The sequence below is a fragment of the Anomaloglossus baeobatrachus genome, chromosome 2, assembly GCF_048569485.1.
Source record: "Anomaloglossus baeobatrachus isolate aAnoBae1 chromosome 2, aAnoBae1.hap1, whole genome shotgun sequence".
NCBI classification, from domain to species: domain Eukaryota; kingdom Metazoa; phylum Chordata; class Amphibia; order Anura; family Aromobatidae; genus Anomaloglossus; species Anomaloglossus baeobatrachus.
In genome coordinates this window covers 440,279,620-440,401,515 of record NC_134354.1, presented here as the reverse complement: position 1 = coordinate 440,401,515, position 121,896 = coordinate 440,279,620, and the positions used below count along the sequence as shown (strand labels likewise).

The 121,896-nt window shown below is 49.2% G+C and overlaps 1 protein-coding gene across 1 annotated transcript; it reads right to left on the bottom strand.

Moving 5' to 3' along the window:
• Window positions 1-603: 603 nt before the first annotated feature.
• Window positions 604-94,905, bottom strand: RBBP7 (RB binding protein 7, chromatin remodeling factor). The gene is made up of 12 exons (XM_075334190.1): window positions 94,705-94,905; window positions 87,107-87,251; window positions 60,610-60,752; window positions 41,593-41,766; window positions 27,073-27,188; window positions 26,816-26,976; window positions 13,566-13,692; window positions 10,015-10,092; window positions 9,362-9,438; window positions 8,966-9,023; window positions 1,011-1,121; window positions 604-888 (listed from the first exon to the last, which is right to left on the bottom strand). The coding sequence occupies exons 1-12, from the start codon at window positions 94,718-94,720 to the stop codon at window positions 820-822; spliced, it is 1,275 nt and encodes a 424-aa protein (XP_075190305.1). The 5' UTR covers window positions 94,721-94,905; the 3' UTR covers window positions 604-819.
• Window positions 94,906-121,896: the final 26,991 nt, after the last annotated feature.

Below are 121,896 nucleotides of genomic sequence, written 5' to 3'. Positions count from 1 at the left end.
ATCACGCCTGGGGCATTTCCCAATGTCCTGCTCCCATAAAAAGGGTGTGCCGGCATCGTCCGCATGCGGAGACACCATTTTTATGGTTGCCATATTTATCGGAAATATGGCTTGCGAGATATGAACCATTTTTTACTGGAGTCGTTCTGTCTGGCTATTTCCATAGCCTTGCTAACTAGCTAGCAGCCCCCACTACAGGGTCACGGCAGGGAGTCATCCTGTGTCCATTGTCCCCAAGCCACCTAATTTCCATATCACAGGACATGGCCATGGAGGTGTAAGTGGAACACTGAGAACAAGAAGGGAGGGGGCACTGCCAGGGAGTGATGAGGGATTATGACTGGAGTCATAATTCATCTTCATATCCCGGGATTTGCCTCACAACAACGATGGAACATATCAATTCTTTCCACGCTTTTGAGCCCTTCCAGTCAACATATTTGACCTAAAAAAACACTGGGCAAAAATGCGGTAAAAAAACATAACAGTAAGATGTGGAGACGCAGCGTGTGCACATAGCCTTACTCTGAAATGTGTGAGTGCCGGATTTCTTCACTGTGGTCAATTTTTGTGAAGTGGAAGAAACTGCAAAACACCAGAGACTACAGGAAGAACATTTTTTTTTATTCCACCAACCATTTCACAAGCCTTGTTTCAAATACAAACATGTTCAGTACAATACAATATATATGGAAAATGTCAAAGTGTGCTGTATTCATCAATTAAAACGATAACTTAAATGAATATCAACCACTTCACACTGTGTGGAAGTCTGCATTAAGGGAGAAAAAAAAAAAAAAGTGGGGAAAAAAGGCCACATTAAGATCCTTGTGCTTCCAATTCAGAAGGTTGTATGTCCGGCTCTTCATCATTATAAATATTCTCAGCCTAGAAAATAAGCCAAAAATCACACATTGACCACAAGACAGAAACACTCCATATTATGTACTGGATCTTTGAATATTTAATCATATTATAACCTTTATGTGCACCAATCCAAATTAACTTACCATCTGCCAAATCTGCATAATATTGTCTTCAGAAACTGAACAGATAACCCAGGGCTCATTCGGATTCCAGCTGAAATCTGATATCTTTGCAGTGTGTCCTCCATGGATAAACTGTTGACAAGGAAATCATTTTATGGTACAAAAGGCAAAGAAGGGAATTTTGTTACTTACCGTAAATTCCTTTTCTTCTAGCTCCTATTGGGAGACCCAGACGATTGGGTGTATAGCTACTGCCTCCGGAGGCCACACAAAGCATTACACTAAAAAGTGTAAGGCCCCTCCCCTTCTGGCTATACACCCCCAGTGGGATCACTGGCTCACCAGTTTTAGTGCAAAAGCAAGAAGGAGGAAAGCCAATAACTGGTTTAAACAAATTCACTCCGAAATAACATCGGAGAACTGAAAACCATTCAACATGAACAACATGTGTACCCGAAAACAACCAAAAATCCCGAAGGACAACAGGGCGGGTGCTGGGTCTCCCAATAGGAGCTAGAAGAAAAGGAATTTACAGTAAGTAACAAAATTCCCTTCTTCTTCGGCGCTCCATTGGGAGACCCAGACGATTGGGACGTCCAAAAGCTGTCCCTGGGTGGGTAAAGAATACCTCATATTAGAGCTGCGAAGACAGCCCTCCCCTACGGGGAGGCAACTGCCGCCTGCAGGACTCTTCTACCTAGGCTGGCGTCCGCCGAAGCATAGGTATGCACCTGATAATGTTTGGTGAAAGTGTGCAGACTCGACCAGGTAGCTGCCTGGCACACCTGTTGAGCCGTAGCCTGGTGACGCAATGCCCAGGACGCACCCACGGCTCTGGTAGAATGGGCCTTCAGCCCTGATGGAACCGGAAGCCCAGCAGAACGGTAGGCCTCAAGAATTGGTTCTTTGATCCATCGAGCCAGGGTGGCCTTAGAAGCCTGCGACCCCTTGCGCTTACCAGCGACAAGGACAAAGAGTGCCTCCGAACGGCGCAGGGGCGCCGTGCGGGAAATGTAGATTCTGAGTGCTCGCACCAGATCTAACAAATGTAAATCCTTCTCATACCGATGAACTGCATGAGGACAAAAAGAAGGCAAAGAGATATCCTGATTAAGATGAAAAGAGGATACCACCTTCGGGAGAAACTCCTGAATGGGGCGCAGCACTACCTTGTCCTGGTGGAAGACCAGGAAGGGAGCCTTGGATGACAGCGCTGCTAGCTCAGACACTCTCCGAAGAGATGTGATCGCTACCAGAAAAGCCACTTTCTGTGATAGTCTAGAAAGTGAGACCTCCCTCAGAGGCTCGAAGGGCGGCTTCTGGAGGGCAACTAGCACCCTGTTCAGATCCCATGGATCCAACGGTCGCTTGTACGGGGGTACGATATGACAAACCCCCTGCAGGAACGTGCGCACCTTAGAGAGTCGTGCCAGACGCCTCTGAAAAAAGACGGATAGCGCCGAGACTTGCCCTTTAAGGGAGCCGAGCGACAAACCTTTTTCTAACCCAGATTGCAGGAAAGAAAGAAAGGTAGGCAAAGCAAATGGCCAGGGAGACACTCCCTGAGCAGAGCACCAGGATAAGAATATCCTCCACGTTCTGTGGTAGATCTTAGCGGACGTGGGCTTCCTAGCCTGTCTCATGGTGGCAACGACCCCTTGGGATAATCCTGAAGACGCTAGGATCCAGGACTCAATGGCCACACAGTCAGGTTCAGGGCCGCAGAATTCCGATGGAAAAACGGCCCTTGGGACAGTAAGTCTGGTCGGTCTGGTAATGCCCACGGTTGGCCCACCGTGAGATGCCACAGATCCGGGTACCACGCCCTCCTTGGCCAGTCTGGGGCGACGAGTATGACGCGGCTGCAGTCGGATCTGATCTTGCGTAGCACTCTGGGCAAGAGTGCCAGAGGTGGAAACACATAAGGGAGCCGGAACTGCGACCAATCTTGCACTAAGGCGTCTGCCGCCAGAGCTCTGTGATCGCGAGACCGTGCCATGAAGGTTGGGACCTTGTTGTTGTGCCGGGACGCCATTAGGTCGACGTCCGGCCTTCCCCAGCGGCGACAGATTTCCTGAAACACGTCCGGGTGAAGGGACCATTCCCCTGCGTCCATGCCCTGGCGACTGAGGAAGTCTGCTTCCCAGTTTTCTACGCCGGGGATGTGAACTGCGGATATGGTGGAGGCCGTGGCTTCCACCCACATCAGAATCCGCCGGACTTCCTGGAAGGCTTGCCGACTGCGTGTCCCCCCTTGGTGGTTGATGTATGCCACCGCTGTGGAGTTGTCCGACTGAATTCGGATCTGCCTTCCTTCCAGCCACTGCTGGAAGGCTAGTAGGGCAAGATACACTGCTCTGATCTCCAGAACATTGATCTGAAGGGTGGACTCCTGCTGAGTCCACGTACCCTGAGCCCTGTGGTGGAGAAAAACTGCTCCCCACCCTGACAGACTCGCGTCTGTCGTGACCACCGCCCAGGACGGTGGAAGGAAGGATCTTCCCTGTGATAATGAGGTGGGAAGAAGCCACCACTGCAGAGAGTCTTTGGCCGTCTGGGAAAGGGAGACTTTCCTGTCCAGGGAAGTTGACTTCCCGTCCCATTGGCGGAGAATGTCCCATTGAAGTGGGCGCAGATGAAACTGCGCAAACGGAACCGCCTCCATTGCCGCCACCATCTTCCCGAGGAAGTGCATGAGGCGTCTTAAGGAGTGCGACTGACTTTGAAGGAGAGCCTGCACCCCAGTCTGTAGTGACCTCTGCTTGTCCAGCGGAAGCTTCACTATCGCTGAGAGAGTATGAAACTCCATGCCAAGATACGTTAGTGATTGGGTCGGTGACAGATTTGACTTTGAGAAGTTGATGATCCACCCGAACGTCTGGAGAGTCTCCAGTGCAACATTCAGGCTGAGTTGGCATGCCTCCTGAGAGGGTGCCTTGACAAGTAGATCGTCCAAGTAAGGGATCACAGAGTGTCCCTGAGAGTGCAAGACTGCTACCACTGCCGCCATGACCTTGGTGAACACCCGTGGGGCTGTCGCCAGACCAAATGGCAGAGCTACGAACTGAAGATGGTCGTCTCCTATCACGAAGCGTAGAAAGCGTTGGTGCTCTGTAGCAATCGGCACGTGGAGATAAGCATCTTTGATGTCTATTGATGCTAGGAAATCTCCTTGAGACATTGAGGCAATGACTGAGCGGAGGGATTCCATCCGGAACCGCCTGGCGATCACATGCTTGTTGAGCAGTTTTAGGTCCAGAACAGGACGGAATGAGCCGTCCTTTTTTGGCACCACAAAGAGATTGGAGTAAAAACCTTGTCCTTGTTCCTGAAGAGGAACAGGGACCACCACTCCTTCTGCTCTTAGAGAATTCACCGCCTGCATAAGGGCATCTGCTCGGTCGGGATGTGGGGAAGTTCTGAAGAACCGAGGCGGAGGACGAGAACTGAACTCTATCCTGTACCCGTGAGACAAAATGTCTGTTACCCACCGGTCTTTGACCTGTGGCAGCCAAATGTCGCAAAAGCGGGAGAGCCTGCCACCGACCGAGGATGCGGAGGGAGGCGGCCGAAAGTCATGAGGCAGCCGCCTTGGAAGCGGTACCTCCGGTTGCTTTCTTGGGGCGTGAGTGAGTCCGCCAGGAATCTGAGCTCCTTTGCTCTTTCTGAGTCCCTTTGGACGAGGAGAATTGGGGCTTGCCCGAGCCTCGAAAGGACCGAAACTTTGACTGCCACTTCCTCTGTGGAGGTTTGCTTGATCTGGGCTGGGGTAAGGAAGAGTCCTTACCTTTGGACTGTTTAATGATTTCCGCCAATTGCTCACCAAACAGTCTGTCTCCAGATAATGGCAAGCTGGTTAAACATTTTTTAGAAGCAGAATCTGCTTTCCATTCTTTCAACCACAAGGCTCTGCGCAAAACTACAGAGTTGGCGGATGCCATTGCGGTACGGCTCGTAGATTCCAGTACCGCATTAATAGCGTAGGTCGCAAACGCAGTCATTTGCGTAGTTAAGGACGCCACTTGTGGCACTGCTGGACGTATGAAAGAGTCCACCTGTGCCAAACCAGCTGAAATAGCTTGGAGCGCCCACACGGCCGCGAATGCTGGAGCAAACGACGCGCCAATAGCTTCATAGACAGATTTCAACCAAAGGTCCATCTGTCTGTCATTGGCATCTTTAAGTGAAGCCCCATCCTCCACTGCAACTATGGATCTAGCTGCAAGCCTGGATATTGGAGGGTCCACTTTTGGACACTGGGTCCAGCGTTTGACCACGTCAGGGGGAAAGGGATAACGTGTATCCTTAAGGCGTTTGGAAAAACGCTTGTCCGGATAAGTATTGTGTTTCTGGATTGATGCTCTGAAGTCAGAGTGGTCCAGAAAAGTGCTCAATTTACGCTTGGGATACAGGAAATGGAATTTCTCCTGCTGGGCAGCTGCCTCCTCTGCTGAAGGGGCTGGGGGAGAAATATCCAACAGCCTATTGATGGCCGCTATAAGGTCATTTACCATGGCGTCACCATCTGGCGTATCCAAATTGAGTGCGGTGTCAGGACTAGACTCCTGATCACCCACCTCTGTCTCATCATATAGAGACCCTTCTCGCTGAGACCCTGACCCGCGTGATGACGTGGAGGGCCTCTCCCAGCGAGCTCGCTTAGGCGGCCTGGGACTGTCATCGGAGTCAGAGCTCTCCGCCTGTGATGCCTGGGACCCCCTTGAAGTACGGATTAGGTCCAACTGAGGGGGACCGGGGAACATAGGCACAGCAGTGTCCATGGTCTGAGCAACTGGCCTGGACTGCAAGGTCTCCAGGATTTTTGTCATAGTCACAGACATTTTATCAGCAAAGACTGCAAATTCTGTCCCAGTCACCGGGGCAGGGTTCACCGGCGTCTCTGCCTGGGCTACCACCACCATAGGCTCTGGCTGACGAAGTGCCACTGGGACTGAACATTGCACACAATGAGAGTCGTTGGAGCCTGCTGGTAGATTAGCCCCACATGCTGTACAAGCAGTGTATACAGCCCGTGCCTTGGCACCCTTGCGTTTTGTGGATGACATGTTGTTGTCTTCCCAGAGCAATATAGGGTATACAGCCAAGAAGCGACCTTACAGTGCTATATATATATATATATATATATATATATATATATATATATATATATATATATATATATATATATATATATATATATATATATATATATATATATATATATATATATATATATATATATATATATATATATATATATATATATATATATATATATATATATATATATCTGGTACAGGAAAAGTACACCAATACACACTGTGGCACTAGTGGGGCCAGCACTAATGTGCTGCTTACCGCCCGCGAAACGCGGGTGTGTGGTCGCCAGAAATCCCTAGTCTGGGTCTCCCAGAGCCTGTGTCCGTCCTCCAGCCAGACTGCATGCAGGAATGGCTGCCGGCGTCTCTGTGGAGGGGGGGGCGGGCCCTGGGCGTGCTCAGACTAAAAGCGGGAAACCTGCGTCCCACTGTGCCTAGTGAGAGGGCTGGAGCATGTAAATAAGGCTCCAGCCCTCGGCGCTGAGTAATCGTACAGCGTCTCTCCCCTTCCCTGACTGACAGGGAGGGGGCGGGAACGAAGCGGAGCTAGGCCGCAAAAGCCGGGGACTAAATTTATAAGCGCCGCCGCCGTAAAAGCGCGGTCGGCGCTAAGTCCCCGGCGCACTCCAAGTCCCAGCCGCGCCGCCGCTCCGAGAGTGGCCGGCGCGGTAGTTCCCAGAACATGAAGTCACACAGCTAAGCTGCTGTGACTCAAACCCCAGCGTACAGCGCTACTGTCCCCGGCGCACTAACACACCCAGCAAGTCTGGTGTGTGCGTGCCCGCCTGTACGGGGACACAGAGTACCTGAAAGTTGCAGGGCCTTGTCCCTGAACGGTACCCCGCTCCGTATCCATCAGGTTCACTGGGTCTGTGGATGGAGCCCGGCCTCAGGGCTTGGGGGCCGGTAAGATCCCACTTCCACAGAGCCCCTCAGGGGGATGGGGAAGGAAAGCAGCATGTGGGCTCCAGCCTCCGTACCCGCAATGGGTACCTCAACCTTACAGACCACAAGTGGGGTAAGAAGGGAGCATGCTGGGGGCCCTATATGTGCCCTCTTTTCTTCCATCCGACATAGTCAGCAGCTACTGCTGACTAAACAGTGGAGCTATGCGTGGATGTCTGACCTCCTTCGCACAAAGCAGAAAACTGGTGAGCCAGTGATCCCACTGGGGGTGTATAGCCAGAAGGGGAGGGGCCTTACACTTTTTAGTGTAATGCTTTGTGTGGCCTCCGGAGGCAGTAGCTATACACCCAATCGTCTGGGTCTCCCAATGGAGCGCCGAAGAAATTGTGTTTTACTAACAAGTCAAAAATAAACCCCTTAATGACCACGGGCAGTATTATTACGTCCTAGCGGTCATACATTATATACACGTTACTGTCCGCGGACTGCCGGCGGCAGCATGCCGAGATCGGCACACATCTCAGCTGATTTTCACAGCTGAGATGTGTGCCTGCTAGGCACGAGCAGAATCGTTATCTGCTCGTGCCGTTTAACCCCTGTAATGGCGCTGTTAGTTTACCGCAATTGAGATTTATAATGGCGGTCACATATTATCTTACCGCCCGATACCGGCAGTCACGTGACGTGATCATGTGACTTCCGGTGGTTGTCATGGTAGCACAGGGTCATGTGATGACTCCTGTACTAGGCATGAACTATTTTCAGTTTCACTTGGCCCGGAGCCCAGTGAAGCAGAAAGTGACCGTATCTGCTGTTCAAGACTAGTAAAATGAAAAAAAAAAAAAAAAAGTTATCACTTTTTTTGCAATTTTTCTGCATTTGGAATTTTGTTGCCGTTTTCCAGTACACTATATGGTAAAACTTATGATTTCATTTAAAAGTACAGCTTGATCCGAAAAAAAAAAAAAAAAAAAAAAAAAAAAAAAATCGGCCGGTCATGAAGGGGTTAAAGGGAACTTGTTCGGTAATTTATGTGTTCTAATCTAGTAGTAGGGTGACGTGTGTGCTAGTAACCCCTTCCTACTCATCCCTGTGTTGTAATGTGTTTTATTACTTATGTGTTCTGTATGTAAATGCGCAGGGGCTCTAGCCCATTGGGCATCGTATCGCCCTGTGGGCGGTCGGCATGGTTTCCATGGTATCACGCCCCTGTCGGCGTGATACTATGGATTTACATCAGCGACGTGACCGTCGCTACTTCAGATCCTGCGCATGCACACTTACCATTCCCGCAGCCTTGCTTGCTTCCCGTCTTCAGATGCGCTCTGCGCATGCTCCGAAGACTCCTGCGGTTCGGTCATATGCATAAAGTGTCTGAAAACGACAAGCCAGCACCCGGATAACAAGGAATGGTAAGTGCGCATGCGCGGGATCTGAAGTAGCGACAGTCACGTCGCTGATTTAAATCCATGGTATAATACCATGGAAAACATGTGAACGCCCAGAGGGCAATGTGACGCCCATGGGGCTAGAGCCCCTGCACATTTACATACAGAACACATAAGTAATAAAACCTTTTTATACATTCACATTACACGTTATTACAAACACAGGGATGGGTAGGAAGGGGTTACTAGCACACACATCACACTGCTACTAGGTTAGAACACAAATTACCTGACAGGTTCCCTTTAACAATCAATGACAAATTTAACAGCCTGTAGGTAGCATAGATTGTATGTAATGCAGTTAGAGCTCCTGTATTTTAGCAGGAGCAGATCAGCAGCTCTGACGTCATCCAAGAACCCTGACGAGAAAAGAACACTACACAAGTTGGAAAACTGCACAAGGTAGTGAACAGAACTGATCATCACATTCACCAGATGCCCACTACTATGCGTGGGGATTATTCACATAGACAAACACTTCTTCTACGGAACTATACATTCTGCTAAGAAAACTAAAGCCTACCAATAGTTCAGGAGGTCCATCCTCAGCATCTTCTGCCGATTGTTCCTCACCGATTTTACTAGATGAATTAAAAACAAAGCCAATTACATTCACAACTGAGATAGGTTTTATAATAAGAAACCTTGAATAAAAACATTGTAATTAGGGGGTGGGGTGGGGGGTGAGGGAAAGACCGACTCAGTCACTTGCAGTGGAGTCAATGACATACCGTTTTTTTTTAATTTTTGAAAGCCAATTTAAAAGGCCTGCACATGCAGCATTCCTGACCAGACATTCTGGCAGAGTAAATTTGCTATGTGGCAGCTGAAATGATTGAGAAGGTCGACAAAAGTGTCTTAATATTACAAACTTCAGGTAGGTGAGAGTATATATCGCCCCCCTTATAGCTATACATACCTCAAATCCCAGACATTAAGTCTGCGATCAGTACCACTTGAAGCTAGGATAGTTTCATTATGTGGTGACCAGTGAACCTAGTAAAGAAACCATAAATTAGAGCCAAAACACAAAGTCAGGCAGCAAATGACAAAGTTTATAGAGAAACTAGCTGTAGTACCCAGCGTTGCCCGGGATAGTAACAGTCTCTCTCCCCGCCGCCCGGTCCGTCTCTTTCTAGGTCTGTCTTTGGCAGTCTCTCTTTTCCCGTCTGTCTGTCTGTTTCTTTATCCGTCTCCCCACCAACATCTTATTACCTCACACATAAGCTTCTTATACTAACAGTTTATTTTGTTCCTATAGCAACCACTGACAGTTGCTATTTATAGCCTGTAGCTCCCACCTCCATTCGGTTTAATAGAGGCAGGCTTTTTGGAGTGTAAGTGTAAAGCACGGGGTTAAATTTTCCCACCCAGTCTATGACGTTCCCTGAGTCACATGGGGTGTCCGTGAAAAATTTCGCGATTGTAAATGCGACGGTGCGGATTCCTTTAGCTAGCTAGCGGACGGGGACGGACACACACACACACACACACACACACACACACACACACACACCTTTATATATTAGATATACCTATTCTGACAGTACAGGATATTTTCAGCGCACTCACCTGAAATATCTCATCTTTATGGGATTCAAATGAATGAAGTTTAAGCTTTAGGTTCCGGAGATCCCACAGTGCCACGGTCTAGAAGAAAAAAAGCCAAAAAACAATGAGCACAACATAAGCCTGATCTGCAGATCCAATTGCATATGGACAACTAAAGCCCGCTTTACACGCTTCAATATATCTCACAATCCGTCGTTGGGGTCAAGTTGTAAGTGACGCACATCCGGCATCGTTTGTGAGGTATCTGCGTGTGACAGCTACGTGCGATCAGGATTGAACGCAAAACCGTTGATCGCAAACACATCGTATCTTTCTCTAGAATTGAGCGTTTTGTTGCACGAACCTAGTCAATTGTAACGTGTGACATCCCTCATACGATTTTGGTGTCTGATGCTATGTGCGCAGGTGTGCGCTCTGCACCGCAGCTTAAAAAAGGTCCGCTTCAGAGCGCAGCTGAAAAGCTGCGTTCTGAAGCGCCTCACAATGTCTGTCATTCACTAATCTCTGTCAGTCGGTCACTATCTCTGTCCCTCACTCTCTGTCCATGTCAGTCTATCCCCCTCTCTCATATACTCACCGATCCCCGATGCTGCACGGCATTCACACTGCTCCGGCGGCTTTTACTGTTTTGAAAAAGCCGGCCGCCCATTAAACAATCTCGTATTCCCTGCTTTCCCCGCCCACCGGCGCCTATGATTGGTTACAGTGAGACACGCCCCCATGCTGAGTGACAGGTGTCACACTGCACCCAATCACAGCAGCCGGTGGGCGTGTCTATACTGTGTAGTGAAATAAATAATTAAATAATTAAAAAAAACTGCGTGCGGTCCCCCCCAATTTTAAAACCAGCCAGATAAAGCCATACGGCTGAAGGCTGGTATTCTCAGGATGGGGAGCTCCACGTTATGGGGAGCCCCTCCAGCCTAACAATATCAGCCAACAGCCGCCCAGAATTGCCGCATACATTATATGCAACAGTTCTGGGACTGTACCCGGCTCTTCCCGATTTGCCCTGGTGCATTGGCAAATCGGGGTAATAAGGAGTTATTGGCAGCCCATAGCTGCCAATAAGTCCTAAATTAATCATGTCAGGCGTCTATGAGACACCTTCCATGATTAATCTGTAAATTACAGTAAATAAACACACACACCCGAAAAAATCCTTTATTAGAAATAAAAAAAACACAAACATATACCCTGGTTAACCACTTTAATCAGCCCCAAAAAGCCCTCCATGTCCGGCGTAATCCAGGATGCTCCAGCGTCGCTTCCAGCGCTGCTGCATGGAGGTGACCGGAGCTGCAGAAGACACAGCCGCTCCCGTCACCTCCACACAGCTAATGAAGACAGCCGCGCGATCAGCTGAGCTGTCACTGAGGTTACCCGCTGTCACTGGATCCAGCGGTGGCCGCGGGTAACCTCAGCGACAGCTCAGCTGATCGCACTACTCACCTCAGTTGCTGCGTGGAGGTGATAGGAGCGGCGGTGAGTAGCGCGATCAGCTGAGCTGTCACTGAGGTTACCCACGCCCACCGCTGGATACAGTGACAGCGGGTAACCTCACTGACAGCTCAGCTGATCGCACGGCTGTCTTCATTAGCTGCGTGGAGGTGACCGGAGCGGCTGTGTCTGCTGCAGCTCCGGTCACCTCCATGCAGCAGCGCTGGAAGCGACGCTGGAGCATCCTGGATTACGCCGGACATGGAGGGCTTTTTGGGGCTGATTAAAGTGGTGAACCAGGGTATATGTTTGTGTTTTTTATTTCTAATAAAGGATTTTTTTCGGGTGTGTGTTTATTTACTGTAATTTACAGATTAATCATGGAAGGTGTCTCATAGACGCCTGACATGATTAATCTAGGACTTATTGGCAGCTATGGGCTGCCAATAACTCCTTATTACCCCGATTTGCCAACGCACCAGGGCAAATCGGGAAGAGCCGGGTACAGTCCCAGAACTGTCGCATCTAATGTATGCGGCAATTCTGGGCGGCTGTTGGCTGATATTGTTAGGCTGGGGGGCTCCCCATAACGTGGAGCTCCCCATCCTGAGAATACCAGCCTTCAGCCGTATGGCTTTATCTGGCTGGTTTTAAAATTGGGGGGGACCGCACGCCGTTTTTTTTAATTATTTAATTATTTATTTCACTACACAGTATAGACCCGCCCACCGGCTGCTGTGATTGGGTGCAGTGTGACACCTGTCACTCAGCGTGGGGGCGTGTCTCACTGTAACCAATCATAGGCGCCGGTGGGCGGGGAAAGCAGGGAATAGGAGATTGTTTAATGGGCGGCCGGCTTTTTCAAAACAGTAAAAGCCGCCGGAGCAGTGTGAATGCCGTGCAGCGCCGGGGATCGGTGAGTATATGAGAGAGGGCTGCTAACTTCAGTCACTTAGGAGATTAGCGGTCACCGGTGAGTCCTTCACTGGTGACCGCTAATCAGGGCGCGACACAGAGAGCCGCAGCATGACCGTGAAGTCGGATGAAGTTCACCCGAGTTCATGCTGACAGTGCGGCTCTGTCTGTGTCTGCTGTCATCTGCCATTCAGCTCTGCTACATGGCTGTCTGTGTCTGCTGTTAGCGGCCATGTAGCAGAGCTGAATGGCAGATGACATAGTAAAAACGCATCCCTACACATTACACACGCTTGGCAAGTCAATAAATAAAAAAAAAAAAAAAAAAAAAAAAAAAGGTGCCCAATGCATACGTCACAGAACACATGATCTAAAGGATCACACACAAAATTGATCAATTTAACATAGACTACTAACGCTCGTGTGACAACAAATGAACGACCTATGTGCAATCTCATAAGATCCCGTATGCAACCTGGGCGTGTCACATCGCAAATGCGATTGTACAACTAATTGCAACGTGTAAAGTGGGCTTAACACCTATCATTTCAAGCAATCCAATATTGCACAACTTTCTTCACAGGACTCAATCTAATGATCAGGTAGCCAAATTTAGTCATATCCAAGCTAAATTTAGTTATGTTAGCAATCCCATGGCTGTTTAATTTCTAGGAGTCAGATAATAGGGTGAGGAAGAAACAGCAAATTTATAAAGGGAATCTGTCACAAACTGTTTGTGTCAACACAGACCCAAATTCGAGAGGTGTGACACTTATTGGGCTGCTTAGAGTACGTTTGATAAAAATTCTTTTTCAGCAGATCATTGGAAAACTAGTAAAGCTGCTGCCATTCAGTCCTGCATATTCATGAACTATGTATAACTTTGACCCCACCACTGATTGGGCAGCTTTCTGTGTACACTATAACTGAAAACCCAAGGCTGCCGGGAGGAATAAAGCTCATTTCCTCCCAGTAGCTGAGCTTTCAGTGTGGCAGCTGGTCAGCTTTACAATGCTATTAACCTGAATATTATTAATTTGGACAGAGTTAAAAATATTTTTGTACATGACACTTTCCCTTTATTCCATGGAAAGTACAGTACATGAACAGTCATGACCAGGTCTCCTGAAGATAAGCAGGAGGAGGCATCTTGTACACAACTTTTATTACTTATTGCGAACAAGGACCATACAAACCTTATCGGCAGATCCAGTAGCCAGGATAAATTCGCTGTATGGATTGAAAGACAAGCAGTTGACTTCAGCGGTGTGTGCATCAACAGAATGACTTGGTTTAGAAGTTGTATTTGACCGTGTGTCCCATCTGCCAGATAAAATACAGTACAGTAACATTGATAAGTATTCTGATGATTAAGAAAATCTAAAGCGACAGCTGGAGTGAAAGGTCAGACACTTTCAGTATAATACACTACATAATCTACAGATTAGGGGGAAGAAGAAAAAAAAAACAAAAAAAACAAACCAAAGGCCTCAAAATCACAACCTCAAAAGGATTCCCCCGAGTTGCATCACAAGCTTAGTATTAGGACATGAATTACCTATACCCCTGCTGAAGTCCTAATGAATAAAGCTGAAGGTGTTGTGGGGCTAGAATTGGGCCATTTTGGGAAAAAAAAAGGAAAAAAAAAAAAAAAACAATCACAAAACTGTCCTTAAAAAGGTTGTAACCATAGATAACCAAGGTCCTGCAATGCTCTGCGCATGAGGCAAGTGACAATGAATCAGAAGAACTATACTACATTTCTAATTGGAGGTATTTGCTATTACACCTACTACATATTTGGACAGGGTCTTTAAAATGGTACCCCCATCTCAAAGTTAATATTTTGGTGAGGCTTAGGATAGCATCGCCATTATCAGTCCATCAAATTTACTATAATCATACCAGAAAATGGTGTATAACAAAAATCTACTCCTGCTTATAGGGATCACCTCCTCAGCAAATCTGCTATTAATCTGACCCATGCTCTTTTAAGGGAATCTGTCAGCAGGTTATTGCTATGTAACATGAAGACAGCATAATGTAGTTGTTAAGAGATTGTGCCATTTACTTGTAATGTTTGTTTTAGCTTCGGAGATAATCATTGTAGGACTAGGTCAGCTAGTCAGGCACGCCCCCAGCTGTGATTAGCATCTCACTGTCTATAGACATTGCATAGAGAGCCAGTAGTGGCCAGGGACAACTTTCTGAGCTCTGCTACATAATTAATCTAAAACACTAACTGATACATCCCTTAAATTAACTGATATTTGTAGCCAAGCTGCAAGATTTGTCACTTTGCTTCTCTGTGAAACAGCTACCCCAAATCATAAGGTCAGTACAGAATCCTTGCCAAGTCCTTGAAAACACGTTCAAGGACTTGACTGATTGCTCCCAGTTCTAGTGAGGTCAGAGAAGGCATAACCTCTCCAGAAAATCAGAACACTGCTCCCTAAGGTTAAAGCTGCTCTGGCCAATCATGGAGCTCAGTAGCTCAGCTCTCCCACCTACACTGTCCACTACACCAATGACCGGGAGGGAGGTGGGGGCAGAGCCTAAAATAATCCTTTAAATTTTTTTTTTTTAACCTTTTTATTAGATTTTAATAACAAAGAAGGAATTTTGTTTACTTACCGTAAATTCCTTTTCTTCTAGCTCCTATTGGGAGACCCAGACAATTGGGTGTATAGCTTCTGCCTCCGGAGGCCACACAAAGTATTACACTTTAAAAAGTGTAACCCCTCCCCTCTGCTATACACCCTCCCGTGCATCACGGGCCCATCAGTTTTGGTGCAAAAGCAGGAAGGAGGAAACTTATAAATTGGCCTAAGGTAAATTCAATCCGAAGGATGTTCGGAGAACTGAAACCATGGACCAAAAGAACAATTCAACATGAACAACATGTGTACACAAAAGAACAACAGCCCGAAGGGAACAGGGGCGGGTGCTGGGTCTCCCAATAGGAGCTAGAAGAAAAGGAATTTACGGTAAGTAAACAAAATTCCCTTATTCTTCGTCGCTCCATTGGGAGACCCAGACAATTGGGATGTCCAAAAGCAATCCCTGGGTGGGTAAAAGAATACCTCGATAAAAAGAGCCGAAAAACGGCCCCCTCTTACAGGTGGGCAACTGCCGCCTGAAGGACTCGCCTACCTAGGCTGGCATCTGCCGAATCAACGGCCTGCACCTGATAGTGTTTCGTGAAAGTGTGCAGACTCGACCAGGTAGCCGCCTGACACACCTGCCGAGCCGTAGTCTGGTGTCGCAATGCTCAGGACACCGACGGCTCTGGTAGAATGGGCCTTCAGCCCTGCAGGAATCGGAAGCCCAAAAGAACGGTATGCTTCAAGAATTGGTTCCTTGATTCACCGAGCCAAGGTTGACTTGAAAACCTGAAATCCCTTACTCTGGTCCGCGATAAGGACAAGAGCGCATCAGACCGGCGCAGGGGCGCCGTGTGAGAAATGTAGAGCCGGAGTGCTCTCACCAGATCTAATAAATGCAAATCCTTTTCACATTGGTGAACTGGATGCGGACCCAAAGAGGGTAAGACGAAACGGGGATACCTTAGGGAGAAAGGCCGGGACCGGACGTAGAACCACCCTATCCTGGTGAAACACCAGGAAGGTGGCTTTGCATGACAGCTCTGCCAGCTGAGATACTCTTCTGAGTGATGTGACTGCCACTAGGAAGGCCACCCTTTGCGAAAGAAAGTGGGCAAGGCAAACGGCCAGGGAGTAAAACCCTGATCAGAGCGCCAGGATAAGAAGATCCTCCAAGTCCTGTGAGAGATCTTGGCGGACGTTGGTTTCCTGGCCTGTCTCATGGTGGCAATGACATCTGGAGATATCCCTGATGACGCTAGGAGCCACCACACAGTGAGGATTAGAGCCGTAGAATTCCGAAGGAAATATGGCCCTTGAGGCAGCAAGTCAGGTCGGTCAGGGAGTGCCCACGGTTGACCCACCGTGAGGTGCCACAGATCCGGGTACCACGATCACCTCGGCCAGTCTGGAGCAACGAGGATGGCGCGGCGACAGTCTGACCTGATCTTGCGTAACACTCTGGGCAGTAGTGCCAGAGGAGGAAATACATAAGGCAGTCGAAACTGCAACCAGTCGTGAACTAGCGCGTCTGCCGCCAGAGCTCTGTGATCCTTGGACCGAGCCATGAATTCCGGGACTTTGTTGTAGTGCTGAGACGCCATTAGATCGACGTCTGGCGTTCCCCAACGGCAACAGATCTCTAGAAACACGTGCGGGTGAAGACCATTCCCCTGTGTCCATGCCCTGGCGACTGAGAAAAATCTGCTTCCCAGTTTTCTACGCCCGGGATGTGAACTGCGGAGAAGTTGGAGGCTGTGGCTTCCGCCCACAGCCGCATCTGCCGAACTGCTCGGAAGGCTTGACGACTGCGCGTGCCGCCCTGGTGGTTGATGTACGCAACTGCCTTGGCGTTGTCCGACTGAATTCGGATCTGCCTGCCGTCCAGCTACCGCTGGAACACCTTTAGGGCTAAATCCACTGCCCTTATCCCCAGAACATTTAACCGAGGGGAGGACTCTGTCGGAGTCCAGGTTCCCTGAGCCGAGTGGTGGAGGAAGACCGCTCCCCACCCTGACAGACTCGCGTCCGTCGTGACCCCAGCCCCGGCTGGGGGCCGGAAGGATTTTTCCTTCGCCCAGGAAGTGGAAAGAAGACACCACTGAAGAGAGGTTTTGCTGCAAGGGAAAGAGAGACGTTCTTGTCTAGGGACGTCGACCTCCTGTCCCATTTGCGGTGTCCGAAAGAATCGGACGCAGACGAAACTGCGCAAGGGACCTGCCTCCCTTGCTGTCACCATCTTCCTGGGACAGTGCATGAGGCGCCTCAAGGGGTGACTGGGCCCGAAGGAGAGATTGCACCCCTGTCTGTAGTGAACGCTGACTATGCAGCGGAAGCTTCACTATCGCTGAGAGTATAAAACTCCATCCCGAGATAAGTCAGTGATTGGGTCGGTGTCAGTTTTGACCCTGGAATTTTGATGATCTACCCGAACCCCTGGAGAGTCTCCAGAGCAATGGTCAGGTTGTGTTGACATGCCACCCAGGAGGGTGTCTTGACTAGAGGATCGTGTAGGTAAGTGATCACCGAGTGGCCCTGTAGGACCGCCACCACTGCTGCCATGACCTTGGTGAAGACCCGTGGGGCTGTCGCCAGGCCGAATGGCAGTGCCACGAACTGAAGGTGTTCATCCCTGATGGCGAAACGCAGAAAGCGTTGAAGCTCGGGTGCGATCGGCACATGGAGATAAGCATCCTTGATGTCAATTGATGGTAGGAAGTCTCCTTGTGACATCGAGGCTTCAGAGTGTTCACTGCCTGAAAAAGTGCATCGGCTCACTCGGGGGGTGGAGATGTTCTGAAGAAACGAGTCGGAGGACGAGAGCCGAGCTGTATCCTGTAACCGAGAGACAGAATGTCTCTCACCCATCGGTCTTGGACTGCGGCAAGGACGAGACTGTCTAGTAACTTCATCCAATTGCTCGCCAAACAAACGGTCGCCATAAAATGGCAAACCGGTTAAGAACTTCTTGGAAGCAGAGCCTGCCTTCCATTCACGTAGCCACATGGCCCTGCAGACTGCCACTGAATTGGTGGATGCTACCGCTGTACGGCTCGCAGAGTCCAGGAACGGCGTTCATGGCGTAGAACGAAAAAACCTACGCCTGAGAAGTGAAGGACACAACCTGCGTGGCAGAGTTATGTGCAACCGCAATAATCTCAGCCGGGGAAGCTGAGATAGCTTGGAGTGCCCTCACGGCTGCGAAGGCTGGAGCAAAAGATGCGACTATGGCTTCATAGATGGATTTCATCATAAGCGTTATTTGCCTGTCAGTGGCATTCGTGAGAGATGGACATCTGCCCCTAATACTACGGATCTAGCCGCCAGCCTAGAGACTGGAGCATCCACCCTGTGACACTGAGCCCAACCGTTAAGCACGTCAGGGGGGAAAAGGGTAACGCGTGTCAATAAGGCGCTTAGTAAGCGCTTGTCCGTCAAGTTCTGTGCTACTGGACGGCCCATCTGGAGTTAGAGTGATCAAAACACGCACTCCTGATGAAGTCGGGGAAGGTTCCCAGCGGGCCCGCTTAGCCTATCATAGGCCGCGGTCCGTGACGGAGTTCTCACCGTGGGATCTGGGTGTTACCCCAGGATGTTGTACCGACTCAGAGGGACCCGGGAGCGATGAACTCACAGCTCCCTGGCCCTGTGGTATCGGTCTGGACTGCAAGGCTTCCAGTATCTTAGCAGACCCCCTGTCCATAGACAGAGTCCTGTGATGTGAAAGCTATTCAGAGATTTGCTGATTTCATCATGCAAACTCTGTCGCTGTCATCTGTGCAGTGCCCGTAATATAGCCGCACAAGAGGTACCAGTTGTAAAATAAGCCAGTGCCTTGGCACCCTTACTCTTTAAGAGCAGACAACAGCATGTCGTCCGCAGGGTAATCAGTGAGGGTATACAGCCAAAAACAAATAATGCTGCCGAACAGTGAGATCATATACCATATAAATAAACATATATATATATATATATATATATATATATATATATATATATATATATATATATATATATATATATATATATATATATATATATATATATATATATATATATATATATATATATATATATATATATATACATACATACATACATACATACACACTGCGGCACCAAGGGGGGGACAGCACCTGAAAAACTGGTGCCCCCCAGTGCTCAGTGAGGGGGAAGGAGGATACCAACGTATGCTCCAGCCCTCCCTGCCGACGTCCAGTCGGCCGTCCCGTCGTTACCCCTGACTGGCAGGCCCGAGAACGGGAGTATATGGCACTAGGCCGTAAGAGCCAGGGACTAAATTTAAAAACGCGACCGGCAGACATGGCGCAGTCGGCGCGGTAGTCCCAGTCTCACAAACCAGTCAGCAACCGCTGCGGCGTTTGTAACACAGATGCTGCATGCAGTCCCTCAGGGGACACAGAGTACGTTATGATGCAGGGCTCTGTCCCTGTAGTCACAAAAGTGCGGGAATCTGGTGGCCTATAGTGATCAGTGAGGGGGGGCGGAGGACAGCGAGGTGTGCTCCAGCCCTCACTGTCGGCAACATACCGACCATCCCGCCCTTCTCCCTGACTGGCAGGCTCAGGGGCGGGAGTTTAACACACTAGGCCGCAAAAGCCGGGAACTAAAGTAAAAACCGCGGCCGGCAAACAGGCACGGTCGGCGCGGTAGTCCCGGACAAAAAATCCACACCGCAGTCGCAGCTGCGTCTGAGGCCAAGGTGCTTCATGCACCGTCCCAACGGGGACACAGAGTACCTGTAGATGCAGGGCCATGTCCCTGACGATACTCCGTCTCCTGTCCGGCAGATTCCCCCAGGGGCTGCGGATGTGGCTTGTGGCCACCAGATTCTCTGCCCCGGGTCTCCCTCAGCTGCAGCCAGAAGTTGCTGAAAACATGGCTGACGGCGTTCTCTGAGGAGGAGGGAGGCGTGGGCGTAGTCACAAAAAGTGCGGTAATCTGGTGCCCCAGCGTGGGTAGTGAGGGGGGCGGAGGACAGCTCAGTGTACTCCAGCCCTCACTGTCGGCGTCATACCGACCGTCCCGCCCTTTTCCCTGACTGGCAGGCCTGGGGGCGGGAGAATCCCATACTAGGCCGCAAAAGCCGGGGACTAAAGTTAAAATCGCGGCCGGCCGGCAGTGCACGGTCGGCGCGGTAGTCCCAGACCCATACGCACGCCGCAGTCGCTGCAGCGTCTGGGCCCAAGGTGCTTTATGCGCCGTCCCAACGGGGACACAGAGCACCTTGCCCTAGAAAGTGCGGGAATCTTCCAGTGCAGCGTCCCTCCCTTCCCCTGACTGGCAGGCCCGGGGGTGGGAATATGCGGTACTAGGCCGCAGAAGCCGGGGACTAGAGTTATAAGCGCGGCCGGCAAACAAGCGCGGTCAGCGCGGTAGTCCCGGCGCAGTAACACGCCCAGCAGTGCTGCAGCGTGTATGACACAAGCGCTCCATGCGCCGTCCCCAAGGGGACACAGAGTACCTCACAGTAGCAGGGCCATGTCCCTGACGATACCCAGCTCCTGTCCAGCAGATTCCCCAGGGGCTGCGGAGGGAGCACGGTCCCAGTGTCTGGAGACCGATTATGGATCCCACTTCACCCAGAGCCCTGCAGGGATGGGGAAGGAAAACAGCATGTTGGCTCCTGCCTATGTACCCGCAATGGGTACCTCAACCTTAACAGCACCGCCGACCAGAGTGGGGTGAGAAGGGAGCATGCCGGGGGCCCTATATGGGCCCACTTTTCTTCCATCCGATATAGTCAGCAGCTGCTGCTGACTAAATTGTGGAGCTATGCGTGCATGTGTGCCTCCTTCGCACAAAGCATAAAAACTGAGGAGCCCGTGATGCACGGGAGGGTGTATAGGCAGAGGGGAGGGGTTACACTTTTTAAAGTGTAATACTTTGTGTGGCCTCCGGAGGCAGAAGCTATACACCCAATTGTCTGGGTCTCCCAATGGAGCGACAAAGAAAACATAATCAATAATCATAATACAATACATTACGATTATGTTAAACTACAAAATTGCAGATAATGTATCTCCTCGAATACCAATCCCCCCTCCCGACCTCCCGCCACCCCACCTCTGCGTGTCCTTAATCCTTTAATTTTGTAACAAATACAAATCATGCCAATTTCTAATGGCAAATTTACATTAATTTATTGCTCAGCCCTACGTGGAACTATACATAAACACTGTTTGCCTATAAATCATAGTGCATTTGTTGGGCCTATTAGAGTGTTTATAACAGAGTGTTCATTTTAATGAAATTACCGTATTTTTCGATTGTAAGACGCACTTTTCCTCCCAAAACTTTGGGAGGAAAGTGAGGAGTGCGTCTTATAATCTGAATGTAGCTTACTGGGGAGGTGGTAGAGAGGGGTCGCAGAGGCCGGGGAAATGCTGCAGCGGCTATGCAGGGGCTGCGGTGGCTGGTGCTGGGACAGCTGTGCGGTATCAGCAATATTGCGCGTTGTCTCCGGTGGCTGGGTCTCCGACAACTTTACTGGCGCTGCGGGTCGAGTGGCGAAGACTTCAAATAATGCTGCCCGGAGCCGGCGTGTGCGCAGATGGAGCTCTCAGCTCAAGCTCTCATCTGCGCAGGCGCCGCCTCTGGCCCATTGATCTCCCTCCAGCAGACTTCAGGAAAATGGCGGCTGGATGTGGCGCTTGTGAAGATGAGATCTCGGCTTGCCATTGAGTCTAGAATTCAATCTGCGCTGACTCCGGGCGCCATTTCTTTGAAGCTCTCACCATCCGCAGCTGCCATCACCCGTGCCCAAGCATAGCTGCCTCAGCATGGCAGAACCAGCCTCCGCCCGAGCCCCAGCTGCCTCCACCACCGCTACTGCCCCCTCCGGTAAGACACTACCGGATTACAAGACGGACCCAATTTGTTTTTTCAACCTTTTCTTGCTCTGAATTTGGGGTGCATCTTATAATTCGGTGCGTCTTATAAAACTGAAAGAAGGGAATTTTGTTACTTACCGTAAATTCCTTTTCTTCTAGCTCTTATTGGGAGACCCAGACGATTGGGGTATAGCTACTGCCCTCTGGAGGCCACACAAAGCACTACATTAAAAGTGCAAGGCCCCTCCCCCTCTGGCTATACCCCCCCGTGGTATCACGGGTTCTCCAGTTTTAGTGCCAAAGCAAGAAGGAGGAAGCCAATAACTGGTTTAAACAAATTAACTCCGAATAACATCGGAGAACTGAAAAACCGTTCAACATGAACAACATGTGTACCCGCAAACAACAAAAAAACATCCCGAAGGACAACAGGGCGGGTGCTGGGTCTCCCAATAAGAGCTAGAAGAAAAGGAATTTACGGTAAGTAACAAAATTCCCTTCTTCAGCGCTCTATTGGGAGACCCAGACGATTGGGACGTCCAAAAGCTGTCCCTGGGTGGGTAAAGAAATACCTCATGTTAGAGCTGCAAAACAGCCCTCCCCTACGGGGGTGTCACTGCCGCCTGCAGGACTCTTCTACCTAAGCTGGCATCCGCCGAAGCATAGGTATGCACCTGATAATGCTTGGTGAAAGTGTGCAGACTGGACCAGGTAGCTGCCTGGCACACCTGTTGAGCCGAAGCCTGGTGACGTAATGCCCAGGACGCACCCACGGCTCTGGTGGAGTGGGCTTTTAGCCCTGAAGGAACCGGAAGCCCCGCAGAACGGTAGGCCTCTAGAATTGGTTCTTTGATCCATCGAGCCAGGGTGGCTTTAGAAGCCTGCAACCCCTTGCGCGGACCAGCGACAAGGACGAAAAGTGCATCGGCACGGCGTATGGGCGCCGTGCGGGAAATGTAGATTCTGAGTGCTCTCACCAGATCTAGCAAACGTAAGGCCTTTTCATACCGGTGAACCGGATGAGGGCAAAAAGAAGGCAAGGAAATATCCTGATTAAGATGAAAAGAGGATACGACCTTAGGGAGAAACTCCGGAATGGGGCGCAGCACAACCTTGTCCTGGTGGAACACCAGGAAGGGAGCCTTAGATGACAGAGCTGCCAGCTCAGACACTCGCCGAAGCGATGTGATTGCAACAAGAAACGCCACTTTCTGCGACAGCCGAGAAAAGGAAACTTCCTTCAGAGGCTCGAAGGGCGGCTTCTGGAGAGCAACTAGTACCCTGTTCAGATCCCATGGATCTAACGGTCGCTTGTACGGGGGCACAATATGACAGACCCCCTGCAGGAACGTGCGCACCTTAGGAAGACGTGCTAGACGCTTCTGAAAAAACACGGATAGTGCCGAAACTTGCCCTTTAAGGGAGCTGAGCGACAAGCCCTTTTCTAACCCCGATTGCAGGAAGGAAAGAAACTTGGGCAATGCAAATGGCCAGGGAGACACTCCCTGAGCAGAGCACCAGGACAAGAAAATCTTCCACGTTCTGTGGTAGATCTTAGCCGAATTCGACTTTCTAGCTTGTCTCATTGTGGCAATGACTCCCTGAGATAATCCAGCAGATGCTAGGATCCAGGACTCAATGGCCACACAGTCAGGTTCAGGGCCGCAGAATTCTGATGGAAAAACGGCCCTTGGGACAGTAAGTCTGGTCGGTCTGGCAGTGACCACGGTCGACCGATCGTGAGATGCCACAGATCCGGATACCACGACCTCCTCGGCCAGTCTGGAGCGACGAGTATGACGCGGCTGCACTCGGATCTGATCTTGCGTAGCACTCTGGGCAAGAGCGCCAGAGGCGGAAACACGTATGGGAGCTGAAACTGCGACCAATCTTGAACCAAGGCGTCTGCCGCCAGAGCTCTTTGATCGCGCGACCTCGCCATGAATGCCGGGACCTTGTTGTTGTGCCGGGATGCCATTAGGTCGACGTCCGGCACTCCCCAGCGGCGACAGATTTCCTGAAACACGTCCGGGTGAAGGGACCATTCCCCTGCGTCCATGCCCTGGCGACTGAGGAAGTCTGCTTCCCAGTTTTCTACGCCTGGGATGTGAACCGCGGATATGGTGGATGCTCTGTCCTCCACCCACATTAGAATGCGCCGGACTTCTTGGAAGGCTTGCCGACTGCGCGTCCCTCCTTGGTGGTTGATGTATGCCACCGCTGTGGAGTTGTCCGATTGGATTCGGATCTGCTTTCCTTCCAGCCACTGTTGGAAGGCCAGTAGAGCAAGATACACTGCTCTGATCTCCAGAACATTGATCTGAAGGGTGGACTCCTGCGGAGTCCACGTCCCCTGAGCCCTGTGGTGGAGAAATACTGCTCCCCACCCTGACAGACTCGCATCTGTCGTGACTACTGCCCAGGATGGGGGCAGGAAGGATCTTCCCTGAGACAATGATGTGGGAAGGAGCCACCATTGTAGAGAGTCTTTGGCCGTCTGGGAAAGCGAGACTTTCCTGTCCAGGGACGTTGACTTCCCGTCCCATTGGCGGAGAATGTCCCATTGAAGTGGGCGCAGATGAAACTGCGCAAAGGGAACTGCTTCCATGGCTGCCACCATCTTCCCTAGGAAATGCATGAGGCGCCGCAAGGGATGCAACTGGCCCTGCAGGAGAGATTGCACCCCTGTCTGTAGTGACCGCTGCTTGTCCAGCGGAAGCTTCACTATCGCTGCTAGAGTATGAAACTCCATGCCAAGATACGTTAGTGACTGAGTCGGTGATAGGATCGACTTTGGAAAGTTGATGATCCATCCGAAAGACTGTAGAGTCTCCAGCGTAGCATTCAGGCTGAGTTGGCATGCCTCCTGAGAGGGAGCTTTGACCAATAAGTCGTCTAGGTAAGGAATCACCGAGTGTCCCTGAGAGTGCAAGACTGCTACCACCGCCGCCATGACCTTGGTGAAGACCCGTGGGGCTGTCGCCAGACCAAATGGAAGAGCTACGAACTGAAAATGGTCGTCTCCTATCACAAAACGTAGAAAACGTTGATGTTCTGTAGCAATTGGCACGTGGAGATAAGCATCTTTGATGTCTATTGAGGCAAGGAAGTCTCCTCTGGACATTGAGGCAATGACAGAGCGGAGGGTTTCCATCCGGAACCTCCTGGCGTGCACATGTTTGTTGAGCCGTTTTAGGTCCAGAACAGGACGGAACGAGCCGTCCTTTTTTGGAACCACAAAGAGATTGGAGTAAAACCCTTGCCCTTGTTCCTGAGGAGGGACTGGGATAACCACTCCTTCCGCTTTTAGGGAATCCACCGCCTGCAGCAGAGCATCTGCTCGGTCTGGACGTGGGGAGGTTCTGAAGAACCGAGCTGGAGGACGAGAATTGAACTCGATTCTGTACCCGCGAGACAAAATGTCCGTCACCCACCGGTCTTTGACCTGTGACATCCAAATGCCGGAAAAGCGGGAGAGCCTGCCCCCGACCGGCGATGCGGAGGGGGGGGGCTGGAAGTCATGAGGTAGCCGCTTTGGAAGCGGTACCTCCATTTGCTTTCTTGGGGCGTGTGTGAGTCCGCCACGAATCTGAGTTTCTTTGCGTCCTCTGAGTCCCTTTGGACGAGGTAAATGGTGTCTTGCCCGAACCTCGAAAGGACTGAAACCTCTGCTGCCACTTTTTCTGCTGAGGTTTGGTTGTTCTGGGTTGTGGTAAAGAGGAGTCTTTACCCTTGGACTGCTTAATGATGTCAGCCAATGGCTCGCCAAACAGTCTCTCTCTAGACAAAGGCAAACTGGTTAAACATTTTTTGGAACCAGCATCTGCTTTCCAGTCCTTTAACCACAAGGCTCTGCGCAAAACTACCGAATTGGCGGACGCCATTGAGGTGCGACTGGTAGATTCTAGGACCGCATTGATAGCGTAAGACGCAAACGCCGACATCTGCGTGGTAAGGTGCGCCACTTGCGGCACTGCTGGATGCATGATAGCATCCACTTTTGCTAAGCCAGCTGAAATAGCCTGGAGTGCCCATACGGCTGCGAATGCCGGAGCAAACGACGCGCCTATAGCTTCATAGACAGATTTTAACCAAAGGTCCATCTGTCTGTCATTGGCATCTTTAAGTGAAGCGCCATCCTCCACTGCAACTATGGATCTAGCTGCAAGTTTGGAAATCGGTGGGTCCTGACCTCCTTCGCACACAAAGCTAAAACTGGAGAACCCGTGATACCACGGGGGGGTATAGCCAGAGGGGGAGGGGCCTTGCACTTTTAATGTAGTGCTTTGTGTGGCCTCCAGAGGGCAGTAGCTATACCCCAATCGTCTGGGTCTCCCAATAGAGCGCTGAAGAAATATAGTATATAATAATCCTTACATGCAACATACATGTCACCCAATAACCATTGGAAAAAAAAGTTTATTTTTTAAACTCTTCACAGCAACTGACATGTTTACATTGCGGATTAATACAACAAAGATACCAAGTTTATATAGTGATCGCACTGCGTGGGTGCGATGGGCAGACTGTGCTTTCCCTTCAGTAGCGACCAATGCATTGGAGATAAACAGCTGGTATCACACATTGGTGCAATCCAGGCTGCTGAAGTGGGATCCCAACTATATGCTACAGTCAGCACCCACGGAGGATGGTACAGATGTAGCTCCTGTGCCCACGCTATCCTTTTGCTTTAGATAATGAAGTTTTACTGGTATTTACACAATACACAAATCTGAAATAGAATTGTAAAAATGGAAACATTCCTAGCACTTCTTGTAACAGATTCTTTACTCAAGTGCAAACTTCATGCACACTTTGTCCGTGCTGGGAAACAACATCTGTCCCGCATTACTACTTTACTTTCTCTCTCTCTCCCCCCCCCCACCACACACACACACACTTTCTTTCAGCTGTATTCAGGTTTCCAATATGCAATTATTGACTGAATGATTTTTTTTTAAAACAAGGCAATAGCAATCCAGCACTTACATCATAAGTTTCTGATCGTCAGCAACGGAGCCAAACAAAGACTCGTGCAATAGATGCCAGGCTACATCCTCCACCACTGCTGAATGACCAGTGAAGATGGCTTTAGCGTCAATTATTTTTCCTTCTTTGGGTCCAGCACTTATGTCCCATAAGCAAACAGTCTGCAAACAAAAGGATTGTTATTCCATTATATTTCATAGCAATATTTGGAAATCTCTATCCACCCTCTGATATTGATAGAAGTTTGGCTTACTCACATGATCATCAGATGCACTTAAGAGGTGTCCACTCAAGTTAGAATTCCATGACAGGCCATAGCCCTCTTTCTGATGACCCCTTAACCTCAGATCAGGGTTACACTCGCCACTGGGATCTAACAAATATGACAATAATTAGGCAATGTAGTTTGTACAAAGTAATTATGTCAAAGCTTCAGGCAGACTTCACAGGTCATGACCACACCTTTCCAAAAATGTGTCAGGCTGACTTTCAGCCATTAACCAGCAAACTGCTTTCAGCTTAAACTTGTACGCATCCGTTTTGTGGATTTGCCACAACCTATAAAGAGTCAAAGCTACTTTGCTAAGGAATCAAATATTTCAATTAATTTCCCAATATAAAAGTATTTTTCCACGTAAGGGGTTATCCAGCCTTGGGGTATAAGTCAGTCATTATGTGACTGCAGACATGTGAATCCTAACAGCGCGCACAATCAGGATTCTCCAGTGCATATAATTTGCATTCATACGGTCACGTGCCAATTAGACGTGCGCAGCCTGACTCAATGCAAGTGTATTGAGCAAGGCCGGATGCAGCTAGTCAGAATGTGGGCAGAAGTATGGAAATGTCATGGTTAGCACTGCAGCCTTGCAGCGCTGGGGTCCTGGGTTCAAATCCCACTTAGGACAATATCTGCAAGAAGTTTGTATGTTCTCCCAGTGTTTGCGTGGGTTTCCTCTGGTTTCCTTCCACACGCCAAAGACCTACTGATAGGAACCCTTAGATTGTGAGCCCCAATGGGGACAGTGTTGCCAATGTATGTAAAGCGCTGTGGAATAGCGCTATATAAGTGAATAAATATATTATACTTTGTCACATGACTACCCACTCCCTGCACCAGAGAGCTCACGTGAAGCGCGTGTACTGAGAATTCACAAACCTGCAGTCAAGGATTGACTGAAGACTTGTACCCCAAAGATGGAGCACCCCTTTAAATACCAGAGTAATACAGACAGTTTCATAAATGTTATTCAAAGTGAATGCCACCAGATTTTACATAACAAACAGTATGCATTATTAGATCTGGTGAGGCCTGTGTACTTACTGTGAATTTCCATGTCGGAATGACTGCCTGATACAATTTTAAAGATTTTCTGCCCAATAGGAACATGAGCATTTCTTTCACAAGTCCAGCTTTTGCTACTCAATATGCTCATATTATTACCTAAATTATACAGCCATTCTGGATTTGAAAGTAAGTAGACAAGCCTCATCAGGTATCAGATCCATTTGCTCATGTATGAAGTTTAAATTGGATAAATGTGCTGACAGACTTCTACAGTGGAACCTTTGTTAACGAGAACAATCCGATCTGGGAGTGCGCTTGTTAACCAAGTTACTCGTTCAGCAGAGCAAGATTTCCCATAGGAAATCATTGCAATGCAGAGAATTCATTCCACAACTTGTTAAATGTCCCATCTGGTCCCCTATTGTGTCATTCCACACATGCACAAAACACAAACAAACACACAAGCACGCACATATGTTCACTTTACCTTCCGTTCCATCGCCGGTCTCCTGGGACTTGCTGTTTGCTAGTACGGGCTGTGTATCGGGTTATCATCACGACGAGGGAGGAACTTCCGCACCCAGAGTGCTGACGTCAAAGGCAGGAGCCGCTTGCCTCTGATTGGTCAGCGCGCTGCTTTTGAGTAGCGGTGACAGAGGAAGTTCCTGCTTCATCGCTATGGTTGCCGATGCACAGCCTATACCGGCAAACTACAGGACCCAGGAGGCCGGCGATGGAACGGAAGGTACACATTATGCTCACCTTCCCTTCCATCGCCGGCCTCCTGGATCTTGTAGTTCGTCGCGAGGATTCCTCCCTCGTCGCGATGTACTGGGGAATTACAAGAACCATGAGACCGGCGATGGAACGGAAGGTAAGGTGAGCATAATACTGTATGTGTGTGTGTGTGTGTATGTGTTTGTGCGGACTGCAAGAGCGGGTTAGAGTGCAGTAGATGTACGGAACCGGAAGTGTGTGCGGTGAGTATTTTGCTCGTACAGCAAAGCTTTCTCGTAAACAGAGTTAAAATTTACAGAAAGCCTTGCTTGTTAAGCGAAATTCTCGTTAACTGGGTTACTCGTTAAGCGAGGTTCCACTGTATGTATAATATCCCAGTAATAGAAGAAATCCATGATAACTGGGGTATACTTCAAAGTGACAAATCTCCGGCATGCTCACACTAGAAACGGGTGAATTTAATCGAGTGGAAATTAATTCTATTTGAATCTTACAAAAATCTGTATTCTCCACAATACAAAAATTATATTTCATTCACTGGCTGTCATTTTGCTGAACCGTAAAAAGGTGGCTAAAAAGTTGTAAAAAAAAAAAAAAAAAAAATAAATAAATAAATAAAAAACACCCCTTTCCCACACAATACTCACCCCTCACCTGCCTGGCTACACATGCTGCCCATTGTCCGGTCTTATGCTATGTGCGCACTGGGAAATGGAATTTTCTTGAGAAAATTCCGTATGCTCTCAAAGATTACCGCACCCGCGGTAAAAAACCGCGGGAAACCGCACCTGAAAACCGCATGCGGTTTGCCACGGTTTTACCGCGGTATTGCCGCGTGCGGGTTGGGATGTGCTTTATTGCATTCAATGCAATAAAGCACATTAAAAAAAAAAAAAAAAAAAAAAAAAGTCATTTAATTCTGAGATAGTAGATAGACAGAAGAATAGATAGAGGGATAGATAGACAGACAGGGATAGATAGATAGATTTCCCACGGTCGGCAGTGAGTTCACATTACCGGCCGTGGGAAATGACCGGTAATTACCTCTGCTGTCTGCTGCTTTCATTCAGCGCTGTGTCTGTGACAGTCGCGGCTGGATGTAAGCAGCGCAGGAGCGGTGGATTACGCCGGAGCTTTGGTGCGGGAGGGGTTAATAAAATGGTGAACGAGGCTTGTTTGTTTTATTTAAAATAAAGGATTTTTCGGTGTCTGTGATTTTTTCACTTTACTTACGGGTTGATCATGTCAACTGTCACATAGACGCTGCCATGATCAAGCCTGGAGTTAATGGCGGTGGTCCCCCACCATCATTAACCCCTTGTATTACCTTGCTGCCACTGCAACACGGCGGCAAGAAGAGCCGGGGACACGCCGGTATTGCCGCATAATGCATGCGACAGTCCCGGGGCAGCTGCGGCTGATATTCTCGGCTGCCGGAGGGGGAGTGAGGTAGGGGACATTAACCTTGCCCCTCTCACTCCCCAGCCTGAGAATACCGGGCCGCCGCTGTGTGCTTACCTCGGCTGGAAGGTAAATATGCAGCGGAGCCCACGTTCTTTGTTTTCTATATTTCCGTTTTCTTTCTATGGATGTCCATCTGTGTCTGTGATGTCCATCTGTGTCTGTGATGTCCATCTGTGTCTGTGATGTCCATCTGTGTCTGTGATGTCCATCTGTGTCTGTGATGTCCATCTGTGTCTGTGATGTCCATCTGTGTCTGTGATGTCCATCTGTGTCTGTGATGTCCATCTGTGTCTGTGATGTCCATCTGTGTCTGTGATGTCCATCTGTGTCTGTGATGTCCATCTGTGTCTGTGATGTCCATCTGTGTCTGTGATGTCCATCTGTGTCTGTGATGTCCATCTGTGTCTGTGATGTCCATCTGTGTCTGTGATGTCCATCTGTGTCTGTGATGTCCATCTGTGTCTGTGATGTCCATCTGTGTCTGTGATGTCCATCTGTGTCTGTGATGTCCATCTGTGTCTGTGATGTCCATCTGTGTCTGTGATGTCCATCTGTGTCTGTGATGTCCATCTGTGTCTGTGATGTCCATCTGTGTCTGTGATGTCCATCTGTGTCTGTGATGTCCATCTGTGTCTGTGATGTGTTTACTCTCTGCTTTGCTTCCTCTTCCTGTAATGACATCACTTCCCTGCAAAACCGCAGACAAGCGATGTACATTACCGGAGGTAAACCGCGAAATACCGCAGGGAATAACGCAGGAAAACGCAGTGAACCGCACAGAATTTGCTGCCTGCGTTATTCCCTGCGGGATTTCATGATTAACATTGGAGTCAATGGAGTGAAATCCCGCAGCGATGTGCGGAAAAGAAGTGACATGCACTTGTTTTTGCTGTGGGATTCCCGCAGCAAAACATGCAGCTGTCAAATTCCGCCCAGTGCGCACAGGATTTTTTTTCTCCATAGGATTTGCTGGTGATTCACTGCAGAGATGTTATGAACATTTTCTGCAGCGAAACATGCAGCAAATCCGCAGAAAAATCCGGTAAGTGCGCACATAGCCTTAAACTGTTTTTCCAGCCATCGCATCTGCAGTGTCTTCACTCTGGGCCGGCCGATCCGGCTGAGATGGCAGCCAGCCAGACAAATGAGCGGTGAGGTGAGCATCTGTTTGTTGTGCCCCCTCCCTTAACGTGTGCACATGGCCTAAGACAACGTTGCCGTGACTCTAATTTCCAGAAAAACCCACACAATTTAGCGCATTTGAATTGTCAATTTGCCCACATTTATCATTCACTGGCAGAACAAGCTACTATAAGTATGTATATTAACCCCTTTACCACCCAGCGCTTTCAAGTTTCTCTGCCATTCTTCCAAGAGCCATAACACTTTTTTTACTTTTCTCTCAATATAGCCATGAGGGCTTTTTTTTTTCCAAGACGCATGGTACTTTTGAATGAAACCATTCTGCCCCATCTTGTACTGGAAAACAAAAACAATTCAAAGTGCGGTGAAATTGCAAAAAAAGAAGGGAATTTTGTTACTTACCGTAAATTCCTTTTCTTCTAGCTCCAATTGGGAGACCCAGACAATTGGGTGTATAGCTACTGCCTCCGGAGGCCACACAAAGTATTACACTAAAAAGTGTAAGGCCCCTCCCCTTCTGGCTATACACCCCCCGTGGGATCACGGGCTGCTCAGTTTTAGTGCTAAAGCAAGAAGGAGGAAAGCCAATAACTGGTTTAAACAAATTCACTCCGAATAACATCGGAGAACTGAAAACCGTTCAACATGAACAACATGTATACCCGCAAAAAAACCAAAAATCCCGAAGGACAACAGGGCGGGTGCTGGGTCTCCCAATTGGAGCTAGAAGAAAAGGAATTTACGGTAAGTAACAAAATTCCCTTCTTTGTCGCTCCTAATTGGGAGACCCAGACAATTGGGACGTCCAAAAGCTGTCCCTGGGTGGGTAACTTAATACCTCATGTTAGAGCTGCAAAACAGCTCTCCCTTACGAGGAGGCAACTGCCGTCTGCAGGACTCCTCTACCTAGGCCGGCGTTCGCCGAAGCGTAGGCATGCACCTGATAATGTATGGTGAAAGTGTGCAGACTCTACCAGGTAGCTGCCTGGCACATCTGTTGAGCCGTAGCCTGGTGACGTAATGCCCAGGACGTACCCACGGCTCTGGTTGAATGGGCGTTCAGCCGTGATGGAACCGGAAGCCTAGCAGAACGGTAGGCTGCAAGAATTGGTTCTTTGATCTATCGAGCCAGGGTGGATTTGGAAGCCTGCGACCCTTTGCGCTTACCAGCGACAAGGACAAAGGGTGTATCCGAGCGGCGCAAAGGCGCCGTGCGGGAAATGTAGATTCTGAGTGGTCTCACTAGATCTAACAAATGTAAGTCCTTTTCATACCGATGAACCGGATGAGGACAAAAGGAAGGTAAGGAGATATCCTGATTAATATGAAACGAGGACACTACCTTAGGGAGAAACTCCTGAATGAGGCGCAACACTACCTTGTCCTGGTGGAACACCAGGAAGGGAGCCTTGGATGACAGTGCTGCTAGCTCAGACACTGTCCGAAGAGACGTGATCGCTACCAGAAAGGCCACTTTCTGAGATAGTCGAGAAGGTGAAACATTCGTCAGAGGCTCGAAAGGCGGCTTCTGGAGAGCAAGTAGTACCCTGTTCAGATCCCATGGATCTAACGGCCGCTTGTACGGGGGGACGATATGACAAACCCCCTGCAGGAACGTGCGTACCTGAGGAAGTCGTGCTAGACGCCTCTGAAAAAAACACCAATAGCGCCAAGCCTTGCCCTTTAAGGGAGCCGAGCGACAAGCCCTTTTCCAACCGAAATTGCAGGAAGGAAAGAAGAGTAGGCAATGCCAATGGCCCGGGGGACACTCCTTGTACAGAGCACCAGTATAAGAAAATCTTCCACGTCCGTGGTAGATCTTAGCAGACGTGGGCTTCCTAGCCTGACTCATAGTGGCAACGACCCCTTGGGATAATCCTGAGGACACTAGGATCCAGGACTCAATGGCCACACAGTAGGTTCAGGGCCGTAGAATTCAGATGGAAAAAAACGGCCCTTGGGACAGTAAGTCTGGCCGGTCTGGTAGTGCCCACGGTTGACCGACCGTGAGATGCCTGTCGCCAGAGCTCTTTGATCGCAATGAAAATCGGGACCTTGCTATTGTGCCGATTCTTGACACCCGTCCGGGTGCAGAGACCATTCTGCTGCGTCCACGCCCTGGTAACTGCGGATATGGTGTATGCTCTGTCTGCCACCCACAGCAGAATCCGGCGAACTTCCTGGAAGTCTCGCCGACTGCGTAGTCCGCCTTGGTGGTTGATGTATGCCACCGCTGTGGATTGTCCGACAGAATTCGGATCTGTTTGCTTTCCAGCCACTGCAGGAAGGCTTGTAGAGCAATATACACTGCCCAGAGCTCCAGACAATTGATCTGAAGAGTGGACTCCTCTGAAAAGAGTTCTTGATAGTCTGAGAAAGAGGGACGTTCCTGTGTAGGGACGTCGACTACTCCTCCCATTAGCGAAGAATGTTCCATTGAAGTGGACGCAGATGAAACTGCGTGAAAGGGACTGCCTCTGGATGAGGCGTCTCCTTGAAAGAGAGACTGCACCCCCGTCTGTAGTGAACGCTGTTTGTCCAGCGGACGCTTCACTATCGCTGAGAGAGTGTGAAAACTCCTTGCCAAGATATGCCAGCGATTGGGTTTAACTTTGAAAATTTGAAGACCCACCCGAAACCCTGGAAAGTCTCCAGCGCCATGTTCAGGCTGTGTTGGCATGCCTCTTAAGAGAGTGCCTTGACAAGTAGGTCGCCTAAATAAGGGATCACAGAGTGACCCTGAGAGTGCGGGACTGCTCACACTGCTGCCGTGAAGTCGGTGAAAACCCGTGGGGCTGTCGCCAGACCGAAGGGTAGGGCTACGAACTGAAGATGCTCGTCTTCAATAACGAATGGTAGCAAACGCCGGTGTCCTGGAGCAATCGGCACGTTGAGATAAGCATCCTGATGTCTATTGATGCTAGGAAATCTCTTTGAGACATTGAGGCAATGACGGAGCGGAGGGATTCCATCCGGAACCGCCTGGTTTTCACGTGCTAGGTGAGCCGTTTTATGTTGGCACTACGACCAGATCGGAGTAAAAAGCGTATCTTGTTCCTGAGGAGGAACAGGGATTACTACTCTTTCTGCCTTCAGAAGAGCCTCGGCTCGGCCGGTGAGGAAGTTTTGGGACAAACTGTCTCTCATCCACCGGCCTTTGACCTGTGGCAGGTAAGTGTCGCTAAAGCGGGGGAGTCTGCGACCGATCGGGGACGCGGAGTGAGAGGGCTGAAAGTCATGAGGAAAACGCCGTGGTAGCGGTTCCTCCTGCTGCTTTCCCCGGGCGTGATGGAGCCCGCCAGGAATCTGCGCCCCTCTGAGCCTTTTGCGTCCTTTTGGACGAGGACCACTGGGACCTGCCCGAGCCTGGGAAGGACCGAAACCTCGACTGTCCATTCTCCTGTTGGGTTTTGTTTGATGTGGGCCGGGGTAAGGAAGAATCCGTACCCTTGTACAGTTGAATGATTACATCCAACCACTCACTAAACAGTCTGTCACCAGATAACGGCAACCTGGTTAAGCACTTTTTTGGAAGCAGCATCTGCTCCAACCCCTTAACCACTAGGCTCTGCGTAAAAACACGGAGTTGGCGGACGCCACTGACGTACGGCTCTTAGCGTCCAGGACAGCATTAACAGCTTGAGTCGCAATGCCGACATTGCGAGGTTAAGGACGCTACTGCGGCCAAGATGTACATGTGACAGCGTCCCCCTGCGCAATACTAGCTGAAATAGCTTGGAGTGCCTCTACGGCTGCGAATGCCGGAGCAACCGATCCGCCGATAGCTTCATAGACAGATTGCAACGAGAGGTCTATCTGTCTGTCAATGGCATGTTTAAGTGAAGTCCCATCTTCCACTGCAACTATAGATCTAGCCGCAAGCCTGGAGATTGGGGGATCCACCTTTGGACACTGGGTCTAGCGCTTGACCACGTTAGGGGGGAAGAGACACCGCGTATCCTAAATACTGTTGGAGAAACTGTTATCGGGATAAGCGTGGAGATTCTGGACTGCTTCTCTGGAGTCAGAGTGACCAGAAAAATACTCAATATACACTTGAGATACTGAAAGAGGGATTTATCCTGCTGTGAAGCTGACTCCTCCACTGGAGGAGTTGAGAGGGAAATACCCAACTTTCCATTGATGGACGCTATAAGATTATTCACTATAGCGTCACCATCCGGTGCATCCGGATTGAGAGCGGTGTCAAGATCAGAGTCCTGAACAGCTACGTCTGTCCCCTGATACAGAGAGTACTCCTGTGGTGACCCTGACCAGTGATGAAGTCGAGGGCCGTTTCCATGGAGCTCGCTTAGGCCGTCTGGGACTGTCGTCCGTGTCAGAGCCTGCACCCTGGGATGTATGGGACCCCCCTGGAACCCTGATTTATTCCAAGTCAGGGTGACCAGGGGCATTGAATCAACCTTGGCCAAGGTCTATCTGGACTGCAAAGTCTGTAAGCTATTAGTCATAATCACAGACAATATAGCAGCGGAAACTGCAACTCCATCCCTGTCCATGGACAGGAATCACAGGTGGTCTTTCGGCTACCTGTAGCGGAGACCCCGGTTGAGCAATTGCACATACTGGGGGCCCTGGAACCGTATCACGTGCAGTACAAGCAGCATAGAAAGCCTGTGCCTTAGCACCCCTGCTTTTTTGCTGTTGTTGTCTAGCCATCTAGGAGCATTAGCCAAGAAAAGCGACATACAGTGAATGTATAGCATACAAACATGAAAATAAACACTGCAGCACATGCAATTCAAGCAGCATTGAAAGCTTGTGTCTTAGCACCCTTGCTGTTTGCTGCCGCTGGCTAGCCATCTAGGCGGGTAGACAGCCAAGAATAGCCATTACAGTGCCATGTATAGCATACAAGCCCAAAGGACACATGACACTTCAGCACATGCAAGACAAGCCGCATAGAAAGTCTGTGCTTTAGCACCGCTGCTTTTTAGCTGCTGTTTCTAGGCCTGCATCCTGAATAGCGACTTTACAGCAGGAGACTTCGGCATTAGTGGGTCAGCACTGCAGCTGCCGCTTACCGCCCGCACAAAAGCAGGTGTGTGGCGCCTCCTGTGACTGCTAGCTCAGCGCTTGTCTCCGTTTTCCCGCTCTGCGTGCCGGAATGGCTGCCGGCGTCCAGAGAAGAGGGGCGGGCCGAGGGCGTGCCCGAGACAAGAGCGGGAACCCGGCGTCCCACTGAGTCTAGTGAAGGGGGCTGGAGAATGCAAAGCAGACTCCAGCTCCCTGCGCTGACTTCCTGTACAGCGTCCCGCCCCTTCCCTGACTGGCAGGGCTGGGGGCGGGAACGAAAGGAAAACTAGGCCGCAAAGCCGGGGACTCGAGTAATAAGCGCGGCCGTCCTATGTGCACGGCCGGCGCGGAAGTCCCCGGCGCACCACAAGGCCCAGCCGCGCCACAGTGTAAAACACCCAGCAGCGGCCGGCGCGGCAGTTCCCAATACATAAATTCACTCAGCAAAGCTGCAGTGAATAATAGCACAAGCGCTCCGCGCTGTTGTCCCCGGCGCACTAACACTCCCAGCAATGCTGGTGCGTGTGTGCGCGATGTGTACGGGGACACAGAGTACCTTAATGTCGCAGGGCCCTGTCCCTGAGGATACCCAGCTCCAAATCCAGCAGGTTCTCTGGGTCTGTGGATGGAGCCCGGTCTCAGTGCCTGGAGACCGGTAAGATCCCACTTCACCCAGAGCCCTGAGGGGGGATGGGGAAGGAAAACAGCATGTGGGCTCCAGCCTCCGTACCAGCAATAGGTACCTCAACCTTACAAACCGCAAGTGGGGTGAGAAGGGAGCATGCTGGGGGCCCTATATGGGCCCACTTTTCTTCCATCCGACATAGTCAGCAGCTACTGCTGACTAAACAGTGGAGCTATTGCATGGATGTGTGCCTCCTTCGCACAAAGCTTGAAAACTGAGCAGCCCGTGATCCCACGGGGGGTGTATAGCCAGAAGGGGAGGGGCCTTACACTTTTTAGTGTAATGCTTTGTGTGGCCTCCGGAGGCAGTAGCTATACACCCAATTGTCTGGGTCTCCCAATTAGGAGCGACAAAGAAAAGTGCAATGGCACAATTTATTTTTTTTTATTTACTGTGTTTACTATATGGCAACACTGACCTGGTAGTATGATTACTCAGGTCAGAACAGGGTTCATGGATACCAAACATGTATAGTTTTACTTTTGGTGGTGAAAACATTTTTTACTCTTGATTTGATTAGTCCCCTTAGGGGACTTTATGCCTGTACTACCCGAAACGCTTCTACTGTTGAATGCGATGCTTCAGTAGAACTGCTGTTCTCCTGTGAATGACGGTGCTCTGTTCATGACAGAGACAGGGGTCATCTAACCCTAAACGGTCATGGTGACCCATGATTGTGTCACCAGAGGCCCCAGTGGTGGCGTAAAACTGCGCTATTCCTGCCAGAGCATGTTAGATTGCGCTGTCAAACTCTGACAGCGCAATCAAAGGGGTTAACAGGAGCGGATTGCTCAGAGATTCACCTGCGCCTGTTAGCTGCATGTGTGCTGATCAGATCATTAGGCGTGTGAGGAATAAATCTGGGCTTGCCGTGCGAGCCCAGATTAAAAGGAGTGAGGCGACTTAGGACGTATAGGTACGCCTTAGGTCGAAAAGCAGGTAAAGTACCACTCAAGCCATATTTTTTTTTCATCCCTCTATTAGGGATCATGTATGCAAGTGTAATGCATGTAGTCACACATTCAGTTATATTTGCCATCTTCACCCGTTTGCAGCCCTACCCTTGCACCATATGACTGCAGTTGTTTCCTGCAAAATCAGTGTTGCTGTGTGAAGCAGGTTACTTTAAAATCTTGTCAATGCAAGTCTATGGGAATTTAGTATGGGGCTCTGTAGCAGCGTGCTGAGTCCCACAGACTTCCAGAACATACAGGTTTAGAAAATGCTGGTTGCCTTCTTGAACAGAGATGGAAACACCGACTGGTGAGTATTTCACTACATTCAATACACGTGACCCCTAATCTGATCACCGCTCACATGCAGCGGTCAATCTCTAATCTACGGTCCCACCTATAAAAAAAAAAAAAAAAGCCAACACCACACATCATTGAGGCACAACGTCAGGGCACATACACACCTCCCGGTTTCACTGCTCCCTCAGGATGGGTAATTTCCGGTAATTTTAACTACCGTATTTTTCGTACCATAAGACGCACTTTTATCCTCCAAATTTGTGAGGAAAGTGTGGGGTGTGTCTTATGGTCTGAAGCTGCGGGGGGGGGGGGGGGAGCTGTGGGGAGTCAGCGCTATGCAGTGGGATCACAGGAGGCAGGGAGGGTCGCTGCTGCAGGAAGCCGGCGGCTGGAGAAACCACGTGTGCCCGCTGCTTAAAGTAAGTGAATATTCATTAGCTGCTCCCCGCCCACCTCTCTCTGCAGTCAGCGGGGGTGAGGAGCAGCAAATCAATAGTTTAATGTAAACAGCGGTCACACGTGGGTTCTCCAGCCGCCGGCTTCCTGCAGAGGCTGGGGAGACTCTGTCCGCTGTTTAGGAGGCAGGAGCAGGGTGCGGCTGCAGTCATGTCTCTTCCGGAGGAAGTGCAGATCACTGCAGTGTCCGGGCCAGAGCACGGCATACCTTCACAGCACAGCCGCAGTCTCTGTGCTGAGGGCTCAAATTACTTTCACTTTGCTCCTGCCTCTGCTCAGTCTCCCGTAGCTGACAAGGACCTACAGTGATGTAATGCAGAGGGGTGGGCCAGAACAGCACAGTGCCCCGCCCCTTCATTACATCACTGCAGGTCCTTGAGATATGGGAGACTTTGTAATGCCAGGGCCAAACTGAAGCATGGTGAGCAGCACATCAGTAAAAGGCAATAAATAATATAGTATATAAAGGCATTACTGTACACCAAGATGGGGTTGGATTATATATATATATATATATATATATATATATATATATATATATATATATATATATATATATATATATATATATATATATATATATATATATATATATATATATATATATATATATATATATATATATATTAATTATACATACACCTATACCAGATTGGAGGATCACACATGTAATGATGGGGAACATACATATTCCACGATGGGGGCCATATATACCTGGAAGGTACCCAGAATGGGGGATATGAGGACAGAATTTGGGGATATTATTACCTCAGTAACACTGTCAGCAGTAAAAATAACTGTCATGACCACATTCTTTTCTTTAATTTTAATTTAATTTTTTTTTCTATTTTTCCCTCCTCTAAAACAAGGGTGCGTCTTATAGTCCGATGCGTCTTATAGTCCGAAAAATACGGTACTGTCAGTGATTTCAGTTAGACATGTAATGAGTCACTCCATCTGTACACGGTGTATGGTTATGCATTGCTGCTCGCTATGGACATCTTTCAGTGTTTGATGCCATCTTGTGGTGATTGATGGTAGTGTATTAAGTTTTTCTGGACACCTTTTAATAGTTATTATGCAGCGCACTGATATATTCTGCATTGGTTCACTTGAACTAAGGCAGTATGGCTGGTTTCAGATCAGCGTTTTCCTGCCGCACTCCAAGATCTGGCATAAGGGCAGTACAGTACAATACAGTTCACAGACAGTGCGGCAAGCCCCGGTCACATGCTGTCACATGCTCTGGTCTCATAACCGCATGTGCCTGGAGCTTGCCAGTGAACTGTATTGTACTTGTGCCGGATCTTGGAGTGCGGCAGGAAAACGCTGATGTAAAACCAGCCTATCCTTTATATATTTTTGAGGATATCACAGAGATGCGTACTAGGCATTTTTAATCTGTTTTCACCCACCTGGATACATATATGTTTTTGGACCTCTCTGTACTTTGTAATAAACATTCCCTCTTAATGTACGCAATAAAGATTGTTGTACTTTTAACAGGGCTTAGAAGTATTACTTTTTTTTGGATTCTCATACACCTTATTTCTCTCTGGTTAAAATTCAATACTCACATAGGTACTCCCCAACAAAGCGATCTTTGGGTGGGGGAGAAATCAGGTGTTAAGGCTGGAGGTTGTTTTTTTTTTGTTTTTTTTTTTAAAGGGGATTTGTCAGCAAGATTTCACAACCAAAACTATATGTATATGCAAGTTTCAAAGACCACTCCAGCAACACCATTACAAGGCCAGGCACTCTGTTAAGCTATGCGCCCACGGGAGCTTGCAGGCTTCCCACAGCTGCTCCCCGGAATATGTAGCTATTTTTAGCTGCTAGATTACAGCTAAATAGCTGCGGTAAACCTGCGAACATTCATGTGGATTACCTGCGGAAGTCCTGGCCTCTATCTCCATAGTGGAGGACCGGGATTTCCGTAGGTAATTCTGTAGAAAGAATTGACATGCAATTAAGTGCGGCTGCAGGACATCCGCAGCATATTCCGCGGCCGCACGTATCCGCAGCATGGACACAGCACTCCCCATGTCCCATAGGATAACATGGGGAGTTTCTGTACATGCTGAAACCTGCGGATTTATCTGGAAAATCTGGATTTTCCGCAGATAAATCCGCAGATTTAATCTCCCGTGGGCACATAGCCTTACTGCAAAATCATGATTTGATATGCTAAAGAGGCTATTCTCAGGCCAACACCGCCTATTCCTCCTTGACTGACATCTCTTTTCCATGATATACACATACACAGCATAGAGGCTGTCAGGGAGGGGGAGGCGAGGAATAGAGTGGAGTAACAGAGGCTTCAGATCAACAAATAGCCTTCAGCTTTGTTTTCAAAAGTTGAGTGGCGAAGTAAAGGTATTGCTGGACTTGCCAGAAAGAGCTACATGTGCATATAAAATCACAAGTGTAGTTTCGCGAAATGTAAGGCCAGTACTCATAAAAAAGATCTTTTTTAATTACATGTCATCCCGAGTGGCAAACCGTTCTCTGCTACTATCCCACCCCAGCCTACAGTTGCATCTATGTCCGGTGTCAAGTCCTGTGAGATATAGGCACATGCAAATAATCATAAAATCAAATGGACTTTAATACACTACAATTAAGAAAAAAGATCTACCAGTAGTCACAACTGTTTTATCTTAATTGGCAAAGTGTGATGAGAATAGATAAGTCTGTCCAAGTAGTCACTTACCAGGTTTAGAAGGGTGCTTCGTATAATCAAATACCAGCACATCAGATGATGGCGTTTTGGTAGCAATAATACATGGATTCTGAGGCATATATCTGGCCCGATTCACTTCACCTTCATGGTTTATTTTAATTTCCGTTTCTATTTTGCCACTTACAGAACCAAATCCACCAAATTCTAAAAATGCAGGAAAAAAAAAAAAAAAAACAACAAAATTTGTTACTAGCAAAACTTAGATTTCTGACTAAGGTTGGAATATGGGGGAGACAATATTAAGGAAGTCAGATCATAGATTTCCATAGAAAGCAGTAAATGTGCCTTAGGGTTGTTTTCCACTTGTAATTTTCTTGTGCGAGTGCGATCTGATAAAACATCGGATTGCACCCGCACCAGTGTTAATCAATGAGGCAGTTCCCTCTTGCTTACTTTTCTTCGTCATGAATCGTGCTTTCGGTGCAATCATAGCATGCTGCGTTTGGCAGCGAGTCTCGGCTCATGCACCCCATAGAAGCCTATGGGAGCGTGTGAAACATTGCAGTGCACTCGTATGTTATGCGACTACAGTGCGATATATACGCAGAGAGACAGTGGAGGAGATGAGGAGAAAGTGCTCCTTCCATCTTCTCAGAGACTGATATAATCGCAAGATCGCATCACAGTCATATGACTCTTGGCTGAAGCACACAGCAAAGGGTCATTAGCATATCGCTTCCGATGCTCTCACAAGTGGAAAAGAATTCTTAAAGGGGTTGTGCCACAAAACACTTTGCTGTTAAAAGCTCCCATACAGGTAAAAATGTTCACAGATCATGTTTATAGGGAATCTGTCAGCAGGTTTTTGCTATGTAAGCTCAATGTAATTAACTTGACTTTCCTGGCCCTGGACTCAAAGGTCACTTTTAACCCCTTCACGACCGCGGGCCGTAAAATTACGTCCTATTTTAACGTGACTTAACGACCAGGGACGTAATTTTACGGCCTAAACTTCATTTGATTGCCGTGGCCATAGCAACGGCTTTCAAATGATGTCCCCTGCTGTTTCTTACAGCAGGGGACCTTTGCTTGACCCCAGGGGGGGTGGCATCGCCACCCCCTATCGACGATCGATGTGATTGGCTGTTCAAATCTGAACCGCCAACCACATCGATCGCACTAATTTCGGCAAAAATAATGCCCGAATTAGTGCGATCCTGTGAGATCCAGCTATGAGATGCCGCAGCTGCAGCAGCATATCATAGGTGGACCTCAAACATGCCGCCCCCAGCCCCTGCAGCACTGATTGGAGCGATCGTGCTATGACGCGCAATCGCTCCAATCAGTGTGCAGTGGGGCGGTCTGATCTGCCGGTGGCCGCCCTCCCCAGGCCTGTGCTGGCCTGCGAGCCCTCCCCTAACATGGCTGCAGCGTGGAGTGGCTGGTACTTTTGGTACCACGCCGCCTCTGATGTCTCCGCCGCTGCAGCTCTAATGGTAAGTATTCCGCTCCCTGCGCGCTCCCGTGAAGGCCCCTGCGCGCTCCCGTGAAGGCCCCTGCGCGCTCCCGTGAAGGCCCCTGCCCGTGCCCCCCCCCGATCTGCCCCCCTACGCCCCGATCTGCCCCCCTACGCCCCGATCTGCCCCCCCGGCATCCCGATCTGCTACCACCGCTGCTGCTGCAAAGTGAGTACTGTGCTCACTTTGCAGCCCGTGCGCGCTCCCGTGGTGCCCCTGCGCGCTGCCGTGATAGCCCCTGCCGTGCCCCCCCCCGCGATCTGCTCCCCCCAACCACCCCCCCCCCCCGACATCCCGATCCGCTCCCCCCGCGATCTGACTGCCTCCCCCATTATTTCTATTCTGCTTCTGCAGCTCCCTCTCCGGTCTCCCCCTCTGCTCTCCCCCCTCCCCCTCTGCTCTCCCCCCCCTCCCCCTCTGCTCTCCCCCCCTCCCCCTCTGCTCTCACCCCCCCCCTCTCCCCCTCTGCTCTCCCCCGACGTCCTCTTACCTGTCTTCACCGGCCTGATCACATCTGCGTCCATCGCTGGGTCCTTCCTGGGCATTCTGCTGATCTGCCTGCTGCTCCTGTAAAGCTGTCCATCTCTCTGCCATCTATTCCTCTGCAGCTCTTCTGGTCAGTGATCCTCCTGCTAGTCCTCTGGGTACTGTGAGTATAACTTTTTTTTTTTTTTTCCGTATCCCCTGTCCATTTTTACACCTCATCCGTCCGTGCGTCCCGCCAAGCGCTGATCAGGGATGCAGATAACGGATCGGCATCCATGGTCAATTTTTGGCGTGACTTTTTTTTCCGTATTCACGACGCTTTTTGTATCGCATCCGTCCGTGCGTCCCGCCAAGCGCTGATCAGGGATGCAGATAACGGATCGGCATCCCTGCTCAATTTTTGGCGTGACTTTTTTTTCCGTATCCCCGACGCTTTTTGTATCGCATCCGTCCGTGCGTCCCGCCAAGCGCTGATCAGGGATGCATATAACGGATCGGCATCCATGGTCAATTTTTGGCGTGACTTTTTTCCGTATTCACGACGCTTTTTGTATCGCATCCGTCCGTGCGTCCCACCGAGCGCTGATCAGGGATGCAGATAACGGATCGGCATCCCTGCTCAATTTTTGGCGTGACTTTTTTTTCCGTATCCCCGACGCTTTTTGTATCGCATCCGTCCGTGCGTCCCGCCGAGCGCTGATTAGGGATGCAGATAACGGATCGGCATCCCTGCTCAATTTTTGGCGTGACTTTTTTCCGTATTTGCGACGCTTTTTGTATCGCATCCGTCCGTGCGTCCCGCCAAGCGCTGATCAGGGATGCAGATAACGTATCTGCATCCATGGTCAATTTTTGGCGTGACTTTTTTTCCGTATCCCCGACGCTTTTTTTTATCGCATCCGACCATGCGTCCTGCAGCGGCCGATCAGTGCACTGCGTCTGTGCGTTTGAAAAGTCAAATGGCGCTCCTTCTCTTCTGAGCCCCGCCATGCGCTCAAACAATTACTTTCCACCACATATGAGGTATCTGCGTACTCAGGAGAAAATGCACAATACATTTTATGGTGCATTTTTTCCTGTTACCCTTGTGAAAAAAAAAAGCTACCTAGTTGAAGCAACCGTTTTGTGGTAAAAAAATTTTTTTTTCTTTTCACGGCTCAACGCTATAAACTTTTGTGAAGCCCCCAGGGGTTCAAAGTGCTCACCAAACATCTAGAAAAATTATTTGAGGCCTCTAATTTCCAAAATGGGGTCACTTATGGGGGAGCTCCATTGTTTAGGCACCTCAGGGGGTCTTCAAACCCGACATGGCGTCCGCTAATGAGTGCAGCTAATTTTGCGTTCAAAAATTCAAATGGCGCTCCTTCCCTTCCGAGCTCTGCCGTGCGCCCAAACAATTGATTTTTACCACATATGGGGTATCAGCGTACTCAGGAGAACATGCACAATAAATTGTATTGTGTACTTTCTCTTTTCTCCCTTGTAAAAATGAAAATTTTATGGCTAAAGTAACATTTTTGTGTTTAAAAAGTAAAATTTTCATTTTTTCCTTCCACATTGCTTTGGTTCCTGTGAAGCACCTAAAGGGTTAATAATCTTATTGGATGTGGTTTTGAGCAGTGTGAGGGGTGTAGTTTTTAGAATGGGGTCACTTTTGGGTATTTTCTGTCACCTCGGCCTCTCAAAGTCACTTCAAATGTGATGTGGTCCCTAAAAAAATTATTTTGTAAATTTTGTTGGAAAAATGAGAATTTGCTGATGACCTTTGACCCCTTCTAACTTCCTAACGGAAAAAAAATTTGTTTCGAAAATTGCGCTGATGTAAAGTAGACAAGTGGGAAATGTTATTTAGTAACTATTTTGTGTGACATATCTCTCAGATTTATGGGCATAAATTTTCAAAGTTTGAAATTTGCGAAATTTTCAAAATTTTCGCCAAATTTCCTAAATTTTCACAAATAAACGCAAAAAATATCGGCCTAAATTTACCACTGACATGAAGTACAATATGTCACGAAAAAACAATGTCAGAATCGCCAGGATCCGTTGAAGTGTTCCAGAGTTATAACCTGTCAAAGTGACACTGGTCAGAATTGCAAAAAATGGCCCGGTCATTAGGGTGTTTTAGTGGCCGGGGGTGAAGGGGTTAAACACCAAACAGAAACTGCTCCTGGATTGTTGAGAGTTGTTCTTGGAGAATATTTAAAATGCCATTCTTTGCTCGTGGCCGTGTTCTTAGGCAAAACTGAGTGAGCCCACTGCCTTGGATGAAAAGCAACCGTACACATGAATGGTCTCAGAATGCTTTACTGTTGGCATGACATGAGACTCATGGCGGCACTCACCTTTTCTTCTCTGGACAATCATTCATCCAGATGTAGCAAGGAGTCATAAGGGGCTCTCAAAGAAGGGAATTTTGTTACTTACCGTAAATTCCTTTTCTTCTAGCTCCTATTGGGAGACCCAGACGATTGGGTGTATAGCTACTGCCTCCGAAGGCCACACAAAGCATTACACTAGAAAGTGTAAGGCCCCTCCCCTTCTGGCTATACACCCCCAGTGGGATCACTGGCTCACTAGTTTTAGTGCAAAAGCAAGAAGGAGGAAAGCCAATAACTGGTTTAAACAAATTCACTCCGAAATAACATCGGAGAACTGAAAACCATTCAACATGAACAACATGTGTACCCGAAAAAACCCAAAAATCCCGAAGGACAACAGGGCGGGTGCTGGGTCTCCCAATAGGAGCTAGAAGAAAAGGAATTTACGGTAAGTAACAAAATTCCCTTCTTCTTCGGCGCTCCATTGGGAGACCCAGACGATTGGGACGTCCAAAAGCTGTCCCTGGGTGGGTAAAGAAATACCTTATGTTAGAGCTGCGAAGACAGCCCTCCCCTACGGGGAGGCAACTGCCGCCTGCAGGACTCCTCTACCTAGGCTGGCGTCCGCCGAAGCATAGGTATGCACCTGATAATGTTTGGTGAAAGTGTGCAGACTCGACCAGGTAGCTGCCTGGCACACCTGTTGAGCCGTAGCCTGGTGTCGTAATGCCCAGGACGCACCCACGGCTCTGGTTGAATGGGCCTTCAGCCCTGATGGAACCGGAAGCCCAGCAGAACGGTAGGCTTCAAGAATTGGTTCTTTGATCCATCGAGCCAGGGTGGCTTTGGAAGCCTGCGACCCTTTGCGCTTACCAGCGACAAGAACAAAGAGTGCATCGGAGCGGCGCAGGGGCGCCGTGCGGGAAATGTAGATTCTGAGTGCTCTCACCAGATCTAACAAATGTAAATCCTTCTCATACCGATAAACTGCATGAGGACAAAAAGAAGGCAAAGAGATATCCTGATTAAGATGAAAAGAGGATACCACCTTCGGGAGAAACTCCTGAATGGGGCGCAGCACTACCTTGTCCTGGTGGAAGACCAGGAAAGGAGCCTTGAATGACAGCGCTGCTAGCTCAGACACTCTCCGAAGAGATGTGATCGCTACCAGAAAAGCCACTTTCTGTGATAGTCTAGAAAGTGAAACCTCCCTCAGAGGCTCGAAGGGCGGCATCTGGAGGGCAACTCCCGAGGAAGTGCATGAGGCGTCTTAAGGAGTGCGACTGACCTTGAAGGAGAGTCTGCACCCCAGTTTGTAGTGACCGCTGCTTGTCCAGCGGAAGCTTCACTATCGCTGAGAGGGTATGAAAACTCCATGCCAAGATACGTTAGTGATTGGGTCGGTGACAGGTTTGACTTTGAGAAGTTGATGATCCACCCGAACGTCTGGAGAGTCTCCAGCGCAACATTCAGGCTGAATTGGCATGCCTCTGGAGAGGGTGCCTTGACAAGTAGATCGTCCAAGTAAGGGATCACAGAGTGTCCCTGTGAGTGCAAGACTGCTACCACTGCCGCCATGACCTTGGAGAACACCCGTGGGGCTGTCGCCAGACCGAATGGCAGAGCTACGAACTGAAGATGGTCGTCTCCCATCACGAAACGTAGAAAACATTGGTGCTCTGTAGCAATCGGCACGTGGAGATAAGCATCTGTGATGTCTATTGATGCTAGGAAATTTTCTTGGGACATTGAGGCAATGACGGAGCGGAGGGTTTCATCCGGAACCGCCTGGCCTCCACGTGCTTGTTGAGCAGTTTTAGGTCCAGAACGGAACGGAAAGAGCCATCCTTATTTGGCACCACAACCAGATTGGAGGAAAACCGTGTCTTGTTCCTGAAGAGGAACAGGGATTACCACTCCTTCTGCCTGCAGAAGAGCATCGACTCGGTGGGGAGGTGGGGACGTTCTGAAGAATCGAGTCGGAGGACAAGAACAGAACTCTGTCCTGTGCACGTGGGCACAATGTCCCTCACCCACCGGTCTGTGACCTGTGGCAGCTAAATGTCGCCAAAGGCGAGCGAGTCTGCCATCAACCGCGGATGCGGAGAGATGAGAGAGCTGAGAGTCATGAGGAGACCGCCTTAGTAGCGGTTCCTCCGGCTGCCTTCCTGGGGCGTGATTGAGCCTGGCCGGAAGCTGAGCCCCTCTGAGGATTTTCAGCCCTTTTGGACGAGGACAATTGTGACCTGCCCGAGCTTGGGAAGGACCTAAACCTCGACTGTCCTTCCAGGACAGCATTAATAGGGTAAGTCGCAATGCAGACATTGCGAGGTTACGGACGCCCCTGCGGCACGGATGTACATGTGCTCAAGACCAGCTGCGCAAGAACAGCTGAAAAGCTTAGGGTGCCCATACGGCTGTGAATGCCGGAGCAACCGACACGCCGATAGCCTCATAGACAGATTTCAACCAGAGTCCATCTGTCTGTCAATGGCATCTTTAAATGAAGTCCCATTTCCACTGCAACTATGGCTCTAGCCGCAAGCCTGGAGATTGGAGAATCCACCTTTGGACCCTGGGTCCAGCGCTTGACCACGTCAGAGGGAAAGGGATAACGTGTATCCTTAATACGTTTGGAGAAAACGCTTATCTGGTAAGCATGGTGTTCCTGGACTGCTTCTGTGAAGTCAGCGTGGCCAGAAAAATACTCAATATACGTTTGAGCTACTGAAATGGGACTTCTCCTGCTGTGAAGCTGCCTCCTCCGCTGGGGGAGCTGAGGGAGAAAGATCCAACATTCCATTGATGGACGCTATAGGATCATTCCTTATGGCGTCACCATCCGGTGTATCCGGATTGAGAGCGGTGTCAGGATCAAAGTCCTGATGAGCTACGTCTGCCTCATCATACAGAGAGTCTTCCTGGGACCCCCCCGGAGCGCCGATTTTATTCCAGATGAGGGTGGCCAGGGAGCAATGATCCAGATTGCCCATGGCCTGTCCGGACTGCAAGTCTCTATCCCATTGCAACTCCGTCCCTGTCCTTTGACAGGGTTGACAGGTGGTTCCTTTGGCCACGTCTAGTAGAGACCCCGGCTGACCAAGTGCTACAGGGGAGCATTGCACACAATGGGGTTCAGTGCCATGGAACAGTATCACATGCAGTAAAAACAGCATCGAAAGCCTGTGTTGCTTATATGCTGCTGCCGACTAGCCATCTAGGAGTATAGAGCCAAGAATGGCGACCGTACAGTGCAATGTATAGCATACAAGCATAAAGTACAAATGAACACTGCAGCACATGCAGTACAAGCAGCATAGAAAGCCTGTGCCTTGGCACCCCTGCTTTTCTGCTGCTGTAGACTAGCCATCTAGGGGAATATAGCCCAGAATAGCGACCATACAGTGCCATGTATAGCATACAAGCATAAGTACAAATGAACACTGCAACACCTGCAATACAAGCAGCATAGAAAAAACCTGTGCCTCAGCACCCTTGCTTTTCTGCTGCTGTAGTCTAGCCATTCTAGGCGAATATAGCCAAGACTAGCGACCGTACAGTGCAGTGTATAGCATACAAGCATAAATACACATGAACACCTCAGTACATGCAATACAAGCAGCATAGAAAGCCTGTGCTTTAGCACCCCTGCTTTCCTGCTGCTGATGTGTCGCCATCTAAGAGGGCATATAGCCAAAAATAGCGACCTATGCAGTGTAAGCATAAAATACAAATGGACAACTGCGGTATTTAGTGGGGTCAGCACTCCAGGTGCCGCTTACCGCCCGCCTATAAGCGGGTGTGTGGTCGCCCTAGTCCTGTGCCTGGTTGCCCAGAGTCCGTTCTCTCAGCTCGGACTGCAGTAATGGCTGCCGGTGTCCTTCTCCACCTCGTATGAGTAGGGGCGGGCCGTGGGCGTGCCCCAAGTCAGAGCGGGAAACCGGCGTCCCACAGTGTCCAGTGAGAGGGCTGGAGCATGTAAATAAGGCTCCAGCCCTCGGCGCTGCTGATTGTACAGCGTCTCTCCCCTACCCTGATTGACAGGGTGGGGGCGGGAACGAAGCGGCGCTAGGCCGCAGAAGCCGGGGAGTAAAGTTAGAAGCGCCGCCGCCGTAAAAGCGCGGTCGGCGCAAAGTCCCCGGCGCACCACAAGTCGCAGCTGCGCCGCCGCTCCAGGAGCGGTCGGCGCAATAGTTCCCAACATGTAACGTCACTCAGCAAAGCTGCAGTGACCTAACCCCAGCGCTACTGTCCCCGGCGCACTATAACGCTCAGCAAGCCTTGAGAGCGTCCGTGCCTGCCGGGGACACCGAGTACCTGAATGATGCAGGGCCTTGTCCCTGACTGTACTCATGCTCCGAATCCAGCAGGTTCTCTGGGTCTGTGGATGGAGCCAGGCCTCAGGGCTTGGGGGCCGGCAAGATCCCACTTCCACAGAGCCCTCCAGGGGATGTGGAAGGAAAACAGCATGTGGGCTCCAGCCTCTGTACCAGCAATAGGTACCTCAACCTTACAAGCACCACCGCGGGTGAGAAGGGAGCATGCTGGGGGCCCTATATGGGCCCTCTTTTCTTCCATCCGATATAGTCAGCAGCTACTGCTGACTAAACAGTGGAGCTATGCGTGGATGTCTGACCTCCTTCGCACAAAGCCGAAAACTGGTGAGCCAGTGATCCCACTGGGGGTGTATAGCCAGAAGGGGAGGGGCCTTACACTTTTTAGTGTAATGCTTTGTGTGGCCTCCGGAGGCAGTAGCTATACACCCAATCGTCTGGGTCTCCCAATGGAGCGCCGAAGAAAAGAACTTTGCAGTCCAATCCCTACATTTCCTGCAGAATACTGGAGTAGAGTCATTTTCTTTGACTAAGGCCATTTAATGCTCGTTTCCCACATAACTTTTATAAACAGGGTGGCAAGCACCCGAACAAGCAAAAAACAAAAAGAAGGGAATTTTGTTACTTACCGTAAATTCCTTTTCTTCTAGCTCTTATTGGGAGACCCAGACGATTGACGATTGGGTGTATAGCACTGCCTCCGGAGGCCACACAAAGCAATTACACTAAAAAGTGTAAGGCCCCTCCCCTTCTGGCTATACACCCCCAGTGGGATCACTGGCTCACCAGTTTTAGTGCAAAAGCAAGAAGGAGGAAAGCCAATAACTGGTTTAAACAAATTCTCTCCGAGTAACATCGGAGAACTGAAAACCGTTCAACATGAACAACATGTGTACCCGCAAACAAACCAAAAATCCCGAAGGACAACAGGGCGGGTGCTGGGTCTCCCAATAAGAGCTAGAAGAAAAGGAATTTACGGTAAGTAACAAAATTCCCTTCTTCGGCGCTCTATTGGGAGACCCAGACGATTGGGACGTCCAAAAGCTGTCCCTGGGTGGGTAAAGAAATACCTCATGTTAGAGCTGCGAAGACAGCCCTCCCCTACGGGGAGGCAACTGCCGCCTGCAGGACTCTTCTACCTAGGCTGGCGTCCGCCGAAGCATAGGTATGCACCTGATAATGTTTGGTGAAAGTGTGCAGACTCGACCAGGTAGCTGCCTGGCACACCTGTTGAGCCGTAGCCTGGTGTCGTAATGCCCAGGATGCACCCACGGCTCTGGTAGAATGGGCCTTCAGCCCTGATGGAACCGGAAGCCCAGCAGAACGGTAGGCTTCAAGAATTGGTTCTTTGATCCATCGAGCCAGGGTGGCCTTAGAAGCCTGCGACCCTTTGCGCTTACCAGCGACAAGGACAAAGAGTGCATCCGAACGGCGCAAGGGCGCCGTGCGGGAAATGTAGATTCTGAGTGCTCTCACCAGATCTAACAAATGTAAATCCTTCTCATACCGATGAACTGCATGAGGACAAAACGAAGGCAAAGAGATATCCTGATTAAGATGAAAAGAGGCTACCACCTTCGGGAGAAACTCCTGAATAGGGCGCAGCACAACCTTGTCCTGGTGGAAGACCAGGAAGGGAGCCTTGGATGATAGTGCTGCCAGCTCAGACACTCTCCGAAGAGATGTGATCGCTACCAGAAAAGCCACTTTCTGTGTCTAGAAAGTGAAACCTCCTTCAGAGGCTCGAAGGGCGGCTTCTGGAGGGCAACTAGTACCCTGTTCAGATCCCATGGATCTAACGGCCGCTTGTACGGGGGTACGATATGGCAAACCCCCTGTAGGAACGTGCGCACCTTAGGAAGGCGTGCCAAACGCCTCTGAAAAAAGACGGATAGCGCCGAGACCTGACCTTTAAGGGAGCCGAGCGACAAACCTTTTTCTAACCCAGATTGCAGGAAAGAAAGAAAGGTAGGCAATGCAAATGGCCAGGGAGACACTCCCTGAGCAGAGCACCAGGATAAAAATATCCTCCACGTTCTGTGGTAGATCTTAGCGGACGTGGGCTTCCTAGCCTGTCTCATGGTGGCAACGACCCCTTGGGACAATCCTGAAGACGTTAGGATCCAGGACTCAATGGCCACACAGTCAGGTTCAGGGCCGCAGAATTCCGATGGAAAAACGGCCCTTGGGACAGTAAGTCTGGTCGGTCTGGGAGTGCCCACGGTTGGCCGACCGTGAGCTGCCACAGATCCGGATACCACGCCCTCCTCGGCCAGTCTGGGGCGACAAGTATGACGCGGCTGCAATCGGATCTGATCTTGCGTAGCACTCTGGGCAAGAGTGCCAGAGGTGGAAACACATAAGGGAGCCGGAACCGCGACCAATCTTGCACTAGAGCGTCTGCCGCCAGCGCTCTTTGATCGCGAGACCGTGCCATGAAGGTTGGGACCTTGTTGTTGTGCCGTGACGCCATTAGGTCGACGTCCGGCACCCCCCAGCGGCGACAGATTTCCTGAAACACGTCTGGGTGAAGAGACCATTCCCCTGCGTCCATGCCCTGGCGACTGAGGAAGTCTGCTTCCCAGTTTTCTACGCCGGGGATGTGAACTGCGGATATGGTGGAGGCTGTGGCTTCCACCCACATCAGAATCCGCCGGACTTCCTGGAAGGCTTGCCGACTGCGTGTCCCCCCTTGGTGGTTGATGTATGCCACCGCTGTGGAGTTGTCCGACTGAATTCGGATCTGCCTTCCTTCCAGCCACTGCTGGAAGGCTAGTAGGGCAAGATACACTGCTCTGATTTCCAGAACATTGATCTGAAGGGTGGACTCCTGCTGAGACCACGTACCCTGAGCCCTGTGGTGGAGAAAGACTGCTCCCCACCCTGACAGACTCGCGTCTGTCGTGACCACCGCCCAAGACGGTGGTAGGAAGGATCTTCCCTGTGATAATGAGGTGGGAAGAAGCCACCACTGCAGAGAGTCTTTGGCCGTCTGGGAAAGGGAGACTTTCCTGTCCAGGGAAGTTGACTTCCCGTCCCATTGGCGGAGAATGTCCCATTGAAGTGGACGCAGATGAAACTGCGCAAACGGAACCGCCTCTATTGCCGCCACCATCTTCCCGAGGAAGTGCATGAGGCGTCTTAAGGAGTGCGACTGACTTTGAAGGAGAGCCTGCACCCCAGTCTGTAGAGACCGCTGCTTGTCCAGCGGAAGCTTCACTATCGCTGAGAGAGTATGAAACTCCATGCCAAGATACGTTAGTGATTGGGTCAGTGACAGATTTGACTTTGGGAAGTTGATGATCCACCCGAACGCCTGGAGAGTCTCCAGTGCAACATTCAGGCTGAGTTGGCATGCCTCTTGAGAGGGTGCCTTGACCAGTAGATCGTCCAAGTAAGGGATCACAGAGTGTCCGTGAGAGTGCAAGACTGCTACCACTGCCGCCATGATCTTGGTGAACACCCGAGGGGCTGTCGCCAGACCAAATGGCAGAGCTACGAACTGAAGATGGTCGTCTCCTATCACAAAGCGTAGAAAGCATTGGTGCTCTGTAGCAATCGGCACGTGGAGATAAGCATCTTTGATGTCTATTGATGCTAGGAAATCTCCTTGAGACATTGAGGCAATGACTGAGCGGAGGGATTCCATCCGGAACCGCCTGGCGTTCACATGCTTGTTGAGCAGTTTTAGGTCCAGAACAGGACGGAAGGAGCCGTCCTTTTTTGGAACCACAAAGAGATTGGAGTAAAATCCTCGCCCCCGTTCCTGAGGGGGGACAGGGATCACGACTCCTTCTGCTCTTAGAGAGTCCACCGCCTGCAGCAGGGCATCTGCTCGGTTGGGGTGTGGGGAGGTTCTGAAGAACCGAAGTGGAGGCCGAGAACTGAACTCGATTCTGTACCCGCGAGACAGAATGTCTGTTACCCACCGGTCTTTGACCTGTGCCAGCCAAATGTCGCAAAAGCGGGAGAGCCTGCCACCGACCGAGGATGCGGAGGGAGGAGGCCGAAAGTCATGAGGTAGCCGCTTTGGAAGCGGTTCCTCCATTTGCTTTCCTGGGGCGTGAGTGAGCCCGCCAGGAATCTGAGCTCCCTTGTTCTTTCTGAGTCCTTTTGGACGAGGAGAATTGGGCCTTGCCCGAGCCTCGAAAGGACCGAAACCTCGACTGCCACTTTTTCTGTTGAGGTTTACTTGCTCTGGGCTGTGGTAAGGAAGAGTCCTTACCCTTGGACTGTTTTATGATTTCAGCCAATGGCTCACCAAACAGTCTGTCTCTAGATAATGGCAAGCTGGTTAAGCATTTTTTGGAACCAGCATCTGCTTTCCAGTCCTTTAACCGCAAGGCTCTGCGCAAAACCACAGAATTGGCGGACGCCATAGCGGTACGGCTTGTAGATTCTAGGACAGCATTGATAGCATAGGTCGCAAACGCAGACATTTGCGAAGTTAGGGACGCCACTTGCGGCACTGCTGGATGTATGAAAGCATCCACCTGTGCTAAACCAGCTGAAATAGCTTGGAGTGCCCACACGGCCGCGAATGCTGGAGCAAACGACGCGCCGATAGCTTCATAGACAGATTTCAACCAAAGGTCCATCTGTCTGTCGTTGGCATCTTTAAGTGAAGCGCCATCCTCTACTGCGACTATGGACCTAGCCGCAAGCTTGGAAATTGGGGGATCCACCTTTGGACACTGGGTCCAGCGTTTGGCCACCTCAGAGGGAAAAGGATAACGGGTATCCTTAGAACGTTTAGAGAAACGCTTGTCTGGATGAGCGTCGTGTTTCTGGATCGATTCTCTGAAGTCAGAGTGGTCCAAAAAAGCACTTAATTTACGCTTGGGATATAGGAAATGGAACTTCTCCTGCTGTGCAGCTGCCTCCTCTGCAGAAGGGGCTGGGGGAGAAATATCCAACAGTCTATTAATTGCCGATATAAGGTCATTAACCATGGCGTCACCATCAGGAGCATCCAGATTGAGAGGGGCCTCAGGATTAGAATCCTGATCACCGTCCTCAGTCTCATCACAGAGAGACTCTTGTCGCTGAGACCCTGAGCAGTGTGATGACGTGGAGGGTCTTTCCCAGCGAGCTCGCTTAGGCTGCCTGGGACTGTCATCTGAGTCAGAGACTTCAGCCTGTGATGCTTGAGACCCCCCTGAAGTACGGATTAGTTCCAACTGAGGGGGACCGGAGAGCATAGACACAGCAGTGTCCATGGTCTGAGCAACTGGCCTGGACTGCAAGGTCTCCAGGATTTTTGTCATAGTCACAGACATTTTATCAGCAAAAACTGCAAAGTCTGTTCCCGTCACCGGGGCAGGGTTCACAGGCGTCTCTGCCTGGGCCACTACCACCATAGGCTCTGGCTGACGAAGTGCCACTGGGACTGAACATTGCACACAATGAGAGTCGTTGGAGCCTGCTGGTAGATTAGCCCCACATGCAGTACAAACAGTGTACACAGCCTGTGCCTTGGCACCCTTGCGTTTTGCGGATGACATGTTGCTGCCTCCTCAGAGCAGTACAGGGTGTCCAGCCAAGAAGCGACCTTACAGTGCAAATATATATATATATATGGTACCAAGAAAAAAGTACACTAATATAACACTGAGGCACTAGTGGGGCCAGCACTAAAGTGCAGCTTACCGCCCGCTTAGGAGCGGGTGTGTGGTCGCCGAAATCCCTTTAGTCTGGGTCTCCCAGAGCCTGCTGCCTTTCCCCAGCCAGACCGCATGTGTAATGGCTGCCGGCGTCCTTGTGGAGAGGGGGGGGCGGGCCCTGGGCGTATACAGACGAAGAGCGGGAAGCCTGCTTCCCACTGTGCCTAGTGAGAGGGCTGGAGCATGTAAATAAAGCTCCAGCCCTCGGCGCTGCCAATTGAGCAGCGTCTCTCCCCTACCCTGATTGACAGGGTGGGGGCGGGAACGAAGCGGCGCTAGGCCGCAGAAGCCGGGGGCTAAAGTTAGAAGCGCCGCCGCCGTAAAAGCGCGGTCGGCGCAAAGTCCCCGGCGCACCACAAGTCGCAGCTGCGCCGCCGCTCCAGTAGCGGTCGGCGCAGTAGTTCCCAACATGTAACGTCACTCAGCAAAGCTGCAGTGACCTAACCCCAGCGCACAGCGCTACTGTCCCCGGCGCACTATAACGCTCAGCAAGCCTTGAGAGTGTCCGTGCCTGCCGGGGACACAGAGTACCTGAAAGTTGCAGGGCCTTGTCCCTGAACGGCACTCCCGCTCCAAATCCAGCAGGTTCTCTGGGTCTGTGGATGGAGCCCGGCCCCAGGGCTTGGGGGCCGGCAGGATCCCACTTCCACAGAGCCCTCCAGGGGATGTGGAAGGAAAACAGCATGTGGGCTCCAGCCGCTGTACCAGCAATAGGTACCTCAACCTTACAAGCACCACCGCGGGTGAGAAGGGAGCATGCTGGGGGCCCCATATGGGCCCTCTTTTCTTCCATCCGATATAGCCAGCAGCTACTGCTGACTACAAACAGTGGAGCTATGCGTGGATGTCTGACCTCCTTCGCACAAAGCAGAAAACTGGTGAGCCAGTGATCCCACTGGGGGTGTATAGCCAGAAGGGGAGGGGCCTTACACTTTTTAGTGTAATTGCTTTGTGTGGCATCCGGAGGCAGTGCTATACACCCAATCGTCAATCGTCTGGGTCTCCCAATAGAGCGCCGAAGAAATTATAATTAAGACTACATTTTTTTTTCTTTACAAATCTTATAAAAAGGTGCAGTTAAACAAGAAACTTGGGAGAGACCTCAACAGGTCTCTGACTTGCCTCAATTGTGAGAAGCAGCAGCAGGGAGCTGGACAAGCAATCAAGAGCGGAGGTACAGAAACAAGGTGTCAAGCTCATGACAACTGCTGTGCTCTGCATTGGCAGCAGCATTTAAGGCTAGTTTCACACTCGCGTTGAACGGCATCCATTGCGTTGTGTGACGGATGCAACGGATGTGTTGCATATAGTGGCACAACGGATTGTACAAAACAACGTAATCTGCTTTTTTTTGTCTTTACAGTTTTACCAGCGGCAGACTATTGGGGGGGGGGGGAAAATCAGCTGATCGCTTTTACAGCAGCCGGGGGGAGGAGACGGCGGATTGCAACTGAAGGAAAAACAACGCCAGTGTGAAACTAGCCTAAAGGCCCCGTCACACTAAGCAACATCGCTAGCAACATCGCTGCTAACGAACAACTTTTGTGACGTTGCTAGCGATGTTGCTGTGTGTGACATACAGCAACAACCTGGCCCCTGCTGTGAGGTCGTTGGTTGTTGCTGAATGTCCTGGGCCATTTTTTAGTTGTTGCTGTCCCGCTGTGAAGCACAGATCGCTGTGTGTGACAGCGAGACAGCAACAACTAAATGTGCAGGCAGCAGGAGCCGGCTTCTGCGGAGGCTGGTAACCAATGTAAACATCGGGTAACCAAGAAGCCCTGTCCTTGGTTACCCGATATTTACCTTTGATACCAGCCTCCGCCGCTCTCACTGTCAGTGCCGGCTCCTGCTGTGTGCACATTTAGCTGCAGCACACATCGGGTTAATTAACCCCATGTGTGCTGTAACTAGGAGAGCAAGGAGCCAGCGCTAAGCATTGTGCGCTGCTCCCTGCTCTGTGCACATGTAGCTGCAGCACACATCGGGAAATTAACCCCATGTGTGCTGTAACTAGGAGAGCAGGGAGCCAGCGCTCAGTGTGCGCTGCTCCCTGCTCTCTGCACGTGTAGCTCCGTGCGGTGGTAACCAAGGTAAATATCGGGTTGGTTACCCGATATTTACCTTAGTTACGAAGCGCAGCATCTTCCACGCGGCGCTGGGGGCTTGTCACTGGTTGCTGGTGAGCTCACCAGCAACTCGTGTAGCCACGCTCCAGCGATCCCTGCCAGGTCAGGTTGCTGGTGGGATCGCTGGAGCGTCGCAGTGTGACATCTCACCAGCAACCTCCTAGCAACTTACCAGCGATCCCTATCGTTGTTGGGATCGCTGGTAAGTTGCTTAGTGTGACGGTACCTTAAGAGTAAAAGCACTGCTTTACAGATTTAGCACCCTTTATCAAGAAGAAAAGATTAGGAGACTGACTTCAGACGCTTTCCACGCCTAACTGCTTTCAGTCGGCTGAATGAGAGCTGGGAGGTTGAGGCAGCGGGATCCTCGTGTGGCTGAGGCAGCTCCATTTGCCACTAGACGAGAAGGTTAAATGGACAGACAGCAGCTAAAGTAACACTACGGTGCACCAGACTAAACAGAAAATACATTTTAATAGATGTACATTGCTGAAGTATTTCTTTACATGATGAATACTGCATTAATTACATGTTCTGTTGTGGCACAACCTTTTTAAAAAGGGACCGTCAGCACAAAATGACTTCAAACTAAGCGCAGCACTGTGTAGTCCTTTCAAACCTTTAGAGTTCAACTTAGTTGCTAAATTTGTCAGAAATCCTTCCTCATTCAAAAATGTTGATAAGGTCCTCGTACACACTTGGCTTAGTTAAAGGGAACCTGTCATCAGAAATTTTGCTTTAAAACCAAATGTTTCCCCCTCTGCAGCTCCTGGGCTGCATTCTAGCAAGGTTCCTGTTGGTTTTTTGCTCCCTTTTAGACCAAATATAATACTTTATAAAGGTGTACCTTTTGGGATGCTAATTTTCTAAATTGTCCATGGGGGCGGGCTCTCTGGTGTCCGTTATGTCCATCCTGCCGATTTACGCCGTCCCCCAACGCAGCATTTCATACTTCCAGGATGCCGCCCAGTGAGCCCGTGGTCCGGCGCATGCGCAGTGCCACTGTAGCGGGACTGTGCACTGAGTGCACAGTGTGACCGCTGGTGACGTTTGCGCAGGCACGAGAATGGGCGGCGCTGTGTTGTCGTCGCAAGTGCCCGCGCTTTCCTTTCTGTCTCCAGTGTTCTGCGCAAGCGCTGGCCAGATGACCGCACGTCCCCTCTTTCCCTGTAGCAGGAAATAGATGGGAGGATCGAAGCAGGACACCACCGGCTACGGCCAGCGCTTGCGCAGAACGCTGGAGGCAGAGAGGAAAGCGCGTGCACTAGATTATGGGTGGGCACCTGCAGTGATAATCACAGCGCCGCCCATAATCTCGTTGGGGGTCGTCGTAAATCGGCAGGATGGACATAAGGGACACCAGAGAGCCCGCCCCCATGGACGATTTAGAAAATTTGCATCCCAAAAGGTACACCCTTATAAACTATTATATTTGGTCTAAAAGGGAGCAAAAAACCAACAGGAACCTTGCTAAAATGCAGCCCAGGAGCTGCAGAGGGGGAAACATTTAGGTTTAAAGCAAAATTTCTGATGACAGGTTCCCTTTAATCTATTCAGTGCATCTTCCCACTTAATTTTTTTTAATCTCTGCCCCCTCTGCCTTAAATGTACAGCTCTACCTTTTCAAGAGTCAAAGAAGGGTGAAGATAAAAGCAACACAAGTAGGTGGGAAGGTGCACCGAACTACTTTGTCATGCCAGGAGTGCACCAAGCACCTGCTTATTATACACATTTATGGGTCATGTCCCTTACGAGGTGCTGAGCTTTGTTTCAACCATGGTTTTGTACTGACAGACTTCAGGAATTCAGCCTCATTAACCCCTTCCGACATCCGCCATAAATTTTAAGTTTGGGTTCAGGAGCAGAGACCACTCAACACATGGGGGTGCTGATATGGTTAAAAAAAAAAAGAAACAAAAAACAACCCTTAATTGGCATGGTCAATCACAGATAATGGCATTTAAGGGGCCCGTTGTCAACCCAACACTGCAATTGTGGTGTGTTGATCAATTGCTAGGACATACAAAAAGGCCCCTGCTGCTGCCAACACTTTCCATTTATGAAGCAGACCCTGTGGCTTCAAAACAAGATTGTTTTATCCATGTACTGCAGAATGCAGTACTTAGAAAGCAGCAATCAAAAGCAGGCTTAAGCCCCATAAAAACTTAAGGGAACAAAAAAGCAAAAAACCCTCCCTTAATTTAAAAATATAAAATTAAAAACAAGGGAATTTGGTGCAAAAAAAAAGTGTGATCAAAATTATATTTTGAGGGCTGCGATGGAGGAGGGACAAAAAAAAAATAAAAAAAAAAATAAAAATAAAAAAATTTGGGTTGCCGAATATATAAAATTGTGTATTGTATACATTACAACCACTATACTAAGATACACACAACACATAGCATGTACATTAATACTGTGTGTTTTGTTTGGGAAAAAGAAAACCCCCAAACAAGAACCATGCCTTCAATGGAAAAGCAAAGTTATGAATTTGAAGTAGGGGGGTGGAACAAATGTGCAAAAAAATAAAATTAGCCAAAAACAGGAAGGGGTTAATGCTTTTCCAATGCATGTCCCGAATAAAAATAAACTCTTCCCACCTTTCTCACTGTCATAATGGGAAGCATCAAACTGGGCATCGTCATTTGGAATCTGTACTCGAGCCACGACTAGGTGATTCTGCTCATCTGAGGTGTGGGTCCCAAGCACCAACCAATGCAAGGCATAGTCTTTACCTTCTGGTCTATAGAGAAGAAAAAAAAAAAACCAAACATAACAATATGCTTTTTTTTTTTTTAGAAGTGACAATTTACCTACAATTGGTATTTTCTCACATGCAGTAACAACCTCAAGAAGAGATGGTTTCACATTACAAAGAAGGGAATTTTGTTTACTTACCGTAAATTCCTTTTCTTCTAGCTCCAATTGGGAGACCCAGACAATTGGGTGTATAGCTACTGCCTCCGGAGGCCACACAAAGTACTACACTCAAAAGTGTAAGGCCCCTCCCCTTCTGGCTATACACCCCCCCGTGGGATCACGGGCTCCTCAGTTTTAGTGCAAAAGCAAGAAGGAGGAAAGCCAATAACTGTTTTAAATACAAATTCAACCCGAGAAACAACCTCGGAGAACTGAACTGTTCAACATGAACAACATGTCCACCCGAAAAAAACAAACTTCCTAAGAAAACAGGGCGGGTGTTGGGTCTCCCAATTGGAGCTAGAAGAAAAGGAATTTACGGTAAACAAAATTCCCTTCTTTGTCGCTCCTAATTGGGAGACCCAGACAATTGGGACGTCCAAAAGCAGTCCCTGGGTGGGTAAAAGAATACCTCGTGATAGGGCCGTCAAACAGCCCTTTCCTACAGGTGAGCCACCGCCGCCTGAAGGACTTGTCTACCTAGGCCGGCATCCGCCGAAGCGTAGGTATGCACCTGATAATGCTTGGTAAAAGTGTGCAGACTCGACCAGGTAGCCGCCTGGCACACCTGCTGAGCCGTAGCCTGGTGCCGTAGTGCCCAGGACGCACCCACGGCTCTGGTAGAATGGGCTTTCAGTCCTGATGGAATCGGAAGCCCAGCAGAACGGTAGGTGTGAAGAATTGGTTCCTTGATCCAACGCGCAAGGGTGGATTTGGAAGCTTGCGACCCTTTACGCTGACCAGCGACAAGGATAAAGCGTGCATCCGAGCAGCGCAGAGGCGCCGTGCGGGAAATGTAGATCCTGAGTGCTCTCACCAGATCCAATAAATGCAAACCTTTTTCAAATTGGTGAACTGGATGCGGACACAAGGACGGTAAAGTGATATCTTGATTGAGATGAAAGGAAGATACCACCTTGGGAAGAAATTCTGGAATTGGACGCAGAACTACCTTGTCCTGGTGAAACACCAGGAATGGAGATCTGCATGATAGCGCCGCCAGCTCGGACACTCTCCGAAGAGACGTGACCGCCACTAGAAAGGCCACTTTCTGTGAAAGACGAGAAAGGGAAACCTCCTTCATAGGCTCGAAAGGCGGCTTTTGGAGAGCAATTAGAACCTTGTTCAGGTCCCAGGGCTCCAATGGCCGCTTGTAAGGGGGGACGATATGACAAACCCCTTGCAGGAACGTGCGTACCTGAGGAAGTCGCGCCAGGCGTTTCTGAAAAAATACGGATAGCGCGGAGACTTGACCCTTGAGGGAGCCAAGCGACAAACCTTTTTCCAACCCAGACTGCAGGAAGGAAAGAAAAGTAGGCAATGCAAAAGGCCAGGGAGAAACTCCCTGAGCAGAGCACCAAGATAGGAATATCCTCCACGTCCTGTGGGAGATCTTGGCGGAGGATGGTTTCCTAGCCTGTCTCATGGTGGCAACCACTTCATGAGATAAACCTGAGGCCGCTAGGATCCAGGACTCAATGGCCACACAGTCAGGTTCAGGGCCGCAGAATTCAGATGGAAAAACGGCCCTTGAGACAGCAAGTCTGGACGGTCTGGTAGTGCCCACGGATGGCCTACCGTGAGGTGCCACAGATCCGGGTACCACGACCTCCTTGGCCAGTCTGGAGCGACGAGAATGGCGCGGCGGCAGTCGGACCTGATTTTTCGGAGCACTCTGGGCAACAATGCCAGAGGTGGGAACACATACGGTAGCCGGAAATGCGACCAATCTTGAACTAAGGCGTCTGCCGCCAGAGCTCTGTGATCGTGAGACCGTGCCATGAAAACCGGGACCTTGTTGTTGTGCCGTGACGCCATCAGGTCGACGTCCGGCATCCCCCAGCGGCGACAGATCTCCTGAAACACGTCCGGGTGAAGGGACCATTCCCCTGCGTCCATGCCCTGGCGACTGAGAAAGTCTGCTTCCCAGTTTTCTACGCCTGGGATGTGAACGGCGGATATGGTGGATGCCGTGTCTTCCACCCACGTCAGAATCCGCCGGACTTCCTGGAAGGCTTGCCGACTGCGTGTTCCCCCTTGGTGGTTGATATATGCCACCGCTGTGGAGTTGTCCGACTGAATTCGGATCTGCTTGCCTTCCAGCCACTGTTGGAAGGCTTGAAGTGCAAGGTAGACTGCTCTGATCTCCAGAACATTGATCTGAAGGGTGGACTCTTTCCGAGTCCACGTACCCTGAGCCATGTGGTGAAGAAACACTGCTCCCCACCCTGATAGACTCGCATCTGTCGTGACCACCGCCCAAGATGGGGGTAGGAACGACCTTCCTTTTGACAATGAGGTGGGAAGAAGCCACCACCGGAGAGATTCCTTGGCTGCCTGAGAGAGGGAGACCTCCCTGTCGAGGGACGTCGACTTCCCGTCCCATTGGCGGAGAATGTCCCATTGTAGTGGACGCAGATGAAACTGCGCAAAAGGAACTGCTTCCATTGCTGCTACCATCTTCCCTAGGAAGTGCATGAGGCGCCTCAAGGGGTGCGACTGGCCCTGAAGGAGAGATTGCACCCCTATCTGTAGCGAGCACTGTTTGTCCAGTGGAAGTTTCACTATCGCTGAGAGAGTATGAAACTCCATGCCAAGATATGTTAGTGATTGGGTCGGGGTTAGATTTGACTTTGAAAAGTTGATAATCCACCCGAAACTCTGGAGAGTCTTCAGTGCCACGTTCAGGCTGTGTTGGCATGCCTCTTGAGAGGGTGCCTTGATAAGTAGATCGTCCAAATACGGGATCACGGAGTGACCTTGCGAGTGCAGGACTGCTACTACTGCTGCCATGACCTTGGTGAAGACCCGAGGGGCTGTCGCCAGCCCGAAAGGTAGAGCTACGAACTGCAGGTGTTCGCTTCCTATAACGAAGCGTAGAAAACGCTGATGCTCTGGCGCAATTGGCACGTGGAGATAAGCATCCTTGATGTCTATTGATGCTAGGAAATCTCCTTGAAACATTGAGGCGATAACGGAGCGGAGAGATTCCATCCGGAACCTCCTGGTTTTTACGTGTTTGTTGAGCAGCTTTAGATCCAGGACGGGACGGAACGACCCGTCTTTCTTTGGCACCACAAACAAATTGGAGTAAAAACCGTGACCTTGTTCCTGAAGAGGAACAGAAGTCACCACTCCTTCCGCCTTTAGAGCGGACACCGCTTGCAGCAGAGCATCGGCTCGGTCGGTGGGGAAGTTCTGAAGAAGCGAGTTGGAGGACGAGAGCAGAACTCTATCCTGTACCCGTGAGACAGAATGTCTCTCACCCAACGGTCTTTGACCTGTGACAACCAAATGTCGCCAAAGCGGGAGAGCCTGCCACCGACCGAGGATGCGGAGAGAGGAGGCTGAGAGTCATGAGGAAGCCGTCTTGGTAACGGTTCTTCCGGCTGGCTTTTTTGGGCGTGATTGAGTCCGCCAAGAATCTGAGCCCCTCTGATCCTTTTGAGTCCTTTTGGACGAGTAGAATTGGGACCTGCCTGAGCCTCGAAAGGACCGAAAACCAGACTGTCCCCTCCTCTGTTGGGGTTTGTTTTGTCTGGGCTGAGGTAAGGATGAATCCTTACCCTTGGAGTGTTTAATGATTTCATCCAAACGCTCACCAAACAATCGGTCACGAGAAAAAGGCAAACTGGTTAAGCACTTCTTGGAAGAAGAATCTGCCTTCCATTCTCTCAACCACAGGGCTCTGCGTAAAACCACAGAGTTGGCTGACGCCACCGCCGTACGGCTCGTAGAGTCTAGGACAGCATTAATCGCGTAAGACGCGAATGCAGACATTTGAGAGGTCAAGGGTGCCACCTGCGGAGCAGATGTACGTGTGACCGTGTCGACCTGTGTAAGCCCAGCTGAAATAGCTTGGAGTGCCCATACGGCTGCGAATGCTGGCGCCAACGACGCTCCAATAGCTTCATAGATGGATTTTAACCAGAGCTCCATCTGTCTGTCAGTGGCATCTTTAAGTGCCGCCCCATCTTCCACTGCAACTAGAGATCTGGCTGCAAGCCTGGAGATTGGAGGGTCCACCATGGGACACTGTGTCCAGCCCTTGACCACGTCAGGGGGAAAAGGATAGCGTGTATCTTTAAGCCGTTTGGAAAAACGCTTATCTGGATAAGCGTGGTGTTTCTGGATTGCGTCTCTAAAGTCAGAGTGGTCCAGAAAAGTGCTTAATTTACGCTTGGGATACCTGAAATGGAATTTCTCCTGCTGTGAAGCTGCCTCCTCCGCAAGAGGAGCTGGTGGAGAAATATCTAACATCCTATTGATGGACGCTATAAGATCATTCACTATGGCGTCACCATCCGGGGTATCTAGATTGAGAGCGGCCCCAGCATCAGACTCCTGATCAGTTACATCCGCCTCATCACACAGAGAGTCGTCCCGCTGGGACCCTGACCAGTGTGATGAAGTTGAGGGTCGCTCATAGCGAGCCCGCTTAGGTTGTCTGGGACTGTCGTCCGAGTCAGAGCCGTCACCCTGGGGTGCATGTGACACCCCCGGAGCTAGGAAGTGGTCCAGCTGAGGGGGACCAGGGGGCAATGGATCAACAGTGCCCATGGTCTGAGTTACTGGTCTAGACTGCAATGTTTCAAGAATTTTAGACATAGTCATAGACAATCTGTCAGCAAAAGCTGCAAACTCCGTCCCTGTCACCTGGACAGCATTTACAGGTGGTTCTCCCTGGGTCACCTCTAGCAGCGGCCCCGGCTGAGCAATTGCCACGGGGGCCGAGCACTGCACACAATGGGGGTCAGTGGAACCTGCCGGTAGAGGAGCCCCACATGCAGTACAAGCAGCATATAAAGTCCGTGCCTTGGCACTTTTGCTTTTTGCGGACGACATGCTGTTATCTCCTTGAGAAATCTAAGGAGGGTATATAGCAGAAAACCACCAGCGACTGTACAGTGCAAAGTATTGCCAGCACAAATACAAAGTACACTATGGCACAAGTGGGGGAAAGCCCTTGAGGGCTGCTTACCGCCCGCTGAAAAGCGGGTGTGAGGTCGTAGAATCCCTTGTCTGGGTCTCCCAGCCTCCCCTCTGCAGCTCAGCGTGCAGGCAGTAATGGCTGCTGGCGTCCTGTGAAGAGGGGCGGACCGTGGGCGTCCCAAACCAAAGAGCGGGAAACTGCGTCCCCCTGTGCCTAGTGTGAGGGCTGGAGTATGTAAAACAGACTCCAGCCCTTAACGCTGCTGGACTGTACAGCGTCCCGCCCTCCTCCTGACTGGCAGGTCCGGGGGGCGGGAACGATACGGAGTAGGCCGCAAAAGCCGGGGACTGTAGTAATCTAGCGCGGCCGTCATATATGCACGGCCAGCGCGGAAGTCCCCGGCGCACCACAAATCCCAGCCGCGACCAGTAAACACTGACCCCAGCGGCCGGATCGGCCGATCGTACAAGTCACCTCACTCAGCAGAGCTGTAGTGAGTAACGGCACCAGCGCAGCAGCGCTGTTTACCCCGGCGCACTAACACACCCAGCAATGCTGCGGTGTGCGTGCGATAAGCACGGGGACACTGAGTACCTTGATGGAGCAGGGTCCTGTCCCTGAGAAAACTCCGCTCCGTATCCAGCAGATCCTCCAGGGGCTGTGGATGGAGCACGGCCTCAGTGCCCGGAGACCGGTAAAGTCCCACTTCACCCAGAGCCCTAATGGGGATGGGGAAGGAATCAGCATGTGGGCTCCAGCCTCCGTACCCGCAATGGGTACCTCAACCTTAACAAACACCGCCGACAGAAAGTGGGGTGAGAAGGGAGCATGCTGGGGGCCCTAATATGGGCCCTCTTTTCTTCCATCCGACATAGTCAGCAGCTGCTGCTGACTAAACAGTGGAGCTATGCGTGGATGTCTGGCCTCCTTCGCACAAAGCATAAAACTGAGGAGCCCGTGATCCCACGGGGGGGGGTGTATAGCCAGAAGGGGAGGGGCCTTACACTTTTGAGTGTAGTACTTTGTGTGGCCTCCGGAGGCAGTAGCTATACACCCAATTGTCTGGGTCTCCCAATTAGGAGCGACAAAGAAATACAGTGGTACCTCGCTTAACGAGTAACCCAGTTAGTAAGTATTTTGCCTAACGAGCAAAGCTTGCTGTAAATTTGTAACTCTGTTGACGAGAAAGCCTTGCTGTACAAGCAAAATACTCAACGCACACACTTCCGGTTCCGTACTTTCACCGCCCTCTGACCCGCTCTCGCAGTCCACACAAATGCATACAAAAACACACACGCGCACAAATACAGTGTTATACCCACCTTACCTTCCGTTCCATCGCCGGCCTCATGGTTCTTGTAGTTCGCCGGCACATCGCAACGAGGGAGGAATCCTCGCGGCGAACTACAAGAACCATGAGGCCGGTGATGGAACGGAAGGTAAGGTGAGAATAATGTGTACCTTCCGTTCCATCACCGTCCTCCTGGGTCCTGTAGTTTGCCGGTATAGGATGTGTATCGGCATTCGGCAAGCATCGCAACGAGGCAGGAACTTTCCCTGTCATCCGCTACTCAAAGGCAGCGCGCTGATCAATCAGAGGCAAGCGGCTCCTGCCTTTGACGTCAGAGCTCTGGGTGCGGAAGTTCCTCCCTCGTCGTGATGGTAACCCGATACACAGCCCGTACCAGCGAACAGCAAATCCCAGGAGACTGGCGATGGAATGGAAGGTAAGGTGAGCATAATATGCGAGTGTTTGTACGTGTGTGGAATGGCACAATAGGGCACCAGGATGGGACATTTAACAAGTTGTGGAACGAATTGTCTGCATTGCAATGATTTCCTATGGGAAATCATGCTTTGCTGACCGAGTAACTTGGTTAACAAGCACACTCGCAGAGCGGATTTTTCTCGTTAACCAATGTTCCACTGTATACAAATACTATCCTTAGGTACCCATGGGGAAGGGACAATCGTCAGTGTGAGGAGCTGGCTACGGGCTAAAGACTATTGGACCAATAGACGTAGAGCGGAGTCCACATCTCTAAGGGATGCAGACTTTTTCCAGCACAGAGCGTTGGTTACATCGATCTCATTGTGTTTTATTAGATATTTTCTTCCTCGTCAGTTTAAGGTGCACAATGAAGGGAATTTTGTTACTTACCGTAAATTCCTTTTCTTCTAGCTCTTATTGGGAGACCCAGACGATTGGGGTATAGCTACTGCCCTCTGGAGGCCACACAAAGCACTACATTAAAAGTGCAAGGCCCCTCCCCCTCTGGCTATACCCCCCCCGTGGTATCACGGGTTCTCCAGTTTTAGTGCCAAAGCAAGAAGGAGGAAGCCAATAACTGGTGTAAACAAATTAACTCCGAATAACATCGGAGAACTGAAAAACCGTTCAACATGAACAACATGTGTACCCGCAAACAACAAAAAAACATCCCGAAGGACAACAGGGCGGGTGCTGGGTCTCCCAATAAGAGCTAGAAGAAAAGGAATTTACGGTAAGTAACAAAATTCCCTTCTTCTTCAGCGCTCTATTGGGAGACCCAGACGATTGGGACGTCCAAAAGCTGTCCCTGGGTGGGTAAAGAAATACCTCATGTTAGAGCTGCAAAACAGCCCTCCCCTACGGGGGTGTCACTGCCGCCTGCAGGACTCTTCTACCTAAGCTGGCATCCGCCGAAGCATAGGTATGCACCTGATAATGCTTGGTGAAAGTGTGCAGACTGGACCAGGTAGCTGCCTGGCACACCTGTTGAGCCGAAGCCTGGTGACGTAATGCCCAGGACGCACCCACGGCTCTGGTTGAGTGGGCTTTTAGCCCTGAAGGAACCGGAAGCCCCGCAGAACGGTAGGCTTCAAGAATTGGTTCTTTGATCCATCGAGCCAGGGTGGCTTTAGAAGCCTGCAACCCCTTGCGCGGACCAGCGACAAGGACAAAAAGTGCATCGGCACGGCGCATGGGCGCCGTGCGGGAAATGTAGATTCTGAGTGCTCTCACCAGATCTAGCAAACGTAAGTCCTTTTCATACCGGTGAACCGGATGAGGACAAAAAGAAGGCAAGGATATATCCTGATTAAGATGAAAAGAGGATACGACCTTAGGGAGAAACTCCGGAATAGGGCGCAGCACTACCTTGTCCTGGTGGAACACCAGGAAGGGAGCCTTGGATGACAGAGCTGCCAGCTCAGACACTCGCCGAAGCGATGTGATCGCAACAAGAAACGCCACTTTCTGTGACAGCCGAGAAAAGGAAACTTCCTTCAGAGGCTCGAAGGGCGGTGTGAGGTAAATCCGGAGATATGACGATAAATCATGACATTCAAGTCATGTCAGGAAGCCCTCTCCTGGTGTCACTACCCCCTTCCCTTCACACAACTGGTTTAGCAACAAATCCATGGCCATGTCCTGTGATATGGAAATTAGGTGGCTTTAGGACAATGGACACAGGATGACTCCCTGCCGTCACCCTGTAGTAGGAGCTGCTAGCTAGTTAGCAAGGCTATGGAAATAGCCAGACAGAACGACTCCAGTAAAAAATGGTTCATATCTCGCAAGCCATATTTCCGATAAATATGGCAACCATAAAAATGGTGTCTCCGCATGTGGACGATGCCGGCACCCCCTTTTTATGGGAACAGGACATTGGGAAATGCCCCAGGCGTGATATCAGCCAATGGGGAACTGGCAGACAGGTCATGAGTCCCCTCGTTCTGTAGCTAAATTCATAACTGTCGCAATGAGAGCATTGGCGTCTGCCTACGACGCTCCCAGGCAAAGTTATAGCCAAAATCCCCTTTGCTGGATAATTCTGATCCATGCAGGGGGAGTGGCAGTGCTTCCCTGTGAGGTCACTAAGGTAGGAGGGGACCTGGATCTGCCCAGGTTGATAACCCTACTTCGGCCATTTTCCAGCGTTCTTCTGCTCGGGGGCCTGGTTGGGAAAGACCTGTGAGGAAGAATCCTAGAAACCTGGTCTACAGCGCCCCCCTGTGGCCAGACACACAAGGTAACTGATTGAATTGCATATCTGTTTGTAAACCATGCTTTATCTGTAACTGTACTCTGACATATGTATATACTGTAGATTCCCTATTGTATATATTGTAGTTTCTAGTGTGCTTTAGGCGATTAAATTATATAATTAATCTTGAGCTGTTCTGTTATCTCGATCTCGAATCCCACGTCTGTGTGTTCGGCTAATAGTTACCGTAAATCGGTTGGTGGCAGCGAGTTGTGCCAAGGATTATTGTGGGGAGGCCAGTGAGATTCGGGAAGATATTATATATTCCGCCCGCGGAGGTCGGGGGAATATATACCTTACTCTCACCGGGGACCCTTCAATAATCGGCATAAGTAGTATAGCGGCCTCCTTGCTTATCGTCGGGCAATTCCATAATTGGCCTGACTATAAGAGGGGCGCTAGAGAGCGCGTCACGTGCTCTGTCTGTCGGTCGGGAGGCATAAAGGAGGGGTGACCCCCACTTGTTACCCCCCGATTGTGACGTACTGGTAGCCAGCGCGGGGGATTTCTGAGTGACCCCCCCGGTGGTTTGTGACATATTGGTGGCATAGCGGTGGGATCGAGATAATAGTGTGTGTGAGTGTGAGACCCATACTCCCAGACACTAAAGACTGCCTGCAGCAGCTGTGGCTGCTGGGGTCTTCAGACTAGCTCAACACTAGAGTGTCAGAGTGCAGATACTGTAAGGTGTGTGGAGGCATCAGGTGTCAGTTCTGTGTCAGTGACCAAAAGTCTGCAAGAATGGCTGAGAGCACCAGGAGCAAAGCCAAAGGAATGGCCGATGCTCAGGCCAGAGACGATGAGGAGGTTGTCCACGAGTCCTCCAGGAGCTCGACGCCAGAAAACAGCTCTGCAGAGGACATTGCACAACCGGGCACTGCTGGACAAGATGAGGAGCAGCTCGCCCAAGGGTCCTCAACGAGCCAGACGCCAGCCCTCCGCTCTGCAATGGACAGTGAAGCACCAGGCTCCGCAGCGGGCCGCAGATCACCACGTGCCATTCCACCGAGCCTGGGAGGCTCGGATAGCCTTCTTCAAATGGCTATGGCCCTACGCCAGGCTGGAGACCGGGAGGGCTACAAGGAACTCATGGCCGAGCGTGAGCGGCAAGCAGCGCGTGAAGAGCGCCAGGCAGAGCGTAACTACCAGCTGCAGCTAGCTCAGCTCCGGCCCTCATCAGCCACCCGTGACCTTCCAGACACCAAACTTCCAAAGGTCAGTGTTGAGGACTTCCTAGTGCTGGAGAAGGATGGAGACTTGTGGAGACTTGGACTCTTTCTTGACTGCTTTTGAACGGACTTGCTTGCAGCATCATCTGAACAAGGACCAGTGGGCCAAATACCTGACCCCCCGTTTAAGGGGTAAGGCCCTGGATATCCTTGGGGACTTGCCTGCTGAGGCGGATCAGGGCTACGACACCATCAAGCGGGCCCTGATCCAACAGTACAACCTCACCCCGGAGTCCTACCGCAAGAAGTTCCGGACGCTGCAGAAGGGACCAAAGGACTCCTGGGCTGACCACCGGCGGGCACTTGCCCGAGCTGCCGACCACTGGACCCAAGGCCTGCAGCTTTCCACCGGACCGGAGATCCTGGACTTGTTCATCACGGAGCAACTCTTGTGGAACTGCCCTGAGGATCTCCGCCAGCTCATCCGAGACCAGAAGCCAAAGGGATCCACGGCTACAGCTGCCCTGGCAGATGACTACACCAACAATCGGGCCCCTGAGGCCAGGAGAGCGGCCACCAGCAGCACCTGGAGAGGGGGTAAGATGAATTCTGCGACTGCCCCACCTGCCCCTAGACTGCAGGGGGTGCCCCCCTCAACTCCCCTCTCCAGGCCCGTGGCGGAACCAAGACGGTGCCACCAGTGCAACCTACCTGGACACTTCAAGGCCATGTGCCCTCAGCGTCCCAAGGCCCCGGCTCCGTCCCCGTCCCAAGGGCCGCCCAAGGTGTATTGTGTGGGTGGGGGTGGTGGTAGGTCCCTGGACAGCTTCCAACCTGTCACCGTCGGCCAGTCTGTGACCATAGGACTGCGAGACAGCGCCTCGGAGGTGACTCTGGTGCGGCCTGAGATGGTGTCCCCCCAAGACTTGATCCCTGGAAAAACCCTCGCTGTCTCCGGGATTGGAGGCATTGACCCGGCGCTGCCTGTTGCTGACATTTATGTGGACTGGGGCGCAGGGCGAGGGGTGAGGGAGGTGGGGGTAACTGATCGGATCCCTGCAAACGTGCTACTTGGGACAGATTTGGGGCAAATAACCTCCCAGTTTGGCCCCGCCCCAAAGGCTGAACCTTCAGCCAGTGCTGACGTGCCTCCGGACAATGTTAATGTGTTATCTATGAATGATGTAAGGGAGGAGGGAGTGAACTCTGATATTTCTGCTTGCACAGACACCATAGACACACACGCAGCTGCAGCTGTGACAGGGGAGGGGGTCAGAGAAAGGTGTGACAATGCCTCTACAAGTAACCAGCCTGTGAGCTGGGATCTGTTGCCCTCTGCAGGGATAAGCAGAGAGCAGGGTGCTGCAGGGGGAGGACCAGTGTGTGGGGTGGGGGCTACCACAGCAAATGTGGGGTCCCCAGAGATTTCACAGCGGGGTTCTGTTGCTGCAGGAGGGGAACAGGCAGGTGAGATTGGGGCCGGTCCAGGAGCGGAAGTGCTCCCAGGTAAGATCTCGGTGCATGGTTCCCCCACAACCGGGGTGTCAGGAAGCCAGGTAGGTCTGCCTGAACCGGCGACTTGGTCAGGAACGGAGGAGGAGCAGGCACGACCCACGGTCGCAGCGGCTGTGGCCGCTGTCACCCGCAGTGGGAGTGCTGGAAGCCAAGGGGCCTCCCGGAGGTCCGATAGCTCTTCCCCTTCTGACCAAGTGGCAGCCGAGTCAGGTGGAGGCCAGGACACAGGTCCCGGGGTACTGACCGAAGATGTGACAGTCTCGTCGATTCTGGCCACATCTGGTCAGGGGTTTCAGGCAGCGTTAGAAGCTGACGACAGCCTGAAAGCTCTAAAGGAGCAGGCGGCACAGCCTCCCTCGGACTCGGACCCGGAGCGAGTGGTCTGGGACCAAGGACGGCTGTACCGGGCCACGGTCCAGCAGGGTTCACCGGAGGCGTGGCCCAGGGACCGACAGTTGGTGGTACCCTATCCGTTCCGGACGGAGTTGTTGCGGATCGCACATGAGATTCCGATGGCCGGACACCTAGGGATCGCTAAGACCAAGGCCAGGTTAAACCAGCATTTCTACTGGCCAAAAATGGGGGCCGATGTGGCTGCCTACTGCCGTTCGTGTGAAACCTGTCAGAGAGTGGGGAAGGCGGGGCCACGCCCCAAAGCCCCACTGGTATCTCTGCCCATCATCGATGAGCCTTTCAGGAGGGTGGCTGTGGATCTGGTCGGCCCGCTGGCCATCCCCAGCAGCTCCGGGAAACGCTTCATACTGACGGTAGTTGACTATGCCACCCGGTACCCAGAAGCAGTGGCCTTGTCGTCCATTCGGGCTGACAAGGTGGCCACCGCATTGCTGGAGATTTTCTCCCGAGTGGGTTTTCCCCAGGAAATGCTCACTGACCGGGGGACCCAATTCATGTCCCAGCTGATGGAGGCCCTCTGTAAGCAAGTCCAGGTGCGACATCTGGTGGCCAGCCCGTACCATCCACAGACTAATGGCCTGTGCGAGCGGTTCAATGGCACCTTAAAGCAGATGCTTAAGATGTTGGTCGACTCCCATGGGCGTGACTGGGAGCGGTATCTCCCACACCTGTTATTTGCTTACCGGGAGGTTCCACAGGCCTCAACAGGATTCTCACCGTTTGAGCTCCTGTACGGGCGACGTGTGCGGGGCCCCCTGGCTCTGGTGAAAGAGGCGTGGGAAGGGGATTTGGCCACCCCTGGAGTGTCGGTCATCGAGTATGTCATGCGCTTCCGGGACAAAATGCAGGCCTTGACGCAACTGGTACACGACAATATGGCTCAAGCCCAGGCCGATCAGAAGCGTTGGTACGACCAGAACGCTTGTGAGAGGACCTACCAAGTGGGTCAAAAGGTGTGGGTACTGGTCCCCGTACCACAGGACAAGCTTCAGGCAGCCTGGGAAGGCCCATACCTCGTGTACCAGCAGCTCAACCCTGTGACGTACCTGGTCACCCTGGACCCTGCCCGTGGAAGGCGGAAGCCCTTCCATGTGAACATGATGAAGGCACATCATGAGCGGGAGGCATGTGCGCTCCCCGTGTGCAACCTGCCCGAGGAGGGAGAAGCGGAAACCCTCTTGGATATGCTAGCCCAGGTTAGGGCAGGCGGATCCATTGAGGATGTGGAGGTTGGCCACCAGCTCTTGGAGGACCAACGGTCCCAGCTGTGGGCCACCCTACACCCCTTCCGGGGGTTGTTTACCAACCAGCCCGGAAGGACTGACTTGGCTGTCCATCACGTGGACACTGGGGATCATCCCCCGATCCGGCGTTCAGCATATCGGGTCTCCCTGGAGGTGCAGCAACACATGCGCCAGGAGATTGACGAGATGCTGGAGCTGGGGGTGATCCAGGCATCCAACAGCGCTTGGGCCTCGCCTGTAGTCCTCGTCCCTAAGAAGGACCGAACCACTCGGTTCTGCGTGGACTACAGGGGGCTCAATGCTGTCACGGTCGCCGATGCGTACCCAATGCCACGCATCGATGACCTGCTCGATCAGTTGGCCGGGGCTCAGTACCTGACCATCATGGACCTGAGCCGGGGATATTGGCAGATCCCCCTGACTCGCAAGGCCAGGGAACGCTCTGCCTTTATTACCCCATTTGGACTGTACGAGTCCACGGTGATGCCATTCGGGATGAGGAATGCCCCTGCCACTTTCCAGCGGATGGTCAACACCCTGCTCAAGGGACTTGAAGGGTACGCGGCCGCGTACCTGGATGACATTGCCGTCTTCAGTCCCACCTGGGAAGATCACCTAGAGCATCTAGCACAGGTGCTCAGGCGGATCCACCGGGCAGGTTTGACCATCAAGCCGGGAAAGTGTCAGCTGGCCATGAGCGAGGTCCAGTACCTCGGTCACCGGGTAGGTGGGAGAACCCTGAAGCCCGAGCCTGAGAAGGTGGAAGCCATCGCATCCTGGCCCACCCCCAGGACCAAGAAGCAGGTGATGTCCTTCTTGGGGACCGCTGGGTACTATAGGAGGTTTGTTCCATGCTATAGTAGCCTGGCAAAGCCCTTGACGGACCTCACCAAGAAGAAGCTGCCCTCTGCAGTCGATTGGACAATGGACTGCGAGACAGCCTTCCGGGCCCTAAAGGACGCCCTGTCCAGCCCGCCCGTGCTACAGGCAGCCGACTTCACGCGGCCGTTTGTAGTACAGACCGACGCCAGTGACTTCGGCCTCGGTGCGGTGCTCAGCCAGGTGGACTCTGCGAGCCAAGAGCACCCAGTCTTGTACCTGAGCAGGAAGCTGTTACCAAGGGAAGTTGCCTATTCCACGATGGAGAAGGAGTGCCTGGCCATAGTGTGGGCCCTGCAGCGTCTGCAACCCTATCTATACGGGCGCCACTTCATCGTGGAGACGGACCACAATCCCCTCAGCTGGTTGCACACCGTCTCTGGGACGAATGGGCGATTGTTGCGATGGAGCCTTGCGCTCCAGCAATACAACTTCACCATTCGCCACAAAAGGGGCCGTGACCACGGTAACGCAGACGGGCTGTCCCGACAAGGAGAGGTCGCGGACGGGCGCACGGGGGAACACCGGAGTGTGCTGCCCCCTAGCGCCCTCAAAAGGGGGGAGGTGTGAGGTAAATCCGGAGATATGACGATAAATCATGACATTCAAGTCATGTCAGGAAGCCCTCTCCTGGTGTCACTACCCCCTTCCCTTCACACAACTGGTTTAGCAACAAATCCATGGCCATGTCCTGTGATATGGAAATTAGGTGGCTTTAGGACAATGGACACAGGATGACTCCCTGCCGTCACCCTGTAGTAGGAGCTGCTAGCTAGTTAGCAAGGCTATGGAAATAGCCAGACAGAACGACTCCAGTAAAAAATGGTTCATATCTCGCAAGCCATATTTCCGATAAATATGGCAACCATAAAAATGGTGTCTCCGCATGTGGACGATGCCGGCACCCCCTTTTTATGGGAACAGGACATTGGGAAATGCCCCAGGCGTGATATCAGCCAATGGGGAACTGGCAGACAGGTCATGAGTCCCCTCGTTCTGTAGCTAAATTCATAACTGTCGCAATGAGAGCATTGGCGTCTGCCTACGACGCTCCCAGGCAAAGTTATAGCCAAAATCCCCTTTGCTGGATAATTCTGATCCATGCAGGGGGAGTGGCAGTGCTTCCCTGTGAGGTCACTAAGGTAGGAGGGGACCTGGATCTGCCCAGGTTGATAACCCTACTTCGGCCATTTTCCAGCGTTCTTCTGCTCGGGGGCCTGGTTGGGAAAGACCTGTGAGGAAGAATCCTAGAAACCTGGTCTACAGCGCCCCCCTGTGGCCAGACACACAAGGTAACTGATTGAATTGCATATCTGTTTGTAAACCATGCTTTATCTGTAACTGTACTCTGACATATGTATATAAATATGTCACAAACCACCGGGGGGGTCACTCAGAAATCCCCCGCGCTGGCTACCAGTACGTCACAATCGGGGGGTAACAAGTGGGGGTCACCCCTCCTTTATGCCTCCCGACCGACAGACAGAGCACGTGACGCGCTCTCTAGCGCCCCTCTTATAGTCAGGCCAATTATGGAATTGCCCGACGATAAGCAAGGAGGCCGCTATACTACTTATGCCGATTATTGAAGGGTCCCCGGTGAGAGTAAGGTATATATTCCCCCGACCTCCGCGGGCGGAATATATAATATCTTCCCGAATCTCACTGGCCTCCCCACAATAATCCTTGGCACAACTCGCTGCCACCAACCGATTTACGGTAACTATTAGCCGAACACACAGACGTGGGATTCGAGATCGAGATAACAGAACAGCTCAAGATTAATTATATAATTTAATCGCCTAAAGCACACTAGAAACTACAATATATACAATAGGGAATCTACAGAATATACATATGTCAGAGTACAGTTACAGACAAAGCATGGTTTACAACAGGTATGCAATTCAATCAGTTACCTTGTGCGTCTGGCCACAGGGGGGCGCTGTAGACCAGGTTTCCAGGAACTCTCTCACAGGTCTGTCCCAACCAGGCCCCCGAGCAGAAGAACGCTGGAAAATGGCCGAAGTAGGGTTATCAACCTGGGCAGATCCAGGTCCCCTCCTACCTTAGTGACCTCACAGGGAAGCACTGCCACTCCCCCTGCATGGATCAGAATTATCCAGCAAAGGGGATTTTGGCTATAACTTTGCCTGGGAGCGTCGTAGGCAGACGCCAATGCTCTCATTGCGACAGTTATGAATTTAGCTACAGAACGAGGGGACTCATGACCTGTCTGCCAGTTCCCCATTGGCTGATATCACGCCTGGGGCATTTCCCAATGTCCTGTTCCCATAAAAAGGGGGTGCCGGCATCGTCCACATGCGGAGACACCATTTTTATGGTTGCCATATTTATCGGAAATATGGCTTGCGAGATATGAACCATTTTTTACTGGAGTCGTTCTGTCTGGCTATTTCCATAGCCTTGCTAACTAGCTAGCAGCTCCTACTACAGGGTGACGGCAGGGAGTCATCCTGTGTCCATTGTCCTAAAGCCACCTAATTTCCATATCACAGGACATGGCCATGGATTTGTTGCTAAACCAGTTGTGTGAAGGGAAGGGGGTAGTGACACCAGGAGAGGGCTTCCTGACATGACTTGAATGTCATGATTTATCGTCATATCTCCGGATTTACCTCACATATATACATATGTCAGAGTACAGTTACAGATAAAGCATGGTTTACAAACAGATATGCAATTCAATCAGTTACCTTGTGTGTCTGGCCACAGGGGGGCGCTGTAGACCAGGTTTCTAGGATTCTTCCTCACAGGTCTTTCCCAACCAGGCCCCCGAGCAGAAGAACGCTGGAAAATGGCCGAAGTAGGGTTATCAACCTGGGCAGATCCAGGTCCCCTCCTACCTTAGTGACCTCACAGGGAAGCACTGCCACTCCCCCTGCATGGATCAGAATTATCCAGCAAAGGGGATTTTGGCTATAACTTTGCCTGGGAGCGTCGTAGGCAGACGCCAATGCTCTCATTGCGACAGTTATGAATTTAGCTACAGAACGAGGGGACTCATGACCTGTCTGCCAGTTCCCCATTGGCTGATATCACGCCTGGGGCATTTCCCAATGTCCTGTTCCCATAAAAAGGGGGTGCCGGCATCGTCCACATGCGGAGACACCATTTTTATGGTTGCCATATTTATCGGAAATATGGCTTGCGAGATATGAACCATTTTTTACTGGAGTCGTTCTGTCTGGCTATTTCCATAGCCTTGCTAACTAGCTAGCAGCTCCTACTACAGGGTGACGGCAGGGAGTCATCCTGTGTCCATTGTCCTAAAGCCACCTAATTTCCATATCACAGGACATGGCCATGGATTTGTTGCTAAACCAGTTGTGTGAAGGGAAGGGGGTAGTGACACCAGGAGAGGGCTTCCTGACATGACTTGAATGTCATGATTTATCGTCATATCTCCGGATTTACCTCACAGGCGGCTTCTGGAGAGCAACTAGTACCCTGTTCAGATCCCATGGATCTAACGGCCGCTTGTACGGGGGCACAATATGACAGACCCCCTGCAGGAACGTGCGCACCTTAGAAAGACGTGCTAGACGCTTCTGAAAAAACACGGATAGTGCCGAAACTTGCCCTTTAAGGGAGCTGAGCGACAAGCCCTTTTCTAACCCCGATTGCAGGAAGGAAAGAAACTTGGGCAATGCAAATGGCCAGGGAGACACTCCCTGAGCAGAGCACCAGGATAAGAAAATCTTCCACGTTCTGTGGTAGATCTTAGCCGAATTCGACTTTCTAGCTTGCCATGAATGCCGGGACCTTGTTGTTGTGCCGGGATGCCATTAGGTCGACGTCCGGCACTCCCCAGCGGCGACAGATTTCCTGAAACACGTCCGGGTGAAGGGACCATTCCCCTGCGTCCATGCCCTGGCGACTGAGGAAGTCTGCTTCCCAGTTTTCTACGCCTGGGATGTGAACCGCGGATATGGTGGATGCTCTGTCCTCCACCCACATTAGAATGCGCCGGACTTCTTGGAAGGCTTGCCGACTGCGCGTCCCTCCTTGGTGGTTGATGTATGCCACCGCTGTGGAGTTGTCCGATTGGATTCGGATCTGCTTTCCTTCCAGCCACTGTTGGAAGGCCAGTAGAGCAAGATACACTGCTCTGATCTCCAGAACATTGATCTGAAGGGTGGACTCCTGCGGAGTCCACGTCCCCTGAGCCCTGTGGTGGAGAAATACTGCTCCCCACCCTGACAGACTCGCATCTGTCGTGACTACTGCCCAGGATGGGGGCAGGAAGGATCTTCCCTGAGACAATGAGGTGGAGCTGAAACTGCGACCAATCTTGAACCAAGGCGTCTGCCGCCAGAGCTCTTTGATCACGCGACCTCTTAGGGTGGCTGGGGCTATCATCTGAGTCATAATCCTCGGCCTGTGAAGCCGGGGACCCCCCTGTGGGCTGGATTAATTCCAAGTGAGGGGGACCTGAGGACAGAGGCCTCGCCGTGCCCAAAGACTGAGCCCCATGCATAGATTGCAAGGTTTCAAGGATTTTTGCCATAGACACAGACATATTATCAGCAAAAACTGCAAAGTCTGTCCCTGTCACCGGGGCAGAACTTACAAGCGTCTCAGCCTGGGTCACTACCTCTCCTGACTCCGGCTGGCGAAGCAGCACCGGGTCGGAGCATTGCACACAATGGGGGTCATCGGAGCCTGCTGGTAGATTAGCCCCACATGCAGCACACGCAGTATACACAGCCCTAGCCTTGGCAGCCTTGCGTTTTGAGGATGGCATGTTGTTGCTTCCACAGAGGGATCTGGGAGATGCAGCCAGAAGCGACCTCACAGTGCAAGAAATACAATATCTCTATATCCTACACAGTACACCGATACACCGTGAGGCACTAGAGGGACCAGCACAGAAAAATCGCTTACCGCCCGCTTAAAAAGCGGGTGTGTGGTCGCCAGATAGCCCCTAGTCCAGGTCTCCCAGAGCCTTGCGTCCTTCCTCCAGCCAGACTGCATGTAATGGCTGCCGGCGTCCTGAGAGAGAAGGGGGGCGGGCCCTGGGCGTTCCTGGCTAAGAGCGGGAAGCCTGCTTCCCTCTGTGCCTAGTGTGAGGGCTGGAGCATGTAAATCAGGCTCCAGCCCTCGTCGCTGCTAGCGAACAGCGTCTCTCCCCTACCCTGAATGACAGGGTGGGGGCGGGAACGAATCGGAGCTGCCGGCGTCCTAGGCCCAAAAAGCCGGGGACTCAATTTATAACCGCCGCCGCCGTAAAAGCGCGGACGGCGGATCCCCGGCGCACCACAAGTCACAGCAGCGCCGCCCGGTCCAGAGGGGGTCGGCGCTGCGTTCCCATACACAAAAAATCCCCCAGTAATCTGTAGGGACACTAACTCCAACGTTGCGGTCCCCGGCGCACTACAACACCCAGCCAGCCCGGAGTGTGTCTGTGCCTGCCGGGGACACAGAGTACCTGTATGATGCAGGGCCTGTCCCTGATCGTACTCCTGCTCCGTCTCCATCAGGTTCTAATGGGTCTGTGGATGGAGCCCGGCGTCAGAGCTGAGAGGCCGGCAGGATCCCACTTCCACAGAGCCCTACCAGGGGATGTGGAAGGAAAACAGCATGTCAGGCTCCAGCCCTGTACCAGCAATAGGTACCTCAACCTTACAACACCATCCAGGGGTGAGAAGGGAGCATGCTGGGGACACTATATGTGTCCTCTTTTCTTCCATCCGAAATAGTCAGCAGCTACTGCTGACTAAAATCTGTGGAGCTATGCATGGAATGTCTGACCTCCTTCGCACACAAAGCTAAAACTGGAGAACCCGTGATACCACGGGGGGGGTATAGCCAGAGGGGGAGGGGCCTTGCACTTTTAATGTAGTGCTTTGTGTGGCCTCCAGAGGGCAGTAGCTATACCCCAATCGTCTGGGTCTCCCAATAGAGCGCTGAAGAAAAAAGGTTAATGAATCAGAAGGGGCACCGTAGGAGACATAGTTCACACGTGCACATACCATGCTCATCCAGACTCTGGAGCCAACAGGCAGAAATGTGACCAGCTGAATCTTATTTACAAAAAAGGCCAGGCATGAGATTGGTAATTAGAGTAAAGTAAATCATTCCATTACTCTCGTTATGGCCCTCAAGTAAGCCACTGTTCTCCCAGCCACCAGTCCCATTACGTGGATGGTGATAGCCGGCACAGTGGAACAGTCAAAGGGGATCTCACATGCAGCCCCAGGTGGATAAATTCACCAATTTGGCAATGTCATTCTTACAAGCCCGAAGAATAAGGTTAACATTATTTGTGTAGTACAGTGAATAAAGTAAAATTTAAACTGCAAAAACAAAAAAAGTGTAAGTTCTTTTGTTTGTTTATATACCTTCCATAAAGAGTTAATAAAGAAGGGAATTTTGTTTACTTACCGTAAATTCCTTTTCTTCTAGCTCCTATTGGGAGGCCCAGACAATTGGGTGTATAGCTTCTGCCTCCGGAGGCCACACAAAGTATTACACTTTAAAAAGTGTAACCCCTCCCCTCTGCCTATACACCCTCCCGTGCATCACGGGCCCATCAGTTTTGGTGCCAAAGCAGGAAGGAGGAAACTTATAAATTGGTCTAAGGTAAATTCATTCCGAAGGATGTTCGGAGAACTGAAACCATGAACCAAAAGAACAATTCAACATGAACAACATGTGTACACAAAAGAACAACAGCCCGAAGGGAACAGGGGCGGGTGCTGGGTCTCCCAATAGGAGCTAGAAGAAAAGGAATTTACGGTAAGTAAACAAAATTCCCTTCTTTGTCGCTCCATTGGGAGACCCAGACAATTGGGACGTCCAAAAGCAGTCCCTGGGTGGGTAAAAGAATACCTCGATAAAAAGAGCCGAAAAACGGCCCCTTCTTACAGGTGGGCAACCGCCGCCTGAAGGACTCGCCTACCTAGGCTGGCATCTGCCGAAGCATAGGCATGCACCTGATAGTGTTTTGTGAATGTGTGCAGACTCGACCAGGTAGCCGCCTGACACACCTGCTGAGCCGTACCCTGGTGCCGCAATGCCCAGGACGCACCTACGGCTCTGGTAGAATGGGCTTTCAGCCCTGAAGGAATCGGAAGCCCAGACGAACGGTAGGCTTCAAGAATCGGTTCCTTGATCCACCGAGCCAAGGTTGACTTGGAAGCATGCGACCCCTTATGCTGGCCAGCGACAAGGACAAAGAGCGCATCAGAACGGCGCAGGGGCGCCGTGCGAGAAATGTAGAGCCGGAGTGCTCTAACCAGATCTAACAAGTGCAAATCCTTTTCACATTGGTGAACTGGATGAGGGCAAAAAGAAGGTAAGGAGATATCCTGATTGAGATGAAAAGGGGATACCACCTTGGGGAGAAATTCCGGGACCGGACGCAGAACCACCTTATCCTGGTGAAACACCAGGAAGGGGGCTTTGCATGACAGCGCTGCTAGCTCAGACACTCTCCTAAGTGATGTGACTGCCACTAGGAAGGCCACCTTCTGCGAAAGGCGTGATAGAGAGACATCCCGCATCGGCTCGAAAGGTGGCTTCTGGAGAGCCGTCAGCACCCTGTTAAGATCCCAGGGTTCTAGCGGACGCTTGTAAGGTGGGACTATGTGGCAAACCCCGTGCAGGAACGTGCGGACCTGCGGAAGCCTGGCTAGACGCTTTTGAAAAAACACGGAAAGCGCCGATACTTGTCCCTTGAGAGAGCCGAGAGACAAACCCTTGTCCATTCCGGATTGAAGGAAAGAAAGAAAAGTGGGCAAGGCAAATGGCCAGGGAGTAAAACCCTGATCAGAGCACCAGGATAAGAAGATCCTCCAAGTCCTGTGGTAGATCTTGGCGGACGTTGGTTTCCTGGCCTGTCTCATAGTGGCAATGACATCTTGAGATAACCCTGAGGACGCTAGGAGCCAGGACTCAATGGCCACACAGTCAGGTTGAGGGCCGCAGAATTCAGATGGAAAAATGGCCCTTGAGACAGCAAGTCTGGTCGGTCTGGGAGTGCCCACTGTTGACCCACCGTGAGGTGCCACAGATCCGGGTACCACGACCTCCTCGGCCAGTCTGGAGCGATGAGGATGGCGCGGCGGCAGTCGGACCTGATCTTGCGTAACACTCTGGGCAGCAGTGCCAGAGGAGGAAATACATAATGCAGTCGAAACTGCGACCAATCCTGAACTAATGAGTCTGCCGCCAGAGCTCTGTGATCTTGAGACCGTGCCATGAATGCCGGGACTTTGTTGTTGTGCCGAGACGCCATTAGGTCGACGTCCGGCGTTCCCCAGCGGCAACAGATCTCTTGAAACACGTCCGGGTGAAGAGACCATTCCCCTGCGTCCATGCCCTGGCGACTGAGAAAGTCTGCTTCCCAGTTTTCTACGCCCGGGATGTGAACTGCGGAGATGGTGGAGGCTGTGGCTTCCGCCCACAGCAGAATCCGCCGAACGTCTTGGAAGGCTTGACGACTGCGTGTGCCGCCCTGGTGGTTGATGTACGCAACCGCCGTGGCGTTGTCCGACTGTATTCGGATCTGCCTGCCCTCCAGCCACCGCTGGAACGCCTTTAAGGCTAGATACACTGCCCTTATCTCCAGAACATTGATCTGAAGGGAGGACTCTGTCGGAGTCCAGGTTCCCTGTGCCCTGTGGTGGAGGAAGACCGCTCCCCACCCTGACAGACTCGCGTCCGTCGTGACCACAGCCCAGGATGGGGGAAGGAAGGATTTTCCTTTCGACAAAGAAGTGGGAAGAAGCCACCACTGAAGAGAGGTTTTGGCTGCCCGTGAAAGGGAGACGTTCCTGTCTAGGGACGTCGACCTCCTGTCCCATTTGCGGAGAATGTCCCATTGAAGTGGACGCAGATGAAACTGCGCAAAGGGAACTGCCTCCATTGCTGCCACCATCTTCCCTAGGAAGTGCCTGAGGCGCCTCAAGGGGTGTGACTGGGCTCGAAGGAGAGAGTGCACCCCTGTCTGTAGTGAACGCTGTTTGTCCAGCGGTAGCTTCACTATCGCTGAGAGAGTATGAAACTCCATCCCGAGGTAAGTCAGCGATTGGGTCGGTGTCAATTTTGACTTTGGGAAATTGATGATCCACCCGAACCTCTGGAGAGTCTCCAGAGCAATGGTCAGGCTGTGTTGGCATGCCACCCGGGAGGGTGCCTTGACTAGAAGATCGTCTAAGTAAGGGATCACCGAGTGGCCCTGAGAGTGTAGGACCGCCACTACTGCTGCCATGACCTTGGTGAAGACCCGTGGGGCTGTCGCCAGGCCGAAAGGCAGTGCTACGAACTGAAGGTGTTAGTCTTTGATGGCGAAACGCAGGAAGCGTTGATGCTCTGGTGCAATCGGCACATGGAGATAAGCATCCCTGATGTCGATTGATGCTAGGAAGTCTCCTTGGGACATCGAGGCGATGACAGAGCGGAGAGACTCCATCCGGAACAGTCTGGTTCTCACGTGTCTGTTGAGCAGTTTGAGGTCCAGAACGGGACGGAATGATCCGTCCTTTTTTGGCACCACGAACAAGTTGGAGTAGAAGCCGTGACCATGTTCTTGAAGTGGAACGGGGATCACAACTCCTTCTGCCTTCAGAGTGTTCACCGCCTGAAAAAGTGCATCGGCTCGCTCGGGGGGCGGAGATGTTCTGAAGAAACGAGTCGGAGGACGAGAACTGAGCTCTATCCTGTAACCGTGAGACAGAATGTCTCTCACCCATCGGTCTTGGACATGTGGCCACCAGGCGTCGCAAAAGCGGGGGAGCCTGCCACCGACCGAGGATGCGGTTTGGGGAGGCCGAAAGTCATGAGGAGGCCGCCTTGGGGGCGGTTCCTCCGGCGGTCTTTTTAGGACGTGACTTAGACCGCCATGCAGAAGAGTTCCTCTGGCCCTTCTCTGACCTGTTGGACGTGGAGGAATGGGACCTGGCTGAGGGCCGAAAGGACCGAAACCTCGGTTGTATTTTTCGTTGCTGAGGTCTGTTTGGTTTGGACTGGGGTAAGGACGAGTCCTTTCCCTTGGATTGTTTAATAATTTCGTCCAATTGCTCGCCAAACAAACGGTCGCCAGAAAATGGCAAACCGGTTAAGAACTTCTTGGAAGCAGAGTCTGCCTTCCATTCGCGTAGCCACATGGCCCTGCGGACTGCCACCAAATTGGCGGATGCTAGCGCTGTACGGCTCGCAGAGTCCAGGACGGCGTTCATGGCGTAGGACGAAAAAGCCGACGCCTGAGAAGTCAAAGACACAACCTGCGGAGTAGAGGTACGTGTGACCGCATTAATCTCAGACAGACAAGCTGAGATAGCTTGGAGTGCCCACACGGCTGCGAATGCCGGAGCAAAAGACGCGCCTATGGCTTCATAGATGGATTTCATCAGGAGCTCTATTTGCCTGTCAGTGGCATCCTTGAGCGATGAGCCATCTGCCACTGATACTACGGATCTAGCCGCCAGTCTAGAGACTGGAGGATCCACTTTGGGACACGGAGCCCAACCCTTAACTACGTCAGGGGGGGAAGGGGTAACGTGTGTCATTAAAGCGCTTAGTAAAGCGCTTGTCCGGAAATGCTCGGTGCTTCTGGACAGCATCTCTGAAGTTAGAGTGATCGAAAAACGCACTCCGGGTACGTTTGGGAAACCTAAACTGGTGTTTCTCCTGCTGTGAAGCCGACTCCTCTATAGGTGGAGTTGGAGGAGAAAGTTCTAGCACCTGGTTGATGGACGCTATAAGGTCATTTACTATGGCGTCCCCTTCAGGTGTATCAAGACTAATAAAGTGCGGGAATCTGGTTCCCCACAGTGCTCAGTGAGGGGGGAGGAGGATACCCAAGTATGCTCCAGCCCTCACTGCCGACGTCCAGTCGAGCGTCCCGCCCTTACCCCTGACTGGCAGGCCCGGGGGCGGGAGTTATTGTACTAGGCCGCAGAAGCCGGGGACTAAATTTAATAACGCGGACGGCAAACAGGCGCGGTCGGCGCCGTAGTCCTGGCGTCACAAAAAACACAGCAGCCGCTGCAGCGTCTGTTACACAGGCGCTCCATGCGCCGTCCCCAAGGGGACACAGAGTACCTCTTAGAAGCAGGGCCTGTCCCTGATGATACCCAGTCTCCTGTCCGTCAGATTCCCCCAGGGGCTGCGGAGGGAGCCCGGTCCCAGTGAATGGTGACCGGTTAGGATCCCACTTCTCCCAGAGCCTCTAAGGGATGGGGAAGGAAAACGGCATGTGGCTCCAGCCTTTGTACCCGCAATGGGTACCTCAACCTTAACAGCACCGCCGACATTAGTGGGGTGAGAAGGGAGCATGCCGGGGGCCCTGTGGGGGGCCCTCTTTTCTTCCATCCGATAAAAGCAGCTGCTGCTGACTAAAATGTGGAGCTTGCGTGAATGTGTGCCTCCTTCAACACAAAGCATAAAACTGATGGGCCCGTGATGCACGGGAGGGTGTATAGGCAGAGGGGAGGGGTTACACTTTTTAAAGTGTAATACTTTGTGTGGCCTCCGGAGGCAGAAGCTATACACCCAATTGTCTGGGTCTCCCAATGGAGCGACAAAGAAAGTTAAGCTATGTTAGGCAAAATGATGCCAATGACAAGCAGCTAATCCCAAAAAGAAAATACAAGCTCTCATGAATGTTGCCGGAAATTTGGCTGTGATTCCTGGAATGTGAATAGAAAAAAGGGGGAAGGTGGGTGCGGGAAATATAGATTTGGTATCTATGAACGTGTACAGACCTGGGAATTATATTGCTTGATCAGTTTTAACATATACTGAACATGGGAGATGAAAAAAAACAAAACAATACAATCATGTAATTTTGCAGTTACACTGCACATTGAATTCCCCCCCCATTTTCCAGTACACTAAATAATAAAATGGTCTCCTTCAAAATTTACAACTCGTACCACAAAACAAGCCCTCAGAGAAAAAAAAAAAAAAAAAAAAAAAAAAAACAAAGAAAAACAAAGTAAGCCAGAACACATTTGACAGATTGTTACCTAGTGACATCAGGAAGCCACTGCACAGTGAGACTTGGCCACTCCAGGGCATGTGTCATTACCAGGTCATAGAGGAATGGAGTGTTTTTCTTCCAGATTTTGTACTCTTCATTGATGACACGCTCCTCCACGGTATCTTCAAACACTGCAGAAATCAAATTAAACAAAATTAAGCTATTGGTCAAGGAGGGGTGTTAAACACCCAGAGATTTTTTTTTTTTAAATGTATGGGTTCCACTACCAATTCATGAAGGTTTTATTTTCCACTTTTCTGGTGTAAAACACTTCAATTTTCTCTTATTTAACATTACGTTACACAAATTTGTCAGCTTGGTATTTTCAATGGCTGTATCGGCTGGCTCTGTTAAAGTGGGCAGAGCGGGTAAGGACATGGAAAAGCCCCATTGACAAATTCATACGAAGTTGTGGTGTACCTAATGCCAGGAATGTCACTCCAGTCTCTGAATGAACTAGGCGCCTATTACTCCAGCACACCCACCACAATGCCATTCAGTGATTGGGTGGAGTGCAAGGCGCCTGATCAAATTTTTCTAAGTTTTTTACCTACGTTTTCTAAAGTAAAAGCTTTGACTAATCAGGGCCAGTGTCTTTTAAATGAGAAATATCATCTAATATCACATGTCTGAGTAACGAACATTAACTTTCACTATTTCGTGATTCCTTTTGTACAGCAATAATTGCATCGAAAGGTTTCCAGAATTGTTGATTAGTCCTCCACATCAGCTTAGAGAGGAATGTTAGCCCATTTCTCCGTACAAACAGCTTCATGTTGGTGGATTTTCTCCCATGAACTGGTAGCTCTGGGTCCTCCAACAAAATTTGGATCACTATTCTTTAACCATTCTTTTCTAGAACGACTTGTGTCTATTGGGTCAGTCTTGCAGCATGACCAACAATCTGATGATACTCATCTAAGGCTACTTTCACACTTGCGTTGAACGGTATCCGTTGCATTGCGTTGTGTAACGGATGCAACGGATGTGTTGCATATAGTGACACAACGGATGCAACGGATGCTGCAAAACAACGCAATTCGTTTTGATTTTTTTTTTTTTTTTTTTCCCGGTTTTACCAGCGGCAGACTATAGTGAACGATCAGCTGATCGTTCCCTGCAGCCGGCCGCTGGGTGATCAGCTGATTGCTCCCAGTAGCCGGCCGCCGGGTGATCAGCTGATCGCTCCCGCCCGCCGGGTGATCAGCTGATCGCTCCCGGCTGCCGGGTGATCAGCTGATTGCTCCCAGTAGCCGGCTGCCGGGTGATCAGCTGATCGCTCCCGGCCGCCGGGTGATCAGCTGATCGCTCCCGGCCGCCGGGTGATCAGCTGATCGCTCCCTGCAGCCGGCCGCAGGGTGATCAGCTGATCGCTCCCTGCAGCCGGCCGCCGGGTGATCAGCTGATCGCTCCCTGCAGCCGGCCGCCGGGTGATCAGCTGATCGCTCCCTGCAGCCGGCCGCCGGGTGATCAGCTGATCGCTCCCTGCAGCCGGCCGCCGGGTGATCAGCTGATCGCTCCCTGCAGCCGGCCGCCGGGTGATCAGCTGATCGCTCCCGGCCGCCGGGTGATCAGCTGATCGCTCCCTGCAGCCGGCCGCCGGGTGATCAGCTGATCGCTCCCTGCAGCCGGCCGCCGGGTGATCAGCTGATCGCTCCCTGCAGCCGGCCGCCGGGTGATCAGCTGATCGCTGTCACTTGCCGGCGCCCGGGCATGCCGGCGGGCGGGGCGCTCAGCTGAGCGCTGTGACTTGCCGGCGGCCGGGCATGCTGGTGGCCGGTCATTCAGCTGAGCGCTGTCGCTTGCCGGCAGCCGGGCGCTCAGCTGAACGTTCGGCCACCGCGAGCCAAAATAAAGTTTGATTTAAAAAAAAAAAAAAAAAAAAAAAAAAAAAAAAAGAGCATGCGCAGTGAAATCCAGAGGATTCCGCTGCTCAAAATAACGTTACATGCTGCGTTGCTCCCGCTGGGCGGAAGCAACGGAGCGTCGCCCAGCGGAAGCAACGCAGCTCCTTTTGGTACAATCCGTCACCCATACAAGTCTATGGGAAACAGCGGAATCCGTTAACGGATTCCGCTGTTTCCCAAAAGGGCGGATTGTAACGGAAGGAAAATAACGCAAGTGTGAAAGTACCCTAATGGACAGATGTTCTATCATTTTCATTTGAATTTGCTGGTATAATTCAGAATTCATTGTTCCATCAATGATGGCAAACAGTCCTAGCCCAGATGCAGAAAAACAGCCCCAAACCATAATGCCAATACCACCATGTTTTACAGGTAGTATGAAGTTTTCTGTCTCCAAACACTTCTTTAAAAAGTATCATTTAAAACAAAACACTTTATTTTGGTCATTTACAGAACAGTGTTGAATCAACTTTCTGGCTTGTCCAAGCCAAGTAATCTTCAATAAACTGCAGACGGGCAACAATGTTCTTTAACGTTCATTGGCTTTCATGCGGACCATTGTCCACAGTTTTAAGGTTGAAAACCATTTTATTGTAAGCAAGAAGCTTTCTAGCCGTATTCCAGATTTTAAAATATGCACAAGCTTGATTCCATTATTGTTAAAATTACATTCCTGGTACATTATTCAGGGATACTAGAGAAACATTCCCTGTTTAAATAAGAAATTATACGGTTTTTGGGGGTGGAACCTTTAAGTGAAAGACTCCACCACACGTTTGAAATTGCTAGACACGGTTACAAATAACCTCAAAACAAGGGAGTAAAAAGAACACACACACACACAATGCATTAACATACTGAAAACCATTACAAAACAAAAAGGCAGTACAAAGTTTTATTAGTCGAGAAAGATTTGTATATGAGCAGTTCTCCCAAAATATAGGTTTACATGTACACAATTTAAACAATATAGGCCATTTTAACATATAATCACTGTTGGAATAAACATGTATTTACTTTTCACATTTTGCAGTCCCCCCCACCCCCCCATTATATTAAAGGGAACTTGTCAGGTGCAATATGCATCCAGAACCACGAGCAGTTCTAGGTGCATATTCCTAATCCCTGCATCTACTTTAGAAAAGGTATTTCTAAAAATCTTTTATCGTATGCTAGTCGCAAGAACGTTGCTTCCCTTACTATTCAGCCCCCTTAGCATGTTAGATACAAAGTAACAAAATCCAGCAGATCACAGGCAGGTGATTTAAAAACTTTCCTTTTATTTTCATCGCTTTAAAAATGGATAGACAGCATCCACAAGGCACAGTTCATCCAACACGTTTCGACATAACGCAGTGTCTTTAGTTCTTCTTCATGGATTATTCATCCATGAATAAGAACTAACGACACTGCGTTATGTCGAAACGCGTTGGATGAACTGTGCCTTGTGGATGCACTGTGCCTTGTGGATGCTGTCTATCCATTTTTAAAGCGATGAAAATAAAAGGAAAGTGCTGTCCTGTCTCTCCCCCTCCCCGCTTGCCACAATATGTAACTTCAGCGCACGAATTAATGCCTGCTTTTTTCTACGCAGCAAAAATCGGTGAGTGCCTGCTCTGTTTTCTCCATACTTGCATAATGGATTTTTTGTCTTGGTTTTGGAGTGAGCATCACGTAGCTGTAGTAGATTTTCCTTTAGCTGAGCCTCGCTGGTCACACCAGAATGAGGTAGGTAACCGCTTAATGTGAATACTGACAGATATATGTGGAAGTAGTGCCCTGTATTTTTTCCTTCTCAACTCCAATATATTCAGTTATCCCCTCCCTGTTAGAATTAGTATAAGTATTGTACAAACGATTCACTTTGTTGCAGGACCTTTGTGAGGTCATACCCCTGCGATCTGGTATCCAGCTTTGTTGGCTGAGGCCCTGACCCTTCTGGTCACATAGGTATGACCTCACACAGGTCCTGAAAAACACAAAGTGAATCGTTTGTATAATACTTAGGCCTAAGCCACACGGCGAGAAAATCGGTGCGAGTGGAGTGCGATAAAACATCGCATTCCACTCAGACCAATTCTAGCCTGTGTGTCAGTGCACATGAGCGATTATTTTCTCAGCCCCAATCGGACCGAGAAAACAATCGCAGCATGCTGCGACTGTAATGCGAGACTCTTTTCTCTCGCACCCATTCAAGTGTATGGGGCGAGAGAAAAATCGCACTGCACTCGCGGTACATTGGTGTACTGCGCATGCAGAGCGAGAATCGCAATAGCTGGCTACGGAGGTGAAAGTGAGAGAAATCCCTCCCTCCCCTCCTCCGTGCCAGCCCGCCCCTCGGCAGCACCTGCCCGCTCCCCGCAGCTGAGGTCCGCTCGCACATTCGGACCTGACGCAGGCATACTAGCATGACACTCGGCTCCTGCTGTACTACCAGCACGAGCTGAGTGTCATGCGAGCATCGCACTAGTGCCCCGAGTGGCCCTGGCCTTATGCTAATTCTAACAGGGGGAGGGCATAACTATGAATATATTATCTGCTCCATTGCAACTGCCATTCAACAAGTAGCTAATTTTATAAACTACTTTCTTGGATTTCAAAACCCAAACATCCGAGGTGACCATTACAGGTATGTAGAGAAGAGAATCGGCCTGATGGCGCCAGTATAGCAATGGCTTTAGCTTATATAAAAAAATTCTGGTGATTGGTTCACTTTTAAGTCAATTACAGACAGTATCTAAAAAGATGGCTAGCCTCAGATAAGTCTGAAAGCCTAAGATACAGTTCTCTACTTCCAAATAAAGCCCATTATGCAATTGTGTCAGTTGAAAAGCTCAATCATGCAGTATCCACCTCCATAGTTTATAATCAGTGGTGCCACTGTGCAGGCAACACACTCGTACAAATGTGCAACAACACGTGCAAGACATTAAAGGGACTAGCAGCACAGAATGACTGTCCAATCCAAGTAGAGCCGCATCACTGTATGGCCAAATATTTAAGCGCACCTTCCCACCTAACTTGTTTCCCCATCACATATCTATCTTTACCCTCTTATGGAAAGCACTGACTTCATAAAGCCAAAGAGCAGACAAAGGGAAAACCAGTAGGTGGGAAGATTCCCTTAAAAGGGAACCTGTCACTAGTTTTGGGGCCTACAAGCTGCGGCCACCACCAGTGAGCTCTTATATACAGCATTCTAACAAGCTGTATAAAAGAACCCAGGCCGCTATGTAGAATGTAAAACTCACTTTATAATAACTTACTCAACGGTCGCGCTGCGGTGGATTTGAGTCAGATGGGAGTCTCCGTTGTCGGCTGCCGCCTCTTTCGGCCATCTTCATCCTCCTTCTGAAGCCTTCGTGCATGACGCGTCCCAAGTCATACACGCTCGCCGGTCCCGCGCAGGCGCACTACAATACTTTGATCTGCCCTGCTCAGGGCAGATCAAAGTGAACCTGCACAGGACCTCAATGCTGGTGAGTGTGGATGATCTAAAGGGTGCTTTACACGCTGCGATGTCGCTACCGATATATCGTCGGGGTCACGTCGTTAGTGACGCACATCTGGCGCTGGTAGCGACATCGCAGCGTGACAGCTAAGAGCGACGGTCAAAAGATCGTTAAAAAACGGTGATCGTTGACACGTTGCTCCTTTCCTTAATATCGCTGCTGTCACAGGTACGATGTTGTTCGTCGTTCCTGCGGCAGCACACATCGCTACGTGTGACACCGCGAGAGCGACGAACATCTCCTTACCTGCGTCCACCGGCAATGAGGAAGGAAGGAGGTGGGCGGCAAGTTACGTCCCGCTCATCTCCACCCCTCCGCTTCTATTGGCCGGCCGCTGTGTGACGCCGCAGTGACGTTGCTATGACGCCAAACGCATCTCCCCCTTGAGGGAGGGATTGTTCAGCGGTCACAGCGACGTCGCTGACAAGGTATGTGAGTGTGACGCTGCCGAAGCGATAATGTTCGCTACAGCAGCAAGCACCAGATATCGCAAAAACAACGGGGGCGGGTGTTATCGCACGCGACATCGCTAGCATTGTTGCAGCGTGTAAAGCGGCCTTAAGACGAGTCATGCATGCCAACTTCAGAAGGAGGACAAAGATGGCTAAAAGAGGAGGTGTTGGTCCCGAAGCACAGCGCCACCCATTTGACTAGTCTGCACCGGAGCAACCTCCTAGGTGAGCATTATAAAGTATTTTTTTATGCTCTACACAGCGGCCTGGGCTCTTATATACACAGCATGTTAGGCTAGTTTCACACTTGCGTTGAACGGTATCCGTTGCATTGAGTTGTGTGACGGATGCAACGGATGCGTTGCATATAGTGGCACAACGGATCGTACAAAACAACGGAATTCGTTAGTTTTTTTTTTCTTGACTTTACACATCTGGGCATGCGCAGTTGTGTTAAGACGGATGCGTTAATTAACGGAATCCGTCAAATGTAGACATCCATTATAAAAACAACGGACGCCGACAGAATCCGCCGCTCTGCATCATTTTAACTCACGAAAAACGTTACATGCTGCGTTCCTTCCGCCCGGCGGAAACAAAGCAGCGTCGGCCAGCGGAAGCAACGCAGGTCCATCAGTCGCAATCTGTCGTCCATACAAGTCTATGGGAAGCAGCGGAATGCGTTCATGGATTCCGCTGTTTTCCAAAATGGCGGATTGCGACTGAAGGAAAAATACGCAAGTGTGAAACTAGCCTTAGAATGCTGTATATAAGAGTTCACTGGTGGTGGCCACAGGCTATAGGCCCCAAATCTGGTGACGGGTTCCCTTTAAATGTTAGGCCCCACCACGCTGCACCAAGCGCCTGTACCTGGTGTAAACAGTCATCCTGTGCCGACAATCCCTTTAAGAATAGCAGTACTGCACAAAATTATCCACACACATGCATCACACTTCTTGCCAACATGGTCCTGTTTGGCTGTCCATACAATAAACCAATTTCTTTCTGCACGTTTCCACAATCAGGTCAGCATTTACATGTACTGCATCAGGAAAAATAAGTTAACACATAGCACTTTAGTTATAAATGGTGTAAATCAGACAGAAAGGGGTTACTAGCTGGAGATTGCTGGGGCTCAGTTTACCTTTATCTGTAAATCTGGGCATTCTGCAGAAAATGTTAAACCCCAAACACCTTTAAAGGGACCCTGTACATGCAGTGGGATCGGCGGGCAGCACGGTAGAGAAGCTGAGCAGGGCGAGGTGTTGGAAAAGGCGCTATAATCATAATGAACTCATGGTAGGTAAATGCGGGAGTCCAGGGGGCGGGCTCACCAGTGACTGCCATACAGGGACGCCTGTCAATCACAGTAGGACCGCCCACTGGACTCAGACACTGATTAACGAAGGGAACAGTTTTCCTGAAACTTTCCCCACAAACCCGTATAATAAGCCCGTCCCGCAGAGCAGGTAACAAAACATGGCCGGCTCCCCTAGCTATGACCAGGGGCCAATATGTGGCGGAGCGGTCTCCGCTCCCCAGATACCTGTCCGGCCGCTCACTATAGAACAATGGGGCAATGCTGGCGGACAGACCCTTTACAGAGCCAGGCTGACGGCGGCCCCGGGGACCCATACACCGGAGGCCATGAAAGCGCGTGGCGCAGTAACCTGACCGTAAACCGGCACCAGAACGTTAATAGGCCCCGCTTACTTTCTTTATTCGCCATTTTCCCGCCTCTTCCACACGGCAGACACCAGCAGAAACGAGGACCGCTCCCTGCCGGGCACCGAAGATGCTTCCCGCGCGAAAATAGAAAGAAAGCCTGACGTGACGCAGCCGCAGGATCCCCGCCAAAGTTCCTCAGATACTTGTAACAGCAGCACGCCGCCCGTACCCCGCCCCCGACACGCTGCAACGTGCAACGTCCACCGCCATGCTGGAGAGACTGGCCAATCAGCGGAGGGGAGGCGTCTGCGCCAGGAAGGCCCTGGGACGCCATCTTTACTACTGGCAAGAAAACAAAACGAGCCCTAAAATCTCGGCGAGAGGTGCCCTCATGACAATGCTCCAGCCACAATTATTATTGCAGGCAAAGGAGCCTCCATAAGTGTTCCCCATCCACAGGTTACCTCATGATAGTACTGCAGAAGTGTCAGCCAGTATTTACAATGGTAAAAGCGGATCAGGGAACTGTGTCAGAATAGATCCAACATTTATCATGGAGTGTGGGCCATAATTCTGGTGCAAAACTGCTTAAACTATGGCAATGGTTTCTTTAACTCAAAATGAAGTAAGCATAAGAACATACCCCAACCCCCTGACTCAGTAACATTTCTGGCGGAGACGCACAGCTGTGGTATTATAATAATAATTTTATTCATTTATATAGCGCTATTAATTCCATAGCACTTCACATACATTGGCAACACTGTCCCCATTGGGGCTCACAATCTAGAGTCCCTATCTGTATGTCTTTGGATTGTGGGAGGAAACCAGAGAACCTGGAGGAAACCCACGCAAACACAGGGAGAACATACAAACTCCTCGCAGATGGTGGGATTTGAACCCAGGACCCCAGCGCTGCAAGACTGCAGTACTAACCACTAGAGCCACTGTGCCACCGGTGCCTAATTCATTCATTATGTGGCACACATCCAGCGGGCCCTTCATTAAGGCTAGCATACAAGACGCCAATAAGAAAACCATCTTATTAAATCCACATGTTATAGCCTGAACCTGGCCAGCACCTATCAGTTTCCAGGGGAGTAACTATGGGGGATGCAGTTGCACTTGGGACCTAGAAGGCTCCAAAGGTCCCTTTGGCCCGTAAGAGATGGTTAAAGGGAAGATGCGTTTTTTGTTTTTTTATTAATAATAGTGATTATGAAATCAAGTATTTTTAGTACAAAATGAAACTCACTGTTTAGTTAGTTTTTACTTAATTTTAGTTTTACTGAAGCACTGGGGGCTGCCATATTGGATTTGCATTGTGTAACGACAGTTACCTCCTTTATGGCAGCCCCCTGGGTATAGAAAACCGTGGTCGGACTCCGACCCTATACTGTAACAGAGAAGGTGTCTGCTGTGAAATGGACGCACACCCTGGGCTGTCCAGATCACGGCACAGGGAGCAGATCGGCGCCATCTTTGTGCAGCTCACAGCGTATGCTGTATGCTGCACTTTCCCCCGTCACCCGTTTGGCCTGTGTGAGTATCGGTGCCCCTCCCCCCGCCACCGCTGCTACAGTCTCCAATGAAACCCCCCTGTGCCGCCGCTAGGCACCCCCCCTACCCCCCGCTCTCCTTGCCGCAGTCGCTCGCCCTCATGCTGGGTGCTCGGTCACACACACACACAGTATATAAACACACTACATACAGTATATAGTATATACACACACTGGCTCCGCCTCCCTCATGCTGCTCAGTCACACACACACAGCATATACACACAGTACACACGGTATATAGTATATCCACACACTGGCTCCTCCTCTCTCCTGCTGCTCGGTCACACACACACAGTATGTACACACCGTATATAGTATTTAAACACACTGGCTCTGTGTGTGTTAGAGTATTGCAGACATGCGTGTGGCAGAGCATTTCTGTGTGTGTGTGTGTGCGCGCATGTAGCAGAGCATTGCAGGCGTGCGTGTGGAGAGCATTGTGCGTGCGTGCATGTATGTGGCAGAGCATTGTGTGTGTGCGTGCGAGCGTGTGGCAGAGCATTGCGGGCGGGCGTGCATGCAGAGCATTGCAGGTGTGCGTGCCTGTGGCAGAGCATTGTGTGCGTGCATGCGTGTGGCAGTGCGGGCGGGCGTGCATGCAGAGCATTGCAGGTGGGCGTACCTGTGGCAGAGCATTGTGTGTGTGCGTGCATGTGGCAGAGCATTGCGGGTAGGCGTGCATGCGGCAGAGTAGTAGTGGACCGAGGCGTGCAGAGCGCTACGTGGGGAGCACAATGCAGCTGTTCTTGGTGACACTTTAGACATGTGTGGTCACCAACAAAATGGCTCTGCACTGTGATCCTAAACTTCATCTTCCCTTATCATTTTGGAAACACCCAGATTGCAAGGGGGAGCTGTGACATCACACACAGGAGAGCAGACTGCCCACTTTTACTGCAGCTGTAATGTGAGCTAGTTTTACAGCAGTATTTCAGCAGCTGCTCCCCCTAGTGTTTAAGAGTAGAAAATATCAAACTTTTTAAATTTTTTTTCTATATTTTGCTCAATTGAAAACAAATAATATTTAAACAAAACATTAAAATATTAATATTTTAATTTTTTTCAGTTATTGAATTTTTTTTTTTTTTAGTCGACACCTTCCCTTTAAAGCTATTGCTGACCTGTGAAAGCTGAGGATGCTATTGTACATTAGGCCCATGAGAGGCAGATTTCACCACTGCTAGCGGCGCTCTTGACTCGCCCACCCCAAGGCTCTGGGACACCCGGTGCCGGGCCGGACTAGTCCGGGGGGTAGTCAGCGGTGGGAGAGCCCGGCTCCGTGACCCTGGCGGGGTCAACTAATATGACGGCTGTGGGTGATGGTAATTTATAATGTTTGTGGAATTATATTCGTGACGCCACCTGTGGATTGCGGCTATGGAGCCGCCGCTGCTGGATGGGGCCTCCGGCGCTGATGTAATGGCAGCTGGGATGGTTCTGCTCCCCACAGGTGGAGCGGTACCCCGGGGCAACCGTTGGTGCTTATGAGAGTCTATGCAATGGTGGTGCGGTGTAGAATAAAAGGGAGGTGACACCAGGAGTTGCAGTTTCAAGGTATTTACTCACTGTTGCCAGGGCTGCAGCAGACTGGTTGCCGTTGGAGTGCTGGAATTCACTGTCAGGGACCTCCACCGATCCAGATAATTCTTAGGGTTAATACCGGTGCACCACTTTTATGTCTCTTTCCTCGACTGACTTCACAGCCTTGACTTTTATAGATGAACTTGTCTTGGCCTCTACCATAGAATCTGGTCAAGGGGGCTTGCCTGACTGGAATCTTGCCCTCTTCCCAGGGGATCTACGGCAGGTTGTGGCCCTGGGCGCTTGCAGCCACCCTGGGCCTCGGTGTCACTTTATGAGGAAATGTCTTTCTTCCTTCTGTCTGGGGACCGTCCCCGAATGCAGCCAGATGCCTCCACCCGATCTTCTAGTGGAACAGGCCACAAGCTAATAAGCCCTTCCGTGGCCCTAGAATCCTTTCTTCTCTGTCTGTGGTGTCACCTGAGCCTAGCCGGGCCCCAAAATCTCCACCAGGAAACTTCTCTCTCTGTCACTTTCTCTCCACTCTGCCGAGGTAACTACCTCCCTCTCCTTCTCCATCTCACACACTCTACTGACTGAACTTGAACTTCCTGTTTCTACTCTTACTTTCAGTTGGCTCCTCCCACTTTCCCTGTTGCTAGGCCCCCACCCCATGGGAGGAGAGATGGGTCTTACGGCCCCCCAGCCTACAGCATGGGGGTAGCTGCCACTATCTCTGGTCCCTGTATGTGCCTAACAATGGGTGTTTGTGTAAATTTGCCTGTGAACCGGTATGTACCCTTGTCCTTACCTAGGATGGGACATCACACCTCTGGCTGTCTCTGTGGTGACGGAAGCCTCAGGGACGCCACACTCTCATTTAGCTGGTAGCAATAATCCAAATCCTCTCATTTCCTTTGCACATGCGCGCACACAGAGAAAGCTTACATATTACATAGTCAGCAGTTCCAAAAAATCTACATGTTGTCTCTGCTTCTCTCAAAGGAGTTGCTGTCCTGTCTATATATTCTCTTTTGCTTCCTCCCCAGCCCATGAGATGTGGTATGATCAGACCATGTCCCTGTATGGTCAGACATGGCCATAGCAGGGACACATGCAGTGGCATAACTAGAGTCCGATGGGCACTGATGAAAAATGTGGACCTTCTTTCCCCCCCCATGAATGATGGTTAGATGTATGAACTCTTGTAGAATTCTAAATACTTTTAGATATACAAGTTGCCCCACCCTCACTTCATTATGTTGTAATGTCCCCCATCCTGTATTAATGTTCCCCATCCTCGACCCCTTCCTGGTAAGTATGTTCCTCATCCTGGTAAATATGACCTCATCCTGAGACCCATCCTGCTATATATGTCCTCATCCTGGGCCCCATTCTGGTATATATGTCCCCATCCTGGGCACATCCTGGTATATATGTTTTCATCCTTAACAAAGAAACCTGCGGCACATTATAAACAACAAGACAAGGTCAACCACAATACAATGAAGGGTGTTGAACCCATACCACTCCAAAATTCATAGAAACATAAGAGGACAAAGGAGTTTTTAGGTGAAAAAAGTTAAAAGGTAATTTTATTAAGGCAAAATATTAAAAGGATGTAATTTTACATTTCCATATGACACAACAATAAATACAATTATAAATGGAAGATTAGTCAAGTGAAAGAGGTAGTACAGTGGGTAAACAAGCGATGGTAACCGGATGTACGCCCTGTATCTAAGTAACCTAAAAGTGATCACCGGGTAGACGGCTGACAACGGAGGTCAGGGGTAATACCTTGGGCGCCGGTGCACAAAGCCTGCAGATGGAAGCGATGGGTAAGCAAGCGATGGTAACCGGATGTGCGCCCTGTACCTAAATGTGGTCCAGAATGTGGTTTTGTAGATATTCATAAGCGGTCCCAATGTGGTTATGAAATAGACGCTGTCAGTTGATTGAATGGATATTCAGAAAGGCTCCCTTTCTGAATATCCATTCCCATGATTCCCGTGTGCTTTGCGGTTCCCATGGTTACCTGTGGGCGTCCGGGGGCGCACGTGGTTTCTGACGCCGTTCGGGGTGTATATGATGTGGTGATGTGCCCGCGCATGCGCCGCCTCGGTCCATTCCCATTGGATATAGTGACGATCATGTGATCGTCACTATGGATACAAAAAGGTCCTGCAAACACATGTAAACTTACGTACCCATGAATAAGCGACCATAATCCTTTGCGAAACGTACGTCGGGTCCTCCACGCGGAGCGCTTCCATCTGCAGGCTTTGTGCTCCGGCGGCCTAGGTATTACCTCTGACCTTCTTTGCTAGCAGTTTACCCGGTGATCACTTATAGGTTACTTAGATACAGGGCGCACATCCGGTTACCATCGCTTGCTTACCCATCGCTTCCATCTGCAGGCTTTGTGCACCGGCGCCCAAGGTATTACCCCTGACCTCCGTTGTCAGCCGTCTACCTGGCGCCACACTCCCCCTTAGTTAAAACCAGTACTCCCGGACTGAGGAAACATAAACAAAGTAGATCAGAACATTTCATCCCTTTTTGGGAGGCACATTTTTTAAACGTTACAAACTTAAAGAACAACTATTATGAGTCTAGTGTGGCTCCCTGCCGGGTGTCCATTACACTGCTCCATGGGGGACCCGCCGCGATAAAACCCCCAACGTAGGCTCTGAGTGTGCATCAGAGCATCGATGCCCCCATTCTATGCACACCGGACGGGTTTTTCTTCTGGGGTAATTTGAGCACAATGGATGCTAACCATAAACAATTAAAGTTTTGGCCACCCATAGTCCAGTAACCCAGTTGTCCATATACTCAATCACTTAAAATAAAACATTACAGACAGACATTTTCACAAAACTATTTACACTCTGATCGGTATTCTATACTTTGGAGGGGGCTGTCCTCGGGCACTACATTTGGACCTGCGTAGTAGCGGTTGTAATTCTTCACTATCTGGTGTGTGTACTACCTCGATGTTGCAGGTTGGCCTAGCTGGTAGGGTTGGCAATCTCCTACGGGTTCTTAGATTCACCATAGGTATGACAGATTCACCACTGGCAGGAGGTCGATTCTGCAGTTCCATTGCGGATGCGGCATCTGGGATTGGGACAGACATGTCTTCAGGTGGATCTGGAACCTCTTCTGTTGCTGGTACGACCACTTGCGGGAATGTCAATACTGGTAACACTATAGCCTTATTTATTTGGGTCCATGTTTTGGGGAATTTTCCAAGTATTGTTTGGATCATATCTTCCTTTTTTTCTTGAAGTTGGGGACTTTCTTGAACTTCTTCTTGGATTTTACACCGTTCAGGGCATACCTTCAGACAATCTCTTGAAACTGCTTGATAAGTACTGCCTCCGTCTTTACTTATGAGACACACTTTGTTATTGTCAAATTTGAGGGAATAATTGTGTAGGGCTCGCTCTCCCACTGGTCATCTAATTTGTGCATTCTCTGCTTTTTCTTGAGGACCTGTTCTCCAGGTGTTAAGGGAGTTGCTGGGGCTGTTTGATTGTTGTTCTTTTCTTGTCTCATTCTGGCTTGGGACAGGTTCCTTTCCACACATTCCTGAACTTGGAGGTATTGTTGTTGTCGCTCTGTATTCCAATCTTCTATCTGTTGAACCGCTTCAGGTGACAGTTCCCATTTCAAAGTCTACAGGTAACTTGCCAGGTCTTGCTCGCATCAAGTAAGCGGGCTGCAGTTGGTGAAATTTACTGGTATATGATTGTACAAGTCCACTAGATCTGGCAACTTCTCTGGCCATTGGTTTCTTCTAGAGGTAGAGTCTTGAGCGAATCAATAACCACATGGTTCATCTTCTCGCACAATCCATTGGTTTGAGGGTGGTATGGCGTTGTTCGTATTTGCTTAGAGCCGTACATGTTACAGAATTCTTGGAACACTTCCGCCTCGAATGCAGGGCCTTGATCAGTCAGTACTCTTTCAGGATGACCGTGGGGTCGACAAAAGTATGCTTGAAATGCCCTAGCTGCTATCCTGGCTGTTTGATCTTTCACAGGCAATACCAGGAAACGAGAGTAATGGTCCACTATGGTAAGGGCGTAGACATAGCCTAACCGGCTTGGTGTTAGTTTCACGTGGTCCATGGCCACCAACTCAAGGGGCTGCTTCGTGATGATTGGCCGCGGGGGAGATCTCTGGCTGGTATCATCTTTCCACCTTAGGTTACATGGACCATATTCTCGGCACCACTTCTCGATGGCCTTGCTCATGTGCACCCAGTAGAAACGATCACGGAGTAGGACCTCCAACTTCTTCCACCCGAAGTGTCCTGCTTTATCGTGGTAAGCAGCTAGGACCATAGGGGCATCCCTCTGTGAAACCACTATTTGCCAGACGAGTTCATTGGTTCACCAGTTAACATACAGTCATATGAAAAAGTTTGGGCACCCCTATTAATGTTAACCTTTTTTCTTTACAACAATTTGGGTTTTTGCAACAGCTATTTCAGTTTCATATATCTAATAACTGATGGATTGAGTAATATTTATGGATTGAAATTAGGTTTATTGTACTAACAGAAAATGTGCAATCTGCATTTAAACAAAATTTGACCGGTGCAAAAGTATGGACACCCTTATCAATTTCTTGATTTGAACACTCCTAACTACTTTTTACTGGCTTACTAAAGCACTAAATTGGTTTTGTAACCTCATTGAGCTTTGAACTTCATAGGCAGGTGTATCCAATAATGAGAAAAGGTATTTAAGGAGGCCACTTGCAAGTTGTTCTACTATTTGAACCTCCTATGAAGAGTGGCATCATGGGCTCCTCAAAACAACTCTCAAATGATCTGAAAACAAAGATTATTCAACATAGTTGTTCAGGGGAAGGATACAAAAAAATTGTCTCAGATTTAAACTGTCAGTTTCCACTGTGAGGAACATAGTAAGGAAATGGAAGAACACAGGTACAGTTCTTATTAAGCCCAGAAGTGGCAGGCCAAGAAAAATATCAGAAAGGCAGAGAAGAAGAATGGTGAGAACAGTCAAGGAAAATCCACAGACCACCTCCAAAGACCTGCAGCATCATCTTGCTGCAGATGGTGTCAATGTGCATCGGTCAACAATACAGCACACGTTGCACAAGGAGAAGCTGTATGGGAGAGTGATGCGAAAGAAGCTGTTTCTACAAGCATGCCACAAACAGAGTCGCCTGAGGTATGCAAAAGCACATTTGGACAAGCCAGTTACATTTTGGAAGAAGGTCCTGTGGACTGATGAAACAAAGATTGAGTTGTTTGGTCATACAAAAAGGCGTTATGCATGGAGGCAAAAAACCACGGCATTCCAAGAAAAGCACTTGCTACCCACAGTAAAATTTGGTGGAGGTTTGTTAAAAAATATACTCTTAAATATATTTTTCTTCAAATACGTAGAGGCGCATGAATGAAAAGACCTCAAAAATGTAAAAATAAATGTATTTTATCTATTTAAAAATGGTTGCCAGGGTTCAGTTACAGGAAGGAAAAATAATATACTTTGATAGCTTACACAAAGAGTTCATTTAGTCCATAATGATCAATGGGAAGTCTTTACCCATCTTTCTTTGGGTCCTGAATGGCAATGCAGGGAATGTAATCTCTTAGGCCGGACAACGTGTCTTCATCTTGCACAGGAGTCTTCTGACAGCAGGCAATGTGGAGGAGCGAGCCAATAGCCCCCTCCATCGTGTATTATATACCAGCTGTTTAGTCCATATAGGGTGTTCTAGTGGAACATAGTTGAATATAGTTCCATATTACGTAACCTTCTGGAAGCTTCGGGAAGAATATATAAATATCCTTCCATGCCAGTACTCAAGTATACTCAATATAGATATTTTAATACTTATCCCTTATAAAAACTTAATTAATAAACTATGCCCTCCAACATAAACAGAACTGTGAACTTATATGTCCTTCTATAAAATATTTGATAACTAGATGTATTAATTTTAATGTTTTTACAATTCCCCCTTGAAGCGGGTAGAATAACCCCGAAAATTAATTAATACATCAATAAAATAACAAATCTTCTTTCCTTATTTGGCAATAACGGATTAATATCAATAATAATGATGAATAATAATTAATTTGCATTATTCATGTTGTAAGTTCAATAATATAATAATGTGGATTCATGTTATGATAGGCCATGACTGATCAATCATATAAAAATATATAACTATACTTCGCTAGACCTAAAAAGAAATGCAAAAACAAATCCGGTCACCATATGATGTCCTCTGAGTTGATGTCTTCTTATCTCCGATGTAATCCGGCATAAACACAGTCTCTTAGAAATAAATCCTTTGATAAAAATGGATGGTTACCAATTTAATACAGTCCCGTATTGCGTTTATCATTGTTAGATCAAAGTCCATAAACTTTATTCTTTATTACAAAGTCCATAGCCAATGTTGATAAACCACAGTTCATGAGTGTAGAAGAATAGCAAAAGTCTTTGATGTCTGTGCAGTGTAATTTCCTTCATGCTGCCTGGTGTCAGATCCTGGAACAGATGTTAAGACGTTCTTGGTCAGCACGACAGGGGTTAACTTTAACACGTCATTGCTCTTCTTAGTAACTTTAGGGAGGTCTTAATGCACAGACCATGTGTCATTGTCCATCCTGGAATCATAGGACTATTGTGTTTCTGAAGTGCAAACGCGGTAAGTGTATTTTGTATGTTTCACAGTCTTATTTGAGACGTTACCTTTTGGACCTTTTTTCAGAATCCATTTTAACTTTAGGATAATTATAAAGTCTTTTTATCTTCTATAATCTTGATTGAAGACTGATTCATTCCCTAATCTAAATACCAAATATGGCAATAACTATCACTAATAAATGTCACAGCGTACCATAACTCTAATACTATAATACCATGTCATTATTATTATCGTAGAAGTATTGATATAATTGATACTCAGAATGATAAAATACTGCATAATGGTATAGACAATAGCATTCTCTTGTAATGACCTTTTTTTTTTCATTGGTGTATTACCCTTCCAAACCCATAGGTGGCAATGTGTTGAATGTAACCAAAATATAATATAAAATATGAAATAATATAATGTGTACCTATAACATGTATCATATTATAAATATGAAAGGCAACAATGTGGCTTTTTAGTTAGATCATTTGTAAAATTATAAACCAAAGCAAATAACCTTTTGAAAAAGACTGGATGATATCATCAAAACACAATAATACCCATTATAAATTATTATTGATTAAAAATATAATATATATTATTTGTAAATATAGGAAGGTAAACCTAGATGTACCTTAATCTTCCATCTTTATTACTCTAATTTAATTTATTTGATTTGTCTATTATTTATTAAATAACCTACTATAAGGAAATGTGTAACTATAAGTAATACTTCATCCTTATTGTGTTAACATACTAATATAAAAATAATGTATTACCAGAAAGTAAACAATTGTATATATGATGAAGGAAGTATCTTTTCTTCCAAAAAAGTGGAACTTTTCCCTTTTAATATGATTCATATTTAATAAAGTAATATTCTTATATTAGATATTACTGAACTAAATATTGAAGTGTTTTCTCAATTGAGATATTTAAAATCTGAAGAAAAAATAAAAATTGTAGAATTTAGATTTTGATTAAAAATGTGAATATTAAAATAATTAATATAAAAAAAATAGGAATAAAAAGGAAAAATGAAAATCGGAATAAAAATAAAAAATTGAAATAAAAATAAAGCCTTCTATGTATATAACACCTATGTCTTTAATAATACATAACCTTAATGTTACCAGATAACCTTAATATTACCAGTATCTTATAAGATTACCAAACCTATCAGTAACCAATAAAAATAATTAAGTCATGTAACCTTGCAAATAATACACTTCTCTTAGTATATAAATGCATTATGATATACTTCAAATATATTTTTTTTATTCCCAATTCTTCCTTTGTACTTGAAATATTAATTATTAAAGTATCCTGTAAACACATATATTATCAAATATAAATGTGTGTGATTGAGACCAAACCTCTCCCTTTCAATATCATGAAATATGATATTATAAAAATTAATATGTTTAGATTAAATTAAATTCAAATTTGTGTTGTAAATCTTCAAGACCATTTATAAATATCACTTCCATATTTGAAAAGAAAAATGATTTCCAATCTATGTACCAATAAAAGAAGTGACTAACACAAAAGATATAAAAAAAATCAAAACGTTATAACCTTATTCTAGAATGTAACTCTTCAGAATAAACCCTTAATAAAAAATCCTAATATCTCTATACTAAAGAAATATGTCTAAGAATAATATATATATATATTCGGTATAAATTCCTTCATTTATACTTATGTACTATAACTTATTATCTAATAGTATACATACATATATTATAACCTCGAAGTTAAAACAAAAATTCCCTTTTTTTTTTTTTCTGGATCCAAGTACTCTGACTTTAGCAGCTGCTCAAACAATCAATCATTCAAAGACACATCTATGCACACAAGACTGTCATGTTTTTTTCCAACATACACTTCTACATAGAAACTGACAAACACATATCCCTTTTTTTCCAATTATTCTATGCGCATTTAAAAAAATTATGTTACTAATTTGAAGTACTTCTCGAAAAAAACAAAATTACAATGTATTACACACTGTACCTTTGACCATGGAACAAACATTTATTATTAGCTTTCACATGCTTTGGTCACATGCAAAGAACACCATTCCAAAACAGCAAGCAGTTTTACTACACTCCAAAGCTCAGATTACATTTCTAATAACTCTATAGAAGATATATATATTCATAACAGAAACGTTAAAGCAATAATACTCTGGCAATTGGTACCTGAGAAAATAATAATTATTAATTAATCGTGCTCTATATGTTACCTGATTGAGGACAAGAACAAATGTATAAAATAAAAAGTTAATACTTCATCAATCTGCTTTACTGATAAATTCTGAGGGAAATAAAAGAATAAAATTATTATCATATTTATGATAAAAATGAAACACTTGAAATCTGTTACTTTCTCTTATTGTTTTATTTTAAATATTATTATTCATATACAGAGATCAAATTATTTATTTATAACATAAACTATCATTTTACTAAATGAAACTATGACCTTAATTTACTGTCACTACCTTTAATATATATATATATATATATATATAAATATATATGTATCTATATATATAATTGCCTTATTCTGTCTGTCTGTCTGTCTGTCTGTCTATCTGTCTGTCTGTCATGCTCCGAAATTGTGTCCTTACGGTGACACAAAGCTGATTGGCCGCTGGGCTCACCATGGCCCCGCCCCCCCACACGGATTGGCCTCTCGCCCCGGCTCTCTGCAGGCCCCGCCCCCCTCACGCAATGCACGCTCGCTCTGGCCCAACTGACACGGAGCTCCGATTCCCAGGTGAGTACACACACACACACACACATCAGATCACACTCACTCTCACACTCACTCTCACACTCACCTCACACATCACAACATGCTGGGATATCGCTTGCTTCTACAGCGGCTCCGTCAGGATCCCGGCAGCGCCAGACATAACCTTGCGATGCTGGGATCTTCACGGAGGCCGTGAAAGCTGGTAACCATTATACACATCGGGTAACTAAGGTCCCTTAGTTACCCGATGTGTATCATAGTTACCAGTGTACACCGGCTCACACTCACTCTCACACACACCTCACACACACATCACATCGCATCCACACATCAAGGTCCTGCAGCGGCGGAAAATACAGACACATAACAGCACACACATAACAGCACACACATAACAGCACACACATAACAGCACACACATAACAGCACACACATACACACACAAATCAGATCACACTCACTCTCACACACACATCGCATCCACATACTCACAACATCCTGGGATATCGCTTGCTTCTCGGCGGCGGTACTGTGCTGTTGTGACCTTCCAGGACCTGCGGGAGGATCACATGGCCAGAAGCATGTGATATCCCCGGATGTTGTGAGTATAAGCGCGTATGTGCGATATCGTCAGTGTCTGTGTGTGTGAGTGGATGCGATCGGGTGTGTGTGAGTGTATGCGATCGGGTGTGTGTGAGTGGATGCGATCGGGTGTGTGTGAGTGGATGCGATCGGGTGTGTGTGAGTGGATGCGATCGGGTGTGTGTGAGTGGATGCGATCGGGTGTGTGAGTGTCGGCAGAGGAGCACGGCGTGCTGGAGGAGGCTGGGAGCAGAGAGGCTGATCATGGGGAAGGCTGGGAGGACAGAGGCTGATGCTGGGGGAGGCTGGGAGGGGGAGGCTGGGACGAAGGAGGCTGATGCTGGTGGAGGCTGATGCTTGGGGACGCTGATGCTGGGGGAGGCTGGAAGGAGAGAGGCTAATGCTGGTGGAGGCTGATGCTTGGGGAGGCTGATGCTGGGGGAGACTGGGAGGGGAAGGCTGATGCTGAGGGAGGCTGGGAGGAAGGAGGCTGGGAGGAGAGAGGCTGATCCTGGGGAAGGCTGGCAACGGGAGGCTGATGCTGAGGGAGGCTGGAAGGAGAGAGGCTGATGCTGGGGGAGGCTGGAAGGAGAGAGGCTGATGCTGGTGGAGGCTGATGCTTGGGGAGGCTGATGCTGGGGGAGACTGGGAGCGGAAGGCTGATGCTGAGGGAGGCTGGGAGGAAGGAGGCTGGGAGGAGAGAGGCTGATCCTGGGGAAGGCTGGGAAGGGGAGGCTGATGCTGGGGGAGGCTGGAAGGAGAGAGGCTGATGCTGGTGGAGGCTGATGCATGGGGAGGCTGATGCTGGGGGAGACTGGGAGCGGAAGGCTGATGCTGAGGGAGGCTGGGAGGGGGAGGCTGGGAGGAAGGAGGCTGGGAGGAGAGAGGCTGATCCTGGGGAAGGCTGGGAAGGGGAGGCTGATGCTGAGGGAAGCTGGAAGGAGAGAGGCTGATGCTGGGGGAGGCTGGAAGGAGAGAGGCTGAGGCTGGGAGGAGAGAGGCTGATGCTGGGGAAGGCTGATGCTGAGGGAGGCTGGGAGGGGAAAGCTGATGCTGGGGAAGGCTGGGAGGACGGAGGCTGGGAGGAGAGAGGCTGATCCTGGGGAAGGCTGGGAGAGGGAGGCTGATGCTGGCGGAGGCTGATGCTGGGGGAGGCTGGAAGGAGAGAGGCTGATGCTGGTGGAGGCTGATGCTTGGGGAGTCTGGGAGAGGGAGGCTGATGCTGAGGGAGGCTGGGAGGAGGGAGGCTGGGAGAGGTAGGCTGGGAGAGGTAGGCTGAGAGAAGAGAGGCTGATGCACACACACACACACACACGCGCGCGCACTGCACAACACACCACACACACACACACACACTGGGAACCACAAACAACTGCCCTACACAGACACCCACACACACAGACAACGCTGCACACACACAACACCCAACACACAAACACCGCGGCACACACAAATATACGCACATACCGCACAACACACACATTGCACAAAACATACCTCCCCCCAAAACACACCACACACACACAAACCGCGCAACACACACACACAACGCTACAGACACACAGCGCTCCACACGCAACGCAACACACGCAACACACATACAACACCGCTCTCACCCCCCGTCACACCCAGACAACACCCAGAACATGTACAGCGCCTACACAAACACTTGGTAACTACACACAACAACATCTCTATAAATATATATAACAAAAATCATACATGAACTACACAATACGTAAATTCTAGAATACCCGATGCGTAGAATCGGGCCACCTTCTAGTGTATATATATATATATATATATATATATATATATATATATATATATATATACATAGATTCACTGTATATGAATAAACATACTCATCAAACAATAAAATTAATTTACCCAGAAATCCACTTTATTCAGCTGAAGACCAAACCTAAATTTTTCTTCAAAGATTCGATTTATGAGGTCCATTTTAAACTTATAGGAATCTCTGAACTTATGTAATTCAAGTTTTTCTATTATACGAGAAAGAATGTCTCTCTCTGAAAGACCCCCCAGCTGTTGCTGGCTGTCAAATCCTGACCCAGGGAGAGGATCTTCACAAGACACCTGTTTCTGGTTTTCAAAGCTTTTACTCATCATTTGTCTGGAATCCTCTATCCCAGTGACCGATCCCGTCACTGGTGACAAGGGTTTTTCCTGTGGAAAAAGACTTTTAGACGACAAAAATTGGGGTGGATTGTATGGTTTGAAACACGTATGCATCTTCCTCCGAACTTCATACACCCTATCACAGAAATATCTGGATCTGGGAGACACTGTTGATTTTTCACAAAAACTCTCCCTTTTTTGTGTTGGTTTTTCAGAATTAATTAATTTCTGTTTTGATTGACTTTGGCGACTTCTAACAAAATCGATAAATGTCGTACATTCGAATAGGGACTTTTTATTTAATGCCACCGCACAGGCTGCATTGTCAAGGAAATGAAATTTCTTGATGAATAAACGTATCATTCCATCCAATCTGACATTTGGAATGACCGCCCTATACAAACGTTCAAAAACGGACATAAATGAGAACGTACTCTCATTCTGTTCAATTTGTAATTCCTTCATCATCTCATAATTAGGATCAGATTCATTCCTTGCACAGAAGATGAGATTTTTCAGCCTTATGATATCATTATCATTTGAACCATCAAATGTCTCATTGTCAGAAGACTTTTTTAATGCCAATTGTCTATAGAAATGCTGAGGTAACCACATACGGAATAACTGATTCGTCTCACTATTGGTTAAATTTAACTTCTCAACGGAACTTTCAAATATCTCTGAATTTCTGCAAACATGTATTTTAGGATTATATGCGGGAATTAATTTGCATATGTCCAATAGACTCTTTCTAAGTCTAATTCCTAAATTTGTCTGTTCTATTTTTAGAAACTGATCGTCGCCATTTTCTCTCTCCACGTGTCCTTTCTGCACGTCTCCCACTCTGGCTCCTCCCCCTTCTGGCTTCTCTACGTCATTTCCTGCTTCTTTCCCAGTATGCTGAAAATGACCTTGATTACGTAGCACATGTCTGCCGCCATTATCAAAATTCTGATTTGCAAAATTACAGCCAACATTACAGTCAGAATTCACAATATCACTGACTGACATTCCAGGTTCTAAGCAGTCTTTGGATTTCTCTGTCACTGACTTTCCTGACAATTCAGGTTGTCTCTTTCCACCATTTTTACACTTTTCTACGATTAACTTGTGAAAATCATAGACTAAATGACAGACATTTCTGATTTTCTGTTTCTCTCTATTAAAAGACCTTGCACATTCTATACGTGAATTCTCAAGTTCACACTCCCCATAAAAGCGTAACCAAATCTCTTCCACATTAGAAATATCTGGATAAGTGAACTGAAGTTTACTTTGCTTAACATATGAAGAGATAAAATCCATTTTCTTACCTGAAATGATCAGATGATCTGATGGATGATCCTGTAAGACTTGATTCACTTTGTTCAACACGTCCAATACTTCTTATGGACTGACTATCTTTCTTGCTCAAAAATACGTCAAAAGTTAACTTCTGTAGCTTTGTAAAGACTTTAAAGTTCATTAAAAAAACATTCATGCAACTTGACTTATACAAATTTCCTAGGTTCTGCGTGATTTTTTATAAATTGTCGATTCCCGATCCTTTGCAGGAGATACTGGACTTCGACCCTCCTTATGCAAAGTGAAGGAACAACAAAAACGTAAAAAAAATTACGAATGGGTGGCTCGCCAAATGTTAAAAAATATACTCTTTAATATATTTTTCTTCAAATACGTAGAGGCGCATGAATGAAAAGACCTCAAAAATGTAAAAATAAATGTATTTTATCTATTTAAAAATGGTTGCCAGGGTTCAGTTACAGGAAGGAAAAATAATATACTTTGATAGCTTACACAAAGAGTTCATTTAGTCCATAATGATCAATGGGAAGTCTTTACCCATCTTTCTTTGGGTCCTGAATGGCAATGCAGGGAATGTCATCTCTTAGGCCGGACAACGTGTCTTCATCTTGCACAGGAGTCTTCTGACAGCAGGCAATGTGGAGGAGCGAGCCAATAGCCCCCTCCATCGTGTATTATATACCAGCTGTTTAGTCCATATAGGGTGTTCTAGTGGAACATAGTTGAATATAGTTCCATATTACGTAACCTTCTGGAAGCTTCGGGAAGCTTCGGGAAGAATATATAAATATCCTTCCATGCCAGTACTCAAGTATACTCAATATAGATATTTTAATACTTATCCCTTATAAAAACTTAATTAATAAACTATGCCCTCCAACATAAACAGAACTGTGAACTTATATGTCCTTCTATAAAATATTTGATAACTAGATGTATTAATTTTAATGTTTTTACAAGGTTCCATCATGCTTTGGGGCTGTGTGGCCAATGCCGGCATCGGGAATCTTGTTAAAGTTGAGGGTCACATGGATTCAACTCAGTATCAGCAGATTCTTGACAATGTGCAAGAATCAGTGATGAAGTTGAAGTTACGCAGGGGATGGATATTTCAGCAAGACAATGATCCAAAACACCGCTCCAAATCTACTCAGGCATTCATGCAGAGGAACAATTACAATGTTTTGGAATGGCCATCTCAGTCCCCAGACCTGAATATCATTGAAAATCTGTGGGATGATTTGAAGCGTGCTGTCCATGCTCGGCGACCATCAAACTTAACTGAACTTGAATTGTTTTGTAAACAGGAATGGTCAAATATACCTTCATCTAGGATCCAGGAACTCATTAAAAGCTACAGGAAGCGACTAGAGGCTGTGATTTTTGCAAAAGGAATATCTACAAAATATTAATGTCACTTTTATGTTGAGGTGCCCATACTTTTGCACCGGTCAAATTTTGTTTAAATGCTGATTGCACATTTTCTGTTAGTACAATAAACCTCATTTCAATCCATAAATATTACTCAGTCCATCAGTTATTAGATATATGAAACTGAAATAGCTGTTGCAAAAACTAGACATGAGCGAACCGGTCGCGGTTCGGCTCGAGTTCGGTTCGCTGAACAGAGGTCTCGTTCGAGTTCGATTCGGTGAACTACTCAAACCGCATAAGAAACAATGGGAGGCAATCACAAACACATAAAAACACCTAGAAAACACCCTCAAAGGTGTCCGAAAGGTGACAAACAACTCACAACACAACACAAACACATAGGAAAGTGACAAGGACATATACTTATGCGAAAACAAAAGAGCTGGACAAGGAAAAAGAGGAGGAGACACAGATATAGGCATGGCATGCCCTTCTAAAATCATGTAAAACACCGCAAGGTTACTCCAAGCGGAGTCTCCCTTTTTTCCAAAAATTGGGCCACACAGACACCCACCCCTTCAGTGGCAGCACTTGTGCCCCAGTTGTACACTTCACAGCTAGATTTGCATCAAGCACATTCAAAATTCACAAGCATTTACTCTCCCCAGGATGACACAGGGGTAGTAAATTCCTTGTGGATCCATGACTTGTTCATTTTGATGAACGTTAGTCTGTCCACATTGTCACTGGACAGACGCGTGCGCTTATCTGTCAGCACACACCCAGCAGCACTGAAGACACGTTCAGAGACAACGCTGGCAGTTGGACACGACAAAATCTCCAAGGCGTAAGTGGAGAGCTCTGGCCATTTTTCAAGATTTGAAGCCCAAAATGAGCAAGGCTCCATTTGCAAAGTCATGGCATCGATGTTCATTTGGAGATACTCCTGTATCATCCTCTCCAGCCGTTGACAATGTGTCAGACTTGTTGTCTCTGGTGGCCTTGCAAAGGATGGTCTAAAAAAATTATGAAAAGATTCAATAAAATTGATGTTACCAGCACCAGATACGGTGCTACTGGTATGGGTAGACTGTTGAAGATGACGAGATCGTCCCATGTTTGTCAAGTTACAACTGGGAGAATCACTCCCTGCACCTGCACGGTTGTTTGGTGGAAAAGCCGAGCTAAGATCGAGTAACAGCTTCTGCTGATACTCCTGCATACGTGCGTCCCTTTCTATGGCTGGAATTATGTCACAAAATTTGGACTTGTACCGGGGATCTAATAGTGTGGCAAGCCAGTAGTCATCATCACTTCTAATTTTGACAATACGAGGGTCATGTTGGAGGTAGTGCAGCAAGAAGGCGCTCATGTGTCTTGCGCAGCCATGCGGACCAAGTCCACGCTGTGTTTGTGGCATAGAGGTGCTAACCGTTCTTTCTTCCTGACATCTCTCCCCAACCTCTTTCAACAGAAATTTGACCAAGGTCTCCCTCATCCGCTGAGTCTTCCATGTCCATGGACAGTTCGTCCTGCATTTCTTCATGTTCTCCTGCATCTTCCTCAACATTTCGCCTGCTACTATGCGCCCTTGTTGATCCCTGTCCCCCATGGTCCCATGCCTGCCGCGTTGGTGATGATGAACATCTGGACCTTGGTGATGTTGTTGTGTCTTGCGCATATGAATCCTCCTGTAGTTCCTCCCCTTCCTGTTGTCCCACCCCCTGACTCCGAATAGTGTTTAGCCTGTGCTCCAGCATGTAAATGACTGGAATTGTCATGCTGATAATAGGATTGTCAGCGCTAAACCTATTCGTCGACATGTCGAAACTGTGCAGAAGGGTGCATAGGTCCTTGATTTGAGACCACTCCATCAGGGTGATCTGCCCCACCTCTGCATCTCGTTGGCCCAGGCTATACGTCATGACGTATTACACCAGGGCTCGACGGTGCTGCCACAGTCGCTGTAACATGTGGAGAGTCAAATTCCAGCGTGTCGGCACATCGCATTTCAGGCGATGAACCGGCAGGCCAAAAGACTTCTGGAGCGATGCAAGTCGCTCAGCAGCGGTGGTTGAACGACGGAAGTGAGCAGACAGTTTTCATGCCCGGTTCAGAAGGCCATCTAGGCCGGGATAGTGTGATAAAAATTGCCGGACAACAAGGTTCAACACGTGAGCCATACAAGGCACGTGTGTCACCTTGCCCAGGTGAAGGGCCACACCCAGGTTTGCAGCATTGTCGCACACGGCCTTACCAGGCTGCAGGTTGAGTGGAGACAACCATTTATTAAACTCAGTCTCCAGAGCTGCCCACAACTCAGCCGCTGTGTGACTCTTAGTTCCAAGACATTTCAAGCTAAAGACCGCCTGATGCCGTTGCGCTCTGCTGCCAGCATAGTAATGAGGGGTGCGTGATTCCTTCTGCGCAGTTAGAACGCTGATGGCCTGACCAGGCAGGCTTGGGGCGGAGGTGGAGGACCCAGACGAGGTGGAGGAGGCAGAAGCAGTGGCGGAACTTGGACAGACAGAGGATTGACACACAAGTCGTGGGGACGGCAAGACTTGTTCAGCAGACCCTTCACCATCTATCACCATAGTTACCCAGTGCCCAGTCAGCGACATGTAACGTCCCTGTCCATGCTTACTGGTCCAAGTATCGGTGATGAAATGCACCCATTCACACACAGAGTTTCTCAAGGAAGCAGTGATGTTGTGTGCGACATGCTGGTGTAGTGCAGGCACACCTTTCTTAGAGAAGTAGTGGCGACTGGGCATCTGGTACTGGGGTACAGCGACAGACATAAGGTCTCTAAAATCCTGTGTGTCCACCAGGCAAAAAGGCAGCATTTCGGTAGCCAAGAGCTTACAGAGGGAAAAAGTCAACCTCTTAGCTTTGTCATGGGTTGCAGGAAATGGCCTTTTATTTATCCACATCTGAGGGACAGAGATCTGGCTGCTGTGTGTAGACGGTGTTGAGTAGGGTGTCCCTGGAAAAATGTAGGATTGTGAGGAAAGTGCAGGCGTAGACATGATGTTGCCTTCATCCAACGTTGGTGCTATCGATGTCTGAGAGAGCTGTACACACGCACTTGTTTCCCCTTCCAAACCAACTGACGACCTACCAAGCAAACTGCCTGTTGCGGTTACAGTGGTGGCAGTTGTGCGTGGAAAACCAGGTGTGACAACTGTCCACACAGCCCTAGAAGATGAAGAGCGCGCGGATGCACTGGAAGGGGCAGGCGGTGGATGGTTCGCTCCGCTAGGCCGCATTGCAGCACGGTGAGCTTCCCACTGGGACATATGATATTTATTCATGTGACGATTCATGGAAGAAATTGTCAAACTGCTGAGGTTTTGCCCTCTACTAACAGAATCACGACAAATTTTACAGATCACATAATTTGGGCGATCTTTTGCTATGTCAAAAAAGGATCAGGCTAGGCAAGGCATAGAGAGCATGCGACCTGCTGATTCACCCAGACTAGTGCTCAGAGGCACAGTGGTGGCTGAGGATGCAGTTGTAGACATGGTACCAGTACTCTGACTCTATCCAGGAAGGCGCAAGGTAACTTCGTCGTCAGTTGCATCCTCCTCCACCGCCTCTGTTGACCTACTCGAGTGCCTGACTGTGGGTTGACAGTAGTTGAGATCTACATCTTCCTCATCAATTGTTGTGTTTGCACTCCCCTCACCCTCAGACCGAGCCTCTGCTTGCCCTGACCGAATATTTAAGTTAAGTTATCATCCCAATCTGGTATCTGCGTCCTCATCGTCATCAGTATGTTCCTCATTGTCTATTGCAACAGGTGTTTCAGTTTGTGAATAAGGGTCAACATTATGCTCAGAAACTTGGTCATCACGGCCTGAATCTGAGTCATAAAAGGTTCTGGGCATCACTGAAGACCATTCCTGGTCTGTATGCACTGTAGCTTGGGAGCAGACCTCTGATTCCCAGGCTATAGTGTGACTGAACAGCTCTGCAGACTCAGCCATCTCAGTTCCACCATACTGTGCAGGGCGGATGGAGACTTCAGAGCTGGGAGAAAGCAAGTGTGATTGGGATGACAACTCGGAGGACTGGCATTTTTTGGATGCGATAGTTGAGGTGGCGGAGAGGGCACTTGTTGGACAACTTGAGATCCATTCAAGCATTTTCTTTTTTTGGCCATCATCTACCTTTGTTCCAGTTGTTCGTGTCCGTAAAAAAGGGAGCACATCAGATTGTCCACGGTAAGTAGTAGACATCTTACTTTTGCTGGAAGATGGCTTATCTTCAGCAGATGTTAATGGAGCTTTGCCACCTTCCCCATGGACAAACACTTTGTTTCCTTTTCCAACACGCCTCTTCCCCTTTCCACCAGCATCTGTGTTGTGAATGTTAGTTATGTTTTGGCTGCTGGGAGGCTCCCTCTGGTGTCCAGGAATGGTTTGGACTTGGACCAGGTGTGTTGTGCAATGGGTGTTTCCTTTGCTAACGCTCTGCTTATTTAAATCCTGGTCTGATTGCGCTGTTCCCGCACACTATATGCTGAAATTTCATAATAGTGTGAGTCACAGAGTGACTCACACTATTACAGCGGAAAGCCAGCTAGTAATTAGCTTGGCTTTTTGCTGCTAGAACCGTTCTCGAACGTAACTATAACTATCGAGCTTTAGCAAAAAGCTTGAGTTCTAGTTCGATCTAGAACAGCCCCCAAAATCACTCGAACCGCGAACTGGAAAACCGCGAACCGCGCTCAACTCTAGCAAAAAACCCAATTTGTTATAAAGAAAAAAGGTTAACAATAATAGGGGTGCCCAAACTTTTTCATATGACTAAGTAGCATCCAAAAAGTGGCTGCTATACTAATTTTGTGTCCCACTGGTGCCAAGCATTTTCCAGCACTTCTACATTAAACCCTGATGCACATTTTGCTTCGATAATTTTTATAGCAAACAGTGCTGAACATAAGTGGCATGCAAAAAGTGGCTGCTATACTAATTTTGTGTCCCACTTGTGCCAAGCAAGTCCCACCACCTCTGCTTTCTACCCTCCTGCACATTTTGCCACGCTATTTTTATAGCAAACAGTGCTGCCAGTTTTAGGGCCATAGTTGCATTGTCAGGGATAGTCAGTGTTGGTTCTTCAGCTGTCAATAAAGTTAGACCACCTTTGCAATCTACACCACCTCTCAATTTTTGCTACCACATTTTAAGTGATTAATCTTGTCGCTAACAAAATGAGTGGCAAAAGGACAGATGCTGGTGGAAAGGGGAAAAGGCGTGTTGGAAAAGGAAAAAAAGTTTGTGTCCGTGGGGAAGGTGGCAAAGCTACATTAACATCTGCTGAAGAGAAGCCATCTTTTAGCAAAAGTAAGATGTCTACTACTTTCCATGGACAATTCGATGTGCTCCCTTTTTTACGGACCCGAACAACTGTAAGAAAGTTAGATGGGACTTCCGGGAGGCGGAGCTACGAGGTAGCTGCTTTTATCATGAGCTCCTGCAGCAGCCTAGGCCAAAAACGTTATCCAGGCCCATCGTAACATCTAAAGGCTGCAGGGATAAGGCCAGGACAAGGGACGCACATCCGGCCCGTCTCTCCTGATACTCCGGAGGTGAAAGGTGTATGCTGCACCACAAAGAAAGGAGTGCTCTGACACAAAGCACCAGGCTGCAGGCTGTGGGCTGTGCTGCACAGAGGAACGCTGCCCATCCTCCCTGCAGCTGTGCCACTGCAAACGGAAAACACCCGGGACCTGGTAAGAGAGGGGTTAAATATCGGGCACTAACATCCAGAAGGAGACAGGGTAGGGGACTAAAGTGCTTCCAGCGGCAGCCATAGTTTTCAGTGAACTCTCACACACTTCCCTCCCTGCCACAGAAGAAATAGTGAAACACTGAGCAGCAGCAAGCTCAGCAAACAGGACTGCACGCTGTGTTTACCTGTCACACAGAGCTCCGTGGACAGGCCACCGTCTGAGATACTGTGAGTGAGGAGGGAGCTGAGAGCCCCTGGAGACATTCGGCTGTGAGAGCAGGTCAGGAGATAAACAGGGGGCTGAGGAGGGGGCAGATACATCCCTGAAGGTCTCATCTTACATGGCTGCTGCACAGGGCCTGTAATCTGCAACAGTAAACAGAGGCAGATAAGCCAGAAGTGCATCACAGCTCAACTTGATTAACCCCTACTCCACCACTTCACCAGCACTGACAGTATAGTAGAGGGTGAAAAACAAAAAAGAAGTGGGATCAGTCATCTGGCCTGCCTTCTGCCCTTCTGACTGGTGTTTTTCAAGTAACAGCTATACACTTTCATACACAGCGTGGAAATAATTGTGAAACAGCCAAGTTTACCACACAGATGTAATTAAGCTTATGTTATTGTGACGCCACCACAGACTCTAAAGAAGCTCCATATTTACAGTTCTTACTATGGATAAATTTGTGGGTAAGAGCAATGCCACACAACCAAGTAAAGGAAATAGACCGCAAAGACGAAACCAAAATGCATCCCCATCACCAGGGGCTTCCCCTGAGGCAACTACAGACCCACCCCAGGCCACTGCTAAGGCCATCACGGATCTCTTGATGCCGGTGATTGATGGGCGGCTGGCAGCCTTCCAGTCTTCATTAGACGTAATAGTCACCCAAGTTAATGCCCAGGGTTCAAGGCTAACAGATGTGGAGCAGAGGGTCTCTGACATGGAGGACTCTGTAAAGGAAATTTCAGAGATGCTAGAGAGCAGGAATAAGGACATTGCTGTATTGCTGGACAAGGTAGATGATCTGGAGAACAGGTCCAGACGCAATAATTTAAGGTTGGTGGGCGTCCCTGAATCGGTTCGGCAAGCTGATCTACTGAAACTCACTTCAGAATGGCTACCAGGAGCTTTGAAATTGGATCTAAAGTCGGGGCCAATTGCTATTGAAAGGGCCCACAGAGTGGGTCCACCTCGAAATGATGGAGAGGTCAGACCCAGACAAGTAATTTTTAAGGTCCTGGACTTCCAAGACAAGATCAGATTGCTGACAGCATTTAAAAAAAATCGCTCACTTACCTACAATAACTCTAAACTGCTTTTGTTCCAAGATTACTCAGCAGCCTTGACAACAAGACGCAAAGCCTTCAATCCAGTATGCAAACTATTGGCGGAAAAAAATATTCGCTTCAGTCTACTGTATCCTGCTGTTCTACGCTTCACTACAGGGGGAAAGAATTGGACTTTTGAAGATCCTAAGTTGGCTTTAAATTACCTTCTTCAGGAAAATGGAGCTTCGCCAGCAGTCAACACAGACACTTAAATCGGAGACGTCACGGTGCTATAGTTCTGATGTTCATCCTGTTTTTCCTTTTTTTTTTCAGTGTCAGGACTGCCAGAGAGGCAGGTGACATTGCCATTAGATTAAGGTTTTTGTTTAGATGGGAAGGGGTTAGGGGGCTCTGCGTGCGCACCTTTAGTTTAGCTCTCATATGGGTTGTCGCGTTTACTCGCTTGGATGGTTGAGGGAACCCAAATAGGTTGTTTATAATTTTACAATTAATTCCTCCTTCTGGAATAGGATAAATGACTAACACAGAGAGCACAAATGTGTCCACGATTAAATCGCTGTATTGGTGCTCCTGGAATGTTAACGGGTTAAACTCTCCTATTAAGAGGAAAAAAGTTTTAAATTATCTACATCGTTTAAATTGCCATATTGTCTTCTTACAGGAAACACACTGGATGAAGGGCAATCACCCATTTCTTCACAGCAGAAAATATGCCGTATATGCAGAAGCGTCATTTACGAGAAAACAAAGAGGGGTAGCTATATTGATCAATAAGCATATTAGTCATGAAGTTCTGGAGGTTTCAGAGGAACCTATGGGGAGATTATTATTGGTGAAAGTGAAGATAGAGGGCACTATCTACAACTAAGCAAACATATATGCACCAAATATTCCTGATCCACAGTTCAGAGCCAGATTGATCGAAAGTATCACAGGTTGGGATATGACTAATTTAATTGTAGGCGGAGATTTCAATGAGGCTCATGATGGAATTTTAGACAGGTCAAGTCCCCAGCTATCTCCTCTATTGGCGCTCCATAGTAGTTTGCAATATCTCGTCAATCAATTGGGACTAATAGACACATGGCGCATGCAGCACCCAATAGATAAAGATTATACATTTTATTCACATGTCCATGACTTACATACACGGATTGACTATTGGCTACTAAGCCCAGCACTGACGCCACATTTACTTTCCTCCAACATCCTAGACATCTGTATTTCGGATCATGCACCGGTTACTTTTAATTTGTTATTATCTACCACAATACTACGGGAAAGAAGGTGGAGGTTTCCTTCATATTTATATCAATCTGAGGATTTCAAAGCTTCTTTACAAAACTACTGGAGCTTTTATGAGAAGGATAATCACGAGCATAGTGGGGACGCTGGTTTGTATTGGGCTGCCTCCAAGGCAGTAGTAAGAGGTCAGATAATATCATATGTCAGCCATAAGAGAAAAAAGCTCCTGGAACAAACTATATCAGCACAAAAACTTCTCACGCAGGCATATAAAGATTTTAAAAATAACAACACGGATACGACAAAACAACATTTCTTAGAGGCCAAGGAGGCGGCGGACACCTTGGCCCATGAGATGGCACTTAGTAACCTGGACTACCAGAAACATAAATACTTTAAAATCGGGCAACAAACCTGGGAAATTACTAGCTTCTTTAACCAAACCCTTTAGAACCACCACTAGAATCCACAAAATTAAAAAGAAAGATGGTACCATGGTAACAAAAGATGAGGAAATAGTGGAGGAGTTCAGGGCATTCTTTGGCTCGCTGTATGAGGCGGAACCGAGGGAGGTTGACGGGGAAGCTGATTTTATCCATGGTACCGTAGTGCCCATCTTGACAGAGGAACAAAGAGTAGTACTAAACGCCCCTATAAATATTTCAGAAATAGTAAAAACTATTGGCACTCTTAAACTAGCCAAAAGCCCAGGGCCCGACGGATTTAGTAACGAATATTATAAGATCTTGGGAGCCTCTATCGGTCCTCATCTATGTGCAGTGTATAATAAGATAGTCACAGATAGAATAATTCCCGACAGGTTCAATGAGGCAAACATTATAGTATTACCTAAGCCAGGAAAAGACCCACTACAGGTGGAGGGATACAGACCCATCTCATTACTCAACTCTGATTTTAAAATCTTTACTAAAATACTAGCTGGTAGATTACAAGTGATTCTAGATCTTATTCTGCCCTTCCAAACGGGATTCGTGCACGGGAAATCCATCACCTA

Excerpts from the sequence above, each read along its gene's own strand:
- RBBP7 (XM_075334190.1), bottom strand. Across the intron at positions 27,189-41,592 it reads GAAGCACCCTTCTAAACCTG|ATCCCAGTGGCGAGTGTAAC; the intron begins GTAAGTGACTAC and ends CATATTTGTTAG. Across the intron at positions 1,122-8,965 it reads ATGGACCTCCTGAACTATTG|TTTATCCATGGAGGACACAC; the intron begins GTAGGCTTTAGT and ends CCTTGTCAACAG.